The 134879-nt window shown below is 35.4% G+C and overlaps 9 protein-coding genes across 9 annotated transcripts; 4 read left to right on the plus strand and 5 right to left on the minus strand.

Moving 5' to 3' along the window:
• Positions 1-10828: 10828 nt before the first annotated feature.
• LOC144441126 (uncharacterized) lies at positions 10829-11924 on the minus strand. Its single transcript, XM_078130657.1, has one exon. The coding sequence runs from the start codon at positions 11922-11924 to the stop codon at positions 11502-11504; it is 423 nt and encodes a 140-aa protein (XP_077986783.1). The 3' UTR covers positions 10829-11501.
• Positions 11925-13256: 1332 nt separating this feature from the next.
• Positions 13257-16348, minus strand: LOC144441136 (large ribosomal subunit protein eL28-like). Its single transcript, XM_078130668.1, has 5 exons — positions 16233-16348; positions 15414-15473; positions 14845-14908; positions 14188-14306; positions 13257-13444 (listed from the first exon to the last, which is right to left on the minus strand). The coding sequence occupies exons 1-5, from the start codon at positions 16320-16322 to the stop codon at positions 13355-13357; spliced, it is 423 nt and encodes a 140-aa protein (XP_077986794.1). The 5' UTR covers positions 16323-16348; the 3' UTR covers positions 13257-13354.
• A 1285-nt stretch (positions 16349-17633) lies between these two features.
• On the plus strand, positions 17634-22081 carry LOC144441161 (uncharacterized). Its single transcript, XM_078130702.1, has 4 exons — positions 17634-17950; positions 19156-19507; positions 19919-20030; positions 20686-22081. Exons 2-4 carry the CDS (start codon positions 19225-19227, stop codon positions 20909-20911), a joined length of 621 nt encoding a protein of 206 aa, XP_077986828.1. The 5' UTR covers positions 17634-17950; positions 19156-19224; the 3' UTR covers positions 20912-22081.
• Positions 22082-23841: 1760 nt separating this feature from the next.
• On the minus strand, positions 23842-32313 carry LOC144441203 (protein odr-4 homolog). The gene is made up of 12 exons (XM_078130759.1): positions 32151-32313; positions 31682-31831; positions 30591-30790; positions 29935-29971; positions 28965-29105; positions 28084-28188; positions 27732-27794; positions 26919-27035; positions 26403-26481; positions 25573-25755; positions 24565-24672; positions 23842-23978 (listed from the first exon to the last, which is right to left on the minus strand). The coding sequence occupies exons 1-12, from the start codon at positions 32244-32246 to the stop codon at positions 23905-23907; spliced, it is 1353 nt and encodes a 450-aa protein (XP_077986885.1). The 5' UTR covers positions 32247-32313; the 3' UTR covers positions 23842-23904.
• Positions 32314-32587: 274 nt separating this feature from the next.
• Positions 32588-45947, plus strand: LOC144441119 (palmitoyltransferase ZDHHC12-B-like). The gene is made up of 5 exons (XM_078130649.1): positions 32588-32948; positions 35039-35175; positions 37616-37750; positions 39757-39923; positions 40407-45947. Exons 1-5 carry the CDS (start codon positions 32837-32839, stop codon positions 40726-40728), a joined length of 873 nt encoding a protein of 290 aa, XP_077986775.1. The 5' UTR covers positions 32588-32836; the 3' UTR covers positions 40729-45947.
• Positions 45948-46633: 686 nt separating this feature from the next.
• On the minus strand, positions 46634-66010 carry LOC144441072 (putative enoyl-CoA hydratase). Its single transcript, XM_078130597.1, has 8 exons — positions 65947-66010; positions 53405-53576; positions 52784-52936; positions 51340-51544; positions 50608-50734; positions 49495-49599; positions 48144-48290; positions 46634-47351 (listed from the first exon to the last, which is right to left on the minus strand). Exons 1-8 carry the CDS (start codon positions 65962-65964, stop codon positions 47313-47315), a joined length of 966 nt encoding a protein of 321 aa, XP_077986723.1. The 5' UTR covers positions 65965-66010; the 3' UTR covers positions 46634-47312.
• Positions 66011-67982: 1972 nt separating this feature from the next.
• LOC144440682 (uncharacterized) lies at positions 67983-121507 on the minus strand. Its single transcript, XM_078130067.1, has 13 exons — positions 121487-121507; positions 120584-120873; positions 118574-118628; positions 117685-117867; positions 114746-115087; positions 78386-78630; positions 75750-75777; positions 74617-74788; positions 73990-74142; positions 73021-73225; positions 70464-70590; positions 69065-69316; positions 67983-68109 (listed from the first exon to the last, which is right to left on the minus strand). Exons 1-13 carry the CDS (start codon positions 121505-121507, stop codon positions 68071-68073), a joined length of 2112 nt encoding a protein of 703 aa, XP_077986193.1. The 3' UTR covers positions 67983-68070.
• LOC144441211 (uncharacterized) lies at positions 82733-100874 on the plus strand. Its single transcript, XM_078130771.1, has 11 exons — positions 82733-82756; positions 83423-83579; positions 87456-87621; positions 92442-92634; positions 92878-92992; positions 95135-95172; positions 95863-96337; positions 96922-97094; positions 97561-97824; positions 99104-100493; positions 100849-100874. Exons 1-11 carry the CDS (start codon positions 82733-82735, stop codon positions 100872-100874), a joined length of 3021 nt encoding a protein of 1006 aa, XP_077986897.1.
• On the plus strand, positions 100853-111950 carry LOC144440822 (uncharacterized). Its single transcript, XM_078130232.1, has 3 exons — positions 100853-102008; positions 102532-102636; positions 111388-111950. Exons 1-3 carry the CDS (start codon positions 100934-100936, stop codon positions 111624-111626), a joined length of 1419 nt encoding a protein of 472 aa, XP_077986358.1. The 5' UTR covers positions 100853-100933; the 3' UTR covers positions 111627-111950.
• Positions 121508-134879: the final 13372 nt, after the last annotated feature.

Here is a 134879-nt window from a genome sequence, read left to right on the forward strand (position 1 = left end):
TGTACAGGAAAGAGTTTGACCTTTGTAAGCAGAATTTTTTTGTTATTAAGTTTTTTTCAAAGTAAATTTGTTAGTCACATAAGGCACAATAATTTTTGGCAGATGAGGGGGGGGGGGGGCAGACTTATTTATGCAAATGCATCATGTAACCTACTTTAGACTCCATGTGAGTTCTGCCAACTATGGTCACTACACCGTCACCTGGGCTCAATGCATGGTCATACATAAATTTAGCTGTGACCATGGGCTAGTGTATCGATCGACCACATTCTGAAAATAATGCATGGCTTTCCTTGGAAATGTACCATTTAATTCATTTTCTCCATTGCCCAAACAAAAATACTCAGTACCTGAACAATAATTGAAATCTCTGACTAACCCTGAAGCTTTGGAGTATGGGGAGTGATAATATAAGTGGACCTGGCATTCTGGGCCACCTACTCACTTTTTGTTCACCTATCACACCATTTTATTTAAAAAGTTCAACCTTCACTGAGTATCATGGTGGAACTGTATTTCTTATTGTTCATTTGAAGTCAGTTTTTCACATTTTTTGAAATATAAATAAACTGAACAAGGCTTGGGTATACTTAATGTGAACATCATGTTCAAAGTTTAAGTTGAAACTTTTCTTACTTCATTTTTTCTCTTCATGTGCAAGTTTTACTTGCCAGATCATCTAAGAAACCCTTTTAAGTAGAAGTCTTTATTCCAAAACCAAATAATGTTGGTCCACAACATAGCAAAGTTCTAACTTTTGGTTTTGATGTTTCAAATAAAAGTATATGTTCAGTATATTGTTTCTGTGTCTGTTGTAATATCCCCCTAAAGTCTAATATCTAGCAAGACCACATATATGAAGTGCTGTCAAATGTGAGAACAATATATTGAGTCATCAGTCATCTTACAATTGTGTATTGGTTGCTGTTCAAAGCTGCATAGCTTGTAGTTAACCTCTTGTCTGTTTACATTCTGGGACTTCTTAGTTTTCCACTTCAGAACACAATAATGTCTCCCTCTCTACCAAACTCCAATGAGTGTTTAAATGACCCCATGTTAAACTTTAAAAAATACATTTTACCAAAATACTATGAATGTGTAAATGTTCAACTTTCCTCATAAGTACACACTACAAACTCCTTTCATTGTTGCATATTATTACTATGATTGTATAAATGGCCAACTTTCAATGTATAAATGGACAGTCAAAGGTCTGTCATGTTGCCATATTACTAAGAGTGTGTAGATGGCCTTATTTGTCACTTAAATTATCACACTCCAGGGCCTTCCATTGTACCATGGTACCAAGGGTGTGTAAATGGTCCTGCTTTTCTGTTGAAAATACACACACCAAAGTATTACTTTGTAGCTTGTATTGTGTACATGATTTGACTTATTTGTGTCTTCTATTTAAAATACAGCAGAAATTGAATCTCTCATCTGTGGCCTGAGCTTTGGTGTCTTTGTGGTGACCATAGTATAAGGAACTTGAATGGATTCTAGGCTACTTGTTTGCTAACCTATCTCAGTCTTATCTCAAAAGCACAATACTTTAAACTCACTTTCCTAAATATAATAACAATGGAATAATTTTGATTCATGTTCCTCTTCCTGGAAAAATGCGTCAATGCAGGTAGTAGCTAGTCACTAACTGGACAAATCTGTAATGTACAGGAAAGAGTGTGACCTTTGTAAGCAGAATTTTTTATGTTATTCATTTTTTTATAAAGTAAATTTGTTAGTGAGATAAGGCACAACAATTTTTTGGCAGATGGGGGTGGGCCAGAGTTATTTATACAAATGCATCATGTAACCTACTTTAGACTCCATGTGAGTTCTGCCAACTATGGTCACTACACTGTCACCAGGACTCACTGCATGGTCATACATAAATTTAGCTGTGACCATGGGCTCGTGTATCAATCGACCACATTCTGAAAATAATGCATGGCACTACCTTGGAAATGTATCATTTAATTCATTTTCTCCATTGTCCAATCAAAAATACTTGGTACTTGAACATGTGAAGTGATAATGTAAGTGGACCTGGCATTCTGGGCCACATACTTACTTCTTTGTTCACCTGTCACACCATTTTATTTAAAATGTTCAACCTTGACTCAGACTGCAAAATTTTGGTGTGCTGGAACTGTATTTCTTATTGTCCATTTGAAGTCAGTTTTTCACATTTTTTGAAAAATAAATAAACTGAACAAGGATTGGGTATACTTTATGTAAACATCATGTTCAAAATTTGTTTCACTTCATGCACACATTTTACTTGCCAGATCATCTAAGAAACCCTTTTAAGTAGAAGTCTTTATTCCAAAACAAAATAATGTTGGTCCACAACATAGCAAAGTTCTAACTGTTGGTTTTGATGTTTCAATTAAAAATATATGATCAGTGTATTTTTCTGTGTCTGGTGTAATATCTGTGTCTGGTGTCATATCAGCCCATGACTTCAGAATTCAGAGCACTATACAAAAACCTATTTGTAATCACATTGTCCCTTCGTGAAGACCAGTTACAACAAGGGGTGTTCAAATTTGCCATATTGTTTTACCTTGTCTTTATTGGCCAATAAAATCATTGTCAAATAAAGGTAAAAGTCTGATTTTACACACCAGAATATGACTACAATCGTGTTTCAAGAAGTCTACTAATAACATGCTAACAACCTAGTAAACTTTAAACTGGTTTTGAAGTTTTCAAGAGTTTTTGGTATCTTTTCCTCTGTCTACTCTGCATTCTAAAAAGGAAGAAAGCATATGAAATTATGTCAAATACCAGATTATTACAGTAGGTTGTCAGTTTTCTGACAATTTTGCAGTTGCTGTTGTGTAAAGATACAACGGAAAATACAGGGATACTTAATTTACCTTTTAAAAATGCATAAAGGTCCTATTTTATACTTTACTTCCATGAGTATGTAAATGGCCCTACTTCCCACTTAAAAGTACACACTCGGTCCAAGGTCCTACTTTTAAGCTTATGCCCAGTAAATGCTTCACACCCAATGGCTCCATAAACCACGTCAGCCTGGGAAGGCTTCACAAGTTCACATGCCTACAGAAAGCTCAATAATGGTTGTTTCTTTAAACTGCGATGATTTTTGTATAGTCTGCTAGGGGAAGAATATACGATATCATGTTCATGGATTTAGCATCACAACAAACTAGGGGTCTCATAACACACACCCGTACTGAAGGCCTCATTTGTAATAAAACACACGTATGTGTGTGTGTGTGTGTGTGTGTGTGTGTGTGTGTGTGTGTGTACGACTTAAACTCAAAAACCGCCAGATCGATTGGCTTGGTATTTGGTGGAGAGATTACTTTTGGTGTCTAGTTGGTAAATTGTTCAAAACAAAATGATCACAAAACAGGTATGTGATTTGGGTAAAAAAATGTCATTTTTGGTAAAAAAAACCCAACAACCCTTAATCACAAAAGCAACAATGCAGATTGGTCTAAAATTTCGGGGAAACATTCTTAGGTGTGTGTTAATTAAGATTTGTTCATGACATGATTCCATTCGTAATATGCAAATTAGGGCTAAAAATGTGTCATGTCTTTTTGGCCAAAATTATTTAATTCCAAGACTACTGAGCAGATTCGGCTGAAATTTAATGGGAATCCATCTGGGAGTGTATAGATTAAGAAATATTAAGCATATAATGATCTAATCAGTGCTATGCAAATTAGGTGTAAACATGTGAATTTTGATAAAAAACTTACATCTCAAGAAGTACTTGGTCAATGAGACTGAAGCTTGGTAAGATGTTTCTAGAAGTGTTATTCTGCAGATTTTCTTCTAAAGTTTTTGACACGAATGGCCGTAACAATCATGACCACGCCCTTAGCAACACTAAATGGCCGTATATTTTGCTAAAATAACAATATCATTTGGTAGGCAAGTTAGTAAACATTAAAATATGTATGCAAATATCCCTAGCAACTATGACCACGCCCATAGCAACAGCCAAACGGTCGTGTATTTCACAAAGATAACAAGGACTCATAGATCAGTGAACAAACATTCAAAAAAATATGCAAATATGCATAGCAACAAGTCCACGCCCATGGCAACAGTCAAATGATCACATATATTGCAAAGATAAAAAGGATTATGAGACAAATTGATAAACATTCAAAAAATGAATGTAAATGTGCCTAGTAACAAGACCACGCCCATAGCAACAGCCAAATGGTCGCGTATATTGCAAAGATAACAACAGGGTTGGATAGGCAACAGGATAGTCATCCAGTTAATGAACACCTATACCTAGCATGGATCAGCATGTGGATAAGCATTTATAAAAAAAAATAAACAGTTGTGCTACAATGCCATTGTCATTATTTTATGATTGTTCGTGAAGTGTCAAACCTCATATGAAAAATAATAAAACTGTAATTTAATGTCAGTAGAACTTCGTACTCATTCATTTATTTCCTTACCGTAAAGACCTTATATTACAAATACAATGTTCTACTTACATGTCAAAGAGTTTTATAATCATCATGTGTACGATCATTTTGGGTAAACTTTGTTATTTTCTTCGAATTTCGTAAATTTAGCTCTTTTGGCGTAAAAGTTTGCACAGTCGTAATTTGCTTTTTCTTTTCTACTTTGACTGCAATGTACTTCTTGTTTTCTTCAATTGCATAGCGAGGAAACGGATCATATATTAATACACGGCACTGCACATGACAATCTGATGCGCATGCCTAGAGATACCTATTATGTTCAATATTAAAGGTTGTTCATTTCCCACATCAAAACACAGGGAGCCCAGGCACTGTGTTGCAAACAAACAAACAAACAAACAAACAAACAAACCAAACAAATAAACAAAGGACGAACGAACGAACATATATAGATCGAGGGATAAATACATAACTAAAACATGCATACATACATACATACATACATACATACATACATACATACATACATACATACATACAGACAGACATGTATACATATATAAAAACATATACATGTGTATACATACATACATGTAAACATACATACATACATACATACATACATACATACACATACATACATACATACATACATACATACATACATACATACATACATACAGACGTACAGACGTACAGACATACATGTATACATATATAAAAACATATACATGTGTATACATACATACATGTAAACATACATACATACATACATACATACATACATACATACATACATACATACATACATACATACATACATACACCCACAGACATACATACATACATACATACATACATACATACATTCACAAACAAAATATGCATGAATACATGAAAATACCACAAAGACTTGGATACCTACCTATATACATGGGTACATCATGTACGTATATGGACAATATACTATTAAAACTATGTACTATGTTTCTAAATACTTTGCTATACAATTCAGTGTTAATTTGTCACAATATTACAGATAATACAGCAGAATTCCTCAGGCTACGGTTCCACAGTTCCGTGTCAGTTAATTTATTATTTCCTTTCCTTTGTGTTTCGTTGTGCAGCTATAGAAACCGAAATATGTACACGATGCTGTAATGATGGTGACCTTTGCAATGGATCAACTACTCAATCATTGAAGATGACAATGATCGTGCCGAGCATCTTGATGGCGCTCAGAATGTACGTCTTCTGAGATAATTTATTCTTGAAGAATTATCACATTTTTTTCTTTCTTCAAGATAATATATAATCAGTTTATTTACCCCAAATAAATATAACAGTTGGTAATTGGGGAGTTAGGCAATAGTTTACAGCTAGTCCCCTCACTTATTTGTATACAGAATTCACAGCAAGGTACTGAATATGACTCAAAATATATAATGTATTATGTGCACACGATTAGAATTACAAATTAATATACAGTTGATCAGTTATACTGAATTAATGAGCGAGAACAATATATATCGCGCAACTGCATGGCAATTTACAATTTCACAACAATTAGCACTATCGTTGAAGCAGAACAAGTTAAAACAGCAGCAACATGCCATTTATGAAGTTTCAGATTAAAGAGGGGAAAGTGCAGTTGAACTTACATGTATGAGCTTCTGACTTTAGTACCTTTGTATTCATTATAGTACTGATATCAATTGTGTTATGAGCACCGCTGTGACTTACTCAACTTTGAAATCTTTTAAAGAAAAAATTCTGCACTTGTTGATATTTGTTCAGCCTTTTTTGCGGGAATTTCCTAGATCCTACAAAGTTTCATAGGGAAAATCTCTTTTAATGACATCACAAATAGCTATAAAGCTCTTTATCTTGGCAAATACAAAGCTGTGTGAACGTGTACATCACTAGATGTACTTGCAGGCTAGATTAGTTTGACTGGGTATCAATAGTATTAATTTCCAAACAAGTAAACAGAACAATTAAAGTTTCCATATTTCTGACACATCAAACTTATATATGTTGTTGGTGTGAGTTCATGAATGTACTGTAAATGAATGGTACTGACATCTTGTAATGTGAATTTTGATTATATGCTGTACCTTGCTATCGTACACTGTCGACTTTGTTCAGCACATCCAGACTGAAGTATCGAGACCATAAGGCCAACCTTTGATTACGTTTCCTATCTTTGGATTTTTACCATTTTTCGTTCAATTTCAAATTAATTATTCAGTTGAAATAAATGTTCACATAGCTTACACACCAAGCAGTGATTGTTATAATTTTAATTGTCTGTGAAATGGGATATATTGAGAGGCGTAAATCTTTTATTGTTACAGGTGAGACATCTGAAAACATGTTAATATTCATATCGCCAAGGAACAATCACTTCCCCTCATAGACATTAGATCAAGGTATGCCAGTATGTGTGTCTATTTGTCAGTTAGTTAGTCAGTCAGTTTGTCTAAGTATGGACTCGTTCCGACATCTTAAACTTTATATTAAAGAAGTATCTTTGAGTATGTTCATCATCGCAATGGATGATGTGTTCCTACGTCCGTCGATGATGGGGGTGGGGTGGTGGTTGGGGGTAGTATGTTTCGTTGACGTTGAGATAAAAAATTACGATGAAACAAATTCTAGCATGTAAATGTTGAAACCGTGTATAAAGTAGTCTTGTATCGCCCTGTTTGTTAAATCATCTGTCAAGGGAAAGGAGGGGGTGGGGGAAATATTTGTTTGTACACAAATAACTAGAAGTTGAGGAAAGTAGGATTCATTATCTTTTCACATGCAAATTGGGGTAAAATAGCATATATTTTAAAAAAAGCATATATTTAAAAAAAAAGATAGAAAAAAGGAGTAGTTACAATAGCCATTTAAATGTGCACAGAATTCATACTGAGCTCGAGTCTGTTTCAGGATTCTGACATCTTTTCAACAAAGCTGATTAACGTAAGTTTGGCCAATCATAAATGTAGTCTCTTCCAATGTTTTCCTTAGGTAACCAATCATAAATTCAGTCTCTTCCAATTCTTTCCTTAGTAACAAATCATAAATAGGTCAATATCAAGTTTGCATCAATATTTATGGACTGCAGGTAACTCAACATCAGCTGATGATTATGTGTTATTTGTAGGAATTTCTTAATAACCAATAAAGTATATGTAGTTGTTTTTAATAGTACTCAGTTGTACAGTCGTCATTCTTTTCATAATCTCTCCTTAAACAGTTTTCCCCACATGCGATAAATGAAAGGCCACTGTTGATGTCAATTGTTGTAAAGGGTTTTATGAAAGTGATGAATCTATAGCTCGACCTCTTAATAATGAAAGATATTTGTATGTAGTATTTGGCAACGGTCTATCAAGATCACCTGATTAAAACACTTAGTTTAATTGTTCCAAATGAAGTGTAGACTTTCAGTATGCTGATTAGTTTTACACTCCAGTATATATCAAGTTGCTCTGAGTATTTTTGAAAAATATTTGAGTAGCCCCCCCCCACCCCCGCCTTCCTTCAGTCTGCCAGTTTTTAGTATCCTCTGTAGTTTTGTAGATAGCAACCATGAAGTCAAAGATGCCATGATAATTGGTAAATTACTTGTCCTTGGGTTTGATCCAAAGCCATGTGATGATGACCCAGATGCAGCCAAGAAAAGAATACGACACAAGTATGCATATGATGACAGGGAAGTTTGTAAAGAAGCATTTTTATTTTTACACAACACTATTTTATGGAAACACTGGTAAACATCCAAAGCATGCCTTAACATACGAACAAGTTATACACTATACTGAATTTATACTTCGGTATGCTGAAGACCATGGACTTCCACAGCCAGCAGCCCCAAGAGGTACAGATAACAAACCACCAGTGCATTTACCAGCATCTGAAAATTATAAAACAATGCATGGCCTGTACTGTACAGTTTGTAATGCCCAGCTGAGACCATTTGGATATGACAGCTTTCGACTTGTATGGCATCAGATTTATCCTCATGTGCAATTCGCAAATCCAAAATCTGATTTTTGTCAGAGATGAGGGGACTTTCGAGAAAAAGTGTTCCATGCACGCACTGAAGAAGAAAAGTTGAATGCATGCTGTGATCGACCTGACAACACACATCAATGAAGCTAAATCAGGCAGAGCATACTATAGAGAATATATCAATGCAGCTAAAGAAGAACTGATAGATTGTGATTTACCAATTGAGTATATATGATTTGCCAATTGAACCATGTAGTGATGATTTCATTTGATTTCATTACACTTTTGATTTTGCCCAAAATATCTTTCTCCCTCATAGAGTTAGGCAGGTTCGGCCAATGTTTTTTAAAACACCATTAAAAGTGCAGTTGTTTGGCATATGTAGTGAAGGTGTGCCACGACAAGTTAATTATCTAATCAGTGAACAGGAAACCATAGGTGAAAATGGCACAAAAAGTCATGGTCCTAACACTGTTGTATCCTGTCTTCACCATCACTTTGAACAGTACAGCTTTGGTGAACAAAGCTGCTCTATGCATGCTGATAACTGCAGTGGTCAGAACGAAAATAAGACTGTCATTGCATACTTAGCCTGGAGAGTAATGACAGGACTTCACAAATCAACTCAATTCAATTTCATGATGAGTGGACACACCGGATGCACTGCTGATGGTTTCTTTGGTTATTTAAAACAGAAATATAGAAGGTCCAATATTGATACTGTACATGAGCTAGCATCCAGTCAATCTGTCTTGCAGTCCAAACATTGCCCAATTGTTTAAGAACAGTACTACTGGTCATCCACACTATGAGTGGCGGGATTGGATTACATACCTGCATCGCTTCTTCAAACCTGTTCCTGGGGTAAGAAAATATCACCATTTCTGCTTTACATCTGATCACCCAGGTAGCGTGTTTGTGCGTGAATCACTCACCTCAACGGAGAAGGAGTTCAAAGTACTTCGACAGCCAGATACTCGGTTCTGCAGACAGGAACTACCACCAGTGATCCAACCAGCTGGAATGACACGGGGACGTCAAACTTACCTGTACAAGACCATCAGAGAGCATGTTGCGCCAATAAATAGAGACATAGTGTGCCCCAGACCAACATAAACGCTGTCTTGTTTCTCCAGACATGATTGCCCTCCATGTAAAAGGAAATGTTAGTATATGTATGTAGTACTGGTGAATTTGAAGCATCTCTAGCTATGAATGTATGAGTACCAATTAATGCATGTTACTCGTATAGTATATAGGATAATTCATGTGTTACTCATAAAATATACATGATAATAATTGTAATATTGAATTAAATTGTGAAGTCCAGTCATTGCTCTCCATGTATCCAATGACAGCCTTTGTTTTGGCCATTGCAGTTATTAATATCAGCATGTACATGTACATGTATACTGCAGCTTTGGTTCTTCATATAGCTTTACGGTTAACATTAATACAGCTTGGTTCTCAAGTTACTACATCAACCTTGATAGTAGATATTGGTTCCCAAGTTACTACATCAACCTTGATAAAAGACATTATATTGTTGGAGTCACACTGAGACTTTAAGATTATCAACACCAAACATCAGGGTGTACAATCTACATACTTAGTAGTTTAGTGAAGGAATAAAAAGTATGACTTTTAACTGTAGTGACCATTCTGAATATTTAATAAGGTAATGTGACTAATATTTAGTAGCATATCTTTGAAAATATGAGTTTGTCTTAAATATAAATATACATGGTTATGCTTGATTATATAAGGCGCATAGAAACGTATTGTGAATTTGCGCGGATAAATGAATAAATTATTATTATTATTATTATTATTATTATTATTATATAATATGTATAAAGTTTTATGGCAGTTGCTATTTTCATTTACCAGTTTCACTTTCTTAACCAACCACGGCCACCCCCTGGTGGCCAATGTAGCGAGTTAAAAATTGCATGTGGAGTCATGATGGGTGAATGGTTAGCGTGACTGCCTTGGAATCTGCAGGTTGCAGGTTCGAGCCCCGTCGCTGCCTGCTGTTTGTTTCTGAGTGGCTAAAGTCCTTGAGCAAGATCTGAACCACGACTATGCCTCAGTCAACCCAGCTGTATAATTGGGGACCTGGTAGGATGTAGGTTGCAATGTGAAGGCTTTAATCATATGGGCATAAACTGCTGCAATGGATTGTATGCTCCCCGGGGAGTTGAGGAAGACTAAAGGGCCATTGTGCCATTCTGATCTGATTTAAAGAAGAAACAAATCAATAGTCTTTAGCCCGGAATACGATATGAATGCACAACCTTAACTTAGTGTATCATTTTTTGACTCAACAATATGACAATCAAAACAATTACCAATGCTTGTGTTTCTTGTAAAACATGATTTATTGCTTTCGTCAAAAAATGAACCTGGTGTTGGGTTTGATCTTCTCAATCTATGTTTTCAATTTATTAAACACACACCAAATGTTGTATCACGGGTAAACAGTGGAGTTGTGCCACACTGTCCCTTTCGTAGATCTGTGTATGGTGAATGTCAATTGTCAACTGGTGTTGTAAACGAGGTTGGTGCTATTGTAAAATACTGCTATTAATGTTAACACATGTCGTTATATAGCAAATCCTGCTTTGACCAAACTTGTTGATGTCCAATTCTATCGCTATATCAAATTATCATCCTAACGTATGCGTACACTTACATTGTACGTAATTTGGAAAACGTTAAAAGTACTAAGAGTAAGATAGAGTGGAAGACTTGTCCATCTGGCAAACATGTGTTTGTGCCGATTAGCTATAACGATTGAGGTGAATGCAATGTCACGTATCTGTATACAGTGTGATGACTCTGTCTGAGATATGAACACCTGTTACCCTTACTGAGGTAAGATGTATGTCTGCATCCCGGAATTGGTGTAAAAGTAGCATCTTTTGCAGATTACTGTCATTATTTCAGAAAAGGTTTGTTTCTCTGCATAAATTATAAAACATAAGTCAATTGTTCATGTTTGTACATGGAAGCCCAAATGTTATAGGAGTGAGTTCAAAAGAGTTACATGCATATATTTCTCTAATCGATGTCAACAAGCTCCGTTTCAAATATCAGTGTGGCACCCCCTGGTATTTTTGGTGGCGACCCTCTTTCTCCATACCCTTTATCGGATGGGATTGTTAAAGTTCTCTTCTCGCCAATACACATTCCCTGGATGCCAAGATCCCAGCCTTTAATGACCTGACCTTGACCTAGAGTAAATGTGAAGGGTCTTTTCCTTGAATAACTCGAATCGAATTCCGAACCATCTTCAAGTGATCCCCTGTAGTGTATTGAAAGCGAATCACCGTCTTCTGCTGCAAAATCACATGTCTTTGGAATGAATTTCCTTTCCACTTTGATGCCTTCGATTTCAAAGCTTTTTTCACCACTTTTTCCCTCAGAAAATATGACGAAAAGGGAGATCATCAACGTCACAACTTTTGCAATGGAGGCCGCCATCTTGCTGATGTATCCCATAAGCCACTGAGCGCAGCAAACATACGAGGTCTGAACAACGCCCTCAACGATTCAACCCATCAACGATTATGCAATATTGTTACACCAGTTGTTACACATGTAGTTCTGTTTTATTTATCCAGAATTCAAAATGTCTGCTAAATACCAAGTTAACTTTATGTTGTAGGGAAAAATAAACAAGATAAATAAACAAGATTGCCAATTGGATGGTGAAACCTTAAAAGTTTCTATTATTTCAAAATGACATGAAACAAGCTTCCGTTTCATATGGAATAGTTTTTAATGATTTGAACATAAATTTTGTCGAAGAGGTGCATCTTTGGCTGATATTTCATAAATAGGTGGTATTGACCCAATCTGATTGATATCCAATGTAGTGTACATTCGTGATTTCTTCTTGGCTGTTACTTTTACTGTTGTTTGTTCTTTTGTGAGTGCTCCTACATACATCTGACACAATACCATACTTTATTTTAAACAGTGTTATATTGTAAAAACGGATTCTGGTTGGCTACTCCTAAATACGACTCGAAATTGGGTTCATAAGAAAACCAATCATATTGTCAGATTTATGTAACGGGCACTAATAAAAGAACAAATGACAGAAAACATAACACTTAACAGCCCCCCATCGGCTGCTCTATCAGTGTACCTTACAAAATAGTATAGACCCCCTAGGATGTCAATATAAATCATACATTGAGAGCTCAGCAACTACTAAGATTCACCTATCCAGCTAGCCTAGAGACTGGTCTTGGTATTCATCTACACCCAGGCTTTTGCCCTTGGGAAGGTTTTGAATTTGATATTAGCACAAACAGCCCTGATAAATCTAAGTGAATTTTACTATGTAAAGCTATGATGTAATAATGGTCCCAACACGACCTCTTGTAAGGGGACCAGGGACATATTAGATTTTAGCACAGCTGCTTCTGCATGTGGTAATTCCAAATGTCTGAATTGCTTTCACGGGCAAAAGCATTGGAATTGTGACGAGAGCCGCTTGAGATACTAACACAAAGACTTATCTCTTGGCTGTGTTTCAGCTACAGAATCTTATTTGCATGGAATCAGACTACAAGATATATTGTGCCGTTCCACCCTCCTCTCTCTGAGAGGACTTGACCAATGTGTGAAGGCACCCCATCTTGGCATACCTTACAGACTATGCTGGTACCTGTACAAGGACTATGAAAGTAAATGTACATACACGCCTATATTATACATCAACCTTGTATATTCAGACCTTCATTAAACTTTAATCTCATACACATTCAATCACTTACATTCATTTAGCCAAACATCAACATACTGTTCCACTAAAACCGGTGTGTGGTGTTTTTATTTCACAAGACTGACAAAGTTTGAATGTACACAGTCAAATATGAATCTTTTCATCTGATCTTAATAATCTATTCACGCTTGGCGCGTGGCTTCCTCTTCTTGACTGCTGCCACAGGTTTCTGGCTTTTAAGAACAGCACTGGCACGTCTCAAGGCAGCCTGAAATTACAATAATACAGCAGTGCTATCAACAACAATACTGATGTATTCACAGATTACAATTTCCATATGAATTCAGACAGGTATACATATTTTGTTCACAATTTAGAACATGGATGGTAAAACTGCCATAGCTTTCTCATTCATACAAAAGCTAAATTTGGTTGCAACTCGGCCCCCAGCCCCACCCCAGGAACACTATGATTTGGGTACATTTTACCAACTAACAGCCTGAAAGAACTGCAGAAGTCTTAGTTTTTGAATAAACCAGTCTGGTCAAATTATCCCTGGTGATTGGCTGCAAGACAGGAATGATGCTGGGCTAGGTAAGCATATAATCAATGATCAAGAACCTAACACAGACACTATATATAACTGCAACTGATATTGCAATATGTTGATATAAGCCATCGACATGCATGACGTAATAACAGTTACAGTAGGGTGGCATCCCCCTACATGAGCACAATTAAACCAATGTCCATTCAGTAGCTTATTTCAGCATGTTACAACAATATATGCATCTGTATCTGTATCTGTACCTGTATCTGTACCGTGTCTTGTAGATGTACAAGCACCAATGCTGGTTGTCACGTACGTACATACAATAGTTTTAATTTAAAAAAAAAAATATTTGTCTCAGTTGAAAGCTCGGTGTCCACTCTCCTATGTAGTTAATTAATTTGACTCAAGTTTATATGTTGTTCATTTTTCTCACACAAAACACAAACATGAATCCTCACCTTCTTGAGATCCTTACGGTATCTACCTTTAGAGATTTCATTTCTGATTGAGGTGAGAGTACGTCTCCAATCTCTTTTCAGTGTTACTCTACGTTCCCATTTCACTGGCTTATTCTTAGCTGTAGAAACAATCAATAAATGTACATGTTAGTTGTCACAAAACAGATAACACTTGTATTACATCTCAATAAATCCACATGAAATTACTTTCCTCTTTTCCCTTCTCCTATGAAGCATTCGCTCCAGAAAATAACAGATCGAGTAGCGAGAAATTTACATATTAAGTGAATATATTGCTATGGCCTACTATGATTGTACCAGCAACTCAATAAAGATCTAAGCTACCGAAGTGGGGCCAAGTGTTTCGTGAGCTCGAAGGAGCAGTGTCATAAACATTTGATTTGGGGGCATGTACAATGTAGGGAGAATCTTGCTATACTGATAACACCACCTATAATGATATCGAAGTGGTTGGTTGGTTGGTTCATATATCTTCCCAGCATTTTTCTTCTGCTTGGCTTTAGTTATCAAGCAGGATTTGAACCACATTAAATTACGTTTTTGATTACCCAGTCATCAACAAGAGATACTGATATGATGTAACGATAGCTATGAGACTGACTAATCTGGTGAAAAGATAAGCTGATAAAAACTTACCATTCTGTTTTTTTGTGACAAGAACAACACCTTTGCCATCTTCAGCAGGCTCAATACCAACAGTCTGAAATCAAACAAAGTCTTGTTTACAATTTTATCTTAACTAGAGAGTACAAAAACATCTCCTCCTTGCAGAGAAACTGAAGTGATTCAATTGTCACTTTCAAAATCCTTAACTTTGCAAGATTTACTGAGAAACATCTATTGTATTAATTTTATACTTCGATGTTATTCCACTATGTTTTTCTTCATTCAGCTACAAAAAAATATGAGTGACCTAGTGACTTGTAGAGACAAAACCTTTAGGTCACGAGTATTTTTCTGGCTGAATGAAGAAAAATACTGGAGAATAGCATAATTATACCAGTGCCAGTAATATCAAAGAAAAGGCGGCGAAAGTAATGGTAATTTTGAACGTTTTGACTTTCGAACACAGCAGAACCAATGACGTAGACACACGTTGTTGTGATATACATGTAGATGTGTGTTGACATGACATCGACCGACCAGGATATAAATTCCATATATTTTTGTTCAACTTGGCTTGTGCATGGTATAAAAGTACTTACCTTTTTGTGGATTAGACCATTATACCGGAATGCATTCTTACTCTTCAAGTTGTTGGGTTCCTGTAGATACAAATACAATATGAAATCTTAGTATCAGTACATGTATAACACCTCAAACAGACAGTTTTCTTTAAATTCAGTGTATATGGTGTACCTTATGAGTGAAAAATTCATAAATGTTGTGTTCTTGTAATCACTCATCAAACCAAGTGTAGTAAGCGCTTACTGTAAGACTGTAAGATATGTTATATTGTTGTTCAGCCCTGTCAGGCTTCTCAAGTGATAGTTGATAGCATGGCACTACACATGGCATCGTATCTTACAGACCACAGGCGAATGACGACATTTTCTGTACATTGTGTATCTCTGATTCTGGATGAACAATATCTCCATGACAATATACTGAATGCTGATGTCATGTGTAAGTATCCACTATCGTCCAATCAGAGTTTCTAGTTTACACTGATACCAGTAACTCATGACAGGCACAGGTGTATTTTCTGAGTTGTGTTAGCTTGTGGTTATTTCCTGGGTGAAAGCATGGTGTACACAGATATTTTCAAAATGCTATCAAACTGCAGATATATTTTGAAGCAATGTGCAAGTCACAAAACAGTGTGTTACAATGCAAGCCAAAATGCTCAACCCGCTGTGTGCTGGGTAAACCTACTTAGTCTAGTGAAGTTCACACATGGCAATACATAAAACGTGTTTTTTTTCCCATGTGGCACATTGGTTGCTCAAAATCTGTACACTGCAGCTCTTTTTCGGTTCTTTTGCTACTTTAATTATATTTCTGCAATAATTTCCTGTACTTACTCTTGTGAAAACTGTTCTGTTACCCTTGAGAAGGAAGCTGGAGTTATCTCTCATGATGAGCCATTGAACATCTGGCGAACACGACACCATGGTTGCTGATTTTTAGTGACTTCCTAGAAAAAAAACACACAAACAATTAAGGTGGTTAGACCCTAAAACAAGCATTACCAGGTACTATCAAAATGCATGGGCAATATACTTCTTTTCTCTTCTTAGTACATTTGGTCAATGCCAGGGACAGCTTTTGGTGCAGTCAATTTATCAGTTTCAATGACATGGTCGGAGTGACTGCCAAATTGTCTATACCCTATCTATTTCATATTTACTTGGATCAAACAGCTATATATGAAGAAAGCACTTAATGAGATGAAGTGGCAGCCTATTCCTCTTTTAAAATCAACTCAACCGGGATACAATCACCAACATCAACTTGGTAGATAGAATGTGAACATCACTTCAACGAGCGGGGTAAGTATGTGTAGTACGGTGTACTATTAATTTAGAAGCAGACAGATTGACTACATTACTATTTGTAAAACTATGTGTCTGACGGAGATTTTGCGCTAATGGGAAGAGAAGATAGCTAAGCTTGCCATATTCGCTGTGTATCTAACCCCATTTTTTTTCTTCAATTAACAAAATGAAGACCCGGTACCCAAGAAGAGTAATATTAGGGTTAGGGATTTTTGGGAGTATTCCACACGGATAAATTCTTCCAGACTTCATATCTAACGCAAGATTGTAATGAGAACTAATCGTATAAAAGTCTGGGCCCAGTACACATCCCTGTAAAATGTATGTGGATTTTTCGATGGATCAAGAGTTTCCCAAAACTGCGTTCCTGGACAACCAACACTGTTGTACACTACACTATTACTACAATACATAACATAGTTTACATCGATATCGCTTGTCAATGGCCATGCTGCAATCGTCGCTCGCTACCATAAACAGTTATTCTTCGCTAAATATCAAGCAAAACAGAACCATACAAAGCCATATCATAAAAGCATAAGATTGAAGACATGGTCCATTGACTATTTTGGGGACATTAGTTTCAATTAGTGGGTAATTTCATCGAAAGATTGGCACTGCTAGTGAACACGAGGTTTCTTCTCACCTTCCACGGGCCAAAGAGGAAGACCAGAGGCGGATCACATTGATGGGGTCTTACGCGCCATGTATGATGGAACGAAATAATGATTAATTTCGATATACTCTGGGTGGACATAGTTTAGACATAAGTATGGTATAACTACAATTCTAATAATCACCTCAAAAATGGTAATAAGAGACAACATGGTAGTTACACTGTGGCTTATTTTCACTGTGCGCATTGTTATAGAACTAAGTGAAAAGTTACATCAAGGAATTATGGGTAGTTTTCAAAATGGCTGCCCACTAGTTGGCGTTTCTTTCTCAACCATACGCATTTCCTGTATAATTTCAAGCTTTTCCAGGAATATATCGAGGACTACAGATTCGTGAAATAGTGAAATCAAGTCTGCGTTATAGAATCTCGTGGGGCCTTTTTTATTTTGTTCTTCCATAACTGTGATATACGTCCCTACAAAGAAATACAAATTAGCAACTTGGCAGCTGTTTCATTTGGCCACAAAACCACGAGTACGCGTGTAGAACCTCCAGTCACCCAATACCAACGTGTATTGTACCTATTTACTTATACTGTCACTCTGAATAGCTTGACATCAGAAGAGGTAAGTTGCTAAAGACTTCAAGAATCTTGGTGATTGAACAATTTCCAATGAAATATTCTGATTTATTAGATTAAAAAAAAATTTGTATTTATCTGTGTCTAACGTTCGAACTTACACCTTACAGATAAATGATGATAATTGATATAGGGAGAGCATATATTTGTGAAGTCTTTTGAAATTAAAAAATACCAGCACTTAATTTTGAATAAACTTACAAATGTATGCAACTTGTAAAACAAAATATTGTACATTGTAAAGCCAAAATAATTATCGCTTCAAATATGTTATCTGGTTTAATATTCATGTGTAAGTTACAGAAAGATAATGTTAGAACAGAACATTTTCAGTTCTTTATTTGTAGACCAAAAGTTGTTACAAAACAGATTTAAAACGCAAATGTACCACCAGCAGGCATCATATAGTAGTAATTAATGTAGTATTACATCATCACAAAACTAATAGTGCAAGATGCGTCGCCAAGTTAAATTTTTGATGCTCCAGCAGAAAAATATGCTCTGGGAGTCAGCATTTGAACTCATAACTTTTTGTTGGATAAGATACTCGGTACTTAAGGATTATACAAGCAATCAAATCTCAGTAAAATTATACCAAACATTCATTTACTCAAGTGATAGCAATGTCCTCTCTTAGTTGGTAACAAATATTGCAACTAAAGCATACCCAAGAGTCAAGACCATCCCTAATTACATGTAGCTCTAAATCTAAATCTAGCTACCTAGCTTGATAACAATTTGTTGCCTACTGTATTGTCAGTTCATTGTTCTTCTTTTAAATATGCTTTTGTGTTTGCACAAATTGGACAATATGTTGTTGATTGTTACAAGAATTAATAGGACAGTAAAATATAATTGCTTTGGAATGGTAAGTGTAGAAAAGAATGTAAGATTTTGATCCATCTACTAAAACCATGGCTGTCGAATTACTGTCTTTGAAACTGTTAAAATAAATATTGTTTAATATTTTATCAGATGTGTATTGGTTTCTAACTTGATAACAAGTCTGTCATGTCTTTCCAATGCCCCTCAATTGCTTGGTCCCGGTGCGTTAAGGCGTTCCGTTATGGCGTACCTTACAAACTATGCATGTCCCTAACTTGAAAACACGTCGGCCAGATGTCTGCTGATGGTTCACATTTTTTTATCCTTTTTTTCTGAAGATAAAATGTTTGGTTTATTTTCTTACAGAGAGAAGTGTCTTTTTTTGTGGGGAAGGCCAAATTTGTGTGTGATACATACATAGCTTGAGTACCAACAATGTCTCATTTACCAACTACAAGGGAAGTGTTAGGAGAACATTTGTACAGTGTCATCCAGCCATTACAGCCGGACTATGCTGACAAACTTACAGGGATGCTACTGGAGCTTGGTAACGAGGAAGTCGTGCAGTTGTTGCAGTATTCAGACTTGTTGAGGAAGAGAATAGATACTGCAATGGAAGTGTTGCAGCAAGAGGAGTCCCAAAACAAAGACATGTTGGGTGAAAAGTTGTATGCTAGAGTGGAAGAAATTGAACCAGTGTTTTGTTCTAAAATCACAGGTAAATGTGCTACATGTAGCCCGGGAACTTTGGCAAAGTGTTTCTGAGAGGGAGATGATGCAATGGAAGAAATAAAACCGTGGTGAAAATGATAAACCAGAAGAATGAACTTTTTCAGTTTCACTTCTACTCAACTCAAATCTGACATCAAAAAGTGCATTTGGTAGGGTTGGTAAGTTGGTTGGTAAAATCAGTTCCCCCCAATCATTTTCAGGCCAGGTTTCCACCACAGTAATATGTTACTAAATATGGAATTATTTACAAATTTAACAGGTTTCCCACATTCTGTAATTGGGTTCCTTATCTATCTAATATTGTAGGAGTGAAGCAACTAATCAAACAAAGTATGACAATATATTGAAATCAATTTTATGATATGAATTATGATGACAATGATATCAACTCTTACAGGAATGTTACTTGAAATGGACAGCCATGCTATTCATCACCTACTGTTATCAACTGAAGCTTTGCATGGTGCTATCCATAAAGCAAAGCTAGCTCTCTCACATGAACACAGTGGGTAGGTATCGTGTACAACATTATGATATCATGAAACTAGATACCAAGTAAAGGACTTCAGTTATATTATATCATATCATATTACAGCTAAAAAAAGTAAAGGCTAATAGCCTATGAACTGATCAATGTCGAATTGTCAAAAACAAGCTATTAATCACCATATCATACATTTAGTAACAATGTGTCTGTGTGAATTAGTTCATGGTTCGAGTTTTCATCACAAAGTCCCAGTTTTTGCAGAGTTCTAGATAGTAATTACTTGTTAATGTTCAGAATGATAATAATGATACTTTGTCATGTAAGCTGAGAATGTGACAATTGTGAACTCTGAGTATAATGGAGTATATCTAATGACATCTCTAGAATAACATTTAGAATTTAAAGAAATGAAGTTCAGTGTACACAGTTATGAGTAGCTCTTTCATGTACACAATCAAGGGCTCTAATTGTTTATGAGTAACGGAATCTAGATGTTTCTTGAGGGGAGGGGCATCATTCTATCTGCCAGGATGACTGGATGATAGAACAATCAAGTTTTGTAATAACTTACAAGTAATGAAATTTAAATGTTTCTGGAGGGAAGGGGCATCATTTTGTCTACCAAAATGACTGCATGATAGAACTTTTGATTCAAATTGTTTTGGGTTTCATTACAGAGTATCGGATAGTGACTACCACCATGGAGGTGATAGAGAGAAGCTTGGTGAATTACTATATAATATCATTGCAGAGGAGTATCCACAGCATTCAGCTAAGATTACAGGGATGTTGTTAGAACTAAATCAATCTGATCTTGTAGAATTACTCAACAATAATGATATGCTGCAGAGCAAGGTCAAGGTCGCAGTTGATGTCATTGAGAAAGAATGCAATGGAAGATAATCAGGACTGTGTAAATTGAAGGACAAAGTAAGAAAATAGGAGCCAAGAAATTACAAGACGTGGTACGAAAAATCTGATTTGATTGATATAATTATACAAGTGTTTTCAGTGATTTTTATTTCAACCTTCCGCAAAGCGACACACAATTTTTGTTGTTGACATTAGAGAAGTGAATGAGTAGCTCATACCGATTAAGTACCATATTGAGCAGTAGAAACTTGATGAAAAGACACAACAATATACCTTCACAATGAATTACACCCTCTAGTGTTGACAGAGTTATGATGCAAAAAGGTGAATAGAACTTTCAAGTTAATCATGCCCTCTCTGGTGAAATAGAGAAATGATGTAAATGGCGAAGTCAGTTGACCTTTCAGGTAAAGCATGCCCTCTAATGGTGAAAAAAGTAGTGATGTAGATGCATGAAGACAGAGAAGAGTTTCTGATGATCATTTTAATTGCTGATGAAGAAGAGCAGTGATACAATGTGGATGACATACACGCATCAACAGACCTCTTGATATGCTTTTGAAAGAAAGATGAACAATAGACAGTACAATGGCAAAAAGTCTGAATGTCACTATTATGGCATATAGGAGATACCACATTCATATGATTTGTATTTACTACTGAAAAATGATAATTAAAATATTGATGAAATACTTTTGGAAAACAAATTTGAATATTATGCAAATTCCTAATCAATACTATAGTTTGTGTTGATTTTTGTGTAAATATGTCAAATCTTACGAAGTTTACGTTGTATCTAGGAAAACTTCATTCTAGTGAGTGGCATAGTAAGCATAGGAGATGAAGTGAGAGCATGCCAAAGATTTGACTGACATTTGAAGAACAAAGTTAGAATGTGCATGATAATTTTGAGTTTAATTATACTGCGGGTCAATTTTTAAAGGAAAGGCCCAACAATTCAATGACATTTTTTTTATATATATAAAAAGCAAAAAGGAGTACATGACAAAACAAAGTACAAACAAATCACAAGAATAATATAAACAACCAGAAATACCTACATGTCCCATTTATCAGTGTGTTTACCAAGTGTATACCTTCTTTTTTTTGCTATCCACAGCACACATACACATATCACACACATACACACATACAGATCCAGACATACACGCATACATGTGGTACATACATGTATACATACATACAGTACATACATACATGCTTGCATGCATGCATACATACATACATACATACATATACATACATACATATACATACATGCATACATACATACATACATACAGTACATACATACACACATACATACATACATACATACATACACACACACACACATACATACATACACACACACATACATACATACATACACACACACATACATACATACATACACACACACATACATACATACATACATACATGTACATACATACATACATACATACATACATACACAAACACACCAAACAAGATATTAACAAAGTGAGATTTTAAAAGATATCTTTATTTGCAAATTATGACCAACATAAACATTTTTAAAGCTGGTGCTTTTATTTTACAAATTGATTTTATTTGGTCATAGAGTTATATTTTTTATAGAGTTATAATCATTGTACATATTTTGTACAATTTTATTGTGAAGTAATAAAGATACCATGCCACTTTATCTGTTTCATTGTCTGTGTAATCAAATATTATGTAATAACTGTTAGATCCTTAAAGGCCAATGTTTCAGTGCCAGGTTCTTGCATGAATATTATCTTATGATTCATATATGTTATGGAATCTTTCTCGTAGGTAATATAACTTTTTTTTTTCACATTGCAAATAGGAAGTGCTTTAGTTTGTGTGTTGGTGCAATACTACTTCTCTCCAGTGGTGAGCAATCTGTAGTATTGTATGTATGGTATTCCATGCACAAGCCATTTAGAACAAAAAATATGGAATGTATACTCTGGTCATTGTACATCACGACAGTATGTCTATCTCACAACAATGCATATCTATGTCACTGGTTCTAATGTCTTCGAAATGAGTCAAAACATTCAAAATTACCATTATTTTCCCTAATTTTTCTTTGATATTACTGGTGCAGGTATAATTATGTTATTCTCAAACATATCTCTTCATTCAACCAGAAAATACTTGTGACCTAAGGGTTTGTCACTACTTAGGGCACTTGTATTTTCCTTGGCTGAACAAAGAAAAATATTGGGGAATAACATCGAAGTGTAGAAACACAGTGAGAAAAAAATCACTTTGTACAGTAACAGCTACTGCTAAATAAGCAAGCAACAATGGCATTTATATTCAAAATGATGTTTCACTATGGTTCCTAGACTGTCGAGCCCTGCCGTAAGATACATTAACTCCGTCATTGAGTCCTTGGCCTCTCTTTACAAGTGTGGGGTGGGCTGATGTGTGAGGAAACCATGACATGGCATATCTTCACGGCTATGCTGGTCATGGTTCAAATTAATATTTAAATACATACGAACAATTTACATTTTCTGAAAATGGATAAACCCTATTTAGATGTAATTACAGAAAGGCAAGTTCTAACATGATTACTAGTGCACTGTTGGGTCATCACGAGAGTCAACCTGGTTCTTGATACATATATTAAAAGTCGACATAATGTAATAATATAATCTAAATATATTATACCATGCACAAGCCAAGTTGAACAACAAATATGGAATATATACTCTGGTCGTTTTACATTATGACAGCATGCCTATGTCACTGGTTCTGCTAAGTTCGAAATATGAGTCAAAACGTTCAACGTTTCCATTACTTTCCCTAATTAATCTATGCTATTACTGATACTGGTATAATTATGTTATTCTCTAACATTTTTCTTCATTCAGCTGGAAAATACTTGTGACCTATGGGTTGTCACTACTCATCTAGCAACTCGTAGTGACAAAGCCCCTTAGGTCACTCATATTTTCTTCGGCTGAATGAAGAAAAATATTGGGAAATGATATCTACATATCCTAGACATCTTGAGAAAGTAATAGATATGACATTACAACAGCTAACATGGCTCCGGCAGCACTCACTGCAATATCTGAAAACAAAGAAAAAAAATGATGCTTTAGGCAAAAAATACTAAATAATTTGCAGGCTAGTAAAATACAAAATTAAATAGTAACCGTATTCACTCTAACTTGACCTTTGGTACAAATTTTGTTCTGCACAATCACTTACTATTCTTACTCACAGTATGTTATTTTTTTTTTAAATAAAAAAAATGAACCGTATTGGGCACCAATATAAGCTGAGTGCATAGGAATGTCCCCAGAATATAATGATGAAATCAGATAAAATTAGCCAAATGTAACATCATGTTATTAAATTTGATTATAATATATTTTTGATAAACTGGATTTACGATAAGGTGGAACCCACTATTCTATGAATGCCAAAGAAGAACCCTCTTGTGAGTACTCACCCTTCTTGAATAATTCACACTGACAAAACTTTGTACTCAAAAGAAACCTCCACCCCCACCCCACCCCTTTTCATTGTTGTTACAATGTAAGAGTGTGAAAATACAAATTTGCAAGCAAATCATTTTAAGCTAAGTTGAGAGAAAATACATAAATATATAAACAGCAAATTTCTCCTTCACTTTTATAGTAATACCAACTTACTTAGATACTGTGCTTTACTGGTTGTTTTGCTGGCATCTTCTTGTTGACCATCATCTACTTTTACCTTCCTTGTAACTTTCTCTGTAAGCTTCTCAAAATCTAAATCACCTGATTTGTGGTACAACAAAACACAGAATTAACAAGATCAAACGTTGTCCTACATGTTGTAACAAATACAACTGCAGACATCAGACCATAGATGAACAGAACCTGTTACAAACATGGAAAGTAAAGAAATGAATTGGATTAATAACACTTGCCATAGCATGTTGGAACAGCAGAGACTTGTATTACACATTTCATGGTTTGATAAGAAGAGTTTTATGGCCTCTTTATGTGTACATGAAATGCCAGGGGAACTGTAAATTTGTTTGTGAGCATGAACAATTATGTAAAGTGGTCATAAAACTGTTATTATGAAATGGTAGCATGTAATATAAGTCTCTGTACTTCCACATGCCAAGCCAAGTGTTATTCATTACTGGGACAAGCCATTAGCCAAGCAAGTGGACTTGTTATCAAAGAGTACCAATATTTACACATGTGATGATGGGCTCTTACATAACACAAGTAAACAGCTGTAAAACCTCTATTCGGCCGTCTGCATGGACTGCAATTGAGGCAAACCTTATCTCCGTCTTATATCAGTTGTTATCAATTTATTAGGCTATTATAAGTAACGCTACAAACAGCTTTAGAGATGCAAACAACTTTTATGACAACCGTTTTCGCCAGGCAAGCCCGCGGGTTTGTTGCACTTGGACCGCTAATGGTTTGTGAATGTCATGTAATCCAATTAATTTGTTTACTTTCTCTGTTTGTAATAGGTTTGTAATAGGTTCCATTCGTCCACAAATCTCAGCAGTTGTAGAACAGACAATTGATAGGATATGTGTGTGCGTCCCCCTGGTAGTAACTTCACTGTTTATTACATGGATACATTGACATATCTGTCTTGGACTTACCAGTAGATAGACTTTGGATATTACAATCTAAGTAGAAACTCACCTGGCAACTCTTCAATATCAGTTTGTAATTCATCTTCATTGACTTGTAAATCTAATAATTCCGCAAACCTGTCTAGCGAATCTTGAATGGTTTCATCTTGGAACATATAATCACTGACATCAACGGGAGTGTTAGGTAGTTGTACACATACTCTCCTTGGCATCACATTTATTTCAGGAATGTCTGGAAAAACATTCAATAACAAAATCTCATTTTTTCTCCATTACTGACATGCTACAAGTAAATGAATTCTGAAATCTTGAAGATTTTGTTTGAGTGGTTTATAATCATATTTCAAAATTGTTAAATTTGAGAGATATTTCATGGAATATTGTCCTTTGGAAAACAAATACTGTAACCATTATGAGATACATGTACATGTAGTAGCCACATCACACTTTTGCCACAGAGGGCGCTGTCACCTTTTCAGTGGCCAGTGACAATTTCCACTGATGGTATCCCATCAACATAACTGAATTTGTGACTATGTATGGTAGAGCTTGCACTGGCAGTTGTACATTGTTTATATAAATTTTCAAAAATTCAAAAACTCTCAAGTTTTGTAGCTAATTTATGAGCCATTTCACCAATTATTCAAATATTTTTTTTTGACAAATGGTGTTAACAGTCCATACCTCACAACTTGACATACACATCCAAGGCATCAAGTCAGTGTATACAGTACTATCAATTAGTGGAGACAAGTCAGTCAATTAGATGGACTGACAAATATCCAGTAAATAGTGTATATTTCAACTAAGTCTTGCAAAAATGCTCTAAATTTAGATAAAAAAATTATCACTACTTGGGTAATAAAAGTTGATACAAACCTTCATCACTTTGCCTTAAATCATCGCACAGCAATTCACATCTTGATAACAAACTATTGATCACATCTTCTTTCAATGCCTGGACAACATAAAGACAAATCATAGATTAAAATTGACAAATGTTATGATTTTAAACTATTGTGACTTGAGATGACCATGTTTGAGTCTGTATAGTTGTGTATCAAACCTGACCTATGATAATTTGTCTTGAAGAATTCCCCAACTAGATACTCTTACAAATATCTTGACCAAATACCATGACAATGAGGACAACAAAATATGACTTTAAGCCATTTATATATACATGTACAATCAGATCTTTTGTGCCTTTCGTAAAACTGGTTCTGTTTCATAGAGTTAAAATACATTTTTTGGTGTACTATCATAAATCTAAATAGTTTGTGTATACATACATATTGTCACTAACCTGAGCAGCCTCACCAGTAAAGGTGTGCACACTAACCAACACTAGCCTGAGTGGCCTCACCAGAAGCATGCATACTAATTAACACTAACCTGAGTGGCCTCCCCAACTGTCGCCTTAGCATTTACATATGCTTTACCATGGATACATCCTTTTAATTTCAGTGTTACGATGCATTCCTTTTTTTGAATATTGTCATCACATGAGTTCTGTGAAGTAAAAACAGGAATTTATTTCAATCTGAAAGTAACACAGAATTGTAACATAGATACTACCTAAAACCAGGAGTTGAATTTCTTTTAGTTCTGAATCAATGGTTTGTTATCAAACTGAACTGGGTTTGTGTTATTGGTTACCATGACATCATTTGGATTTATGTTCACAAAGTTGCAATTTCAGTTAAAATTTGGTGGTCACATGATATACATGTACTGATGAAGTGCATTTTGTTTGTTGACAAACATGATTTGGTGTGTACTAATCACAACATAAACTCAGTTCAGTAAAATGTTCAGACCACCACATTAATTTAGCTGTATTTGCATTAAGCCTGAGTCCACTTTGGAAAAAAAAATTTCTTAAATCATGTAAATTTCTGCTTAGAAACAAGGTTTCATTTCAACATCCCTTGTTATTGACTAGGTTTTGGGTAGTGTGGGACCCCAAGCTGTGGGCGTGTGAATTGGACGACTGCCACACTATAGTACAATCAGTTTCACAACAAAATTATGAATTGTTTGGAGAGTCATACTCACTGAATGATAACAAAAGTCTTTGCCAAAACAGTAGTCAACTTGACAAATTTATCACAGTTTAATAGATGTATACCCCTCCCCCTCCCCCACCCCAAGAGACATAACAAGGTAAATGTTACCAATCAACTTTGACTAAGTCAGCGTACTTACATTCTGGGAAAGAAGCTGTACTCGGTAAGATTGTGGTCCAGTAGTACTTGATTGGCCCTTTTTCTGTAAAAGACGACATCCCAGAGAATTTGAATTTAAAAAATTTCTTTATGTTGTAATACAATTTTCAATTTCACTTTGATTTCAATTTTTTGATGCTGTTGAGATTCTTTTACTTTTATGATAATCAGAGAACGAATATTGATTTTGGATTATTTTTCATATAACAACTCTTTCAATGTATCTATAGCCAGAAATCAATCAAAGTCCCCAACATACTAGTATTTCATCACTTTTTCATTTCACATGTACTAAGTAAAAATATCAGCCTGATAGTACCAGTAGTTCTTACTTTATGGGTTTGTGTATTCTCTAGTTGTTCGGTTGATTTCCTGATCTTTCCTCCAACCAAGGTAAGTGAATTTGAGATCATTCTGCACCAAGGCTGCAAAGCATTCTATGGAAAAAAACACAGTAATTTCTGTAATTATGACATTTTCAAAATAAAAACATTCAATTTGAGTTTGTGAGGTGTTATAACTGTAGTCATTCATACGGTAAACTGATGAAAGTTCCACAGCATAGTCCATAAGAACACAATTCTAGGAATGCAAACAAGTTGAAAGTCTACTTCAAGCACTAGTGAAAAGAGACAAAATTTGTACAATGACAAGTCGGAAATTTAATTGCAGACTTTGATTTTCAGCAAATTTAACAGTCATCTCAAATACAGGTTAGAGGTAAAAGACACCTAGTGAATTCTCTTTAATGGTTGATAAAAACTTGGATGTTAAACAAGATAAAATCCATTGGTTCCATTCACCTTTACTTATCAGTACGAAGTTAACATTGATAAGAACTTATGCGGATGTGATGTACAGCCATGCATGGTACATGTATGTGAACTTCCATAATCGTATTACCAACTACTTACTATACAATTACCATACAATAATAGAAACAACACATTGTTGAGTACCAAAGCATATACACTATTTCTGCCAAACTTCTGATTGATCCCAGCTCCATACTAATTGGTGAAAGTGAATGAAACTAACACATTTTATCAAATTTTAAACTAAACTTCTCTTTACACACAGTAAATTCACAAGGTATCCGTTGCCTTTAACCTGTTTTTTTTCCCTTTTATTTCATCAGTTTTTTCATTTGGTTTATAAATCAGTTGAAAGACATGAAACCCTCAGGATCAGTTGTAGACCGCCTTCTGCTTACCTTGACTTGTTTACTGAAACTACTTTTATGTGATATTTGTGAATTGATTTGAAGTTTGACATCTACAACTACTTGACTCTGTAAAGATGACCATCTATTGACAAATGACTGGTATTTCCATTCTGCAGGTCGAAATGAACTCTACAAGAGATAATGAACAAGAAAATTCTTTATAATATCAAAAAAATACTGTAATGTTCAATTTGGTAGAATTCATTATTCCATCATCGTTGATGTTCTTGTCATTTATTGACATCCTTGTCCTCCCTCCTTCTCCCCCTCCTCCTCCTCCTCGTCATCGTCGTTGTTGTCGTCGTCATCGTCGCCACTGCCAATGCCATCATCGTCGTTGTCGTCGTCGTCGTCGTCGACATCATCGTCGTCGTCGTCGTCGTCGTCATCATCATCATCATCATCATCATCATCATCATCATCATCATCATCATCATCATCATCATCATCATCATCATCATCATCATCATCATCATCATCATCATCATCATCATCATCATCATCATCACCACCACTACCATCATCTTCATCCCTAGTATTCTTGTAGCTGTTATTAATCTATGGAACACCCCTTTGCCCACTGTCTATCTCATCTTACATGCACCTGTTGCTTTTCCCTGTTAACAAGGCTATTTTCATTTTGTTCATTTTTTTTCCAGTTTTAAAAGAATATCTTCCAAGATTTTCCAAAGATTTGCAGAGTCAAGATGGTTTCAAGGACAAGCTCATATTCACATACACAAAATATGACATGAAACCATCCTGGCTTCTCTCAGACTTATTACCATATTCACAGACATAGTAAATGACATAATCCAACATCATGCCTTCAATTTTGAGGATAAGGATGCTGAGAACATTATAGAGGGGGTCCTTTCTACTTTGATCTCTTACTGATTAGGATTTATCTAAACACATCATGAAGCCTCATTCGTTTTCATAAGACTAACGAACCTACCTTGTGATCAGAGACATCTACAGTTCTACATGTAGTTCTGGTTAGATGAGATTAAGGAATACACCTAGCAATAGTTAACACTGAACATTATCTTCAACTTCATAAACATTGATGGTTTTTGGATGATTTGTAATTCAAGAAAATTGAAGTGCCAATCCTGACAATTTGACATCATTCCCCAATATTTTTTGTTCGTTCTACCAAGGAAAATACAAGTGACCTAAGGGGCCTTGTCACTACAAGTTAGCTAAATAAGTAATGGCAAAAGCCTTTCGTGACAAGTTTTTTTCTGGTTGAATGAAGAAAAATATTGGAGAATATCATAATTATACCACCTCAATCATAATTTACTAAAAATTGGAAAAAAAATAACGGTGATTTGAAACGAGTCGTATTTCGAGCACTGAAGACCCAGTTATGTAAAACACAATTTGTTGTGACGTAGAACGATCAAGGTATACAATCCATATTTTCTGTTTAGAAGCAATAACTTGGCTTGTGCATGTTATGATGGGTGTTATTAAAGACAGTACAACCATGTTCAGGTCACAACTCAGTGCATTCAAAATATGCATAATGCATGGATTCTTACTTTTCATCTGCAAGCCATAATGAACCTACCATCCTGAGTCACAAGGCAAACCTGAAAAGGATACTTTCTTGTCACTGCACAAATCTGAAGTAATATTCTTTCTGAAAATGTATCTTCTTTGGGGATGACTTCTTGCTTCTTCATTGTCTTTTGAATAGCGAAGATGATTTGTCTGAGTTTAGCTTGTGATTTGGTCATGACATCAGGACTTGCGAATGCAAAGATGCCAATAACTGTGACACCCCCTGGCAACATCCTGGAGATCTGTAATACATCAATTATCAGAAGTTGTCTGACACATACAAACAGATGTCAACACAGACCATCTACTTTCCATCTAAAGTAACACTTGAATTGTACATTGTCAATTTACAGCCTGTTTACTCTACGGTTGTGAGGCATTTAACTAAGAGTTTGAGGAGCTACAGATGTAAACAAAAGCATGCAGTCAACAGGATATAGTCGAGTTACACACAGATACACACACAGTGTATACACACAGTACACACACATACATACATACATACATACATACATACATACATACATACATACATACACATACATACACACATACATACATACATACATACATACATACATACATACATATACATACATCCATCCATACATAATATCTGTTGTATGCATGCATGTATGTATGTATGTATGTATGTATGTATGTATGTATGTATGTATGTATGTATGTATGTATGTATGTATGTATGTATGTATGTATGTATGTATGCATGCATGCATGCATGCATGCATGCATGCATGCATGCATGCATGCATGCATGTATGTATGTATGTATGTATGTATGTATGTATGTATGTATGTATGTATGTACACACACACACACACACATCAATTTTATATGCATTTTGGCTGATTGCAAATAAAAATATCTTACTTTTTTTTCAAAGTACAAAACTTTGAAGGAATAAACTTACAAAGTTTAAAAAAGATTTTTTAATTTTATTGTTTTAATGATACATCAACCCTAGCAGTTGGTTCATGAAACTGCCAATAATTGTTTTACAACAAGGAAAAAGAAAAAAAATCTGAAACCGAAAATTCTTCAAAATAAAATACATCGCATTACTTTAATATTATTGGAATACTTGGTTTCTGATAACTGTTGCCTGAATTACCTGGCTGGCATGTTCAGCTACCCATTGTTCGTCTACATCACCCAGTGTGGTTTTATTTGTAGATCTCTTCTTAGCGTCATTACTGTCTACTTCTTCATCAATCACTGGCGTTCTTATAAACTGAACAACAAAGTCCTTTTGTGGGCTGTTCTGTAAAAATTATACATGATTTTGATGAGTTTGTGACAGTTGCTATTTTTATTAAATTTTAAAATTGTATATGCCATATCAATTATTATTGTACTGTAGTACATGTGTATTTTATTTTAACTCAATAACTGGATAGAACGATCATACACTGCAGCAACACACCTCACTTTTAAAAATGTTAAATAAAGAAAATAATAAATATAGACAATAAATTAACACGTTGATATTATAACCCAAACCGAAACAGATGCGGAAGTGTGACTGACACCGTCTGCTCCATATGTTCCACACGTACACATGCACTAGACTACAAAATTACCTGTCCGACGATCAGCCCCACCAACCATTGGTGATTACCGTATAAGTTTTCGATGTACGACTGTGTACTTTCTTCAGCGACTATGGTTCTACCCATGGCTGTGGTACCGATCAACTCAACTGCTAGAAAAAAATTTATTTCGATGACATTCACATGAAGATGAACATGTGTATTCTCAAACAGCTGATGACATGAAGTACCGTGTTAATCGTAGCACCGGATTCAGAAAATTTCAAGTGCTTGTAAAGATCGCATAAGTGCCATAAATATTCTATTTATCAGTGTAGATATTCTGAATACTTTTAAATAATAAAATCATATGATTTTTTTTTTTTTTTGTAGCGGTAAAAAACTTTCATTGTTGTCTTAAAATTACAGTCTCGTAAGATCTCACGAGGTTAGCTTACGAGATTTAACTTGCGTAGGCAATATTGGATCGGCAAGGGACTTACCACAGTTGCGCACACCTGAAACTTCTTGGGCATGTTTTATATTTAATAGTTATGTTTACATGTTTATATAACATGGTATTATCTTAGATATGACTGTATATGACAGCAACTGGTTAAATCTACAACTTGTGGGCTAAAACTTTGCCGAAACGACTTCATCGCTTTGCCAGCTGAATCACAACAACACACAAATCTATTTCCGGGCAGAGGGTGAAGCCCTCAGAAATACTCGCAATGGTCATGACACAGAAACTGTTTTGGATGATAACAACTGGGATATTCATCAGGAGTATACATGTAGGGTTGACACTTGCAGTTGTTCTGGTACTGTTCCTGAAAGACACTGGTGAGTCAGTTGTTATTGACATTGGCAATGGAATATCTTGACTTTGTGACTGTAACCTGATGTTATTGTTATATTATTGGTAATGTTTTTCAAAATCTTAGAATTTATTTTTCATTTTGGTGCTTACACGATATGATAAGGTGTTGTCGCAGCTATTATTAATCACACCCACGTGGGTGAACCATTTGTACAACTGTTGCACCAAAAATAACACAATATAGAAATACATGTACATGTTCAAGTAAACACAAAGAAGGATTAATTAACAGTTAAGTGACTGGTAATACAGTTTTAGACTGGAATGTGTGTCTGGTCTAAAAGCAGCATATCAACACTTCAACTGAAACAGGTTTGATATTCTGGGATATTTATATAGTTTTTTTTACAGACAACAGCTGTATGTGAGGATTTTTTATGTATACAAATTTGTCACTTTTGTGCCACTTCTATAAGTTCTAATTCTTTACTCTTCAAGAACATACACAAATTGAATAATATGATCACAGTCCCTCAATGACAGAGGGACTATGACACCATGATAGACCTGTTACTGATTCCAAGATACATCTCAAAATCTCCCCATGCAACACACAGTCACACAGATGGTCATGATACAAAATAATGGTGTTTTTGTTATTACATGCATACATGTATGCATGTACATTTTTACAAATATTCCAAAAATATCATTACTTGTGTTAACCAAAAAAAAAAAGATCACCTTAACAACACCAGTGATGATATTTGTTGATATTTTTTTTAAATACCTACCGGTAATGATGCCATTGTTATGTAAGTTATATTGACTATCTTTGAATAGAATATTAGTTCACAAATGAATGTGATACAATACAACATCATATTTTCTACATACATGCTAGAAATTTGCAGGTATACTTAGTAACTCAGGGGGTATGGTTGTCACCTGACAGTACCCAGTAACCCTGGGTTTACTAGTAAAAGTTTTCTATCAGTTTAGTCTTTTTTATATAAAAACACTCACAATTAAAGAGGTCAACTGAACTTTATTAACAGTTACAATGTATGTTAGAATTATCTCAATTTGTTATGTTAGACTTTACACCTACATTGTATATTGTAATTACTAACACCGTCACACCGCACCATATGAAATGTTGAGCGAGACAGGAAAGTTTGGATATGGATGTTGGGTGTCTGTAGAAGTCTCCGTTTTACAAAACCTCAGAGACAAAACTAATAACAAATTCATGTACATGTAATTACATTTTTGTATGTATACAACTACATGTAACTGTTGAGGTCACTTTGATTTGCCTACCATTACATGTATATGGTACTGCACGTGACTTCAAGTGTCCCCATACGATGTACATGGATGATGTACAAATGTACATGTAGTCTTGCTGCTAGACCCTAGGGCAGTTCTGCCAACTTTAAAAGCAACCATACATTGCATACATGTATATGTACATGTAGGTACTGATATCCATATAAAATACTATAAAATATCCTAGACTTTTGTTTGGCAACCTTTCAAGCACAGATCTGAGGGTAGAAGGCTTAAATAACTACAACTTAGTGCAGAACTAGTCAGTGTTTTTGCTAAGGTGTGGGAACCCATATACATGTAACGTCACCGCCGTTGTTCAACTCATATCTGAGTATTCGCGACCTCTCTGATGAAGCTTCTCCATTCGTGGCGATTTTGAGACTTGGTGTAGCAGCTATAAATTGATCTGCCTGTAAGAGTCATAATTCCATATGTCCAGCAAAGTTTCTGCCTACCTCTGCATCTTTTTCCTTCCACTTTACCAAACATAATCAGTTTCTCCAGATTGTCTCCAACACGCCTTGCAATGTGACCAAAATATTTCAACCCATATAACAGAGGGGGGTAAATTTGGTAAAACTGGCATACTTCCCATACATTGTAATATACTTTTGGTGAGGACCTCGGTAAAATGACTGGGGAACTCTGGTAAGTTTTATCTACTTTTACCGCCATTAAAAAAAACACTGACTACATGTGTAGGTACCCCTTCGATAAAATGCATGAGCATGATTTAAAAACAGCAAGTTTAATATTTTTCACTTTCCTATTTCAACAGCTATCAGTAGAGCCATAAAAGATGGAGAGTATGTGGTACCTAGTATATTCACAATGTGTGTCCTGGTACCAACTGGGTTTTATTTTATTGCCAGTCTGATTGATCCAGGATACATAAAGAAGGAACATCAAAAGAAGGTAAATATTCAACAAATAAAACTTTTCTAAAGGCTTCAAATTAATATTCGATAACCAAACTATCAAGAAAGTAAGTCTTGAGTGGCTCTGTATGACAAGGAGGGATTATTGTGAAAACTTATAATTTGAAAAGTCTCAGAAGTAAAGGAAATCGGTAGTGGGGAGTAGGAATGTGTATGGATACAATGTACATGTTTACACTGTAATGGGGAGGATGTCATGTCCTTCTGACACAGAAAGGCTTTCCCTGGGGCATTATTGAAGTCTGTTATACAATGTATTTCAAAATAAAATAAAAAATCCAAAAGAATTATGTATATCGCTAATACATTATAATTATTGTTTTAAAGTTCATTTTGAAAAAAAAAGGGGGGGGGGATTGATATACGGTTATTGTCCTTCATACAAAGGGTTTTCCTACTCGTGATGTAACCAATTTCTGTAAATCAAATATTTTTATGCCTGCTACCAGCAATTAATAGTCAAATACATTTTTTTTTAAATCTAGATATAAAACATGTCTGGTACAGACTGGAATGCTAAAACCCGGATTTCTTCTAATCCTATTAAATTTGTAAATATCACAACCATTGAATAATCAAATCCACATTTATGTTGTGAACTATAGTCAGAATAATAGACCAAATGTGTACTTGCATTAAAATGTACATCTAATGTCCAGGCATGTTTTCCATATGGTGTTTTTTTCTTTTGTTGAAGGCAGAAGGTAGATTACACATGTATAAATTTGTTAACCAGAGTTTCTCATTGCTTTAATCTACTGAAGTTGTATTCCATATTGACACATGTATTATGTTGATAGGAAATGTGTAAATTTTAGCAACCATATGTAATCCCCTCCCAGTTACTTTAAAGGTTCTAAGATCTTAGCAACAAACGTGATATGGATTATGTAAAATATACATTTGTAGTTCTAAATTAATATGCAAAATAATATCAAATGTTGATTAATCTATTTTTAATTAACTCTGTTTAATTTTAATTGGATTGGTGATTAATTGAATGAATAGAACATACATGCACAATGTACCAGTGCACGGTTGTTTGAAAAGTGATGTTTGACTTTAAAACGAAACACATGCGATGCTTTTTTGTTATGAACAGTATGGAGCAACTAATAACTACTGAAAAGGGTAAATCTGGGAAGTACATGTACCTTGTCAACTTGGATGTCGAACAAAATCACTTATCAGTACAGAGCTGGTGTTGATCAGAAGTTAGGGAGAAGTGACATATACATTGTAAGACTTGCTAGGCAACTTCTGTTAAACATATTGTCAACTTTCTAATTGCATGTATTGTAATGTAATTGGGCAATAATATAAGCAGTTGATAATACATTTAACGGATGTTCAGTACCAAGGCCTGTACACTTCACTTCTGCCTATGTAAGTTCTGATCAATGCCAGTGCTGCACTAAAAAGTACATGTGACTCAAACTAAAATATTTTATCTTGTTTATAATTCATGCTGTTATTTAACACAGTGAAATCACAAAGTATCCTTCTCCGTAACATTGCTAACAAAGATTTGATTTAAAAAATGGATTTCTGACTCCCCATTTACCCACTGTTATATTTATTTGGGGTAAAATAACCTGATGATATTTTTGTTTGACTAATTAAAAGTTGTATGATTAGAAATTGAATTTCATGCCATGGAATAAAAGTGACATAACATGTATGTACTTGCAGTAAATAATGAGCTGCTTAATTATTCGCGTATTCCATGTCAATAGAGAAACACTGTATGCATATGTCCACAGACTACTGTGTACATGCAGTGCTGTTGTGAATTTCAGACAATATACATCCACACACAACAAAACAGTGTCCTCCAAACCTCCAGCCCATTTGTATGTACACCATAATATATACAATTAATGAGAAAGATAATGTCAGTAAGGGATCGTAAACTATCAGAAACTGACATAACTGACACAATGCAATTTTTTTGTCTAGCAAGAGATGGGGTAATGACCAATTTCATTTGATTTGCTGGCTGTAAAATTGTTTCAAGGATTTGACAGTGGAGTGAAATACTTGCCGTTTAAGCAAGCGTTTTGTCAAAATTTATCCATATACAAGCCAATTCCATAGCCTAGGTGTAGTCAATGGTACTACTTTTCTAAAATTAACTTGTAAGCGCAAGAGAGCAATTTGTTCAAAGAAATCCCAAGGAATTCATTAAAGTGAAGTATGACAAGAAATGATGAATGTATGTACATGAATAATATATTGATAGATAGTTTAAAGCTCCAGATTTCATATTTAATGATTACTGTTGTGGACAACTTGTCTCATGTGTAAGTTTAATGATGGTTACACCGTGTAGCCTTCATTAAATATTGATGTGCAGTGAGGATTTTCATTTCAACGGATGTGATCAGAATTTGTGAATGTTTTGTTCTTTCTTGTAGAAACCCAGTATTCGTGATGTGGAGCATAATGGCAGTGACACTTCGTCAGATGAAGACATTACATCAGAGGTTGCTAAAATGTTGGATTCACCTACAAAAGTGAAGTTGAAAAAGTGTTCGTTTTGTAAAATTATTGTAAGTGTCACATGCAATCTGAAATAGTTATAGTGTTGTGTTTTTCGATAGCAAAGTTTGATCAGAGGGCAGTACTAAAATCTGGAATCTATCACCTTCAGTCAAACTGTTAAGTAGATGTAAAGCTAGAATCGTATAGTGGCCATATTTGATTTGTCACTGCTGTCAACAAATAATAACGTAGTCATGGTGATGCATTAATTTATTATAATTTCCATTCACAGTCAAACAATTTCTGAGAAGCGAATCCCAGATTTTCGCCAACATCTCATCTGCTTTATCAGGGCTGTACTATAATGGGCTATTGTCACATGTCTTGTGTCTCATGCACATGTTACTCATGCTCTGTTTGAAACAACCATGCAAAAAAACAAATAAGAAACTGCTACACTGTATAAGATAGTAAGATAGACTGAATACAATTTCCTGCGACATTTTGTCTAAATAAAATGAACAAATGTGCCACCATGCAGACATCAAAACAGTGGTGCCTGCGTATCTACATCAAGCTGCAGTACGTGTAATGGTCTTGCTATCTTAAAGTGTTGAATGTGCAGTTTCATTTTGGTTTCTGCATGGTTGTATCAAACAGAGCCAGTGAACACTAACATGAAAGTGGCTGTATGTCATATGTATCATCATTTTATTCATGTCTGTTGAAAACAGAACTAGAGACTAAGTACATTTATCATAAAGATAGTTATGCTGATCTGAAGACAAAAATACTGAGTAAATTTGATATACTAATATTGATTACCGGTAGTACAGTAAATTACAATTTGATGTATTATTAGATGGCTGTGCATGAGTTTAAATTTTATATTCATCAAGTACACAGTTGTATAAATATTTGTAGAATTCTGTAAACCTACAATGTAGATATTTTCACTAGAAAATTTTGCGATTTTATAGTCTTGAGCTAGTTCTCAAATACTAGTTATTTTTTACAAATTACAAATGACAAATTACTGGTACATTACATTCATGTACAAATAAGGCATTTTAGTCACTAGTTATTTTGCCGTTTTTGTTTTCCAGCAAAATATAAAGTGAAAATAAATCTTTTAGTGAAAATTTCTAGGTTTTACAGTATTTTTACCCCATATCATATGACTAATTCCTTGGTCAATTGTGTAATTTCTGTGGAAAGCAGAACAAATATGTCAGCTAGCACAAAACTTATTTGTTATTGTCCATGTATGTCAGCTATGAAAACTTTTACATTATCAAATTATTTTAGATATTTGTAAATATATGATAAATATATATATATTCTTTGACAACAAAAGTGATTCATATACGTGCATGTACATGCATGTAAACTGTTGAATATGTGATTTATTTACATAGGAAATTGTATAGTGGAAGGGTTTGTAACAGATGATGCAGTCACACAGCTCAGCTGATGACATACATGTAGAAACCTGTATCTCCAATTACATGTACCTACACATATCAATATACTATAAACCTAAGAACTTTCACCAAAAACTTATTTTCACTTATTTCACAATGAAAAAAAGAAGAAAAAAAACTAATTAGCAGCTATAATATACCCTCTTGTATACAAACACAGTGCACCAGGCTTAGAAATGTGTAAATATTTGTCTATAGGACAAAGTCCCAAGTTGAGAAGAAACATCAGTTGAAAACTGTAAAAATGACAAAAATTTTCTAGTGACATTATCCAGGTTTAGAGTAACCAGTATATATATACATCATGTGTAGCTGATTGTATCTTTAAAATTAGAATTCTATCCATGTATGTTTATTCAAGTCATAATTTCTGAGTGTTTCACAGGGCAATATCATTTTGACTAGGAACTTCTCCCATTCACAATGTTTATTTCTCACTCCCTTACCTGCTTAGTGCTTGTGAAATTGTCGAATGACAACCTCACTCTATTTCTCCTCTTCCCCTCCTGAAGGATGAGAATCTCTGATAATTCTATTCCTAGAGTATGTATAAACTGCATGTTATTGACATAGCTAAAATTATGTTTCAGCAACCAATGCGAGTAAAACACTGTCGAGATTGTGAACATTGTGTTCGTCGTTTTGATCATCACTGTCCCTGGTTAGATAACTGTGTGGGCGAAAGAAACCATCGATATTTCTGGTTATTTCTGTTAACAGAAACTGCAGTTATTCTGTGGTCATTAGTTATGATATGGTAAGTCTTCAGTTTCATGTAATCCCATGCACTTATGGTAAAGCTATGGCGATGAAAATCAAAAAGTAGTTTCAACATGATTTTTCAGCACAACTGAACTGATAAGGTTCAGTAGTGCCATAGGGATGGTGTGGTAGCTGTCCATCTGTGCGTCTGTCCATCCATTGTGTGTGTGTGTGCATGTGTGTGTGTGAACAACATATATTTTCAAAATCATTCAACCAGTGTTTGTGGTGCTTGGTTTGGATTGCATTTACAATGATAAAGTACAAATGTAGTAGGTAATTATTCAAGACAAAATTACTAGATCATGTATGTCATTGTCTGAATTTGGTCTAAAACATGCTGACGTCTTTCAAAGATATTTTCTACCTTTATCCATTACAACAGCATGTGTGTGGTACCGATACTTAAAATAATCAGTTTTGCTTCAGTGCCATTGGTAATAGTATTTCTGCTAATAACAGTATTTATGTCTTACAGGAATGCCTTCAAGTACCAAAGAGAGTGGAAGGAATGGTTTAGTTACAACGTCTTCCTAGTTATGGCATTCTGTATACTATTATTTGGCTTGATGGTGACAGGGTTATTACTAGGTTGCCATACCTACCTGATAGCTATGAACACTACAACCTGGGAATTCATGTCCAGGCATAGAATCAACTATTTAAAAGATCTGGAGAGTGAAGATAATCCATTCCATGAGGGATTGGTGAAGAATTTTCTCAAATTTTTGTGTTACTGCTCCATTAGACGATGGGAACTGTTGTACAGTAAGAGAAGTGATCCCTCAAGAATTGTGTGATATGCAAGGTGGTCCTGATTTGACAGGGAAAAAAGCGTTTCATAACTGCTCAAATTGTTTCACAGTTGACGAGAAAAATTGCAAGAGAAAAGATGTTGTTTAGAGAGTTAGGAAAATGTAGAATTCTTGTTACATGTACCTGAAATAGAATCACTGCATGAAAAGTTGCATTTCCAGTTTGGTATACGTGATGGTCACAACGGAATTCCGGATTTTTGGCAATTCCGTTGTGTGACTGTCATGTATACAGAACCGGAAATGCACTCCTTTCATGCAGTGAATTGTATCATCTTAATACATTATAGAAATACAACAACCTTCGATCAACCGGCACCGTGGCTCTAAGCCTGTCTCAAGCTGTGCTAAGGCTACCTACTGACAGCTAGTTGACTTGTCCACTACACATATGACATATGACACACATACACCCAGGCAGTAAATGTGATGAGATGCATACATTAAATACAATTGTACAACATAAAAGTGTGTTATGTAAACTGTGTAATCCACCACCCAGCCTTGTCCTTATCAACAATCTGTTTACAATTAAACACCAGGGAGTGAAAGATTACACTTGTGATCATTAGAGAAACTGGCTGTTAGTAGGTAGTTTTAGCACAGCTTTAGACAGGCTTAGATCCATGGTAGGTCGAAGATTGTTGTAAAAACCAGTCAAATTCTAATCTTCGTGGATAAAACCCAATCTGATTAAAATCTGATTTAAGAATACAGTTCAATTACTTTATTTGAATACCTCTATTTCCTTTGCTTACTGTCGTTTTTTTTTTATTTTGTTTTCAATTTTGTTGTTCGGGGAGAGATTTCTTCCTAGTGTAAATAGAGAAATTGAGCCATATTCTTACATTAGAGTTTAATCAGATTGGGTTTACACCAGTGTGCCCTCTAATCGTGATAGCTACATTTTTTTGTTGTTAGTCAAAATGATATAAACTGGGATTTCTTGTGAGTCATCAGAGATAGGGGAACACCTAAATTTTGATGTCACTAGCAATTGTGTGCATCAGTGGGTGCGTCAAATTGGCTTAGAGGGCACGCTAATTGACACTGTGACTTTCGATCACTCTACATGTATATGCTGCACATGCATAGCTGTAGGTGTATATGGGAATGAGTCCACCTTCCTGATTGTAATTGTATTTTAACCCTCTACTATGAGGTAAGATAAATATTACAGGTACTGAGAATTACATTTCAGTTTGAGTGATATTTTATTTTTTTGCAATTGAAGACCTTTCATTTGTTTTATTTTTTTAACATAAACAAAACCCACTGTTGTCAAATTTAAATGTCAGAATTATAGGTGATAGAAGTAGAAAACACAACTTATGGAGAACTATGTCCCTGAATATGTTACTACGGAAAATGGGGTATCGTCAAACTAAAGACAGACTCAAACTCAAGCTGTTGTTTTTGTTCCATGTGGTCAATTGCAGAAGTGGTTGACTGCAGTGTCTTGGTTAAGTAGATGTACTCACCCTGTTATAATGTAAACACTGAATGAGGTTGAACGTGTGGCCACTCGAGGAAAAAATGCTGTCAGAAATGCCACCCTACTGTGAGTGTAATTACATCATGTTCATTGATAGCTTATATCAACATGTCACCTAATAATTTTGGTGGGTGCCTGAGTTATGTAAATATAATCATCCTGTAATTAAGATGGTGTAAATAATGAATTAGAGTGTGTAGCCATTTGAGGAAAACTTGCTAAGAGAAACGTCAACCCTACTGTGAGTGTAATTACAACATTCATGGATAACTTATATCAGAATGTCATAATAATAGTTTTTTGTTGGTCTGTGTTAGAGCTTAATAGTTGATCTGCCAAACAAAGCTATCAATTATGTGCATTTTAATGATAGCTATAAACTGAACATTAATATAATTTTTTCAACTGTAAAGAATTCAAGACATTTGGTCTTTGTAAGTTTTACAACACGCTCACAAGAAAGAAGTGCAAAGCAATAATTTTAGAGAAACGAAAAGTGCCATGAGTAGAAGAATGCCATGATTTGGAAATTTAAAAGAAACAGTACCGTTCCATATGCTATATTTACAAGCACTAATACATTGTTAGAAATACAGAAGGAACTGAAGGCCTTCACGAAAACACATAATATAAACACAGTTTCAGTTTTTAAAAATAAATTTCAACATGTGGTACCAGCGAGGGTTGTAGAGGAACATATGGTCTGCATATTAAATATGTTGGCTACATTTTGTAGGAATCTTTATTTTTGAATTACAAATGTTTTACTTAGATTTTATTTAATTTCAAATTTATTTAAATATTAAAAAAGGATAAAAAGTGAAATGTTTATAGACAAGTATTCCACTCAGATTTCAATGTTTTGGAAGACATCATTGAAAATTTACTTCTGAATGGGCACAAATTATTCAACGTGATTAGAATTAGATGGTAAGAACTGTGGGCTGACTGTACAAATGGTACTGATTGTATCAAAGCTAGGGAGTTAGGGTTAGAGATAGGATTTGGTAAGCCCTCATAACATTCCTTATTTGTATTCAGAATGTAGGACTGTGGGCTGACTGTAGAAAGGGTACATACTGTATCAAAGCTAGGGGGTTAGGGTTACAGATAGTATTTGGTAAGACCCCCTAACATACATGATTTGTGTTCAGAATGTAGGACAGTGGTCTGACTGTACAAAAGGTACATATTGTATCACAACTAGGGAGTCAGGGTTAGGGATAGGATTTGGTAAGACCCCATAACATACCTTATTTGTATTCAGAATGTAGGACTGTGGGCTGACTGTACAAAGGGTACATACATGTATTGTCTCAAAACTAGGGAGTTAGGGTTAGAAATTGGATTTCTAAGACCCCCTATCACAATTACTACAACGGATACATTATTATATCAAAGTTAGGGAGTTACATGTAGGGTTAGGGGAAAAGATTTGGTGAACCCCTTAGTATACACCTTATTTGTATTGTTCATAATGTAGAACAGTGGATTGTGTACAAAATATACATAATTATGTCAAAGCTAGGGAGTTAGAGTTAGGAATAGGATTTGGCAAGACCCCCTAGCATACACCTGATTTGTATTATTCAGAATGTAGGAGAGTGGATTGACTTTACAAAAGATTCATATTTATAAGAAAGCTAGGGGGTTTAGGCTATGGATAGGAATAGGATTAAACCCCCTAACCTACTTTGTAACATTGTCAACATACAACCATTGTTCTACTCTTCTTGCCTTGAATTAGGACAAAAACTCGTAGAATAGAAACTTTCCTATATTTACTGTCAAGATTTAATAAGGTTTTCTACTCTCGACTTTCTCTATAGAAGTTTTCATCTATAAAACAAAGTTTTATATAACTAGTAATTAATAAAGGAAAGTATAATCTTACAAGACAAAGACGTTCTTACATACTGCACTTTGTAAAGCAGGGTATGCTGAATTTACAAATTTATAATAATCTTGAAGTGTAACTTAAGATTGCAAAGTGTCAAGCTGTGGAGTTTTCAGTGCCGATTCAAAGGCCAATAAAACTCTTTTCTGTCATAAGATTCTCAAAGTTGGGAAATTAATGTCTACCCCACCGATCACACCTCGTGAGTCGTTCTGTATTAGTTACAACAGTTGTAACTTTTTCTACCCAAAAACAGTATTACTGCATGTAAGTTGATTCTATATATGCCATACTCTGAAGTATTGAATCTGTGTTCACGCCACTATATTTCTCATTTTACAGTGTAAAACAGGATAGCATGGATTCTAGGATTAGCTCTGCTGTAGAACTGGATAGCATGGAATCTATACTTGAAAAATAGTCAACATAGAATATTAGATTCCTGGTAAACTCTTCTGTAGAATCAACTGCACAGATTCCTGGCTCGATTTATTATAGTACAGGAAAGCATAGATTCTTGACTGTAGAATAGGACAGCATACATTCCTGGCTATCAATTATACTTTAGGCTCAGGGATATTGATTCCTTGCTAGCTACTGGTATATCATAGAACAGATGGATGTATTAATTAACACAGTAATAGCTGGAACAGATCACATCAATCCCTAGCTAGCTAGTAGCTACGCTTCAATTCAGACCAGGACAATATGGTTTCTAGGCTAGCTATACTTTAGAACTGGCCACAGAAATCCTGGCTAGCTATAACATAGAACAGGGTAACATGGATTCCTGGCCTGGTTACAAGGACATTGTGCACAGTGTTCATATGATGTAATGTAATTAGTAACACTTTATTCCTTACTTTGAAGGGTGTTAGTGCAATAAATGATTATATATACTCATTAAAGCAATAAGTAATGGTAATGAGATTATTACATTCTTGAAATGACCAGTTTATGGTTAAAGTTAAGTGGCACAAGCCAAGTTTATAAACTGTTTACTCTTACATAAAACTTTGATTATGCCATGCACAAACTAAAAAATTTAAAATTTACTGGAATTCTAGAGAAATAGTATACTTCATTTTGTTTAATATTTTGTGTTTTACTTGGTAAATAATTCACCTTTGATAGTTGAGTGTATTTAGTGCATTAGAGAAGAATTGATAATCGTGAATGATCTGTATGATACGCTAGTAAGATATGTTTTCATGCAAACTAGCTGTAATACTTGCTATGGGGGAAGGGGGAGGTGGAGAAGGTATTTAGTGAGCTAAATTGTGGAAAATAAACTTATTCATCTTGGTTATTGTGATGCAAAATTACTGTCTTGTGCACACAATGTTTACAAGTTATAGAATGGCTATCTATACAAGATATTTTGTAATACCATAGATTCTTCACAGACGTTGGCAGCCATTTGGCCACAATGCTATGAAATCAAGTGTAGTGCATGTACACACTAGTGGAGTGTCTGACATTTGTGCCAGGTTTGGTTGAAATTGAACTGTGGGTGTCAGGGTGTTCACAAGCAGCTGCACACATTGATCATTTCTATAGCCTCCTCTGGGCTGTGTCTGTTAGGTGCCAATTGATGCGTTGATAAATAACGCAAGTGCGACTTCAGTCTTTGGGTATTCTAGTTCTAGAAGACAATATTACAAATATTAGGTACATTGACTTACAACACTGTCCTTTGTCCTCTACAAAAGTAAGTCTACAAACTCGTACAAATTCCTGGACATACCATGATAAAGATAAAAAGCCATTTCTTAGGCTGTTCTTCCATTTTCAGTGATATCACATTTTGGATCCAGTGGATGTAAATGAATAAAGACATTGGATAAATAAATATATGAGTGTCAATGAGTTTGTTTTCAGTACTACGGTACATGTATGGTTTTCTTTCATAACCATTTCTCACTACCCAATCTGTGATCATATCACAGCTTAATTTTAGTCATGAAGTTGAAAGATTATTACATAGCAGTTGGGTTGGTATTATACAAATTTGTGTTACTATGCATTTTTGTAAAAAAGTATGGTCGGGGAAAAATAAGTAATTACTTCAGTTTCTGTGTATCATAGACGACATGGTAAGTATGCAAACACTCGTACAGTACTACATATATCAAAATTATGTCATCACAAAAAATGACACCATAGAAGTGAACTGTTAAACCTTCCGTAATTTTGTCTCCAAGCACGATGCAAAGGCCTAAATCACCAAGAACTGACTTGTGATATTGGACCAAAGGCACTGAAACATTTTTTGACTGAATCAGTGAGAGAACATGGAGACGTGACATGGGAGTTGGGATGGAGGGATTGATTGGGAGTGTTTATTATATATCACAACTGAAGACTGTAAAAATGAATACACCTGGCAGTAAGATTCACTATCTCTCTACTGGGGGTGGGGGAGGTACATGTATTTGTTTGCACTCACAAAACAACAACTTGAGCAAAACAAGATTAAACTTTATTCTGTAGTCCATACAAACACCATGAATTCATGTAGACTATAATTGCCACATAAATGGGAAAAAATGCACATCTTTCTCCCACTTGCCCAAAGAAAAAAATTTCTGTGTACTCTGCTGACCAATGTTAACTACAATGACATCACTGTACATAATATGAAGCCCTTTGAATTGACATAATGTGAATGGTAACACTGCCCTCTCAAAAACACTATGCTAGAGTTGAACGATTAAGAAACAGTAATTTATTATCAATTAAAGAGTGAGTGAGTCTGTCCCTTGATGGAAAACTTGTTAACTCTTAATGACTTCAATAGGAACACTAACCAAGCCACTAATCTGATCCTCAATATGAGATCTTGCACTGTATTTCAATCATGAAATTATTTATTTACATGATGTATACAATAATAAATTCAAATATTGGATCTTTCAAAATATATTTGCCATGCATCATATCATATCAGTACATTCATTGTTAATATATAATACAACAATAAAACATAAATTATCAGCTGCTCTTTTCGTGGTACAACAGTACAAATGTTTTGAGTACAAGACTTTTTTTCTGTCCATTGGAATGAGAGTTCTTCATACTTCCATTGCATTGTAAATCACTAAATTGCATTGATATACATCTTCCAGCTTGTCACCAATGGGTGATTTGCTGTTTTCTAATGAATCTAGGAAGATTTCACAGTTTTGAGTTCAATCCAGACCATGGAGTTTCATCCTAAATCAAAATATGCAAATAGGTTAATTAACATGCAGATCTAACTAATTTAATATTCATAGTTTACATTAAATGTTGTACACACACACATCAAAAGTTCATTCAAAAGCATCAAAAGCCGTTTTTTGACAATTTATATTTCAGATAGCCATGGCTTTCTTAGGTGTTTTACCTGAAAGGTTCATTACTGTTAGTGCTCTGCTATCATTTGCTAAATGCACAAAAGATGAAAGGCGGGCACACAACGATTAATTTCTCAGTCTATAACTGGTTAACTACATAACATTTATATTTGAGCAAGTCATGGCTGTCTTTGTTACCAGGTTAATCACAATAAGCAATGGTTAGAGAAGTCATAGATGTTGGAGAGAGAAATGAAGTTACCATGGAAATGCATCACGTTTGTTATAAAGATAACTAACACTTATTGTCTGCAAGCAACATCATGAGGCATCAAAGTTGAGGTATAAACAGATGCATATCATGATCAGTTACCATAATTACTGAATTCTCTTCATGAATAGAATCTTAGTTTGCTTTTAGCAATCAATCCAAGAACTGATTTGTAAAAAAGTATGAAACAATAAGTCCTGCTCATGGAATGGCATCGTATAAATCCTTTTCAAAAAATGACAAAACAACAGGTACATATTTTGTCATAAAGACTTTGGTCCATCAACCCAATTTCATCAAATGATAATTTTTTTGCAAGAAAGCCTCGAGTGTGAAACCAAACGTGAAACATGTATTGTACTTTGAAGGCAAAAATGCCGAAATTATAAATTTCCATACCCCAGAATCCCGTTCCAATACTGCTTTCTTGAATCCAACTTCAGCTGCTCTCTGCTGGAATTGTACCCCCTCTGGAGTGTGTCTTGTCATACCATCAAAGAATGTAGCCAGTCTTTGGGTAGAAGGTAATCCCATGTGTTCTATAGCCTAGTAATATAAGACAAATCATCCAGAACGTTTGTAATGTTCAATTTCAAACTGTTTTAACTGTTTTTATTTATTTATTTATTTTTTGCATCCCTTTTATATCAGGGGCTCTCTAGAAACATTAGGAGCAGCATTTACATAGAAGTCAAATACATACAAAATATCATGTTAAAATAGCAACTAATAACTTCAAAGAAATAATAAGAGAGAAAGAAAGAAAAAAATTACAATTCTCCATCAGATTAAACATGTTTTCCTATGTTCCATTGCACTGTTTTAATTTTTAAATTTTTCTTGTATGATTATTTACACATGTAGTATTATCGTATTTCCTGATATCAATGCATGTTGTTAAGGGCAATAAATAAGGCAGTAAATTCTGAGTTCCTAAGTCATTTTACCAGGGTACTAAAAATTAAAATGCAATAAAACATACAAAGTTATGCCACTTGTTTATAATTTTATTTTTAATTGTGAGTAATTTAAATCAACTTATCATTCTGATATGCAATTGCCTCTTAAGTTGCCAAATTTAGTCTTATTGTTTTGTCTGCAGTCTAGAGGCTATCTGTGATTTTGAATCTCTTCTCATATCTAGCTCAGTGTGATGCTGAGATAAAATTTCAACTTAATTCAAACAAGGTGCACACAAAAATAATAATAATATCTTTATTTATACTGGATAGTTCTTTAAGCATATAAACACAAATCACCCAAGAAGTCCAGTGAGGGCCATCCCTCATGGGTTCAGTGTTAATGCAGGAGGAAACCGGAATACCAAGGGGAAACCAGCATTGTTCGGTAGAGTCAAACTGAATGACACTCTTCTCACTTACAGCGTGGTAAATTTAATCGAACCCTAAATGGGGTTCGAACCCCGACCGCAGTGGTAAGAGGCAAGTGGTTTAACCACTCGGCCACCGACAACCCTACTGTATAAGTTAACTCTTGTATTTGTTAATCAATCACAGAGTAATATCCAGTAATAAGTTGGTGTTTATTGTGGGCAGTTATATAATGTCCAAATATGGCATATCTGTCAGCTCAGGACACTACATATACACTCTTTTTACCTCACTCTAACAATTGGTGTTTACTCATTTGCAATAGCAATTCACAATTGCTCATTGAGCTAGACCGGGTGAAGAGACAGTTTGAGATTCAAACCACAGATAGCCTCTTGACTACTTTGTTGACTACATACCTGATTGATGACTTGTTTTTGAAAGAATAATTGGTTGGTAGGTACATTAACCATTCGTTTTGCCAACTTATTGACTTCCTCATCTAACTGGTTCTCTGGTACTGCCTGGAAAACAAAATGAAGCAATTTGATGTATAATCTATCGGTTTCTAAATAACTTCACAATAAAATTAGAAGGTAACCAAATCCATTTCCATATTTCTCATCACCATAATACAATGTATGTTAAAGTTGATGGATTGGTCAGTGAATTAAAACAAAGTAAAAAGTAAGTACATGTTCACATTCATTTTATAGTCTATATTACTTAATAACATTTTCCTTCTTATGAAATGAAAAAAATGAAAATAATGAGAGAAGTAAGTACATGTACATGTTCACATTCATTCTATGAAAATAATGGAAAAAGTAAGTACATGTTCACATTCATTCTATATTACTTAACAGTAACATTTTCCTTCTTATAAAAAAAAATGAAATAATATAATGTGATGTTTGAGTAATGCTTAGTTTCTTGATCTTATCGTAACACTATAAGTGATCATTCATACTTTGTCAAGTAAATCAACACAGAAATAAGTTGAAAGTAAGAAAAAGAAATTCATGAAAAATATTGTTTAAAGTTACACCTACTGTAGCTTTAACAGTATCCTAGGATATAAAATTTAGATACTAAGGGACGATCGCACAATGTCGCACAAGCTCAATAAGTGAACTTCCTTCATTTAGGGTGAAGGGGGTCTGGCATCAACGTGATTGCTGAACTTCATTTTCGCACACTTCTAACCAAATTTTGATGGAAAACTTTCACTTCTTCAATGATAACAGCTTTTGTGTTTACTACTGAGATGTTGAAAAATTGATTAAAATTTACTTCTAATGTGAGATATGGTGCTGGGTTTTCTGGTAGTATTTTGTTGTGTTTACAACCATGTTTTTACATTACATTGATTGTAGTGGTGTGACTGCTACAGTTTTCATCATAGTTTACATCATACATAAACATTTGATGTTGTACTTATGAACGTTTGTTTAAGGGAGGGGGCAGGTGTTTTGACCTAAATGAATGATGTTCATTTGTTGAGCTTGAGTGACATATCGTCCCTAAGTTACCTTGAGTACTAGCCCAATTCTTGCAGCTTCTTTCCCATCTATCAGATCACCAGTAAACAGTAAACGTTTAGCTTGCTCAGCTCCTACTCTGTACACCCACATAGCAGGAGTTGGACAACCCCAAACTCTGAAATCAACAAGTCCAAATATAATTACCTCAAAGGTTACAAACAATACAAATTATCTCTTTTTTAATACAGATTTTTTCATGTTAATCAAGAAAAAACACCAAAAAAAATTTTTTTAAATTTTTTTTTTAAAAAGGTAAAACTTTGTCATTAAACTGCATTTACTGGGGATAATATTCAATTTGATAATACTTACAGCTAAATACAAAATATGTACAGTCATGTAGATTAAACATGAAACTTTAACCCTTCATTTTTATACAAATTCACCCATTTGAATTATTTTTGCAGTTGCACTTTTACCTCAATACACATCCATGGACTAAAAGAGAGAAGTTTTCCCATTAACAAATGTACTTTGAAAGTTGATATTATTAGTCTAAGATAGGGATACCTGAACATGTTCACATGACTTTGTGTACATGGAATTTTAATATTTAATTGTGGGCTCATTTGTTTAACAGGTTAATGTAATGTTTTGGTTTTCCACTGCAGTGCAAATATGCAACAGTACTGCAGTTTCTATGTGCATTGATATCAACTTCTGATACATGTGTAATACCCTGCTATCTACCAACAATGACCTGAGATTAGTTAAACTTACCTAGATGGAGGATATCCAATCCTGGCATTTTCTTCCATGATGACCATATCACAACACAACGCTATATCACTACCACCAGCGACAGCAAATCCACGCACCTTACATATCGTTGGTTTATAACTCTTCCATAGTGACATAAAAGCTTCAGTACAGGCACCCATGAATTTATAATCTATGTATGGGTCCCATGGCATCTTTTGACTGCCTGCAAAATGTATAGAGAGATATGACAAAATTGTTTTAATGTTTTTCAAACGTTGGAGTTATTTTTACCATACCGTTCCCTCTTTTTTATATTCTATGTTTTTTTAGTTGTTTTCTAGTACTTTTTTCAGAGGAAATACTACACCACCACATTATGGTATTAGTTCTCTATAATTTATTATTCATATCTACCAGTGATTGGGAGAGAATACCATCGAAAGCAAAGGGGTATCACATGAAAGATAATGTCCCCCACTAATTACCAAACCAATTGATCTTGCTGTATTTGACTTGTCATTTACACACACACACACACACACACATGAACATGCACACATGCATGCACGCACGCACGCACACACACACACACACATGAACACATGCACGCACACACACACGCACACACACACACACACACACACACACACACACACACACACACACACACACACACACTTCACCAGGGCTATAATAACTGAACATCACTTCAGTTGTGCTAACAAGTTATCACACGGCTACACTCCGTCCACCAATCAGGGTACAGGATTGCCGTAGATTATAAGCCATAACCCACTCTTCACTAGTGCCACCTGACAGACTTGGAATACATGCAAATTCTATTGTTATCGCCGTGGTGATAAGTAAGATAATGAACTCGTTTGGTTGATTATGCGTCAAACACTCGGGGCTACGCCCCCTCGTGTTATAACGCATAATCAACCAAACTCGTTCATTATCTATCACTTAAAGATTTACTATGAATCCAGTCAGGAATGTAACCAACAGCAGTACAAACACAAAATACAATGTAATTAACACTTCTGTTTTGGATTAATGATAAGGCCAAAAAACAAAATTGTTTGGTTCCACTTTCCCAACCCCACCTAGTTTTTCTCTGCCCACCATAATACTGTTTTTTTTCACATTTGCGAAAAAAAACTAATAAAATCGCAAAAATTGTGAAGTCTTAAGAGAAATAGTAGATGCGGAAACTGACATCAACCTAAAAAGACAATACAAAACTGTTCTTCCAATCTGCACTGGGCCTGCACAGTGACCTGATGAGAAGAAACCAATAACACAGAGACCATATGGAAAACAATGGAAAACATAACTTCCTGAACTAGAGAATCACACATGGAAAAAAAATATCTACCTACCCCCCACCTATTTTAAAACTGAGTATAATCGGAACCACAAAATTTTTCTTTTAGGCCTAAATTAAGAAGATAATACTAACCCATAACCCCTCTGTCCACTTCAGCATAAGTCAAATCATAACCTGAGCTGAAAGCTCTACCACTCCCAGACAAGACAATGACTTTGACAGAATCATCATCATTGGCTAATAAGACAGATTGGTATAATTCTTTTGGTGTATGAATATCTATGGCTGAAATAAAAAAGACAAAACTGATAAATGACAGCTATATATAAGCTATAGACTAGCTGTAGAAGGAACTCTTTTTGAAACTATTTTGTTAGATGTGATGATATACTTGTAAAGTGATACACCCTGAATGGTTTTGAATCACATGTTGGTAAATATTTTTAGTGCTTCTGTACCTGTAGTACAATAAATCCTAACTAAATGATTTTAATAAAACAAACACGAGTACATGAGGTCTGTTGAATGAGATGTATATGCCACTTTGTCTTTTGTTGTATACTCAACACATAGCACAGATAGATATGATACACACAGAACACACATGTGCACGCACACACACGTGCACACACAGACAGCAGACAGACAGAGACAGACAGACAGACAGACACACACACACACACACACACATACATACATACATACATACATACATACATACATACATACATACACACACTATAGACAACTTACCATTAAGTCTATGAGGTCTGTTTAGTGTGATGTATGCCACTTTGTCTTTTGTTGTATATTCAACACTTTTAAACTCCTCAGGTTTAATATCAGATAATGAAAACATTATAGTTCTTCTACTCACAACTGGTACTGTAGCAATATTAGATGAAAGTACCTGTTTGAACAGGACCTACAATAAATACATAAAGAACTCTTAATTACAGAGCAGATTCTTTTCTCTGCATTGAAAGTTTTGACCGGAAGTCATTACTTTAAACCATTTCTTACAATATCAAGAATCCCTTACAGCAAAGAATTCACTATTTACATACCAGGAGAATGTAAATTGGTCAATAAGACCAATCAATCCAGCACTTTTTAGCATTTAAACCATTCGACCACAACAAAAATCTTTTTATAAATACCTTCTCCAAGTTATATCGGTAATGAGTATTTGATTTTGGAATGGTAATTCATTAGATATTTATAACACACACACACACACACACACACACACACACACACACACACACACACACACACACACACATACACATACACACCTGCATTACACCTTACCCTTCAGTTCAGTTGCTATTTTTGAAAACAATAAAGACAACTACATGATGATGTGTATATCATGCAAGAATTTATACCCTTGGCAGGTTAACTATGAACATGCCTAGCTGACCAGATGAACAAACACATTCAGAAAACCAGGAAAATCTCTGAAACACAAATGCTGACAATATACTGTCATATAAAATGTGTGTTAAAATACCTACCAAGAAATATATATTCGTTTCTTAAATTTCTCAGTTGATGCATAAAAGGCTCTGTTTGTAACACACCATTCATGTGTTGCACTGACCAACCATGGACTCGGGCAGTGGAGGTAGGAAGGACTGCATGGACCAGCAAGTGCCTTGGTGTATTCACAGACAAGTAAGAGACTTTGATACTTGTCTGTGGTGTATTTTAAATGTAGTTAATACTTTGAACTGTTCAAAGTATGAAAGGTAAAGGTCAACCCAGGTTACAGTGCACACGTTACTGGGGCATGGCATCAGCTGGCTATACAAATAAAGCCCAGACTGTATACACTCATAGTCATACAAGTTGCTTGACGGGTTGCCGGTCGTTTGGTGTAGGGTCAAATTTATGTCACACTCATTATCCGGGGTAGAGACGGAACAGCTTCCTATAAAGCTACAAAGGCGGTAATTAATACACAGCTTCAGGTATTATCAGGTTACTAAATTTATCCCCGATGGAAACGGTCTATATATATTCTTATATGATTCCTATAAGACCTGTAAATTATAATATTCCTATAGGATTCATATAGGACTGATCGTTCCTATAGGACTGTCCTAAAAGATTCCTTTAGGACTATCCTAATTCCTATAAGATCTTATAGGAATAATCTTTTAGGAATACTATAGACCATTTCCGTAAGTGATATATATATATTATATGTTAATTTACCTTGTAGAGCTTAAACATTATACTGTAACCCACAGAATGTTGTAAACGTTTACTATATCATTCACAGAGTCGCTTGTCTGGTGTGTCAGCCAGCTGGTTTCAGTAAGGGAGCCTTCAGTATTTACAAGGGGGAGGGCCGGAGGAAATCACACATGGTCTGTTAAGAAAAACATGACCCTCCCTCCATTCTCCATTCGTAAAAAGTGACCCTCCCCTTTGTCCCATTTTGTAAAACACGACCCTCCCCATGACAATTGCATACACAGGGACCCAGTAACCGTGTGACAAACAAAACAAAACAAAACAAAACAAAACAAAACAAAACCAAAACAAAACAAAACAAAACAAAACAAAACAAAACAAAACAATAAATAAATAAATAAATAAATAAATAAATAAATAAATAAATAAATAAATAAATAAATAAATAAATAAATAAATAAATAAATGACAAATGAACAAGCAAACGAACGACAAGTATAGGGACAAATAGAATAATTAGATAAACCAGCAGATAAACAGATACTCGTGGGGGTATACCTAGATACGTTTTTGTACCCATCACTATAAAAATAAAAAAAAACCACAAGGGTTCAATCACTCAAGGTCTTTCTCTGTCCCTCTTTTCAAGCCTCAAAAAACACCCAAATCAATCTTAAATGACAATAAACACTCAATATACGTAATTTACAGGACTCTGGCCTTTCGATTCAGCTAAAAGTTTTACCTTTCATCGCACACGGACTACAAATTTCGGTGATTTAAAAATAAATTTCCACCATCTCCATCGCAGTATTCATATACTGAACGTTAATCAATATATATACACACAAATTAAATGATTTTGACTCTGTATTAGAAAGCAATATTTGTACATATAAAGTGACAAACAGTAAAACAAACTGGCCAGTGACCTTTCTCTTATAATCATACACTATCTAGTTAGTATCTAAAACGTGCTTTCCATGTTGTACACACTCTGGTCACTTGTAAAAGTTCCCTGATATCATTGTCATCGTCATCACGTTCACCTTCAGTATTGCCATTATCAGTGTCACTCTAATCTGACTCACTGTTACTACTTCAGTCAGTACATCTATCGCTGTCGATGTTCTCTGTGACACTCAAAACTAAATCATCATCATCATCATCATCATCATCATCATCATCATCATCATCATCATCACTGCTACCATCACCATCATATCTAACAACAATATTCACGGACAGTGTGAGTGATAAGGTGAGATGGTACACTCAACGAAATGCATAGTTTTATTAAACAATTTTCTTACAATATATGTATTATTATTTTCAAAGTACTCGTAAAAATAAATGTTGTGTGCATCTCACTTTTACATCTCAAAACACACAAAACAAATTGACAATAATTGAATCTTCAATTTGGTCACAAAACTGCGGATTGTAAAATGTGACTCTCCCCCAAATGTTGTAATGCAAAATATGACCCTCCCCCAAAAACAGGTTTGTAAAATGTGACCCCCCGATTCCTCCGGCCCTCCACCCTTGTAAATACTGAAGGCTCCCTAATGACAAGATTTTAAAACTCGTACACCGCCCTCAGTGACACGATGCCTTTGCTAGTATGGTATATATCACGGTATAGTATTTGCATTGTTCAAAATAATTCCATCAAAATATTTCATTCATAACAATGATCGCATTACACACCTGGGCCAACTATAGGATCGATCGTGATGGAGACGGCTTCGTTTATCCACCCCCCTCCCCATCCCTCCCCTCCCCTAGTGTTTATAGCTTCATTCCGACCATACTTTTGTTTTCAATCTTTCCATTTTGTTCACGTCTCTCTATGACCACATTTTTTGTCTGTATGGATGTTTTTATGATTTTTACATTCCCACTTATAAATGGGATGATACTGCATGACGAATCAAAATTCTTAACGTTACCATTTCTGTGCTCTTGAACTATCAAGAACCGACAAACCGTAACCAAACCTGACGGGCGGTAATTTACCCCCCCCCCCCCCCACACACACACATTACACAAAGTACAAAATTATATTATTTAATCAGTAATACACCCAGCAGCATTAATAATCCTCCGATTTACATATTCAGCAAATGTGTCCACATGAGATATTTATGAAATTCTAGTGATTTGACCCATCTATCCTAGTCTTTCATATCAGTACATTAGCCTGTTCACTGTGGTGTTGAGATACATCAATTATCGTTATAGCTGGCCATACCTCCAATCCCACATATCAAAAGTAAGGAGATACGACCAGCTAACGAAGCATTGCAACAGCACATATATTTCATAAACAGGCCCATATCAAATCCATCCAACACACTTCCAAAACTAAAACCATACTTGAAGAGTTATGACAATATCTTTATACACAGTAGGGGCAATAATTAATTTCAGATTTTCATCCATAGTCATGCATAAAATTACTTTTATTCTTCAATATTCAAGATTATGGAACATGATTCCTATAAGCTCAAACCCAGATTGATATACAACAATATATTTTATTCATATTTATCTATTATACATCCAAGACTAAAATTTGCCCAAAAAGTGACATTTCCATCAACAGAAAAGTTCTCTAAAAATAACACAAATACATTGACACCAAGTGGAAATTTATTTCGAGCAGATAACTGGCTTTATTGTAAATACTTTCACAGGAAAAATTTCCTCTTTCGATTATTTTGCATCTTTTCAAAATCACCACAGAAATATAACAGATATACAGTTGAAATTACTCTTGGAAGCTGTATGGTCTCATCAGTAAGCATGGATGGATGTAGCCAGTCAAATGCAATGCTGAATGTCAACAAGATGAAATGCTCATCCCTTTTATAGTCTGGATTCCAACTGTGGTCGACTAACCAGAGTCTGGTCAAACTCTCTCGATTAGCACAAAAAGTTGTTCATCCAATCAGTGAACCACCAGCTGTTATAGTGACATAAACAACTGTATAAGTAGCATCCTGAGCTGACAAATGTACCATATTTGGACATTACATAAACTGCCCCAATAAACTCTAACTTTATGAGGGGCAGTATTATTGGTTAGAATTTTGTGATTGATTAACAAAGACATGATGTTAATAATGACTGTGTGGGTGGCTGTGGATGAATTTAAATTTCATCTCAGGACTCATTTGACCAGTGGAAGTAGTAGACCGCAGTTGGAATCCAGACTAGCCTGTTGTGGTACCGTATCTTCAACGTCACAGTCCAAGTGACATCTACCAGCAAGACAATGTCATCTGGACATAGCTCACATCATTCAGCCATTTTTCAATGTGAAACCGCATTGATGTCCTCCGTGGCCACCAAATTGCCATGATCTTTCACTGATAGAGCTTGTAGTATGGGACGGAATGCAATGTAATCAAACATTTGTCGCATCTGCCATCAGATGTTCAAGAATTAGCTAGGGAATTCCCACAAGGGTGTGGGAATTACATTTCACAATGATTCCATAACCATGTGATTTCATCAATGATTTGCTGATGCACTGCAGTGATCAAAACGTAAATAGTGGACATACCCGCTATTAATGTTGTGACTTTCAAATTTGCAGCATGAACTTTGACTCCGACGATGAAACACAAACATTGGAGCTAGTATTGCGCTATTGTCTAGTGGGTACTACGCGGTAGTATTGGACTTCCAGAAGACGCTCATAGAGCTTGTGGGTGAAAAATAAAAAATTGTATATCATGCAGTTTCTTTTTGTAGTCATAGAACAGTCATAATTTGTCAGCGGCTCTTTTCATGGTACAACAGTACAAAAGTTTTGAGTACAAGAATTTGTTTCTGTCCATTAAAATGAGAGTTCTTCATACTTTCATTGCATTGTAAATCACTAAATTGCTTTGATATACATCTTCCAACTTGTCACCAAGTGGTGATTTGCTGTTTTCTAATAAATCTAGGAAGACTTCACAGTTTTGAGTCCAATCCAGACCATAGAGTTTCATCCTAAATCAAAACATACAAATATGCAAATAAGTTAATTAATATGCATATTTTAACTCATTAATATTCATAGTTTGCACCTATATGTTAGTTTACTGTAGTACACATACAACACACACCAGACTTCAAAAGTTTTTGGGAACATTTATATTTGAGTTAGGTATATCTTTTTTTGATGTCTTGACTTTAATATTCTCCGTGCTCTTGTTAATCATTTGCTAAATGGACAAAAGATGATAAAAGGTGTGTACGCCTCACTATTAATCAGTTTACATCTAGTTCAAATTGTCAAATACATAAAATTTATAATTGAGCTAGTCATGACTTTCTTCATTGTCTTTACCAGGTTAATTAACATAACCAATGGTTACAGCAATGAAGTAACCGTGGAAACACATCAGGTTTGTGGAACGGAGGTAACTACCACTTGTTGTAAGCAAAATCATATAGTATCAAATTTGAGATATAAACAGAATACAAATGATGATCCCCAGCCTACTTCAGTTACTATAATGATATCTTGCTGTTCATGAGTAGATAATGTTTCCCCTTTAAGTCATAGATTACTTTCTACCAGTCACTCCAAGCTCTGATTTATAAAGTTTATGAAATGATTAGTCTTTCTCATGGAATGGCATGATATAAATCTGTTTAAAAAATGGCAAAACAATGGTAAATATTTTGTTATTATGAAAGACTGGTTGTTCAATCAATCCACTTTTGCGGTAAGATAACTTTTTTGTAAGAAAGACTTCGTAAGTGTGAATTTCAAACTAAATCTGTGACATGTATTGTACACTAAGCAAAGAGGGATGTTAAAAATTTCCATACCCCTGAATCCCGTTCCAATACTGCTTTCTTGAATCCAACTTCAGCTGCTCTCTGCTGGAATTGTACCCCCTCTGGAGTGTGTCTTGTCATACCATCAAAGAATGTAGCCAGTCTTTGGGTAGAAGGTAATCCCATGTGTTCTATGGCCTAGTGATACAGGAAATCAAGTCATCAATTCTTACCTTACATTACAACATTACAAGTGAATGGTATTTTATTTGCAGTTTTATAAGTTTTTTTGTTGGTTAATGGTGGTGAGTCTATACTTGGGTTGGAGTTAAATTTTTAACTTGTTTTACTTGGATACCTAAACAAAACAATGATTACAACACACATGGGACCACATTTTAAAAATTGAGTGGTATGAAAGGAGTTAATGGCATATGAAATTTCCTTTATGCTGCCCATCAACTTGTTATTGTAAGTGTGTAAAGTGGGCTATATACATGTACATTTACAGTTACTGCAATATATCATGTGACATCCTCATAACAAATGTGGTGCAGTATGTTATCACGGAGTATCAGTAATATAACAGAACCCTATGATGCGTGAGTGCAAGTGTGGCGTACTCGGGATATTTGTACGAGTACTTGTTCTCCACGCCCATAATTCACAAACATAGAGAGTGAAAGTGCAGCAGGAAACACTGCAAGCACGAGTGCAAATCCCCCGAGTACCCACACTGGAACTCACATGGAATGGGGTTCTGTTATTATTACATATGTTTATCTGAAACAGCAAATTTCCATAAAATGATACGGTGTGATTGTGCACTTTGTGTACAACAAACAAGTACACCCTTATTTGCATGCATGCATGTAATAATATCTTGGGAATCAATGAACTGCAGTGCAGATACCACTAGTATGGGTGTGCAACTGTAAGTAATCTCTAGTACATATGTAATATACTATATAGCTTGCAGCCCTTTCAAAACAATACACCCCTGAAAGTTATATTGGAACTGTCTTTAAAGAGACAGATTACAAGCTTGGCCACACGGCCACATGGGTATGAATTTCAAAGCAGATTCAAATCTTTGTTTATGTGTCTCTGTTCAACAAAAATGTACAACATTTTTTTTTTTTTTTTTAAATAAGACAATACTATAAAATATCAAATTTCATACGACCACCTTTCCTTTTCTAAATTCAGAATTGATATTTTGGTAAAACGGTCAAATATTCAAATATTTAAATCACAATTATAAGTATTAAAGTGGCCATATGGATGGGGATTGGGCATTCATTTTGTACTTTTAATTTATGAATTTTTTTTTACCATGGCTTCTCACTTGAAAAATCAATGTGAAACAACATAGATGAAGTGTGTATGTAACTCAATACATTGCAAAAAGCTAAAAAATAAAAAAATAAAAAAGAAGTAAAATGTTTGTTATTGTACGTACAATAACACAAAGTTTGTACAGTGTGACACACACATATTTTAGCAATGTATTAACTTACAAACACAGACTTCATCTATGTTGTTTCACATTGATTTTTCTAGTAGGAAGGCATTGTAAAACAAATTTATAAATCCAAAATCCAAAATAAATGCCCAATCCTTATCCATACGACCACTTTAAGATAAGTTATATTGTCTTTAAAATATTTATCACTTATTGCTTCGTTGATTACATACCTGATTGATGACTTGTTTTTGAAAGAATAGTTGGTTGGTAGGTACATTAACCATTCGTTTTGCCAACTTATTGACTTCCTCATCTAACTGGTTCTCTGGTACTGCCTGGAAAACAAAATGAAGCCATTTGAAAGTGCTTTAATTTATAGTCACATTCATTTCTATACAATTTAAATTACTTTTATAGGGTTCATGCATTTTGGGTAACCGTATTGTTTCTATGTCTCATAGTAACTGAAAGAACATCTGGAGAAAAACTACATTTACCAGCACTGAGAATGAGATATGGTAGTCTATGAAGGGACATCATTGAAATTTACTAAATTGTCTCATCTCATGAAATACAACACTTAGATCACAGACTTTATCAAATTCAACACAAATGACACGAGGTTTCACCAACACAACATCTACATCTACAATCTACATGCCAAAAGGGACATTAGAAAATACTACATCAACAGATCAGTCAACACCTGGACCAAACTATAACTTAACACTAATATTAGTAAATGCAAGACCCATCCAAATACATGCAAATATGCATTACATGGTGACATACCATTGATAGCTGTCTTCTGATTGGCTAAGTAGGGGGGGGGGGGGTGGCTATGACCTCTACTTTAAATACTGCACAATGATGAAAATGTTACTTCAATACAGAGGAGTTATATTTATTCTAGTGCAGTGTCCAGCTTTGTGTTATTTCCATAAAAGTAGAGTAAAAACATTTGAGTCAAAACGTTGTTATATCTAGCCTGTAGACAAGGAAAACAAATCTTAGAAATACTACATGCCCCTATGACCTGGAACTATTTAGATCTGTCATCATAGGCCTTGGAGTGCCTAACACTGAGTCAGAATGGCCAAATGATGTAACAATGTAACACAAGGTGATCTTATTCTCACAAACCAGAGTTTGTTTGTTTTTTCTGTGACACTGTGAAATAACGAAATAACTTCTTGGCGGTGTGTCTTGGACGGTGCCATAACAGAGACTATGGTTTACGAAATTATGATGATGGGTGATCTTTCAGTAAGTAAATCAACACAAAGAGGTATTAAAGTTGAAAGTAAGAAAAAAATTAATGAAAAATATCGTTGACTCGGGTAATCCTACTGGGGCTTTAATAATTACTGTATTATACAACCATAAAATTATACTAACCTTGAGTACGAGACCAATTCTTGCAGCTTCTTTTCCGTCTATCAGATCACCAGTAAACAGTAAACGTTTAGCTTGCTCAGCTCCTACTCTGTACACCCACATAGCAGAAGTTGGACAACCCCAAACTCTGAAATTAACAAGTCCAAATATTGTAAAAGATAACCAAAGAAAGATAGTGTGTTTTGACAGAATCTACAATCTAAAGATTCCAAGTCAGCCATCTTATAAACTATTTGGCCATCATGACATTGTAGGTGCATACATCAATACATTAATGAAGTAAAGTCCGGTAGATACATACATAATCTGTTATCTACCAACAATATGGTCTGCGATTAATTAAAACTTACCTAGATGGAGGATATCCAATCCTGGCATTTTCTTCCATGATGACCATATCACAACACAATGCTATATCACTACCACCAGCGACAGCAAATCCACGCACCTTACATATCGTTGGTTTATAACTCTTCCATAGTGACATGAAAGCTTCAGTACATGCACCCATAAATTTATAATCAATGTATGGGTCCCATGGCATCTTTTGACTACCTGCAAAATGTATAGAGAGATATGACAAAATTGTTTTAATGTAATTCAAACGTTGGAGTTATTTTTACCACACCGTTCCCTCTTTTTTATGGCATCTTTTGACTGACTGCAAAACATATGGAGAGATGAAGAAAACAGATTATAATGTGACTTGAGCACTAGAGTTTTTCCCCCCAAATTTGTTCCTAGCTTTTCTGTTAACACTGTATGGAAACACAGTTCTAAGTTGTTTTCTACTTTACCATACAGGGGAAACACTGACTTACCATTACAGGATTATCTAATCTAGTGTAACCATTCAATGGTAGCAGTTCTACATGATCTATCATTCATACCCAGTGATTTGGAAGAGAATAAACAGACTTTCATCTGAATTGACAAAAAACTTCTGCATTCATAAATAAACCTTAGATCTTTCTCCTTAGGTATTTGTTTGTACACAACTAAAAACATGTTGGGAGAAAGAGGATTAATTAATCTCAGAGGTTTATTTTGGATTAATGATAAATTAAAAAGACAGAACTCACATGTAACCCCTCTGTCACTTTCAGCATATTTTTTCAAATCATAACCTGAACTGAAAGCTCTACCACTCCCAGACAAGACAATGACTTTGACAGAATCATCATCATTGGCTAATAAGACAGATTGGTATAATTCTTTTGGTGTATGTTCATCTATGGCTGAAATAAAAACAATAAAAAATTGATAAATGATATAGTTCTAAACTTTAACAAAGTGGGGGTTGCAACAATCTCAAATGTATGATATTCATTGTTAGTAAAACCACAGGCCTCTTCACAGCACTGCCATGACACTCTGCAGAGAGGTTACACATTATTTTCCATTGTTTCAGCAGAAAAATATTCTCTGCCGTGTGAAAATGCAAGATGTTTTGAAGTGTATATACTTTTGTGTCTTTGCTAAAGTGGAATCAGATTTTTGGCAGTTGATATTTCTAGATGTCTGTAGCTTCTAAAGTATGCAACGCAGTGCCAAAAGATTTGGCTTTGACCTGGGCACACTGGCTTGGTCTCAAACTCTGACTTGCAGAACACATAAACACAAACAGCAGACAGACAGACAGAAACACATAGAAACACACACACACACACACACACACACACACACTATAGACAACTTACCATTAAGTCTATGAGGTCTGTTTAGTGTGATGTATGCCACTTTGTCTTTTGTTGTATATTCAACACTTTTAAACTCCTCAGGTTTAATATCAGATAATGAAAACATTATAGTTCTTCTACTCACAACTGGTACTGTAGCAATATTAGATGAAAGTAACTGTTTGAACAGGACCTACAATAAATATATAAATACCATAACTCTGGCTGCAATGGATTATTTCTCTGAAAAAAAGCTCAATTTGAAAGTTTTGACCATGCAGAAGTCACAATTTTAAACATTTTTTGAACAACAATCCTTTATTCTTACATCGACAATGGGTATTTAATTTTGGAGTGTTTATTCACTACATATTATACCTATCCCTGTTGTTATATATTTGTAAAAGACACTTGGCTTGCTGTTGATAAGGGCATGGTTTCAGTTGCTAGGCAAATTTGTGTTGATTTTTTAAATTTGTCTGAAAAATATACCACCTAAATATTCGACGACGTGTATTATCCCAGGAGTAACATCCCCTAACACAGATATGCATGCACACACACACACACACACACACACACACACACACACCATACCTGCATGACACCTGATCCTTCAAGTTAAGTTAAGGTGCCTTTTTTTACAATGAAAAAATAACAAGATAACTATGGCACAAGAATGTGTACCCTTGATAGATAGTATATCAATATATAAACTGACCAGAATATTCCATGTGAGTAGAGTATATGCATTTGGAAAACTAGGGAAATCCCTGGAAGCAAATACTACAGCACTGCCACAGTCATGTAAAATCATTATTGTCATCATAGCTGTGTGTTAACATACACCCACCAAACATGTACCCACCAAAGAAGTATATATTCGTTTCTTAAATGTTGATTTTACTGCATAAAGCTCTGTTTACACACCATTCATGGACTATATCAATCTAATACTATATAGTACAGCGAGATTGATACAATTAAAAATTAACTGTTCGAGGTAACAGGTCACCTTGGTGTGTCACTGGTGTCAAAGGCACTCGAATCAATGTGTATGATTTTAAAAAATGAAGAGTGAATAAGAGTTTCCCCCCCCCCCCCCCAAATCATACAGATTGATTCGAGTGCCTGTAACTGGCGCATGTCAACAGCTGATCTGGATCACAGTCGCTTGTAAAGTGTTATTCCTTAAATTTCCTAAATGGTTTTATTCTTGTCTATGACGGTCCTAATACAGAACAATGACGTTATTATAGGGATTGGCGATATTCTTATAAAATCGGTAGCGATGTCATACACCCCTACAGCGTTGTATGTATGTAGGGGGGGGGGGTATGACATCGCTACCGATTTTATAAGAATATCGCCAATCCCTATAATAACGTCATTGTTCTGTATTAGGACCGTCATGCATAGACAAGAATAAAACCATTTAGGAAAGGAATAACAGTTTACAAGCGACTGTGATCTGGATACCAAATATCGAATCATGTCAATCCCTCACTTTAAATCTGTTGTCTAGTGCTATCCCTTAGACTTAGGCCCTATGGGATAGCACTAGACAACAAATTTAAAGCCCTATATTGATCGACATACGACATGTGTTATGGGGTTGGCAGAGTTCAGCGTAGGGTTAGAGTCATGCAAAACTAGGTCACACTGCACTCCACTCGTCATCTGGGAGGTAAAAGCAAAACGGCGGCAATATTAACTGTGCAGGTATTATCAGGTTCCTAAGCTATATAACATTATCAGTTTACCTTGGAGAGTTTAAACATTATACTGTAACAGTGTAACACACACAATATTGTAAACCACCAGAGATCAAGAGTTGCTTGTCGTCTGCTGCCGCCTGTCTATCGCAGATGATGCACGCGATGTCGTTTATCGCCCCCTAGTGTTGAGTTCAATTTTAAGCATACTTTTGTTTTCAATCTTTGCATTTTGTTCACAGCTCCCTACTTTAATGTTAGTATGGTTCCTGGGGTATGGTAATGCATCCATGGTCTTTTATGTTCCTGTGTATAAAATATTCAATAGTGATACTGCATGATGAATCACTTTTTTTTTCATTTCTTGCTCCTAAACTATCAAGATTACCATCAAACCAACAAACACACATCAAACGTGACAAATTTCAGATTCATATTCATGCATAAAATTATCTTTATACTTCATAATTTTGAAAAATGATCACTAAAAGCTGAAATCATATTATTATAAAATAATATATTTTATTCACATTCCTCTATAATACTTGACAGTCAAGACTATAAGATTTGCCCGAAATGTGGCGCTGTTATCAAAACTTGACAAAAGTATTCTCTAAAAAATACCATTTTACTGGTCCTAATATTTGCATTGTGTTCATCTGGTAGACCCCCAAAAGTAAATCTGATATCAAGCTCATAACAGTGGCTTCATTGTAAATACTTTCATTGGAAGAATTTTCTTTAACAGAAATACAGCTGCTATCTGGTTTTGGTGTAAGTTACTCAACTTTGTGGCCTCTTATGATGGAAATTGCATGGTCTCATTAATAAGTTCAGGGATGTAACTTATTTTAAAGGTTGCTGGTCAAAAGTGAAAAAGTATTTGATAATATCTACGGATGAGACTTATACAACTATCGACATCAGACCGTGGACGAACAGATCCTGTTACAAACAAGGAAAAGGAAACAAGGAAAGTAAACAATTGAATTGGATTAATAACGCTTGGCACAGCAGGTTGGAACAGTAGAGACTTGTATTAGAATTCATCATTTGATAAGAACAGTTTAATTGCTACTTTGCATGGTAGTTCATGTGCACAAACAAAATTTCCAGTTTCCCTGTTATTTTATGTAAACATAAAGAGGCCATAACACTACTGTATTCAATTCAAACAATGGTGCATAATACAACTTCAAGTCTCTGCTGTGCCAAGTATTATTATTAATCCAGTTCATTTGTTTACTTTCCCTGTTTTTAAGAGGTTCCGTTTGTCCACGGTCTGATGTCGGCAGTTGTAAATTTGCTAACCAATTGAGATATACTGGTTGAAACAAAGAATTTTTTTACACACGTTCCTGAAGAAGTAGCCAGCAAAAGATTATGGAGCAGCTGGTTGTTTTGATGGCTTCCAGCCCTTACAGCTAAAATGATGTTGGTTTGGTGTTTTACTCATGTAACATGATATTTTTCCCACACCTTCAGACAACTTCTAATGCAAGAGAAACAATTACATAGGCGCTGCACACAGTGGGGATGTAGAAGTACAAAATGTAGTTAAATTGATATGTTGATTATAAACAACAGACTGCATGCAATCATTAAAATCATCAAGTCCATGTGTAATGTTTTCATTTAATAAAAGCCTGTTTCTACTGCTCTGTAAAAGAATAGCAATGCTTATTAGTGTTCAATGTGATTGGGTAATGGATCCTGCTGTGTTTATTGTGTCTCTGTTATTGTTATTCTAGAGTTGAAATATGTCTAGCTCTGTGTCAAAAACATAATGTCCTATGAGTGAAACACTAAGCCTACATCATTTTAGCTGTACCTACGGCACATCCCGAATAAATAATTAGCTTGCTGTCTAAACAAAGTATGCTCACTGAGATGCAAAGGATTGTGGGATTAACTGTAGTCATGGCAATACTGAACCAGGGCTGATCCAAATGGTAGCCTCCTCCTGCAAGGTCCTAGGCAAATATGACTAATTATAGTCAGAAAGTAGCAGATTGATTAATTGTGATTTACTCATGTTTATCGATAGAACGATACACATCCCATAATGCATCATTCAAGATGTCAGATTAATAAGTTCTATATTTCAACAGTATCCCATAATGCATCATTCAAGATGGCAGGTTAATACGTTCTATATTTCAATAGTATCTGTTACAGCTTTGGATTGAGGTCAGACCACAGGGTTTCATCCTGGAATAAGAAAGAAAGAGAAACATAACTAAAATGAACTGAACTTTCAAACAACTAATATATAGTTCAAGGGTTCATACACTTTAAAATAATTTCACATTGAAGATGATTTATGTGACACTGAAGGAATTTTCATGGTTTTGATGCGAACTAGCTGTTGTGGCGCTTCTCTGAAAATATGTATGTATTTCTTACTTTCCACCAAATTTTGGGGAAAAAATTTTAATTCACAAATGTACATGACAGAATAATACATTTTCAAATACCCTAATCCCCATTTGCAATGTATCTGCCTCTCAAACTTTGGCAAAACATGTTGAATTAAATTTAAGTCTGAAAACATCCTGACTTCCTGAAGAGTAGCATTGATGTAGGTGTTTTTAAAAGCATACACCACTGAACACCAGGTACACGAAATGATTCAAGTGGCTTACTCTATATATGGATGAGAATTTTTTTTTTTGGAGTTTTTTTATAGATTTTTCATTGATAACATAACTTTAGGTTTTTCTACTTGAAAAAAACAATGTGAAATAACATATACATATACATTTCAAGTAACTCTATAAATCGCAAAACATTTTTTTAAAATGAGTAAAATGTTTGTTATTCTACGTGCAATAATAAACCTTTTACAATTTTTGTATCTTTTTACAATTTATTGAGTTACAAAACAAGGACTTGGTATATTATGTTATATTATGTTATTTCGCATTGTGTTTCAAGTAGAAAAATATACTAAAGTTGTCTTATCAATTACAATTCAAAAATGAATACCCCAATTTTAATCCATATGACCACTTTAATAACTGAGCCATTACGCTTGGCAGCACTGATAATACACACACTACTATTTATGCGAGAATGGAGACTATTTGCTATTACTTACGAGAATACTCTACAAGTCCAAGAAATGTACCAATTAATCAAAGAACATTTAATTAAAAACACTCACCCCTGAATCTCTTTCCTTGACTGCTTGTTTAAATCCAATATCAGCAGCCCTTTGCTGGAACTTTATACCTTCAGGTGAATGTCGCGTCATGCCATCAAATATTGACGCCAAACGTTGGCTTGACGACAAACCCATGTGTTCTACTGCCTGATTTATGACTTGTTTTTGGAAGAAAAGTTGATTACTTGGAACATTGACCATTCTTTGCACCAATTTATTGACTTCGGCATCTAACTGATCAGCTGGGACAGCCTGTGAAAACAAGTAAGAAATAGTCATAGTTTGTGAATTAAGGTCCCCCTGGGTGCCCTCAGAGCTAATCTGATGCACATGAATATCATGTAACACACCAAAATTTGACTACAATGCTCCCCTATTCCAAGTTTTATGCAGTGACTAGGGTGCCGTGTAAGCAATTTGACACCAGTGATGTACAACAATTTCTTGTGACTCATCAAAATTAATGGTGCTCCTAAATCCCTTAATATCTGGAGACTCACATGAAAACCAATTTTTCATCGTTTTGAACCACAACAAAATATTTTGTCTTTCAGAATAGGGAACCCTTATTTTTATTCCAAAGGTAAATATCAGTAATCATAAGAAAAAACCCGGCAGGATACTGTAGTGGGTCTGTGTTTTTCATCCCTGACACAAAGCAATATTTTGTGACCTAATGAAATTTATTGTTCTCTGATCCCTATATATAGTCTAGTTCCTATACAGTATCTTTACCGTCAATCACAGTCTAGTCAAAGTCGTTGCTCTAGAAGTCCTGAAATGCAATTTAAAATTAAAGCACCCACACATTCATTAACATCATGTCTTTTTTAATCCAATAACACAGTCTCTCATAAAGTTAGTGTTTGTATTGGAGCAGTTATGTAATGTCCAAATATCATGCTATACTTGTCAGCTAAGGATGCTACTTATACACTGTTTACGTCACTATAGCAGCTGGGGTTCACTGATTGGACGATCAACTTTCTGTCCTGATCGAGGGACTTTGACCAGACTGTGGTTAGAAACCACAGTTGGCATCCAGAAAATCCCCATATAACATCTCACACACACACAAAAAAATTAATTTTACATCTATTTGACCCACAAAATCATTTTTATCTGTTATTTTTATGACACAACATACTGATGGTCACAAGGAAATCTCTATAGTTTGTCAAAATCAAATCATAATTCGTGCATATATAAAAATTTTGATACTCAATTTGCCAACTTTCTGAAAAGTTATCATACATGTGTATTTATTTTTATATTATATTTTAATTTTGTCGTTTTGATGGTTAACATTGTGACAGACAGTATATTCTACATTTAGTCTGTACTTCTAAAAAAAATTACCAAACCAAGTTTTGATTCTGTACTTTTAAAAAAACAATACCTTAAGAACCAAACCAAGTTTAGCAGCTTCAATTCCATCAATTAAGTCACCAGTGAGTAACATTCTTTTCGCTTTTTCTGCTCCCATTCTGTACGCCCACATTGCACTGTGTGGACAACCCCACACCCTGTGAAGATAAAATAATTGCAAGACATACGCCTCAATCATCCAGGTATAACAAAGTAATTATAATCTATCCGACTGGACTTGCTGTTGTTTCGCATGGCAACAGTTTCACTTATCCTGGACAATTGACATCATCACATGACAATGCAATTCTATCACTTGTCACCATGGCAACCACTTGTCATTTGTTCATCAGTCAGCTAAAGAAGGGACAGCGACAGGATGAGAACCTACCAACCTACCTTATTGGAGGATATCCATGAGATAGTACAACCTACCTTATTGGAGGATATCCAATCCATGAGATAGTACAACCTACCTTATTGGTGGACATCCAATCTATGAGATAGTACAACCTACCTTATTGGAGGATATCCAATCCATGAGATAGTACAACCTACCTTATTGGAGGATATCCAATCTATGAGATAGTACAACCTACCTTATTGGAGGATATCCAATTCATGAGATTTAGTACAACCTACCTTATTGGAGGATATCCAATTCATGAGATTTAGTACAACCTACCTTATTGGTGGATATCCAATCCATGAGATAGTACAACCTACCTTATTGGTGGATATCCAATCCATGAGATAGTACAATCTACCTTATTGGAGGATATCCAATCCATGAGATATAGTACAACCTACCTTATTGGAGGATATCCAATTCATGAGATATAGTACAACCTACCTTATTGGAGGATATCCAATCCATGAGATATAGTACAACCTACCTTATTGGTGGATATCCAATCCATGAGATAGTACAACCTACCTTATTGGAGGATATCCAATCCATGAGATATAGTACAACCTACCTTATTGGAGGATATCCAATCCATGAGATATACCCCCGGTAGTACAACCTACCTTATTGGAGGATATCCAATCCATGAGATATAGTACAACCTACCTTATTGGAGGATATCCAATCCATGAGATTTAGTACAACCTACCTTATTGGAGGATATCCAATTCATAAGATAGTACAACCTACCTTATTGGTGGATATCCAATCCATGAGATAGTACAACCTACCTTATTGGAGGATATCCAATCCATGAGATTTAGTACAACCTACCTTATTGGTGGATATCCAATCCATGAGATAGTACAACCTACCTTATTGGAGGATATCCATGAGATAGTACAACCCACCTTATTGGAGGATATCCAATCCATGAGATAGTACAACCTACCTTATTGGAGGATATCCAATCCATGAGATATAGTACAACCTACCTTATTGGAGGATATCCAATCCATAAGATAGTGCAACCTACCTTATTGGAGGATATCCAATCCTTAAGATAGTACAACCTACCTTATTGGAGGATATCCAATCCATGAGATTTAGTACAACCTACCTCATTGGAGGATATCCATGAGATAGTACAACCTACCTTATTGGAGGATATCCAATCCATAAGATAGTGCAACCTACCTTATTGGAGGATATCCAATCCTTAAGATAGTACAACCTACCTTATTGGTTGATATCCAATCCATAAGATAGTGCAACCTACCTTATTGGAGGATATCCAATCCATAAGATAGTGCAACCTACCTTATTGGAGGATATCCAATCCATAAGATAGTGCAACCTACCTTATTGGAGGATATCCAATCCTTAAGATAGTACAACCTACCTTATTGGTTGATATCCAATCCATAAGATAGTGCAACCTACCTTATTGGAGGATATCCAATCCATAAGATAGTACAACCTACCTTATTGGAGGATATCCAATCCATAAGATAGTACAACCTACCTTATTGGAGGATATCCAATCCATAAGATAGTGCAACCTACCTTATTGGAGGATATCCAATCCATAAGATAGTGCAACCTACCTTATTGGAGGATATCCAATCCATAAGATAGTACAACCTACCTTATTGGAGGATATCCAATTCATGAGATTTAGTACAACCTACCTCATTGGAGGATATCCATGAGATAGTACAACCTACCTTATTAGAGGATATCCATGAGATAGTACAACCTACCTTATTGGAGGATATCCAATCCATGAGATAGTACAACCTACCTTATTGGAGGATATCCAATCCATGAGATAGTACAACCTACCTTATTGGAGGATATCCAATCCATGAAATAGTACAACCTACCTTATTGGTGGATATCCAATCCATGAGATAGTACAACCTACCTTATTGGTGGATATCCAATCCATGAGATAGTACAACCTACCTTATTGGAAGATATCCAATCCATGAGATAGTACAACCTACCTTATTGGAAGATATCCAATCCATGAGATAGTACAACCTACCTTATTGGAAGATATCCAATCCATGAGATTTAGTACAACCTACCTTATTGGTGGATATCCAATTCATAAGATTTAGTACAACCTACCTTATTGGTGGATATCCAATTCATAAGATTTAGTACAACCTACCTTATTGGTGGATATCCAATCTTTGCATCTTCTGCCATGATAATGATATCAGTACACAATGCCAAGTCACTGCCACCAGCCACACAAAAACCGTGTATTTTACAGATAGTTGGTTTGTAACTCTTCCATAGTGACATATAGGCTTCGGTAGCACTATGTACTTGCTTGAAATCTTGGTAGGGATCCCATGGCATCTTTTGACTCACTGATAATCATCAAGATGACACAATAATGTAAAGGTTATATAAATATTCAATACCGTCTACTTTATGAAATGTAAGTCAGAAAATGAATGACAAATTCTTACTTATAACTGCTGTGTCAGATAACGTCAGTATGCATCACCAGGTGATATGAATCAATAAGGAGGGTGGAGGTATTCAATGTAAGCATAGTTGTAAGACAATCACAAAGGGAAAGACTTCATGATGGCCTCATTATAATAATGATGATTGCGTGTATTTATAATGCATCTGTTCTCCTGAGAGTTCCAGGCACTCACAATTATTACCCCTGGCATGGATCAATAGTGACACAACAATCCCTTTATACTTCCACCAATTCCTGGGAGCATACAATCCATTGCAGCCTTTAACAGCGCATAGGATTAAAGCATTCACATTACAGCCTCTATCCTACCAGGTCCCCAATTATACAGCTTGGTTGACTGGGGCACAATCATGGTTCAAATCTTGCCCAAGGACTTTAGCCACTCAGAAACAAACAGCAGTGGCGAGGCTCAAACTTGCAATCTGCAAGCCAGCCACTCTATAATTACACTCTTCGGCCATCATGACTCCAAATATGATACACTGAGTGGATCCTGAGCTGTTGTAATTTGAAATCTTATTTAATGTTTACATTTGAATAATGAACCATTGGGCCATATGGGGCAAATGTGAGTGTTAAGTTGAAATCAACCCAATGCAATATGACTCTATGCTACGTCGTACTTACACACATTAGTACCGGTTCCTCTGTCAGCTTCAGCAAACTTCTTTAAGTCATAACCAGCAGAGAATGCTCTCCCTTTTCCAGACAATACAATGACTTTAATATTGTCATCAGAATTAGCTAACTGAACTGATTGGAATATTTCCTGTGGAGTGTACTCATCCAGAGCTAAAAAAGAGAAAATGGGAGAAAATATTTTTGGGGTATTGATGTTTGAAAATGTGTCAAATTGAAAAGAATATGGTCTGTAAAGATCACTTTCTTTAAATGTCAATTTGAAAGCATGTTTACATTATCATGATAAAACTATATAGTATATTGTTTAATAAATACATGTTGGTATATAATACACAAACACAAACAAATAAACACCACAAACACACACCTAAACACACAGGCATACATGTAGAAGTGCTACAACTAATATCACATCTACACACACGCATACAAATATACCCCAACACAAAGACAAAAAAAAACCATAATAAATACACAGACATAGACAGACACAGAGACACTGACAGACAGACACAGACACACATGCACGCACACACACACATGCATGCATACACACATGCACACACACACAAACACATACACACACATACACACACACACACACACACACTATAGACAACTTACCATTAAGTCTATGAGGTCTGTTTAGTGTGATGTATGCCACTTTGTCTTTTGTTGTATATTCAACACTTTTAAACTCCTCAGGTTTAATATCAGATAATGAAAACATTATAGTTCTTCTACTCACAACTGGTACTGTAGCAATATTAGATGAAAGTACCTGCCTTGGAAAGACCTGCACAATAATCAAAGTACATTGGTCACAGAAGACTTAAAACTGCAGTGATTTGTGGTTGGTAATTTGTTGGGGCCAAAGTTCACAGTGTTATCAGTTATATTCATGCCAAACTCAAAGTACATCGAGTTCAGTCTAAGCACTGACAAGTAACGAAACTTGATTGTCTGTGGTCTAAGCAGTAAGGGTAGCATTAGCTATCAGCTTGCCTGGCAGTATAACCTTTGACTGAATGCATCATTCTGTTATGACTGAATGCACCAGTGATCTTATATGCATGGTGTATGGCATCCACTTTACAGTTCTCGAGATTCAACTTTTTGACCGTACATTAACATTTTTCAATCAAATTTGTATATCGCTAATGGAATAGCATGTTCTGAATAATCCTTCATGTAAGCATCCCCAGAAACAAATTTCAGCCCAATCAGCCAAGTAGTTATGGAATTGGTGATTTTTTTTACCAAAAGTTGTATCTTTTAAAATCTAATTTGCATATCACTGATGGAGTTATCATATCACTAACAATGACTCCAATCTGTCCAATACTAGTTTTTTGAGTTTACATTTTTTTCGCCAAAAGCATCCTTTAAAAAAATGTATTTCAAAATCACATATTGTGCAATTAACATTTTGCTTTGATCAATATTTCCCAACTAGACACCTAAAGGTGACCTTAATATTTTCTTCTGCTTCTCATTACCTGACCCAAATTTTCAGCTCCGACATTAAAAATATTTTTATTTTTTTATAAATATATTTTTCATCCCCTTAATATTTTGTGGAACATCGCCCTCTCTGGCAAGAACTTAGCAAGTGTCTAGACTGTTCACCCCATGTTTCGTGTACAGTGTTTTGTCTATGTGTATAAAGGTAGTCTCGTCTATGTCTAGCAGCTAGACCTCTGGCTTTCTTGTGATAGATATGCGGGTAGAACACCCATTCAGGTCATCGCCCTCACCTCTTGCCTCACTAGCGACCTTCGCTCACTTCACATTGAGCAGAATAGCTGGAGGGGTTTGGCAGCAAGACAGCGTTGTTTGGGAACAGAGCATTTCTTTCATGACAGAACAGAATTACTCAAGTATGGGGGCTAAAACCTGCCAATAGGCGCTTGTAGAGAAGCTAGGCGAGGGCTTGTTACCAGGAATCCAATAAAAAGAAGATAGAGTTAGAGAGGAGGAAATGGAGAGATCGCGTATACCTCCAGAAATCAGAGCTACAGACTACAGTACTAGTGTAATCTCTCCGATCCAGTTGTAAGCTGACCTAGTCAGAACTGAGTTCCGTGACAGTAACAGCTGGTAAACTGTGAATAAAGAGCACAAGTGTTCCTGTATTAATACAGTGTCATTTACCTTCAAGAAATGGTTCACGAACATTGTTGCACAACAGCTGAGTTTTGTAGACAGCACTGGATGTGATCAACGCCAGGGATACATTTACTCTGTTGTTTAATTGGTTTAGTATTCGTATTCATTCACACACAGATATTCGCATTCATATTCATGTCGTTATGCACCGTGATAACACAGCCATGCGTACCCGGGGTTGGGGGAAGGGTGTACACTACCACTTATTGGATATGCCGACCTTTGGGGTGGGGTTTTTCAACCTTTTAAAATGGGTACTGTATTTTTTTTAGAGAGAGATAAGGAGTCTAAAATGGGGTCCTCTTTACACAATTTTCGATTTTGTCTAAAATGGGGTCCTGGAAGGAACCACATAATCAGTTCTCAACTAGTATATAAGCTATTGCTCACTTGTATTACTTTCGTTCATTTCAACTCTGAAACAATTTCCTGAAAGTTTGAGTTAATGTTCATTTTGCAAGTCAAAATCCCACCATCTTTATTTTAATAAAGAACAAGTGGTGTATTCTAATGTGCAACTTTTTTTCTCTCTATGATCACTGTAATTCAAAAGTGTAGTTTTGCAAGATTATATTCAATGAGTAAATCACATCAGGCAAAGCTAAGCTCAATGTTATATCAGTTATCAGTTTTATTGAACCTATTATCAGTGACATTACAAACAGCTTTAGAGATGCAAACAATGTTTATTATAACCCTGACTTATCGGCTCACCAAGTTAGGTTTGTACTAGTGTAGCATTAATTTGAACGGCTAATAGGGGAAAATTGTCATGCATTAACAAATATATATCTCATTGTAGAGTTAATAAATAATAACTTAGTAATAAGTTAATAATAATATTAATAACAATAATAATAATAATAATAGTACTAATTGTTTACTTATACAGCAGTCAGTTTCTAAGGTTAAACATGTTATATACAAGATGCTTATTAAAAAGTATGTACACATGACAGTAAAATAACACAAAAAAATAGCTCAAAGCAATAATGAAATATTTAAAATAAAAACAATCTATGTGGAAAATGTTTAAAAGAACAATTTTAAAAAGTAACATAAATTGTTATACTTGGCGAATGACTGATTTTGAGAGGGAGGTTGAATAAGTGTGGCTGGCTACACTAAATTTTCAGAACTCAAATTATGACTTGGAATGTGTAAAGAAATCATGTAATATGGGATTAATAGCTTGGTGTTAGGGAATGGAAGCACTTATAATTAAAAACAATAGTTGGTCAATAATGTATATATTGTCCTACTGCCAAATTGATATGTATACAACATTTTAATAGTTAGTTATGTTAATTTTTTGGCCTTATAATTAATATATGAAGTAGGGAGGGTTATTTTTGTGTTTCACCCTGGATCTTCAACCTGCATGGGCTGGACAAACACCAAAAAAACCACACACAAAACCAAAAACAAAAAAACACGCCTGAGAATGAATCATGTTGACTTTATGAAATGTAAATGTATATACAGTATTAACCTAATAGCTAATATTGACTTGCAGTCAATATGCAAATAATATTGACTTATAGAGTCAATACTAGTATGCATACATTGACCTAATAATATAGCTAATCAATATGCATTGACCTAATGGCTAGTCAATATGCATATGACAATTGATATTGGCCTAGTGGCTAGTCAATATGCATACTATATTGACCTTGTGGCTAGTCAATATGTACATGATATTGAATTAATGGCTAGTCAATATGCATATGATATTGACCTAATGGTTAGTCAATATGTATACTATATTGACCTAGTGGCTGGTCAATATACATATGATGTTAACCTATATCTACTCAATATACATGTGATATCAACTTAAACTTAGGTAGTCACTGTGTCTTGGGAATATTTATATAAATATGCACAGTCTATGTGATGTTTATTATATATTGTGTTAATAGTAAGCCATATATATTCATCAACCTAAAAAACAACCAAATATATCTCTATGTAAACATTTGCATATTCTGTCAATACACATGAACTGACTACTAGTACTAATCATTATTTACAAATACAAAGAATTGTTCTTCCCGAGTTGAATTAAAATGAACTGAGTTCTCCGTCCTCCATGCCTAAAAGAGATTGCTGATCAAGATATGTATGTATTACAAAGCCTCTCTTCTTAGCTAGCCTTATTGTCCATATAAACATCACCACTGCGACTGCATATGAACCTGGCCACAAAAGAATCAAACACCAATCCCATCCAAATGCAGCTCTGATTGAAGGTACTAATAATGTCATATTACCGCCGATAATGTTTATGGTAAATACATAGATTGCCATTGCAGTTGTCTGCCGACTTGGGGGTGCTTGTTCTAAAACAGCTGTCATCACTATTGCACCCCACATTTCGTTTACAAAATATCCTGGAATGAGGATGATGAAACACCAAGGTGGAGCCCATATTAAGACAAGAAGGGCAAATGGAATTGACAGGAACTGTAAAAAAAAATAAAAAAGATTTCAAAAATTACTTTAATTGAATCTCAACTTAACCATCATTAATTTACATGTTTCCTTCTTCATAATCTCTTATTAAAGTGGCCATATGGATGAGAATATGGTATTTATTTTGGATTTTTATTTGATAAAACAGCTTCACCATGTTTTTCTACTTGAAAAAATAATGTGAAATAACATATACCAAGTCCATGTTCATAACTCAATACATTGCAAACAGATGCAAAAAGTGTAAAAAGTTTGTTATTGTACGTACAATAACAAACATTTTACACATTGTTTAATGTTTTGCCGTTTATTGAGATGTGAACATGGACTTGGTATATGTTATTTTGCAATATTTTTTCAAGTTGAAAAACATGGTGAAGCTGTTTTATCAAATAAAAATCCAAAATAAATACCAATTTCTCATCCATATGGCCACTTTAATAATAAACTAACAGAAGGCTTATTTCATATCTTCAATTTTGTTTTAAAACAGACATGATGTATGTATGTATGTATGTATGTATGTATGTATGTATGTATGCAGGTATGTATGTATGTATGTATGTATGTATGGATGGATGGATGGATGGATGTATGTGTGTGTATGTATGTATGTATGTATGTATGTATGTATGTATGTATGTATGTATGCAGGTATGTATGTATGTATGTATGTATGTATGGATGGATGGATGGATGGATGGATGGATGTATGTGTGTGTATGTATGTATGTATGTATGTATGTATGTGTGTATGTGTATGTATGTATATTTATGTATGTATGTGTGTGTGTGTGTGTGTGGTGAGTTATGTATGCATGCATGTATGTATGTATGTATGTATGTATGTATGCATGTATGTATGTATTTATGTATGTATGTATGTTTGGACATCGCAATGAGAGGTGGCTCCAGCATATCGACACTTTCACTTGTTGGTGGAACCTTTTTTCTTGGTGGTGCATATATCCGGAGCCACTAAAGAATAAACCACATAAGGCCCTCTTTAGGCATAAATAGTTGATCCTGTGAGTTTCAGCTGGAGTCTACATTGACACTTTCCTACGGATTGCATACTGCGCGGGTGTATCTCAGGTAGAAAACTTGCCCAGAGACTATACACACGGTCGATCGCCACCCTGGGATGAAATGTTGCATAGGACGAGTGTATACATTCTGATTGGCTGTTGTTTAGCGCACGTCTGAAGACCGCGTCCCGACTTTGGCTACAAAGTTACCATATCTAATTTGCATACAGACAGCAAATTAGTGCGTCGTCGCATGCGCAAACTCTTTGAAGTATTTTTCCCCACTGCACAGTTGATGTGGATTTACATCAAGAAATCTAGAAAAAGGTTAGTTTTTCGAAAACTACACATGTTTCTACCATGTTCGCTTCATTAATTGTGTATATTATATATGGTATGATGTGAAAGAGCGTATTGGTGTAGTTGGGAGAATAAAGGTTTGAGAAGTTCGAAATCTCAGATAGTTTTCCTCAAAATCACTGATATGGGTCCATAGGGGCTTGTAATATTTCTTAGATTGTTGTTTTCCTGGTCTATAGGCTAAATATAACAACACTTTGACTATATAGTCCTACCTGTATATTTTTTGAAGTATACAGATTGATACAGTTGTAGCAGCAGGATTCGTACCATATTTTATTAATAATAAGACGACAATCTAAGCAATAATACACGCCCCTGTGCATCACATGCACAGTTGTTTCGTCGTTAATTACGAATGCATGATGATAATTTTTTCTTTAGGGTATTAGTGTATGAAAACAGAAATCATGTCACTTTATACTTCCATTCTTTATGTATGTGTTGATCGAGCAGTGAGAGGGTGGGGGGGGGGGTGCGTTAGTAACTTTATAAACTAATTTATAAATTCAGTCACATGTATGATACACACATCATGGCGGAGAAGTTTTGAAAAGGTTTTAAATTAAAATCATGATTCACTGACTTGTGTAAATATCTCGACATTCTGCTTGATTGTCTTGCCAATATTTTTCTTCCTACATGAAGCAGATTTGTCATGTACTTGTAACTTCTAAGGCTGACGTGAAGGGAAAGAAAGTTTTCTAGTCGATCGATCGTCTGAACTATCCCTGTCACGTCCCGTTGGTTACCGTCCCATATATCTAATTTGCATAGATCTAGACAGTGAAATCTCAGTGCGTCATCAAACTCTTTGAAGTGTCTGGCGCCGTGACATGGAGGATTTTTCCCCCACTGCTGTTGGTGGAAGTTGGACGTGTATTTACATCTACAAACATCCAAACGGTTAGTTTCTCGAAAACTACACTTGTTTCTACCATGTTCGCGTCATTAATTTTGTATATTATGTATGATTGTGTATGGTATGATGTGAAAGAGCGTATGGATGTAATTGGGAGAATGAAGTGTTTGAGACGTTCGAAATCTCAGATTGTTTTCACCGAAATCACTGATAGGGACTCGGCATCACACAGTTGTTTCATCATTAAGTACGAATGCAAGATGACAAGTATTTTCTTTAGGGTATTGGCGTATGCAACCAGAAATCATGTCACTTTATACTTCCATGCTTTATGTACAAATGTAAGTGGTGGAGTCGAGCAGTGAGAGATGTGGAAATGCGTTAGTAACTTTATAAACTAATATTATAAATCACAGTCACGTGTAAACAAACATCATGGCGGAGAAGTTTTGATAAGGTTTTAAAACCACGATTCACTGACTCGTTGTCATTATACATCTCAACATTCAGTTTTATTGTCTTTGGCAATGTTTTTCGTCCTACATGAAGCAGACTTTTCATTTACAAAAATGTACTCGTAACGTCTGAGACTGATGTGAAGGGGGGGGGGGGTCTAGTCGATCGTCTGAACTCTCTCGCGGTCCCGTTTCGATCACAGTCTCAAGTTCACCGTCGCGTCGTGTAACAACTGCAGTCAGTTTGTTCATACAGTTCAGTCTCAAATTTTCTGACCTTTGCTAGATTTTGACCAAAATATCGTATATGTGGCAAGTTACAAGGTTAAACCCTCGCACACCAAAAATGTTGCTCGGTTCATAATATCGCGCCGGACTCAAATATATTTGAATTTCATCCCTATATATGGCTAATCTTCAAATCAGATATTGTCACATGACATAAAACAATAATTTCACAACTTACAGTATTGTTTTCAAAGGTTGTGCATAAGTTTTGGCGACGTTAAAGTTTGTGTTAGAAATGTCTCAAGACACTTCATATTTTGTGTCTAAGATGTACATTGTTTGATATTGGATGACACAACTCAAGTAACTGCTATTGCAATTTACTCTATCTGTCACAGAGTGTGACACACTATGACTGCATCCATATATTGGCATACTGTATCAATTTTGGTTTCAACATGCTGGCTGACCATCAACCAGGTTTTACTTGCATCATGCCTTGATACATGAACTGATGTAATTGCTTGACAAACTACATAGTGGTGCAAAAAGACTTTCATAGACATGCAGATTCCTATACATCTACAATTTATATTCCTATACACCTGATTGGCAGACAGAGCCACAATGTGTTTTAATGTTTAGATTTGGTCAACCATAACTCAAATCTTGTTTTTATTGAATGCTGTCAAAAACATCTGAGAGACTGAGATGGCATGTACACTACAATTTGATATGTCAGCTGTTATCTGTTTACATTTATCTGTATGGTAATAGCATGTCCCACCCTTTCAAAATTTTGGCATATTTTGAAATCAGTGTTGGTAAAGTGAAGTACAAACTTGAATTTTTGCTTTAAGCCAGTCATCTGCTAAGTTTCTACATTTAGTAGGCTTCCGCCTTTTGATTTCCCAGTCAAAAAGTTGTCAAAGCTTGGGGGTCATTGCAGTTCAGTCATGGAAAATCCTGTTCTATCAACACTATCTTAGAATGAAAGCCTATCAGCTTCATGAGGCAAACTTAATTTGATTGGACAATCATTGAACATATGCTGGTCAATATAGAAGCTTAGATTGCAGAGTTCTTTTAATAGATGAGATTATTGATATGAATGATTTCCTCTCTCTTTTCCATGATCTGTCACTAGTACCAGAGCAGAAATGTCTGTCAAGTCATTTATAATGGTAAGTAGTTTTCTCTTAGTGATTGTGAAACATTTACAATTTGCAACAACTTTCCTGCCAAAATTTTTCCAACAAAGTTCTTGTTAATTTGTATTATTTGGACATATATCAACTTTATTTTAGACTGGAATGAAAGAAATGTTATTTACTAATGAAGAGTCTTACACGTACATTTGCGAAAAACATTCATGAATTAAAGTTAATTCTGTGTATAATTTGTGTGTAGTAACAAAAGGAATACAGTATATGATTATTTTCTCTTTGTTGTCCTGTAAATCATTGGTATTTTTATAGTACACCTTGGTGTACATTAGGCTCAAGTATCAAGCTTGTAAACACAACCTATGTATTAGATACATTGTTGTGTATAAGTGACTGGTCGATACACAATCAACTGTTTTCCCAACTCATATCAGCTATATGACAAGAATTTCCATTCTGGTTCATGTCTAACGGTTTAAGGGGGATAATCAACTGTAACTTTGTCTCCACCCTTTTGGTCCCCATAGTGTGTGGAAAAAAGGTCAGATAGATACCTAAATAAATGTATGTGATGTGTGTACAATCTCATTCTGCACAAATTATATAAGTATGTGACTAAATGCAGCACCAGTCAGACAAAAATGGGATACTCTGTTATGTTTTTCAAATATCTTAATTTCACAGTGTAATTCATGTACTTTTAAAAATAATTCACAGACAAGGCAGAGGAGAGGGTCTCCTGCAATCTCTCCCAGAGAAGTAGCAAAGAAATGTGTTACAGAAGGTATTGATATACCTAAGGAAGGCCGGTTTGAGATACGCTTTATCAACAGTTTTAAAGGTGAGACAACTGTAAACTTTTTAAATTAATGAAAGAACCAAAAAATATGGGAGCATAGGAGGTGTGTTTCTGCCATATGTACTTACATGTGAGCATTACTTCAGAGTTTACATATCTGTATAACCAGATTCAGAAGTATACTGTTTACATAAATTTGTATTAAATGTATGTTAAAGGTTGGCGGTCGTCTAATGCGCATGTGTGAGTTTTCGCAATGTTCGAGTGTTTACAAACAAGTTGAATTGTTCCCTCTCCAGTCTGCAATGAGGTGTCCTTCAGCATTCAAAGTTTCTGTCAGTGTTATAAACCATTTCCCATTTCGTCTGTTGCACATCTGAGGGACCCACCGCCACACATGTGCTACAGATGACCACCAACATTTAAGATGATGTACAAGATGTACACTATGTTAAATAGTATGAAAGGACTTTTCTCATTTTAGTAAATTATTGAACTTCCATGGAAAGGAACAGTCTCTGACATACTATTGAATACATTGTCCATCAGTTGCCCTTGTATACATCCTGCACTTTTCTCTGTATTAAAGTGTTTTTACTAATATTTTATTTGAATGATTGGGATTTGGAGAGGTAAATAAATTATTATTATTTTGTATTATCTTCATGCAGTGGTGTTTAAAGTCATCATATGTAATAAGGATCCCCTTCCTACCCCTACCCCACCCCCATGACAATACATGTCAAGTTAGGGATCATTATGCAGTGTCATGTTATAATGTAGAGATTGAAACTGTGGGAGCCTTCAGTAATTGCAAGGAGGGGCAGAGCAAATCACCCTTGGTTTGTCACAAGCACTGACCCCTCCCAAAATTCTCCACTTTTAAAACCTGACCCTCTCCTTGTTTCCTTTAGTTAAAAATGACCCCCCCCCCCTCCCCAAGCCACTGCATGGGTACAAGATTTACAGCTACTGAATATCTTTTCATGAAATGTTAGTGACCAAATTGTTCTGATTTTTTATTTTTGTGGGGGGGGGGGGGGGGGGGGGGGGCACAAAAAAACCCTAAATGGAATGTCGGGATGAACAAGTGCCAGATATGTAAAATAAAATATATAAGCAAAATGGTACACATTCTTGACTTTGTGCACAATAGCCTTCAGAAGGTTTGTTAGCATTATGGCTCGATGACAAAGCAGTGCAGTTATTATTAGTTCCTGTCGGACATAATCCGGGACGGGGATTTATAGATTGGGCTCGGTGTGTCCGTGCATCCAGAGTCATTTCTCAGACATAACTGAACCGATTTCTCTCAAACTTGGCACAAGGACAACACACTATGGGGTGCATATATGCACGTGATTTTCTTTTGAAAATGATTACATCAGAGATGGAGATTTTGGGTCAAAAAATGTGATTTTTGGTTTTAAAAAAAGCTTAACTCCAAAACTACTGGGTAGATTGGCATGACATTTGGTGGGAACATTCTTAGGGGTGAGGGTATTGGGATTTATTTATGACATGATGAGATTTCCCCAATAATATGCAAAATAGGGCTAAAAATGTGTCTTTTTGGTCAAAAATGTATAATTCCAAAACTACTCATCATATTATGACTGAAATTTGGGTGGAACATTCTTCAGGGGGTTAATACTAAGAGTTGTTCATGGTATGATGGTCCCATCAGTGATATGCAAATTATGGCTAAAAATGTGTCTTTTTGGTAAAAAATCTACAATTCCAAAACCACGGAACAGATTGGACTGAAATTTAATGGGCATGCATCTAGGGATGTATGGACGAAGAAATAGTAAGCATACAACAATACCATTAGTGATATGCAAATTAGGTGTGAAAATGTTCATTTTTGGTAAAAACTTACATCTCCAAAAGTACTTGGTCAGTAAGTCTTAGTCTGAAACTTGGCGAGATATTTCTGAAAGTGTTATTCTGCAGATTTTCTTCAAATAATTTGGCAAAATTGGCCCTAGCAACCATGAGACACCCTTAGCAACAAACAAATGGCAGTATATTTTGGTCAAATAATAACATCATCTGGTGGGCAATTCAATAAACATTCAAAAAATGTATGCAAATACCATATCAACCATGGCCACACCCATAGCAACAGCCAAACAGTGCTGTATTTCACAAAGATAATGGGGATTCTTAGACAAGTGAACAATCATTCCAAAAGCAACCATGACCACGGCCTTAGCAGCAAGAAAACGGGAGTACATTCTTGTCAAATAATGCTTTCTTTTGTGATGCAGTCTAAGATGGTTACCAGGCAGCCATTTTGTTATGATCTTAATTACATGTACAAAGTTATTACACAGATACAGCAGCTATTGTGTTACAAAAACTCATGTTGGAACCCAATTGGTAGACATGAATTACCAGTAGCATGTCATTTGTCAATTTGTGATTGCACCTATCCCAGATGAAAACTGATACAATCAAAATGGTAACCAACACCACCACAAGAGTGGGGACTGTGTTATCTATGATGACTTGTTCACTTAAATCTTTTCCATAGGTAGTGGATAGAACACATAAGTTGACAAGCTTATTATATTTCCTAAAAATCCAGCAGAAACCTACTGCAATGATCATGATCAAAGTCTGACTAGAGACCATCTGACTTAGCGAGCTAGGCACTGTGCTGAAAGATGCTCTAAAGTCAAACTCAATCATACAAATTTCACTTCCTAACTGACAATAAAGGGAACCAGAGTCCAAAATTTAAGGAACAAATTATTGATAACTTTATGATTTTATCAAAACTACAATGACTTGTATAAAAGTTAAAACAATAAGGGGTCATAGTATCATACCAAACAATGCCCAGTGCACTGAAGGACAGGTAGATGCAAAATCCACAATTTGGTGTATTGTACAGAAGTAAAGGCAAGATCAACCACAACTCAATTTTGCCCATGTACCTGCCCCTCAGCCCATCAGTTTAGTACATTCTCTTGGAATATTCCAGAAGGGTTTATTTTGCATAGAGATAATATGAATACTATAATACAGGAAGGGTCTTAATCCTTATCTTATGTGTCTTATATAGCACATAACGATGTGATCAATCACTGCAAATTACTCCTAAAGTTATGGATTTGTTGACACAGAGAAAGTTTTCCCAACAGTGCAATTTTGCATTTATTTTTCAATCCCACGATTCATAAGTGACATATATATTTACTTGTTCAGCTAATTAAATATGTCAGTAATGGCATGAAAAAAAGATAATGAAAATTGTAGCCAAACAAGTATTCTGTTCTATTCTGTCAGCCCATTTAACTTTGTGTTAATTGGTGATTTTATGAATGTACACGGTCAACAACTTTGTGCACAGGTAGAACTCTGTAGTAATTAATATGGAATACGTTTACAGCAACTGTTGGCTTTTCTATGTGTTGTTGTATCTGTGTTTCATCTGTGTATGTATCTGTGGGGTGCAGGGGGTCTAAGAAAAAAAAGAAATCATAGGGGTGCCAGATAATTTATATAAGGTTTAGTGGGGGGGGGGGGGGGGGGCAAATAAAAAAACATCGCTTGATTAGAAATCCCCCCCCCCCCCCCCCCACCACGAATTAAACAACACAATTAATGTACACTCCCTAAGTGGTACACTGGTTCAGATGTCATGAGGCCATATAATCTCTGGAGCCAATGTTTGACAGATATGTATGGGCAGATAGCATTCAGTTAGCATCATAATGTCAATTGTCAATTTGTAATATTACATCCATTCCATACAAGAAGTACCATTTAAATGGGACTGAACACTTCCCCAATGGGATGTTACATGTACGTATGATTACTTGTTCATATCATGATGTGTAATGCTGTCATTATTAAAATGGTCCTTCAATTTACTAGTCTGATCTATAATATGGTTCTTCTCTACAGGCAAAGGTGTGTTTGCGGCAAAAGAGTATACAAAAGGGGACTATTTAATGTGGTACGAAGGTGAAAGACTTTCAGGAAAAGAGGCATCTGAAAAGGAAAATGAATATGATGAAACAGGAGATGGGTCTTATATTTTCTTTTTTAAAGACAAGGGTAAACCTGTGGCGTAAGTAGGGATATTCTTTTATTGTTTTTAAGAGTCTCTTAATTTGTCTGTGCTCTCATTTTTTAGCACAACTGAACTGGTTCAGTAGTGCTATAGGCATTACAAAGTATGTCTGTCTGTGTGTATGTATGTGTGTAAACAACTTAAAGTCAAAAAACTGTGGGACCGATTGCTTTGATATTTGGTGGTTATGTTACCTGTGGTGTATAGTTGAGAAATTGTTCAAATGAAAATGATCACATCAACAAACTTAACTCTTTCACCACTATTCTCCCCATGGGACTGTATGCTATCCACTAGGCCCCTCATTAGCATACACATAATAAAAGTTTGAGTGAGTGTTATGTTATCAAATTGATATAAAAATACTTAGAATTACCTAATCTTTGAAAATTATGTATCATTTTAAAGCCAAATAAATTTTCTACATTACACTTCCAATTACACACATCCAAACATCAAATATACAGCTAGAATTTGGGTTAAAATGATAAAATTTCGTTAAAAAAACTGTGTGTTGCTTATTTATTGTCATATCACAAATAAACAATACATTTATATCACAAATAAAATACAAAATACCAACATTCATGTTCCTACAAAACTAATATATTCTGGTTGTATGGTCAAAATGGGCGAAAATTTGATAAAAAATGTTATTTTATGTCATAACAATTTGAACGAAATTAATTAACGGCTCACTAATCCGATTACGACGCAATAGTCTGTGCCGCACCGGCAATGAAAGTGTTCTAAAATATCTGAAGTTGTCACCTCAATACCTTTTGAAAAGTTAGTTTGAGTAAATATAATTCATTATTTGACAGAACAACAAAAAATTACCACTAAATATATGCCCAAAATAAATAAAAAATGACCACAAGTTGGAGGTATGCGAGTCCGAATCGGGATGCCAAAGTGGCGCTTTTTGCCGACATGCTCATCCTCAAGAGCAAATATACAGTCGGAACTTTGAACTAACGTCGCGGCAATCTGATCCCTACATAAACTGTTTTGAGTTCACACAGCCATGTCCTTGTATAAAACAATGTATCGACAGTCAAAATTTATTGAAAATTTCTATGAACAGCACCTTTATTTAAGTTGTAAACGATGTTAGGGGAGACAGTTTTGCTTCGGCCATGTTGAAATTTTGAATTTTACGCTGAAAATCACATGTAAAAAATCCGATTGGAAAATCGCCCCGATCGTGCAAAAGTTTCCCTCCACTGACCTGTACACAGTGAGTGTGTTACTACAAGTCATTATTGAGCCGTAACAAAAAGAAATAAAACCAAAATAATCCATTTTATAGCCAAAAATTACAACCAAGACGTTAGTATGGGCGTCGGTACCTGTCACAAGATTGCGTAAATTTGCCGACATTCAAAAATTCAGACGTAAATTGCTGCCGGCAGCTCAAATAGACTGAAGCGGGAATTTGATGCTTACACACGAGTACAATGTGTTCCCACAGCTAAACACTTGCAATGCATTCAACGATGTATTTCGAGTCAAATTCTGTCAAAATATCCAAGGACAGTGCCATAATTTCTATCGTAGACCATGCTATGGGAGCCGTTAATTACCTCGGCCATGCTTAAATTCGATTTTGTTGGCGAAAAACGCACATAAAAATTATTTTGGTCCAAAAAAATTTTGCAGCCCCCCCCCCCCCCCCCCCCCTTCGCGCTCTCAAAAAATTTCATGGCCCCCCTAAATGAACCCATATAACTTTTAATTCAGAGATAATTTGACAGACACACGCTTTCTTGGCTATTGACTGCCTCATAATTAAACGAGAAAGAGTGAGAGAGATACAGAGAGACAGAGAGAGAGACAGATACAGAGACAGACAGAGAGAGACAGACAAACAGACAGACAGACAGACAGACAGACAGATAGACAGCGACATATAGTCAGAGACCGAGACCGGGAGAGACAGAAGTGACAGAGACTGAGACAAGAGAGAAATATATATACATACAGACAGATAGCGACAGAAAGGCAAGAAATTTTTTAATTTACATGGTAAACGACGCTACTGAGGTTTAATTTGGTACATATTATGAGCAAAATATTTCATGGCCATCGGAATTTTCATGGGCCCCCCCTTCAAGGATCCCATTTTTTTCATGCCCCCCCCCCCCCCAATTTCTCCCCAGCCCCCCCCCCCCCCCTGCCGTAAATACTGACCGGTCCCTTATACTGAAACTTGGTGAGATGTTTCTGAAAGTGTTTTTGTACAAAGTTTCTTCAAAACTTATGACAAAATTGGCCCTAGCAACCATGACCACGCCCTTAGCATCAACCAAATTGCAGTATATTTCAGCGAAATAACAATATCATCTGGTAGGCAAGTGAGTAAACATTCAAAAAAAATATGCAAATACCCTAGCAACCATGACCACGCCCATGGCAGGGATCACTTTGGGGCGCGATAACGTCAAAATGGACATGTCGCGTCCAGAAAACTCAATTGGGAAAAAAAATTGCACTGTCGACACTAACAGTGCCTCAGTGATAAACGCGATCTAAAAACAATCCTCTAAAATAAAAGCTTTTGTATAGTGACTAAATACAAGTGATTTCTAAGTACCAGTAGTTCAAACGACTATTCAAACTGATCTGATCAAATTTGCCGTATTGTTTTCAATATGAATAAATGCGTAAACCCGCTAATGCTAGTAATGGAATGCATGATAGTAATACTAATAGTTACCGGTGTGATTCGCACTATGGTATAAACTTCCAGTAAATCAATGGCAAAACCACCGTGAAAAAGAGTTTACCTGACTAATATACCTTTTGAAAAAGTGATGATGTTATCTCTGATTATCGGTTTCATATTCAATTTTACTCTGAAAATATCGTTTAGTTTGTAGTTTTTCGTTGTCTGATCGTCGACTCGCAACATCACACGACGAATGCATGGATACTAAATATGACAGCCATTACGTCATATACTATAGCGTGTTTTCAGTAAGTCTCGTGTATCATAAGTTTTCGGACTACACGATGTGTAGCTAGCCTACATACAAATATTTGGTGTTTCAAAAGTCTAATTTATCTTTGGACATTTAGCTTTTCTAAGAAAAATAATTAAAAAACTCGTTTTAAAAATCAATAACTCAACTTGTGATTTTGTTATTGGTTTCAACTCGTTTTTATTTCTTTACCAAGTTATGTATAGTCCAAGTTATTTTATAAGTCACAATATGTCGGGGGTTAGACTAGACTAACTGTTGCTATTTCTCGATCCCCATTTATACTCATCTCATTTATTTGGTTATTTTTGTTACAATGGTTTTGTAATCATTTAATATATGTTTGGATAAATAAAACAATTATTAAGTTAATCACAGCATGCCTTTACATGTAGGAAGCTGGAATGACATCTATAAACTACTTCCAGTACCAACAAATTTTATGCATATCGTTATGCAAATGATATGTAAATATATATGCAAATTAGCCACCTGCCATATTTTGACTTCCGTCCCACACAGTTTTCAAATTCTCTCACTCGTTTTCTTCATATGGGATTTTATCTCATGCAGTTCTTGCGCCAGGGTAATCCCTGCCATGGCAACAGCCAAATGGCAGTGTATTTCACAAAGTTAACAACAGGGATTCTTAGATACATGTACATGTAATTGAATAAATATTTTAAAAAAATATGTAAATATGCATAGCAACAAGGCCATGCCCATAGCAACAGCCAAATGATCGTGATTCATATATAACAACAGGGATCAATAGATAAACGAATAAACATTTAAAAGGAATGTAAATATACCTAGGAACACGACCACGCCCATAGTAACATGCAAATGACCACATATACTACAAAGCTGACATTGGGGGTTCAAAGACGAGTGAACGAACAACAAAAAGTGTATGCAAATATATCCAGCAACATGACTGTGTGAATAGCAAATATTGCAAAGATAACAACAGGGTTGGATACGCAACTAGATATGCATTCAGCAAATTAGTACTTAATATACTTAGCATGGATAATATGGGTTATCATTTTTATAAACTGTAAAGTTGTGCTACAATGCCATTGGCGGTATTTTTGTATTTTCCTGTCATATCTCGATATCGGTGAATGTAGGCGCTAGATGTTACAGATGATGAGACAGGGTAGTTGGGGAATATGTGTACTTCAATTAGTAGCCATGATCAGAATGATAGAGTATATGATCAAATACAGATTCTGACAAGTATTAATTACTATAAAGTTATCTGCTTGCATAATGTGATGGCACTGTTCATACAGCAATGGTACGGATATGTGACTGCTTTTTCTTTCAAACCTTGTATGCAGGTACATAATATACCATATACAGTGTCTTGCATATACTTGTTGATTTGATGTAATATTTTAGGCAGTCATAATGTTTTAAACTTTACATTCCCTTATCAGCCATATAACTAAGTAGTTCCAGAATGCCTCTGCATGTACCATATATATTCTGAAATTTTTGTTTTCTCAGAGATTCCACTTCCCAAATTTGATGTTAGTTTGATGAAGTTTTACACAAAGACTGTATATATGTACACCATGGTTTACATTTTTAGTTCAAGTACTTCCAAAACATGATCTAAACCCAACCCCCCTTCTGCCAGCTGATACCTGTAAATAAATGATTACCAGCAGGGACTGTATGATATCCTGATTCTTCCATTGTAGGTGATCTGCGAATGAAATGGTAACCTGAAAGGTAAAATAGCTCATCAAATGTATTCTGTGTTGGACCTAGATGAAACATTAACACAATGTACATATCTCTGTTGGGCTCTTTCATTTTCAGTATTGATGCCACCAGAATAGAGACAATTGCCAAATATGTCAATGATGACCACGTCAAGCCAAACAGCACGATGAAAAAAGTTGTTGATCAATCTGGAACCAATCATCTCTGTTTATTTGCTATAAGAGACATCGCTGTCAATGAAGAAATACTATACAACTATGGAGAAGGGTTAGACTTGCCATGGAGAAAGGTATATAATTTCATACATACACAGTGACCAATTTCATGTGATTTCATACTCTCAACTCGCCAATTTGTCGATCCTTTGTAAAATGATTATTACTTATCAGCATACGTAGGATTACTGCGACACAACTGACAACATATATCATTCTCAGCATCGTATTAAAGGAAAGGTCCCAACTTTTCCCACTGGTCTTTAAAAATGTCTCAATCTTTCCTGATTATTTCTGGTTATTTACTTCATTTTTAGTGTTCAATCATGGATAAACAGGGTGCAAAGGAAAAGCGACTCAGATGCAACTTTTGTGACAAAGAGTGTACTGATGAAGGTGAAAAAGAAATATGTCGGCAGTGGCATTTACAAGGTATGTGATATTAATAATTGTTTAATCAGAACTTTGGGGTTTGCTATTCAAACTAAAATTTAGTCTAGTGTATGTATTCTGAATAAATTATCCATGTATATAAAAATATAAAGATTTTTAAATGGTTAAAAACAATGCATGTAGGAAACATTGCTATACACAGGGAATGGTAACATGATGTGAAAATGTCATCATAAGAATACTAGAAATGATCAATGTTATGGAATTGTCAACCTGATGATGCAAGTCCGTGAATGGAAGATTGAAAAGCGTATAATTTTGAAAATGAGGTCCTATACAATTGTCAATAAGCTTTTGGTAGGAGAGAAACGATAATACCAAACGCTTGTGGATAGGCTAAGTATTCACTTAAATTTACATAGAAATATCACACAAAAATTTGTGTGCTGAAAATATCTTCTTATTTTACCCCCGAAAATGTCCTTTATATGTTTCACTTTGCCGATCAAACTTGCATGCTATTTGAAAATCTGCCATAATAACATCACAAGTTTGTCACCCAACTCAAATGACATGTAATAGCATAGGGCTGACTTCATCAACTGGATACCTTGAAGTCATCCAGTTTAAACTACATGCAATAACATCGCTCTCAGTACTCTTATCAACTTGGATACCTTGAAGTCATCCAGCTTTTAAAAACTACATGTACATGCAAAAGTTGCATAAATCTGACTCTATCAACATGGATACCTTGAAGTCATCCAATGCAATAGATGCCTTGAAGTCATAAAGTTCAAAATACATGCAATAGCTGCATAGATCTGATTTTATCAGCGTGGAAACCTTGAAGTCATCCAACTCAAACTACAGGCAATAGTTGCATGGATCTAACTTTATTATCTTTGATACCTTGAAGTCATCCAACTCCAACTACAGCAACATACAATTATAGAATAGATCTGACTTTATGAACTTGGATAGCTTGATGTCATCCAATGCAATGGATGGCTAGCTTGAAGTAATCCAGTTCAAACTACATGTAATAGTTGTATAGATTTAACTTTATCAAAACATCTAGTGGACTGAGCAATGGATGCCTTGACTCATCCAGTTCAAACTTCATGTTACAGTAAAAGTTGCATAGGTCTGACTTTATCAACTTGGATACCTTGAAGTCATCCAGTTCAAACTATGTGCAATATGTAGTTGTATTGATCTGACTTTATAAGCTTGGATACCTTGAAGTCATCCAATGAAATGGATGCCTTGAAGTCATCCAGTTCAAACTATATGCAATATTTGCACTGAACTGACCTTATCGAAACCATGTTAGACAATAGGATTTTAAACGTACAGTACCGTATCCATACCGTACTGTAGCATAGTGTACAGTACTTCAACCATACTGCACAGTGTCAGTACATTACTGTTTCATTTTTGTGGCTTGTACTGTATAACCTCTCAATTTCAAACATCATGATTTAAATGCATGAGTTTAATAGTTACGTACTTGACAAAAGGTTTCAAAAACTGCAACCTGAAAAGTTAGCTATAGTTGACATGTTGACAGGCAACAGCCTGTTTATGTGTATTTATGTAATGCACAATATGACGATGTAATTACCCGATCACCTCGAGTCATCAATAAGACAGCTGTTATACAAATTCAATCAACCATTCTTTAACTTTGACTTTGACTTTGACATAATTTCTGGCTCAACTTTATGATTGAATCAACATAATTGTAACAGTTAACAAGGAGAACTTGAATAGCAGCAGTCCACTCTATTACAGGGTAGACTGATGTCCGTGTGTGACTATATTCATATCTTGTGCGCCTTGAAGGTGTTGCTGAGTAATCCTTCAGGAGACACTTTAGTACTTAGCGACTTTCCCCATAGGGTCCTGATGTGTGTAAGCTATACCTTAAAAATGGTAGTAATACTAGGTACTGATCACACACCATATTTCAAAGTAGTAATTTTATTACCTTAGTTGCTAAAAGCAAAGTAGCTGTATATGTAGTATGTACAGCAAATATTATACTTCACCATTTAAATAGATTTCAGAGTGGAAAGGTAATGCTATGTCTTCCAAAATGCTTCATAAAGAATCTTTAGTTTGTTTGGCATGTGCATGTATAGTTATATATAACATTATTTGTTTTCATTTTATTAGGTTATCACATTTTGCCTAGCGGGCCATACCCTGTGAAGGTAAGTTCTCTCTGACAATTTGAAGTTTTCTATACTGTAATACTCAAACATGGGTAATTGCTGGCTTTATCATGAATTATGTAATAGTCCAGGCTTTTTCCCCACACATTATCATATAGAACTATGAATTAAGTAGTAAATTTTGAGTGATATAAATACTTATTCACTCACTATAAAATCTTCGAAATTTTCTTGAACATTTGATAATGTATTGTGGGTATGATTTTTTTTTTCTGACTAGTTTTATGGTTGAAAGACTTAAAAGGTGTCAGGAGTTGAACTAGGGTTTTGTCACTGTTTGGGAAGTTAATGTATCAAAGCAATATTTTAGGGAGGTAATTCAACCTGTCACATGGCAGATCTTAAATAAAAGTAAATATTGATTACAAAGTAGATATGACAGCTAGTATGTCCTTATATATTAATGTATCTATAGATTTGTAGACCATTAGAAAATGATTAATTAAATTTATGTAGGCTTTAACTTCATTTGGCACAGAATACATAATAATAAGGTGTTCAATAGCTACAATGCATCCACACACTTAATGGCTGGGTATTCACCTACTGTGGTGTTTGCAATATTTAGCACATAATCAATTAACAGTGAAATCAACCATGATATATCACATGGTACATGACATTTTGTGGTCCTTTAAAACTGTGTTTTCTTCTTTTGATTTATTGCAGGGTGGAAGATGGAGTGAAAAAATCACATTTCTTCGAAAAGTTTCAAGTTTGAAAGAAGTAAATACAATTAAATATTGCAAAAGCAGTCTCATTGCAGCTGGAAGGGCAAAAGTCTTCCTGGGATTATACAAAAATGAACATGCAGTGGCCATCAAACGAATTGAGAGTGATGTAGTTCAATGTGATGAATTGGCAATTTTCAGACTGTTATCTGACAAAAGTGTACCTGCTCTTGACAATGTTTTGCCACAGATTCATGTAGAAGAAGATGATGATTTCACTTATCTAATTACTCCATTGTGTGAAGGCAATGTGTGCGAGTTAATAGAGAAGAAATTTTCAAGTGACTTGCCAATCACTGATCTGACCACAGTCAAATGTCTATCATTATGTAAGGACTTCTTGACTGGTTTGAATGAGCTGCACAGAATTGGAATTATACACAGAGATATAAAACCAGAGAATCTTCTAATAGGTGAGTAAAAAGCTGTCCTAGCTATGCTAGTTATCAGAAGCCACAAAGTGACTTGGTAGACTTATAGATTGGGCTCTGTCCGTCCATCCGTGTGTGCGTGTGTCTGTGCGTCTGGTGTCATTTCTCAGACATGACTGAACTGATTCATCTCAAACTTGACACAAGAACAATACACTGCGGCTTACACTTGCATAACAAATAATTTCATGATACGATCCAATATGGCCACCAGTCGGCTATTTTGTCATGATTTTTTCATGTACACTGCAGAGGCAGCATTTGGATATGAGTGGACTGATTTCTTTCAAACTTGTGCCATTGATTTAATGCAGTTTTTTAGTGACACGTTTGTATACTTGTCTAGTACCATCATATACAATACCATAAAGTGTTAAACTTAGCAGTTTTTGATTTTCAATATTATTGTAAAGTTTACACTCATTGGTCTGCAAGGTTGTTTTCAAATGATGGGACAGTATTTATAATTGTACATTGTCACATTAATGTTTGCCACAGTAAGAGTACAAAATAATGGTTGTAGTTTCTTACAGCTAACTGTTTTTCAAAATGTTTTGTCTCTGTAGATATTTCTGGGAAGTTAAATATCAGTGATTTTGGTATAAGCAAACGTCTTAACTTTGGGAGAACAACACTGACAACATGCATTGCAGGTACATGTGCATGGATGGCTTCTGAAACATGTTTATCATTCCTCTCTGGATGCGCCTTTCAATACAGGAAATCAACCGATATCCAGGTAATACATTATTCATGTTTGAATACAATTCTTAAATGTGATGTACAACATTTTTTAATTTCCACCAGACTTGATGTACTGGTAGACTGGAACCCAGGCATATATGTATCAATTTGGTGCTGAAATTTTGTTAGTCCACGCCAGACAAAGTCCGGAATTCAGTCTTATGGATTGGGTTTCATCCATCCATCCGTCTGTCTGTGCATGCATGTGTTTGTCCAGAGCCATAAATTTCTCAGACATGCCTGGAATGATTTGTTTCAAATTTGGTACAAGGATAACCCACAATGGCGTACATATGTAGTCACTTAGTTTCGTTGAACATTTATATATTCCATATTGTATCAATACATTTTCTTCTTCTAGTTGAGTAAGTATATCTTCAAACAAGAGTATTTTTAGTTCTCAGCATAAAATGGTATGATTATTACTTAAATCAAGCTAATTAAGTTCACATCTCTGTCAGGTTGCTGGCTGTGTGTTGTACTACATTATGACCAGAGGACATCACCCTTTCCAGTCGACTTCCCCTTATAGTGAAGATTTAAATGGCCTCAGAGAAAACATCATAAAAGGCTGCTACAACATTGAACGTGTTTGTGCATTTCCAGAGTTCAAGGTATTGATTGATAAAATGCTTGCTGCTGACCCAAAAGAAAGACCTCTGAGTGGAGAGTGCCTTCAAAACTTCCTTCATATTCAATCATTATATGAACACACAGCAACAGTGGTGAGTCACAGAAATTTTAGCATTTTCATGTCTTTTCAAATCAAATCAAATGGATAGTTTATTTGAAATGATTTGCCTAGGGGAAAATAATTTGCACTGAACTGGTTTTAGTGAAGCCTGTTATAAGCTTTTCTATATTTAGGGTATTTAAAGGGCATCTAGGACGTGACTTAAGTATGATCTGAATCTTGGTCAGATATAAGTTTCAAAGTGTTTATATGTTAATGCTTGAAAGAGTAGTCATGTGATGTTTATCAGATCTGTCTGAATGGGTTGTGTGTAAAAGTTTTTTGTAAGGCATTTGATATTCACTGCAAATTAGGTTGGTACTATGAATGGAAAATCAGAAAAGTTCTTAAAATATCATTTTTCTGAAACATGGCATCACCTTGCCATCTTGGCACTAATTACATGACTTGTGTGCATTGTACGTTTTGATGGGGATGGGGGGGTGGGGGGGGGGGGTAAGTACTGTGTGCGAGGATTCTAGGACAATTGCACAACTGCCCCCAGACAATTGCCCCCATGAAAAAAACACTTCAATGCATATAGAAAAATGTGACAGCAAGTATTATAGATTAACCGAGTTTGTCGTATCATTCTGTTTCACTTAGACATAGTCATCATAAATCAACTTGGTTTTTCTTCTCTCGCTTTGAACAAACTCAATAATGACTGACAAGACGATGCAGAACACTCTGACCATGTTGGTGACTGGCAAGCAATATATATCATTTAGGTGTGAAAAACTAAAAAAGTATGTGAATTATGGCGGTAAGTTAAATCATCATGCCGGCTTTTATAATTGTCGTAACAATAATCACAGACAATAGAGTAGAACGTGTTAATGTGAGTATAAAGTACGTGAATTACGGCAGTAAGTTAAAGCATCATGCCGACTTTTATAATTGTCATAACAAGTATCACAGATGACAATAGAGTAAAACATGTGAATGTAGTGAGTATAATCATAGACAATCCTTTGTCTATGGTATAATGTACGCAAATTGCGGCGGTAAGTTGTTGACTGTGACTTTTATGAATGACAAACTCGGTTAATCTGTAATGCTTGCTGTCACATATTTCTAAATGTATTTAGAAGTTTTTTTCATTCGGGGGCAGTGGTATGGGGGCAGTTGTCCTGTTACCATGCACAAGGAAATGGAAACAAATATTTGTGTGTGTGTGCAATTCCAATGGTTTACTTGATGAGTGACCCTTTACAGACAGTGCTGTAGCTTAAAAAGATAATTCTTCATTGACTTTGAATCTTTTTCAGAACACTTGTGATGTAGTGGGTGATTCAGGCCTTGACACAGCTAGTTGTACCACTGGTATTATAACAGAATGTAATGAAGACAGGAAAAATGATGCCTTGGCTGCCTTAGAAATGTCCAATACTGTTAAGGAACGTCTTGATATTACTGAAGATGCTGTCTGTTCAGAAGAATTAACATATTCTCCTCCTGAAAGCAGTTCATCAAATCCTGACAATTCTCTACTTTCATCATTCTGTGACTCGTCAAAGAGTGGATCACCAGTGGGAGAAGCCCAGTTCTGTGGCAAAAATATGACAGTGACTTTCTCTGGAAAAGAGCTTACAGATGAGCTAGCTGATCCAGAATGTGTAACCATGGATTCAAATGAGAGGGAAAATGCTGTCACTGTGGAAATGGATACCTATATACAGAGCACATCAGTTATCTCCCATAATTCTAGGAAGACAAACCATGGTACCATTACTGAAGCAGTCTCTTCTGTGTTTCAAAAAGACAGACTGAATATAGAAGATCCAGTTCATCCACTACCACAATCAAACAGCTCAGAAATTGAATCACAGTTGAGGGAAATGCTGACTACCTGTAGCAACGAAGTCACTGGTATAGTGCCAGCTGATACAGAATGTGTAACGGATTCAAATAAGAATGAAAATGCTATGGAGATACTAAAGTGCCTGTCTGTGGGGGTAGTTCATCCCTATGATGATGCCACTAATTGTGATGAAAACCTGGTGAATTCAGTGATATTGAGCAGCGATGGTGACACAAACCTGGTGAATTCAGTGATATTGAGCAGTGATGGTGACACTGGTACTGTTCACAATAGCCTGTATCCTACCGTTATTGTAGCCAATGATATCTACAGTGATGGTGATCACATCTTCAGTGACCATGATGGTGATGACAGTGTCAATGACCCAGATTATCATCCACCTCAATCAGATTCAGAAGACATAGTGAGTGACTCTTCAGAATCACTGCAAGATCAGATGTCCACACCAGCCTTAAAGAATATAATTGATCAAGTTTGCAGTAAGTTGGATGGTGACAGTGTCGGTGACCCAGATTATCATCCATCTACATCAGAAGGAAATATGCAGAGTGACTGTTCAGAATCATTGCAAGGAGAATTATTCACACCAAGTGTAAAAAGGAAAAACGAAGGGACTCGCAGTGCATTGACAGTAAAGCATGCCAAAGCTAAAACAACGTCAGGAAAGAGAATATGGGACAGAAAGCACTTTTGCGTGTACTGCCATAAGGAAATGGGAAATCTTTATCGCCACTTTACACGCATACATTCTAAGGAAACTGATGTGGCCCATGCTCTGAGTTTTCCTTGTGATTCCTTTGAGCGTGTGAAAATGTTGAGAAAACTCAAATATAAAGGTAACTTTCACCATAACTACCAAGTGGCAAAATCTGGAAGAGGGGAAGTGGTGCCATTCAAAAGACCATCCCAAAACTCTAAAAAAAATGGCACAGACTACTTACCTTGTAAAGCATGTCTTGGATATTATTCAAAAAAAGTGATAGGAAAACACTGGCAAAACTGTGAGTTTGCCAAAGAAAAGACCAATGAAATGGTAGGGAGAAAAAGGTTCCAGAAAGCAGCATCATACTTACTTCCTGTAGCAGACAGTGCAAGTAAACTAATGCTTGAAAATGTTTTGCCCAACATGAGACAAGATGATGTCACTTTGGTTGCCAGAAATGACCTGTTGATTATGGATTTTGCTACAAGGACATATGAACGAAATGCTCATCTGAAGAAGAACAAGACATTTGTGTCTGAACGAATCAGAACATTAGGCCGACTATTAATCAAGATGCGGCAGATAGATAGCAGTATTTTGCAGTTGGATGACTGCATACATCCAGCAAAGTTTCAAACAGTTGTACAAGCAGTACGATCTATGGCTGGTTATGACGAAGAGGCAGCAACATATACCACACCCTCCCTTGGGTTAAAAGTTGGATATTACCTTAAAGATTGTGCCCAGATTGTTATAAGTCATTCAATCCAAAGTGAGTCCAAATCAGATGAAGACAGGGCCACCAGATTCATGGATCTCTATCGGCTTGAGTGGGAAAACAAAGTCTCGAGCCATGCTGGACATACCCTTCAAGCAAGGAGAGCAAACAACACTAAACTGTTACCATTAACAGAAGATATTGTGAAACTCACGAATCGGTTACAGGACATTATGCAAAACACTGCCAAAAATCTGAGAGAGAAAACCTTGATTGAGGGATCATGGTCGTCGTTGTGCAAGGCAACCCTGGCACAAGTGATCTTGTTCAACAGACGTCGTGAAGGGGAGGTCTCACGGATGCTATTGACCACATATGTAAAGAACAAAAATCAGTCAGCTGGTGAAGATGAGGAAATAACTGCAAGTCTGTCTCCACTAGAGAGGAAACTATTGAATCATTTCACCAGGATAGAAATTCCAGGGAAAAGAGGTCGAAATGTGCCAGTTTTGTTAACTCCTGAGATTAAAACCTGTGTTGACCTGCTTTGTCAAACAAGGTCTGAAGCAGGTGTACACCCAAACAACCCATATCTGTTTGCAAGGCAGTACGATTCCCTCGAGTGTCACAGAGGAAGTCATTGTCTTCGACTTTATGCATTTAGTTGTGGTGCCAGAAGTCCAGAGAGATTGACCTCAACTAATCTTCGAAAACATGTGGCCACAGTCTCACAGTTCCTTAATCTAAATGACACTGAATTGGAAATTCTTGCTGGCTTTCTTGGACATCGTATAGGTGTCCATAGAGAATACTACCGCCTACCTCAAGCAACGCTACAGGTGTGTAAAATCAGCAGACTCCTTCTGTCACTGGAACAAGGAGATCAGAACATATTTAAAGGAAAAACACTAGATGAAATAGGAACAGATGGTAAGCTGATGTTGATTTCATTGCAGTTACTGGACATGTTTAATTAACCTTTAAAATTTACTAAATATGTACTTAGACTGTTTACTTCACACACACACACACACACACACACACACACACACAATGTTGATTTTGCTGCTATAGTGGGCTTCATGAGTAATACAAGTCAGTTGCAATAATTGTTTTAGATTTTTTTGTGTTGCTTTGTTTCTGTACACAGAAACTATATTTGGCGAACTCAGTGTAGGGATTTAAAAATCTCAATCTCATCACTGGAAATTAATGTTATATTTGGGATTCCCAGGTGGCATTGCATGCATGACTTTAACCTTCAAAATTAACACTTTCAGGAGTAAAAACATTCCCACCAAAATTTCTTGAACGAATTTGTTGTGTTCTCACAGTTTTAATGGATTGGAAACTCTAGTTAGCCTAAAAATTTTAAAATAAATGATTTTTTTGTGTCTGTTTCTTCTGTTGACATCTACTTATACTTATTTCATATATCAATTCTTATTTACAGTTGTGTTGAATGAAAATGAACTAGGTGAAGCTTCTCAACAGGAAAGCATGACTGAGAATGACCCACCAGTGCTGATGGACAACAATTATGCAAAGCCACATGCATGTAAGTTATATCAGTTCAGTCGTTATTTTTCTACATTAAAGCTCAGTGGTTATCTGTTATGCAGTTTGCCAGTTTTCCACATGTTTAAAACAAGTATATAACTTATAATCAGCAACTTAACCATTTCTCTCTCTCCATTGTTCATTCCGTCTCATTTTTTCCACTTGCATGCTGCAGATATTTGAGGTAGATATTTTGGTCCATTTTAGTTCATCCCAAGATTCTACATTTGAAACCAACATTATGGTGGTAGTCCAATCTGTTACATTCATTGTACTGTGTCCACAACCATGGTAGTTTTGACAAATACAACCCCAGTGTAGCGTGTGGTAGTTTTGACAAATACAACCACTGTGTAGCGTGTGATAGTTTTAACAAATACAACCACTGTGTAGTGTGTGATAGTTTTAACAAATACAACCACTGTGTAGTATGTGGTAGTTTTAACAAATACAACCACTGGGATGTGTAGTGTGTGATAGTTTTGACAAATACAACCACTGTGTAGTGTATGGTAATTTTGACAAATACAACCACTGTGTAGTGTGTGGTAATTTTGACAAATACAACCACTGTGTAGTGTGTGATAGTTTTAACAAATACAACCACTGTGTAGTGTGTGATAGTTTTAACAAATACAACCACTGTGTAGTGTGTGATAGTTTTAACAAATACAACCACTGTGTAGCGTGTGATAGTTTTAACAAATACAACCACTGTGTAGCGTGTGGTAGTTTTGACAAATACAACCACTGTGTAGTGTGTGGTAGTTTTAACAAATACAACCGGTGTAGCGTGCGTTAGTTTTGACAAATACAACCACTGTGTAGTGTGTGGTAGTTTTGACAAATGCAACCACTGTGTAGCGTGTGATAGTTTTGACAAATACAACCACTGTGTAGTGTGTGGTAGTTTTAACAAATACAACCGGTGTAGCATGTGGTAGTTTTGACAAATACAACCACTGTGTAGCGTGTTGTAGTTTTGACATATACAACCACTGTGTAGCGTGTGATAGTTTTGACAAATACAACCACTGTGTAGTGTGTGGTAGTTTTAACAAATACAACCGGTGTAGCGTGTGGTAGTTTTGACAAATACAACCACTGTGTAGTGTGTGGTAGTTTTGACAAATACAACCACTGTGTAGTGTGTGATAGTTTTGACAAATACAACCATTGTGTAGTGTATGGTAGTTTTGACAAATACAACCACTGTGTAGTGTGTGGTAGTTTTGACAAAGCCACTGTGTAGTGTGTGATAGTTTTGACAAATACAACCACTGTGTACCGTGTGGTAGTTTTGACAAATACAACCACTGTGTAGTGTGTGGTAGTTTTGACAAATACAACCACTGTGTAGTGTGTGGTAGTTTTGACAAATAAAGCCACTGTGTAGCGTGTGGTAGTTTTGACAAATACAACCACTGTGTAGCGTGTGATAGTTTTGACAAATACAACCACTGTGTAGTGTGTGATAGTTTTAACAAATACAACCGGTGTAGCGTGTGGTAGTTTTGACAAATACAACCACTGTGTAGTGTGTGGTAGTTTTGACAAATACAACCACTGTGTAGTGTATGATAGTTTTAACAAATACAACCACTGTGTAGTGTGTGATAGTTTTAACAAATGCAACCACTGTGTAGTGTATGGTAGTTTTGACAAATAAAGCCACTGTGTAGCGTGTGGTAGTTTTGACAAATACAACCACTGTGTAGTGTGTGATAGTTTTGACAAATAAAGCCACTGTGTAGTGTGTGATAGTTTTGACAAATACAACCATTGTGTAGTGTATGGTAGTTTTAACAAATACAACCGGTGTAGCGTGTGGTAGTTTTGACAAATACAACCACTGTGTAGTGTGTGATAGTTTTGACAAATACAACCACTGTGTAGTGTGTGGTAGTTTTGACAAATACAACCACTGTGTAGTGTGGTAGTTTTAACAAATACAACCACTGTGTAGTGTGTGATAGTTTTGACAAATACAACCACTGTGTAGTGTGTGATAGTTTTAACAAATACAACCACTGTGTAGTGTGTGGTAGTTTTGACAAATACAACCACTGTGTAGTGTGTGGTAGTTTTAACATACAACCACTGTGTAGTGTGTGGTAGTTTTAACAAATACAACCACTGTGTAGTGTGTGGTAGTTTTGACAAATACAACCACTGTGTAGTGTGTGGTAGTTTTAACAAATACAACCACTGTGTAGTGTGTGATAGTTTTAACAAATACAACCACTGTGTAGTGTGTGATAGTTTTAACAAATACAACCACTGTGTAGTGTGTGGTAGTTTTGACAAATACAACCACTGTGTAGTGTATGATAGTTTTGACAAATATAACCACTGTGTAGTGTGTGGTAGTTTTGACAAATACAACCACTGTGTAGTGTGTGGTAGTTTTGACAATTACAACCACTGTGTAGTGTGTGGTAGTTTTAACAAATACAACCGGTGTAGCGTGTGGTAGTTTTGGCAAATACAACCACTGTGTAGTGTGTGATAGTTTTGACAAATACAACCATTGTGTAGTGTATGGTAGTTTTAACAAATACAACCGGTGTAGCGTGTGGTAATTTTGACAAATACAACCACTGTGTAGTGTGTGATAGTTTTGACAAATACAACCACTGTGTAGTGTGTGGTAGTTTTGACAAATACAACCACTGTGTAGTGTGTGGTAGTTTTGACAATTACAACCACTGTGTAGTGTGTGGTAGTTTTAACAAATACAACCACTGTGTAGTGTGTGGTAGTTTTGACAAATACAACCACTGTGTAGTGTGTGGTAGTTTTAACAAATACAACCACTGTGTAGCGTGTGATAGTTTTGACAAATACAACCACTGTGTAGTGTGTGGTAGTTTTAACAAATACAACCGGTGTAGCATGTGGTAGTTTTGACAAATACAACCACTGTGTAGCGTGTGATAATTTTGACAAATACAACCACTGTGTAGTGTGTGGTAGTTTTAACAAATACAACCGGTGTAGCGTGTGGTAGTTTTGACAAATACAACCACTGTGTAGTGTGTGGTAGTTTTGACAAATACAACCACTGTGTAGTGTGTGGTAGTTTTGACAAATACAACCACTGTGTAGTGTGTGGTAGTTTTGACAAATACAACCACTGTGTAGTGTGTGGTAGTTTTGACAAATACAACCACTGTGTAGTGTGTGGTAGTTTTGACAAATACAACCGGTGTAGCGTGTGGTAGTTTTGACAAATACAACCACTGTGTAGTGTGTGATAGTTTTGACAAATACAACCACTGTGTAGTGTGTGGTAGTTTTGACAAATACAATCACTGTAGTGTGTGGTAGTTTTGACAATTACAACCACTGTGTAGTGTGTGGTAGTTTTAACAAATACAACCACTGTGTAGTGTGTGGTAGTTTTGACAATTACAACCACTGTGTAGTGTGTGGTAGTTTTAACAAATACAACCACTGTGTAGTGTGTGATAGTTTTGACAAATACAACCACTGTGTAGTGTGTGATAGTTTTGACAAATACAACCACTGTGTAGTGTGTGGTAGTTTTGACAAATACAACCACTGTGTAGTGTGTGGTAGTTTTGACAAATACAACCACTGTGTAGTGTGTGGTAGTTTTGACAAATACAACCACTGTGTAGTGTGTGGTAGTTTTAACAAATACAAACACTGTGTAGTGTGTGATAGTTTTGACAAATACAACCACTGTGTAGTGTGTGATAGTTTTGACAAATACAACCACTGTGTAGTGTGTGGTAGTTTTGACAATTACAACCACTGTGTAGTGTGTGGTAGTTTTAACAAATACAACCACTGTGTAGTGTGTGGTAGTTTTGACAAATACAACCACTGTGTAGTGTGTGGTAGTTTTAACAAATACAACCACTGTGTAGTGTGTGATAGTTTTGACAAATACAACCACTGTGTAGTGTGTGGTAGTTTTAACAAATACAACCGGTGTAGCATGTGGTAGTTTTGACAAATACAACCACTGTGTAGCGTGTGGTACTTTTGACATACAACCACTGTGTAGCGTGTGATAGTTTTGACAAATACAACCACTGTGTAGTGTGTGGTAGTTTTAACAAATACAACCGGTGTAGCGTGTGGTAGTTTTGACAAATACAACCACTGTGTAGTGTGTGGTAGTTTTGACAAATACAACCACTGTGTAGTGTGTGGTAGTTTTGACAAATACAACCACTGTGTAGTGTGTGGTAGTTTTGACAAATACAACCACTGTGTAGTGTGTGGTAGTTTTGACAAATACAACCACTGTGTAGTGTGTGGTAGTTTTGACAAATACAACCACTGTGTAGTGTGTGATAGTTTTGACAAATACAACCACTGTGTAGTGTGTGGTAGTTTTAACAAATACAACCGGTGTAGCGTGTGGTAGTTTTGACAAATACAACCACTGTGTAGTGTGTGATAGTTTTGACAAATAAAGCCACTGTGTAGTGTGATAGTTTTGACAAATACAACCACTGTGTAGTGTGTGGTAGTTTTAACAAATGCAACCACTGTGTAGTGTGTGATAGTTTTGACAAATACAACCACTGTGTAGTGTGTGATAGTTTTGACAAATACAACCACTGTGTAGTGTGTGATAGTTTTGACAAATACAACCACTGTGTAGTGTGTGATAGTTTTAACAAATACAACCACTGTGTAGTGTATGATAGTTTTAACAAATACAACCACTGTGTAGTGTGTGGTAGTTTTAACAAATACAACCACTGTGTAGTGTGTGGTAGTTTTAACAAATACAACCACTGTGTAGTGTATGATAGTTTTAACAAATACAACCACTGTGTAGTGTATGATTGTTTTAACAAATACAACCACTGTGTAGTGTGTGGTAGTTTTAACAAATACAACCACTGTGTAGTGTGTGGTAGTTTTAACAAATACAACCACTGTAGTGTGTGATAGTTTTGACAAATACAACCACTGTGTAGTGTGTGGTAGTTTTGACAAATACAACCACTGTGTAGTGTGTGATAGTTTTAACAAATACAACCACTGTGTAGTGTGTGGTAGTTTTAACAAATACAACCACTGTGTAGTGTGTGGTAGTTTTAACAAATACAACCACTGTAGTGTGTGATAGTTTTGACAAATACAACCACTGTGTAGTGTGTGGTAGTTTTGACAAATACAACCACTGTGTAGTGTGTGATAGTTTTAACAAATACAACCACTGTGTAGTGTGTGGTAGTTTTAACAAATACAACCACTGTGTAGTGTGTGATAGTTTTAACAAATACAACCACTGTGTAGTGTGTGGTAGTTTTAACAAATACAACCACTGTGTAGTGTGTGATAGTTTTGACAAATACAACCACTGTGTAGTGTGTGATAGTTTTAACAAATACAACCACTGTGTAGTGTGTGATAGTTTTAACAAATACAACCACTGTGTAGTGTGTGATAGTTTTGACAAATACAACCACTGTGTAGTGTGTGATAGTTTTGACAAATACAACCACTGTGTAGTGTGTGATAGTTTTGAACAATACAACCACTGTGTAGTACTACAAAATGTTTCTCTTTGGGCTACCAAATGATGCAAGTGGTAGTCCAATGTACTGGGGCTACTGGGTACAAAATTATATTCCTGTGTCCACAAACTACAAATAATTTTCTTTGGGCTACCAAATGAAGCAAGTGATAGTCCGGTCTGTTAGATACATTCATACCATGATAATTTAGATTAGAGTAGCCCATTTTGCTATCAAAATAATGAAAAATTGAGCCCTGATGTTTCTTGCTATAATTGGTAGTATATCCATCACACTGAGAAAACAGTTGTGCAAATTATAAATGGGGTGTTTTTAAAAAAATATAATTTTGGAAATATTGCATTCGGCTTTTGATATCGATACTTAGGTACTACTTAGTAAGTTTATTCTATGCAAATAAAGTTGGTGTGTTCATTTATATGCAAATTGGGCAGTTTAAATATGAAAAATCTAGGAAAATGCCATAGTGTCACTTGACAGATTAAAGTTTGTGGAATTCAGAAATGATTTCACCAATTGAGGTTACAGATTGTTCGCCTAAAATTTGTGTTTTTTGTCAAAAATTTATATTTTGAGATATATTAGTGTTAATGAATAATTTGCATAATTAATGAGTTTCTGTAATTAGGCTATATCTTAAGACTGCATACTTCAATTCCAATACCATTCGTTCATGAATACATTAACCATAACAAATTGTCTGTGTCCTATAAAGTTTGTTGATGTACCTAACATGTTAATAAATAATTTTTATAATTAATGAGTCTTGGTAATTAGGCTATAACTTTAGACTGCATACAATAAATTAGTACATACGTTAAACGTAACAGAGTGCACATCATGTGACATGTACTATAAAAGCTGTTGATTCCACCTAAAGAGCAAGTGAACAATTCACATAATTATTGTCGATACTTGGGCTGTGTCCAAAAAAGTTCATTACAATATTTTTTCATACAGTTTCAATGGGTAATTTGCGTAATTAGTGATTCCCTTACGGAAGGCATTCAGTTTAAATCTGGTTTTCATTACGTTTAATGAGGAGAGGATAATTCTAATGACAATAGGTTTTAGAACTGAAGTTTGGGCATAAGATTATATATTTATATTCCGAGGCTCATTCTACCTTGATAGATAATACAGTAATTGTACAATAACATGACACCTCTCTATCATTACCTTACTGACTGGTAGAAATTCTAGTTCTGTTTAACCCCTTCAGGACTAGAAACTTTCCCGCCAAACTTTTTGAACAAAAATTCTTGTTTCTCTGTAATTTTCAGACATGTATCAACTTTATATTGGATCAAAATTCAAGATATATTACTTCCTACTGAAGTAATATTCTTAAATTTCCCAAAATGTTCATGAAAATCAAGTTTTCGTATTATTTCATATTTCTTTAGGAATGGAAGGGTTAAACATTCAATCAAGGCTTTGATATATATATTGCTTCCTTTTTTGAGGAGCAAAAGGATCAAAACTTAAACGTTTCTAGTGTACGTGGTGTCTAATGCTATCAATGCACGAAGGACCTTCAAATGTGATTGAATTCATGTCTAATGTGATGTCAGCTATAGATACAGCCAAAACCAATGGCTTTTTATTGATATAATAGTCATTCAATATTAAGAAAATGTTTTATGTTTTTTTAGGTGGTTATATTTACAACAGGCATCATCAAGGAAGGCAGCTAGAGGAGGAAAACCCTTGGTGTCTCTGTATAATCATTTTTGTTGTGTTGAATTTCCTGACTTTGCTTCTTTTATCATTATTTTTCTTCTAATTTTTTTCACTAGCTTTGTTTTCAACTTTATTTTACAAAATTTTACATCTAAACCATTCTCACTTGATGACTTTAAATTTAATTGTTACCAGATGAAACAAAAAGGTATCTTAACATGTTGATAGGTGAGCCTTCAATTAGACCATTGTTTTCCCCTGATATATTTCCCATCACTTTATATCTTATGATAGTTACAGAAAGAGTAGTTCCAAGTGCAAAAAATATACCTTTGATTACATGCATTGTTTGGGTTTATGTGCTGTATTTAAAGATAGAAGTTTATACTGATTGACTATTTTACATGTCAAACTTGCAGTCAGCAAGGAAGTAAGTAAGTAAGTACAGCTATTTCCACAGAGTTAATATTAAATTCTGGCCATATGGTTGTCATTTTGCTGTAAATTTTACACAGTTCAGTTATTGTGTACCGATACAACTGCATCTCTCTGAAAGGTTGTGTGTGTGGTCATAAATTGAACAAAATTTGTAAAATTATATACTTCATAACAGAACATTGGCCATCCAAGCACACGATTGGTGTATAACTTTGGGTAGATAAATGTTTGTAGAGTATAAGTGATAATGTGAAGTCGTTTGAATGTAAGGCCAAAAATTTGACTTTTGATGAAAAATGTATATTTTGTGCATTTATTCATTGTTGCTAGCACTGTGTTATATTAAAATTAGGCATTCATGCCTATACTGTTTTTGACAATGTTTTTAAAACCCTGATACATGTTATGTACAAATGTACTGTACTTGTTTGGGACAGACCTCATAAGTAGCTGAGTGCCTGCTATCTACACTAAATATAAATTCTGCTTTTCATAGGGAGCAACTCACAATGACAATCGGAAAGAACTATAAAATCTGAATTTTGTTAAAAAAACATAGCCTTAATCAAGAATTTGGAGGTAATTGCACAATCTTCCTCAGCTGTCATTCTGAGTTGATCCCAAATTTTTATGAACTAGACTGCAGAATTTACACTATATGGGTGGGTATATTTACACTCAGTTTAAACTTGTTTCCATCAATTAGACCTTCCCTTGTTTTTGTACCTATCCTGGAAAGGTAATTTAAACCAATAACAATTCACCTATACATGTCAATGTCCTTGGTGAGTTCCGGTCATTTGGTACATAAATTGACAGAGTCATTACACTCAAAATGTATTTCGTAGTGTCTTTTAGGAGGCATATTAATGTCATAACAATGAAGTTATTATAAAAAGAAGCCATTCACAGTGGCCTGTTTTCTTGCTACTTGAAGGAAATTCTGCTAAAAGTACCGGTAGAAGATATTGAATCTCCCCCCCCCCCCCCCTCCCCCCTAATTATCAAGATTTTGTTTTCAGAAGTAAGGATCTTTAATTGTTTTGCATACTGGTTGGTCCATCTGTCCTTTTTATGATATGTTTCTCTTCTATTTTCAGTTGCTACTAGACAATTCAACATTAGAAAACCTAAACAAAACAGAAAGTGGACCCCTGAAGAAGAAGATGCTATACATAGATCTTTGGAGAAAAATTATGCAGAAAGAAGAGTACCGTTGAAAGATGAGTGCTTGCGAGCAATTGAACTTGAACCCTCTCTTAGTGGGCGCTCATGGCGCATTATTAAAGATCATGTTCGAAATTGGCTGGTCAAAAATGAAGAAACTCAATACCACTGAATTTTCCAGTTTTGTACCTTGGATATTCCGAAACTGGGCTGTTACTACTAGTTTTGCTAAAATACTGACCATTCACTTTCATGGATCCGGAGTCCTATTAATTCCTATTAATTAACTCATATGACAAGTAGTATAATGTCTAGCTGGAGACTACAGTCTTCTAGTGTGTGATATTTTACAACATGTCTAGGTTTTGACTACAGTCTTCTTGTGAGTGACATTTTAGTACTGTATATGTTTTTGTTTGAATCATGATTTCACTTGCATTGGATCATATTTTTGTTTTGGTCTTCAGTGTGCTATAGTATTGGTATACTCAGATACTTTTATGTGATGTTGACTGAAAGTTATTTATTACACCTTTCTTACATTACTGTTGTCACATTTAGTGTGAATTCAGTTTGTGGGTTTATGATCAATAAAAAACGTTACAATTCAGAGTGGCATTAACCAAGAAAGAGTGTCTTTGGTACTCATTGATTGGATGTGTGTGTAATATTGCATATTGCAATTATAGTGAATGAGTTGAAATGTCAGGTAATATAAATCATAGTTTTTTCAAAAACCAGGTTTGAATTATTGAATATACACATATTTATATAATTTGTAAGTATTATGTGTGTGCGTGTGAACATGTCCCACTGTACAAGACTGTGTCATCATTTGCATAATGTATTATTGGTTAATTAGACCTGACATTACCAATTTAATGCAAATAAACAATAAATCCCTTCCCGGAACACTATACATATGTATGTATAACTCTTTATAGATATGTGAATGGTACAACCTAGTGTATGTAAAACTATACAGAGATGAGATGGTGAGCCTTTGTGTGTGTATACAACTCTTTATAGATATGTGAATATCTATTATACCATTCACATATATATGTGTGTACATATATATAAGTTTGTATACACAAGGGCTCACCATCTCATCTCTGAAGGGCTTTACATACACTAGGGTGCACCATTCACATATCTATATGGCATTATATAGTTACATACACAAGGGCACACCATGTCATCTCTGTAGAGTTTTACATACACAAGGGCACACCATGTCATCTCTGTAGAGTTTTACATACACAAGGGCACACCATGTCATCTCTGTAGAGTTTTACATACACAATGGCACACCATGTCATCTCTGTAGAGTTTTACATACACAAGGGCACACCATGTCATCTCTGTAGAGTTTTACATACACAATGGCACACCATGTCATCTCTGTAGAGTTTTACATACACAAGGGCACACCATGTCATCTCTGTAGAGTTTTACATACACAAGGGCACACCATGTCATCTCTAGAGTTTTACATACACAAGGGCGCACCATGTCATCTCTAGAGTTTTACATACACAAGGGCACACCATTCACATATCTATAAAGAGTTAAATACATACACACATATATGTATTTGTATATATATATATATATATATATATATATATATATATATATATATATATCAAAATGTTCTTGAAAAGGTATACAAGAGCCTTATAGAAAGTGTGGTATGGCATCTTGAATGTTAAAAATAGAACTAAACTGACATGAGTTGTACATTTGGCCCGGAAAATAATTGGTAAGAAGCAGAGTCAGCTCCATGACCTCTACAAACTCTCCGTTCGCAGGAAAGCCCAAGCAATTGTTAATGATACCTCACATCCTTTATACTTACAGTTTGAATTGTTGCCCTCAGGAAGACGATACAGAGTACCTTTAACTCGCAAGAACATTTTTTAAAAATCATTTATTCCAAGTGCAATAATCATACTGAATTCAAACCTGTCATTTTCAAAGAACTACATTGAAGATATATATTTTTACTGTTTCTAATTCTGTGTTTGTGTTTAATACTGTAATTATTTTTAGTGTGTGTTTGTAACTGTAATGTGCCTTTTATTTTATTTTTTGGTGAAGCGGAAGAAAAATTTCCAAATCGACAATAAAGTTATGTTATATTCTATTCTATTCTAATCAATTCTATTCTATATACATATATATAAGTTTGAATACACAAGGGCACACCATGTCATCTCTGTAGAGTTTTACATACACTAGGGTGCACCATTCATATATCTATAGAGAGTTATATACACACACAAGGGCTCACCATCTCATCTCTGTAGAGTTTTACATACACAAGGGTGCACCATTCACATATATATATAAAGAGTTGTATACATAGACAAGGGCTCACCATCTCATCTCTGTAGAGCTTCACATACACTAGGGTGCACCATTCATATATCTCTAGGGAGTTACATACACAAGCTTTCACGTTTTGACTTTTCACCTTGGACACCCTGTCATTGATGTTAACCTGGCCTAAAACATCTCATAAGCTGTTTATAAGTTTGCTAAAAACAATGTCATCAGTTAGCAATGTGCATACATGGCTGTGGTTTAGTGACAGAACGTAATGGTTCACCATGCTCAATGCCTTGCAAGTTTGCATACACAAAGTTTCACAATTGTCATCTGTAAACGAGTGGCATACACCATGATTCACCATGATCATCTCTGCGAGTTGCATACACAAGGGTTCACTATACACATCTCTATACGTATAAGGTTCCACAATATAATGGAAATAACGAAAAGTAGAAGCAATAACATTTCAAGGAATCCATTGTGACAGAAATATTTATTAGCTTGTCTTCATGATGTTTTCCATATTTGTTTGTTTCTATCTCCCTCGGAAATCATGGTTCCACCAAGGGGGGTTTATAGGGGTGTGACATTTAGGGTCCACCTTTGGCAACTAAGCTCGTATGTATGTATGTATGTATGTATGTTTGCATGTGTGTGCGTGTGGGTGTGTATGTATGTATGTATGTATGTATGTATGTATGCATTATGTATGTATGTATGTATGTATGTATGTATGTATGTATGTATGTATGTACGTTATGTACGTACTCTACATATATACATATGTTTTTGTACTACATATGATAATGTCTTAACATTGCCAACATGTAACTACAGTTACTAATTTGAAAAACAACAACACATTTCTATGAAGTAAGTTGTACCATCATCTGATCATGATTTCTATACTGCAATTGCTATTCTATTTGAGGATACCCTTCCCGCTATACTTACCACACTGATTACAGTGACATACATTCGTCCAATGAAACCTCTACCTCCATGGGTTGCTATTCTATCTGATGTTACCCCTCCCACAACAGATCCAAATACTCCTGTAAGAGCTGGAATCCAACTCAGAAAGTTTTCTATAGGATATCCAGGGTAGGCATAACTCATGTAGTTGTTGATATTATAGCCGAAGACATAGCCCCCACCGCATCGAACTGCAGATGCTAGCAGTAACATGATGTATACAGGATTGATAAGTGGTGCTGGTGCAAGCATCTGAGTGTTGGCACCTGGTGTTATGTCTTTCTTTTTTAAAGAGCCATCACTGGAAGATTTCTCAAGATGCTGGTTATGAAAAGAAAAGATGTGGTTAAAATGGCAAACACTACTAATCAAACAAATCAAGTCTTCAACAACGGAAGTAATAGAATCCCCTCCCCCTCAAACATAAACACGTTGCACACACACACACAGAATAATGTGCTGATAGTTGCCTAAAATACAGTCCTACTACAAGCTCTAACATGGACAACTCGCTAACCACAACTAATACAAGCATACATTAGACAACAAAGTTTTATATACATATATAGACAAGAAACATATTGAGCTTAATGATTTACTAAGATTATTTGTCTATTTTTTCATGGTCATTAACTACGGTCTTGGCAGTTTTTTTAAACTTGAAAACACTGTGCAGTATATATCTTCAGTCCAACCACAGGGAAAAGGACAAATAATCAATTTTGTTCTCAAGATTTTCCGGATTTATAATATTATTTATTGTATATTTAAAATAAAGTTTTGAATATTGTTTCCCCTTACTCTTTTTTTTCTTATTTCCTACCTGTTATCACTGTCTTATGAGAGTTAATTAGTAGCTTCCTAATCCGAAAAAAAACTCACTCGTTACTTGCCCAATTAGCGCTTTATGCAGCGAGGGTAAACATCTACTGATCCAACTAATGATAGTCCATGTCTACTGCCATTAGTTGGATCAGTAGATGTTTACACTCACTGCGCAAAGTGTTCATTGGGCAATTAGCCCGTTGTTATGTTCTAGGATAAGCAATCTGCTAATTAATGCAAAGTTGGTAAACTCTGATAAGATGGTGATAACAGTACAAAATAGGGGGAAAAATGAGAGGAAACAATATTTAAAACTTTATTTTTAAATGTACAGAAAATAATATTTGAAAGCCGTAATTCACAAGAACTAGATTGATTATTTGTCCTTTACCCTGTGGTCTAACCATTTCCCTATAGCAAGAACCACAGCACAGAGAGATGAACAGATGTCAGAGTTCCTAGAGCACATGATATATTTCCAGAACTACATCTGAGCAATATTGAAAACATGAGTTAATGAGTTTGGAGTCATGATGAGTGAATGATTAGAGTGGTAGGCTTGGAATTGGGGGGGGGGGGGGGGGAGTATAAAAAAGGGCTGTTGTGCTGTTATAGATCCTTGCCAAGGGTAATAATTGTACTAATTGAGCACAATGTGGGAAAGCGCTATGATATAAAAATACCGCCAATGGCGTTGTAGCACAACTGTACAGTTTTTAAAAATGTTTATCCATATGCTAGTCCATGCTAACAATAGGTGTTCATTTGCTGAATAACTATCCAGTTGCCTATCCAACCATGTTGCTATCTTTATGATAAATGCTATCATTTGGCTGTTGCTATGGGCGTGGTCATGTTGTTAGATATATTTGCATACATTTTTGTATGTTTTTGTTCACTTGTGTATGAATTCCTGATATTGTCTTTGCAATATACGTGATCATTTGGCTGTTGCTATGGGCGTGGTCTTGTTGCTAGGCAAATTTACATACATTTTTTGAATGTTTATTCAATTGTTTATTAAACCCTTTGTTATCTTTGTGAAATACACCACCGTTTGGCTGTTGCTATGGGCGTGGTCAAGGTTACTAGGGTATTTGCATTCATTTTTTGAATGTTTACTCATTTGGCTTTCTATTCCTGTTGTTATCTTTGCAATATACGTGATTATTTGGCTGTTGCTATGGGCGTGGTCTTGTTGCTATGCAAATTTACATACATTTTTTGAATGTTTATTCAATTATCTATTAAACCCTGTTATCTTTGTGAAATACACCACGGTTTGGCTGTTGCTATGGGCGTGGTCAAGGTTACTAGGGTATTTGCATACATTTTTTGAATGTTTACTCACTTGTCTACCAGATGATGTTGTTATTTGACCAAGTTTCAGACTCATTGACCAAGTACTTTTTGAGATATAAGTTTTTGACCAAAAATGAACATTCTTACACCTAATTTGCATATCACTCATGGAATCATTGTATGCTTAATATATCTTTGTCCATACATCCCTAGATGCATTCCCATTAAATTTCAGCCCAATCTGCTCAGTAGTTTTGGAATTATAGATTTTTAACCAAAAAGACACATTTTTAGCCCTAATTTGCATATCACTGATGGAATCATCATGTCATGAACAAATCTTACTTTACACCCCCTTAAGAATCTTCCCACCAAATTTTGCACCAATCTGCCCAGTAGTTTCTGAGTTTGTTTTTTGACCAAAAATCACATTTTTTGACCCAAATCATATACCTGTGATGTGATCATTTTGATTTGAACAATTTCCCAACTAGACACCCAAGGTAATGGACCCACCAAATATCATGGCAATCGGTTCAGCAGTTTTTGACTTGTTTACACACACACACACACACACACACACACACACACACACAGACGCCGGGCGATCCCTATAGCACTACTGAACCTCAGTTCAGTTGTGCTAAAAACCAACATTATGATTAAGTAATTAATTGACCCAAATGCATTACACAATGAAATAGTGACCCTATGAACATTAGTTATATTGCATGCATTTTAATTTGAACTTGAAGGTGACGGTGACCCTAGCCTCCTTAAAGAATACTCACCTCAACTGCAGGTTCTGTGACAGTGTAATAACATAACAATCCAAGAATGATACCTGGTACCCCAGTTAAAAAATAAGCCTGTCTCCATCCCATTGTGTTGGTGACTAGTTTCATTATAAAAGCCATGCTGTATCCAAAATAAACACCCCACATAAATATACCCATGGCCATTGCACGTAATTCCTGTAAAAGTAATTAGCCAGAGTTATCATATTAATACACATAGCCACTGCATGTAATTCCTGTAGAAGTAATTAGCCAGAGTTATCATATTAATACACCATAGCCATTGCACGTAATTCCTGTAGAAGTAATTAGCCACTGCCAGAGTTATTATATTAATATACTATAGGCATTGCATGTAACTCCTGTAGAAAGGTATTAACTAGAATTACTATGGATAACTCAAAGAAGCAAGTCAGAAGGTATTGGAGGAAGTTTAGTTTTGTTCCAAAATTTCCACAGGTATCATTTATACAGACTACTGTTATATGCTCATAGAAAATATGCACTGAAATACATTATTAAATTACTTTGAAAACTTGTATGAACATGTTTTACACCAAACAAAAAACATTTCCTCAGGGGGTTGCTGCTCACAACCTAAAGATAAAACATACACAATATGCTGGCTTGTTGGGTGCAGGAATATGTATGTATCAATTGACTGAACCAACTAAACTGTAAACCTAAATATTTTCACAATTAGAAAATTTTCTTATTTTACAGTCTTCAAAAAGACTAATTTTTGTGAATTACAGACACTTGTTTGTTTTGTGTACACACAGATTCATGTTAGTCACTACTAACTTTTTCCCATTCTTTTTTTCCTGTAAAATAAGCAAAAACTAGTCTTTTAATAGTGATTATTACAGTAACATATACTCACAGCTGGGAAGTAGCTACCAATCAGACTCACTGCAAAGGCAGAAAATGCTGCTTCACTGTAAAGTAATGAAATTTACACATACATTGATAGTTGCACATGACTGATATACAATAGTTTACTACGAATAATTAAAAAGTAATCACTGGTCAACTACTCAGAATCAAATGAATTTGCTGATTTTACTGAATCCTGACTATCATATCACTGCTGGATATTAAAGTGGTCATATGCATGAGGATTGGTATTTATTTTGGATTTTAATTTATAAAACAATTTTATCATGACTTTCTACTTGACAAATCGATGTGAAACAACATATGCAAAGTCCTTGTTTGTATCTCAAAAGATTAATAAATGTGTGCTTGTAAAATTGTTGGTATTTTACGTACAAAAACAAACTGTTTACACACTTTTCAGCTTTTTGCAATGTATTGAGTTACAAACAGAGACTTTGTCAAATTTTGCTTCACATTGATTTTTTTAAGTAGGTAGCCATCATAAGATTATTTTATAAATTAAAAGTCTGAAATGGATATCCAATTCTCATCCGTGTCACCACTTTAATAAAGTCCACAAAAACAAAACATGTGGCATGTATGAAGTGGCGACATGGATGTATCTTGCAACATGTATTGAATGTTTTCACATATATTGGATAGAGACTGATGTACACAGACTGAGCCTGATATAGTGTTTACATGTCCGTATCCAGTTTGTTTTCAGATCGTTTTCTGTAAGTATGTACAATAGCAAACTTTTTTATGTATTTATTTTTTTATTTTTGCAATAAGATCCAAAATAGATACACATTTCACCCATATGGCCACTTTGACTGATTACATTTACAATACTGAATTCCAAATTTTTTCCATTCGTGATTGGACAGTGCACAACATATGGATGTGGCAAACCCCTACTAAATTTGCTGTTCTGTCATATTCATGATTTACTTTCAAGTTGAAAAGAATATACTGATAAATCTAAAGAATGTTCAATAGTTCATAAACATAATATCAGTTGTGATGTGTCTAAAAACTACTATCATATAAATGTACAGATCATTTGTATACATGAGAACTTAAAAATCTGAAGTTTGTTTGAATAATGTAACTGCTTTAAAATGTACCTGTTTCTGTTTTATACAAATACTGAACTCCTACACAATTATACCCATAAGAAACACTGCCACCAGTGGTTGCCACATTTGATTTTTGATTGGTTGTTGCAATGGCTTGTAAACAAAATGGCAGCATATTTGCATCCATACATACATACATACATACATACATACATACATACATACATACATACATATGACACTTCTTTTCTCCCTTACCTCAGACTTTACAGAAATGGTGGGTGAACCATAAACATAGTGTTATATCAATGACATTCTAAAAGTACATGTATGTTGCATGAGATGTAAAATATATATGTTTATGTTTTGTTTGTCAACAGCAGTGATAAATCCGCTAATGAAAGCAGCAGTACTTGAACATTTATTCCAAGAGTGGAGGTTGATGAAGGGAGATGTTACAAACAGAGAAAGTAAACAACTGAATTTGATTAATAACACTTGGTACAACATTTTGGAAGTACAGAGACTTGTACTACATTCCATCATTTGATAAGAACAATTGTATGGCCTCTTTACATAATACTTCACATTCACAAACAAATTTCCAGTTCCACTGGTATTTCATGTACACATAAAGAGGGCATAAAACTGTTCTTATCAAACCACTGTGTGCAATACAAGTCTCTGCTGTTCCAATATGCTGAGCCCTGTGTTATTAATCCAATTCATTTGCTTACTTTCCCTGTTGTAATAAGTTCCATTTGTCCACAGTCTGATGTCGACAGTTGTAACATGATGAATGTTCAGTGTTGATGCTGGAGGAAAACCTGCATTATTTGGTAGAGACAAACTGAACTGAATGACACTCTTCTTACTTAAGGCATGGCAAATTTTATCACATCCAGAGAGGGCATCAAACCATGAATACTTACAATAAAGCAATAGCTAGTCTAGTAACAGCTAGATGCCAGTAATGTGTAGCAAGTCCTCCAAACACAACCATTAAACTCCATAAAATAGAACACAAAGCTATCACATTCTTTCTGTTGTTTCTGTTTCTTTCTAGAATTAGTCCAACAGGTACTCCAGTAAAACTAAAGATGACATTAAATAATGGTCCAGCTAGTAATTGATATTCATAACCAGTACCTGTGTAGTACCACTCACATTCTGCTGACTTGGTGGAACCTTCACATCTGTGAATATTGAACAGTGATGAATGCTTTTTATATGAAGGAAATCATTATTAGCGTGTGTGCATGCACACATGGACACGGACGCGGACGCGGCCGGACAGACAGATAGACAGACAGACAGACAGACACACAGACACACACACACACACACACACACACACACACACACACACACATCATATACAATCAACCTGTAACCATATGAATTTCCATATGTTTGCATGGGGAAAACTGTTGTCCAGATGGAAGCTATTGCTAGATAAGTTCTGCAATGTTTTGAAATGAAAATGTTATATATTGAAACTGAAATTTCTCCTGGATTTTTAAAATGGGGGAAGTAATATTTGACCTATGAAAATGACCTTTTTCTGTTAACCCTGTTCCTCTTAACTCTGGTTCCAGAAGAGGGAAGTCAGGTAGCTGTAGATTTTACTAGCTTTGAGTTGAAATACTTGTACCCATAACAAAAATATTGTCTGTGAATATGATTTATTTTGATTTTAGTGCTGTCTGCCATGTACTACAGTAGTATTAAAACACCTTTTACTTGAGTCTTTCCTATTTCACCAACTTATGATGTTTACAGAAAATGGTAAGAGATATACTAGCTGCATGGTGTAAATATTAAAATGGACTTACAAGACTGGATTTTTGCTGCATTGCTCGTCAGTTTTACCATTATGTTTACTGCTTAGTGTCCCAGATGATCTACATTCTCTATCTCCAAACTGCATCTCATTAGCCATCTGTACATTGGTGGCTATCAAGATATACCTGCAACAATGATAAATTACTTAAAATCAACCATCACTTACATTTTTCAATGTACTTGTTCAGTATATATATATATATATATATATATATATATATATATATATATATATATATATATATATATATATATATATATATATATATATATATATATATATATATATATATATATATATATATATATATATACGTACGTACGTCATGCATATGGACAATAGCATGGATCTATACTGAGCTACATCATTACCAACTTTAATAGATAGATCTGTATAAGTACTCAGGAAAGTGAACTCTAAACTCTGGAGTCATCACTAAAAGTCAATCTCAGTGATTAAAATCCGATGTAGATGTCGGCTAATCGTTGCTATTTTACCTTCGTTATTTTGCCAGAATTGACCTTCGTGGTACATGTTTACGTTTTTGTATCCTATTTAGTATTTGTATCATATTTTTGTATGAGTCAAACGTAAACATGTACCACGAAGGTCAATTCAGGCAAAATAACGAAGGTAAAATAGTAATGAATGATTAGCCGAAATCTACATCGGATTTTAATCAGATTGCATCAAAAGTATAAGCATGGATACTTCCATGGTATAAGTGTGGGAGCGCGGGCGTCATGCTGGTGACAGGCGGCGGTCTCTAGATACTTCGTATATAAACATACATACTGGGATATGTGCGACAGCCGCGCCGTATGGTAGATCTCTCTGTAGTACATATATATCAGTGTATGCGTACTGATGAGGTCGGGTTGTTTCGGTTTTGGGGAGTAATGGCATGCTTGCCGTGTAGCACTTCAGACCACATACCCTCCACCATAAAGATATAGATAACACTATAACACATGCCCATTCATCATTTTGACATTAAATTCATGCTGTTTATACACGTGTAAGGTTACCTTGGTTTACGTTGCGTTTAGTCATAGACGTGGAGGGCCTATGGTTTAGTTTACATACGTACCTACTTGTCTGGTTACACATGAATAATGACATCATCATCAGCGTCACGTAAAGAGGGTACTTGTATTCCATCAACAGTTTACAATAGTTACTACACAACATGATTACGTCACCACAAGTAGTGATTGCACGGATATCAATGTGGCAGCTCGACAGACAGAGGTGTACTTCGCTCTACCTGCTGTGGGTGCATGGACGGTCACGCACCGCCCGAATCCGAGGTCACTCACTGTAATCCTAGAATAGAAAAGAATACATATGGCAATGCAGTGCCAACATACGAAAACGTCTAGTCTGCGTGAGGGCGCGATTATTCTGGATGTCAACTTAGCTGTGTGAGTGAAGGCAGAGTGAAGGTACACAAGTAAGGGACCGGACAGAATTTACGGCAGGGGGGGGGGGGGGCTGGGGAGAAATTATCTCTGACTTGGTTTTTTTCCTGGCCCCCCCATCCACTGTGACCAAAATTTCACAGCCCCCCCTTTCAAAAGTATAAAAATTTCATGGCCCCCCCCCAAAAAAAAAAGAAAAAAAAAAGTGCACAATATCCTGCCCCCTACAATAACTAAAAAGAGTACAATTTTTTTTTGTTACTGTAGCACAACTGTAATATTTCTTTTGGTACTACTATTATGTTACTATTTCAGCCCAAACAACTTAGTAGTTGTAGAGGAAGTTTTTAGAAAACAAAACAAAATAAAACATTTTGACCATACATGTAATCATACACATGTGGTATAATCTTGTTTATTTCCCAACTAGACACCATAAGTAGTCATCACTTTAATACCAAGGCATTTGATGTGGTGGTTTTAACTGTCATTCACTGATACATACACAGAAACACAGACACAGAGTAAACACACATTCACATGCGTGATTTGTGAAAAACTGTAGTGGGGACATCACATCACCTACATAGTGTATTCAAATATCTATTTATACTCATAACACAATAACTATCTAATGTCAGACATTTGTGATGTCATGAAGTGCTAGCAAACTAAGGATTTTATGCACACTGAGGTCTGACAAATATAGCTTTCACTTTATTTCCTACACCAAATGCATTACCAATACACATGTAAATGTAAGACATTTGTGACTTCATGAAAGTGCAAAGAAATTCAGAATGTTGTGGAATACTTAGATGTAATCAATATGCTTTCAGTTCCAAAACCATACATATTTAAACCTATAGTGTCAGGCATTTGTGACTTCATGATGGGGACAGCAAATTCAGAATTGTATTCAATACACTGTACAGTGATCAGATGAGTATTACTCACAGTTTTCTAAACCATTCACATTAAGCTTGAAGTGCAGTGTCAATGATGAATAGCCTTTGCAATACAATCCCTTTATTCATAATCTTGAATATATATAAAGTGGATAAGGTTGTAGGAAAATACGGGCAGAAGGCAACTACCAAAGTTAGTGCAAAGTCACTGATGAAAAAACACTTAACACCACGCAGACATCTAAATGCTTTACAATATTTAGTACAGATAGATGCATTTGATGATGCTGAGGAGGGAAATAGTTTAATTTCACTAGTTTTAGATAGAAAGAACGACAAGTCTTGCCTCACATCTTCAGACTCTAGTGAGTCAGAGAGTGAAACTCAAGAATAGTGTCAAGGAAAGAAATAAAACACCTATCTAAATTAATCTGGCCAGACGTTTTTGTATTTACATTTTTCACCAAAAGGTCACTTTTTAATCACATAAATTACAGGTCCTATGCTAGTATATTACCATATATATATATATATATATATATATATATATATATATATATATATATATATATATATATATATATATATATATATATATATATATATATATATATATATATATATATACATATGTATCCTTGATGGTAATTACACACTGAACCTGTTTCCACAGTGCTAAAATGTATGTATGTATGTATGTATGTATGTATGTATTACATATGTGTGTGTGTGTAAGTGTGTGTGTGTGTGTGTGTGAACAACTTGGAGTATATGAGTAATTCAGGGTGTATCAAATTAATCTTGAGTAGTGTTTTTATGCTTCACTAAATAGGTACATACAAACGTACACACTTCCATTTTAATACATAAATGAAAGTGTAGACATTCAATATTAAAGGCGACATCAAGTGCTATCTCATGCAATGCTAAATTTTCTAACATATTAATTTTTTTCAATGACAAAATATTTCGCGGCCTCCCCTTTCAAACCATGAGAATTTTCATGGCCCCCCCTTCAAGCCTCCCATTTTTTTCATGGGCCCCCCCAATTTCTCCCCAGGCCCCCCCTGCCGTAAATTCTGTCCGGTCCCTAAGTCGTAACGAAACTGTGTAGGAACTACACTATAAATCGTACACAACAAGATTGTATAGGAACTAGACTAGGACGCGATATAAAATTGAATGAATGTGTGTACGTTCAGGCTGCCCATGCCCATCGTCGTAAACCACAGCCTCTTTTACGGCACCATAAATAGACGTGTCGTGGAAGAAATAACAGCTCTGGTGTGCGAGAATGAATTAAAAATGCACTGTTGAAATTCAATTAAATTTGTTATTTACTAATCGCATACGCTCTGTTGCATATTCTAACCGCAATTAGGCCTAATAAAACTATAGTGTGGTTCCGGTTACATTCAATTTTAGAATAGGTGGGGTAGGTAGATTTTTTATTTTATTTCATTTTATTTTTATTTTCATGTGTAAGTGTCTAGTTCAGGTTTTCCATTAAATTGTCTCTGTATTGCTTATTTCTGCCTATCAGATGTAAATCCATTGGAATAATAGTTTTAGGACTTTTTAAGTTGATGGCAATTTTCGCATCCACTATTTCTCGTGAGACTTCACAATTTCTGTGATTTTTTTCCTCGAATACATAAAAAAAAGTTTAGGGTCGGCAGTGAAAACCTAGGTGGGGACGGGTAACCGCGGCCGGAACCAAACAACCCCATACTTCAAACCATGTAGTATTCCAAGCTGCTGCTAATGCTTTAACAAATTTCCAAAGCAGGTGTCTGGTGAGCGAGATACGAAAGCAGAACATCTGATATTAGGATACGTATATATATATAAGTTCCAACACTTAGGGCATATTTCATCCCTAGGACTCGTTCTTCAATGAGGGCGGGTCGGGTGGGTGGGGTTGGGGGCTTTAGATGGAATTCAAAAGTATCAAAGTTTAAGATGTAGAAATAAAAGCTGATAATATCTTGATTAGTGAGCCACCTTCAACACAAAACTATACAGGATACTAAAAACTGGCAGGCTGAAGGAGGGGGGGGGGGGGGCTACTCAAATATTTTTCAAAAATATTCAGCAACTTGATATGTACTGGAGTGTAAAACTAATCAGCATACTGAAAGTCTACACTTCATTTTGAATCAGGTGATCTTGATAGACCGTTGCCAAATACTACATACAAATACCTTTCATAATTAAGAGGTCGATCTGTAGTTTCATCACTTTCATAAAACCCTTTACAACAATTGACATCAACAGTGGCCTTTCATTTATCGCAAGTGGGGAAACCTGTTTTAGGCGAGATTATGGAAAGAATGACGACTGTACAACTGAGTACTATTTAAAACAACTACATATACTTTATTGGTTATTAAGAAATTCCTACAAATAACACATAATCATCAGCTGATGTTGAGTTACCTGCATTCCATAAATATTGATGCAAACTTGATATTGACCTATTTATGATTGGTTACTAAGGAAAGAATTGGAAGAGACTGTATTTATGATTGGCCAAATTTACGTTAATCAGCTTTGTTGAAAAGATGTCAGAATCCTAAAACAGACTCGAGCTCAGTATGAATTCTGTGCACATTTAAATCGCTATTGTGACTACTCCTTTTTTTCTTTTCTTTTTAAATATATGCTTGTGTGTGTGTGTGTGTGTGTGTGTGTGAAATATGTTTACATACATGTTTACAGACATTCATATTCACCTTCCAATGATGGTTCCATCGAAACAAAAGTGGTCTTTTTTGAAAAATTAAAGAAAAATATGCTGTTAAAACAAGGTAAATATACTGTGTTGATCTATTAGTGTTTTATCTTATTATTTACATACATTGTCATACATTTGTGTGTACCCTCATGTGCACTTTCAGATGACTACCTTGATGAAATGCTTTACCACACTCTTTACATACAAATGGTCTTTCACCTGTGTGTATCCTCATATGTGCTTTCAGATTACCTGGGTCTTTAAATCCATGTCCACACTCTTGGCATGCAAATGGTCTTTCAGGTTTGTGTATCGCTAAATGTTGTTTCAGATGGCTAGGAATAAAAAATCCTTTACCACACTCTTCACAAACATGTGGTCTTTCATCGGTATGTGTCTTCTTGTGTGTATTTAGAGTGTGCATTTGATTATACCCTTTGCCACACTCATCACATACAAATGATCTATCATTTTTGTGCACAAGCATGTGCACTTTTAGATGGTTTGCACTTTTAAATCCTTTACCACATTCTTCACATACAAATGGCCTTTCACTTGAATGTATCTTCATGTGTACATTCAGATTGCCAATGCTATAAAAACTTTTACCACATTCTTTACATACAAAAGGTCTTTCATTTCTATGGATCTTTTTGTGTACATTCAGAGTGCCAACACGTTTAAACCCTTTACCACACTCTCCACATACATGTGGTCTGTCATTAGAAATCTTCTCTTTGGCAGTTTCTGTATTTTCATAGTTATACTTTTGGGCATCATATCCATGCCCATCTGTTGGATTCACAGGATACATGTAAGGAAAACCCACTTGCTTTATCCCTATAGGAAAGGGGTATCTACAATCGCCAGTAATATTTCCATGAACACCTGTAGACATGCCATAGTTTGGGCATTCCACTGTGTTTAGTTGTTCTGTTGGCTTGATATAGTCAGGATCTTCCACTGTGGTTACTTGCTTAATTTCCTTAAGCTTGCTATAGTCAGGGTCTACCACTGCAGTTAGATGTTTAGCTGCACTGTTATAATCTGGGTCTTCCATTGTGGTTATTTGGTAAGTTGCATTGTCATTCACAGTACTAGTGTGGACAGGGTATTGGAAATCATCACTTGTTACTTTCCAATAATTGTGTTTAGTGTCCATGTCATGGTCATCTAGTCTTCCAGAATTTTCTACTTTTATTTTCATGCCTTTTGTCACTGTGTCATTGGAAACGATATTCTCTGCAACAGCATTTTGTCTGGTTTCATGCCTGACTTGGAAAGGTTTATCAGAATGATGAAATACATTTGTTGAATAATGTGTGACGCCAATACTTAATCCCTCACCATAATTACCCTGCTTGTTCTTATATTCCTGCATCACATCCTTTCTGTCTTGTCCGTGCTCTTCATCTTTCACCAACAGCTGTTCATTCAAACAGAAAGGTGGCCCTACCACACTAACATTTCTTTCTTGACTGCAACATGGGTTATCAGAATCTTCTTGCTTGATTATAATCTTCTCCATGTCCTGTAGACACCTCAATTATCTAAGACAAATAAGTGAGATATATGTAAGAAAAATGACTTGCACTACATAATCAGAGTGACAATACAGTTTTAACCAAAAAGACATATTCTTAACCTTAATTTGCATATCACTGATTGGATCATCATATCATGAACAATTCTTAGTCTAAATGCCCCTATAGTCCAGTTGCCAGATGGCATTTTTTAACATAACTGTGCATTGTCTTAGAGGGAAGGTTTTATGGTTGATATTTGTTCTCCAGGGTGTCCTGAACAAGAATCCACTTGGTGCCATGCAGGCACCCTTGGGCAATTTTTTTAATTGGCACAAATTAAAAAATGATAAATTTTGATAATTTTGGCAATTTGGTAGCACACCTATACAACATTACCATCTATGAATGGTTAATATTTGTCAATATTTGTGAAAACACCACCTTTTAATGATACAATACAATAAATAATGCAAATAATAATTAGATAATTAGCAACTTTCAAAGATAAAAAAGAATAACCTAATTTGCATAAATCGTAAATGGGTATTTTGGGTGATCTTCATTTTTCAATATACTTGAAATGCAGTACTTGGTTATATTACGTAACCAAGTACTTTTTATTGATGCAATACAGTGTAAGTACTAATTTGACAATTAGCAACTTCCAAAGATAAAAAACAAGCTAATTTGCATAATTTGCGTAAATCTTAAATCGGTATATTGTGTGATCTTTGTCATTTTTCAATATACTTGAAATGCAATACCTGGATATATTCACCACTTGTTTCATCATTCATAAACCTGAGATGAAATGAAATGTAAAAATGAACTGAATGTTTACTGTAAAGATGTGACACGACTGTTCATATAATGTTGGGTCTCGAATCTGCATCGATGCTGTGAAGCACTTGTTCATCACAACTAAATTTGTCCCTGACTAACGTATCTTGTCACCTTTATAGTATCTACAAAAGTTCAGTTATATTCTAATTAAAAAGTTCTTCAGTCCATTAGATAGGAATTTGTCTCATTGTCAAGCATGCATTTCTCTAAAATATAAATTTTAAATTTGTTGTATTTGCACATATAAGCTTAATTAATCTAATTATATTGCTATATGAGCATACATCTGAAGACTGAAATATCGATAACACACACATGTGCATATTTATAAGGGGTAAAGTATTTAGTTCTCTTACAAGAGTAGTTTACCATCTAATAATATTTACATGAGCACTTTCTACTGAGTATGCATGTATGGTGGATGTCATGTACAACTTTTGAGTTTACTGAAAAAACTATCTCGAAGCATATTGCTTAACACACACTCCACGCATACTGTTTCTCGAGTATAACAACGCCAAGTTGTATCTCCTATTATAATGTATACAGCTATAGAAATCAGCCCTTTGTATACAATGGAACACGGTGTACCTATAAATGTCGGTCCAGACAGAATAAAAATCATTATTAGCCCTAGTAAACAACAGGGGATAATTTACATGGAAGCCTAGAGAGTTGACAAACACATGCCTTAACTCCGCATTGTCAGAAGACCTTGTGTTTTGACTCCTAATTCAGTGTATCTTATCTCACATGTTCTGGAACAGATATCCACTCATAGTATATTACAACATGATGAACAAACTCAAAAGCGGTGATCGATCCCATGAAAAGCTATGTATATTTTAAAGGAATACTACAAGAACTTTGTTTACCAGGTAACCCTAAAAATCCATATAGTTGCCAGACATTGCACAAAACATCCACTGCCAAACAGTGGACAAACCAGATTTAAACTAAATGCTTTCGCATAAGGGTAAAGTTTTGAGATTGTCGTTCCTACAGACAATTGTTGGAATACAACATAACATATGTAATAAGTTATTTTTTCTCATTGATTGCTATTTGCTCATTGCTGTTAGTGATCTCCTGGCTAACCACAACATGTAATGTGAAGCTTTATAGAATGTTGTAGCATAGCACTCAACGTAGAAAGAGTTTTAAAGGCCAAAAAAAGAAAATTGTTTCTGGTCAGCACCCATCACTTAAGTACCCCCTTCTCGTGTTAATTCAGTCTGCAAATGAAAGGGAAAACACAAAAGTAACTCTTCCTATATTAATTGCCACCGGACCATTGAAGACAACTGCAAAACTAATCATGAACTAGCCTATGACATCTGCCCCACATACTCACTTGCTGTAAAGTACTAATAAAAAGAACAGTAACTGCAATGATAAGTAGATTGATTAACATTTGTTGAGAATGTAAAAAAAATCGCATCGTTGCACCACTTTAGACAACATTTCCTAATGAGAAACTATGTTTGCCTTTTTAGTGGCCTACCAAAATATGCAAATATCTTATTAAAACTAAAAGCTGCATACTAATATTTTCAGGACAAGTGTGCTTTGGTATCGCAAATGTATGTATCAAATTATATTGAACTTAAAGCGTGCATTCTTGAGATATAGCCTAATTATCGAAAACAGTTGCGAGTTGCATTGTGTAACCGTTGTTCCCTGTTGTTATCATTGCAATATATCTGCTCATTTGGCTGTTGCTATGGGCGTGGTCTTGTTGTTATGCATATTTGCATACATTTTTTGAATGCTTATTTATTTGTCTAACAATTCCTGTTGTTATCTTTGTAATATATGTGATGACTTGGCTGTTGATATGTGTGTGCTCTTGTTGCTAGGCAAATTTACATACATTTTTTGAATGCTTATTCAATTGTCTTTTAATCCCAATGGTTAACTTTGTGAAATGCTTCACCGTTTGGCTGTTGCTATGGGCGTGGTCTTGTTGCTAGGCCCATTTGTAAACAATTTTTGAATGCTTAAACATCCCTAAGAATTCCGACCAAATTTCAGACCGATCTGCCCAATAGTTTTTGAGTAAGTTTATTGATGAAAAATTACATTTTTCAACCAAAATCACACACCGGTAGTAAGATCATTTTGATTTGAACAATTTCCCAACCAGACACCCATGGCAATACATCCATCAAATATCATGGCAATCGGTAAATGCAGGAAACTTAACCTGCCAAACACAGTATGATCATGGAGGTCTTGATATGACAATTTTTCTTTCCCCATAAAATGTGTGACTTCTTACTCATTGTACAAACTGTTTTTTGGAATGCCTAAGGATTGTGCATTTATATGAACCTGTTTTAATCATAGTGTCTAAGATTTAATTCAGCTGTGCTAAATATAGGCCTAGGTTGCCAAGCAACCTTAAACAGATGTTAATCTTTAAGCCATTGACACAGCATGTAAAGTAGCCCATAAAAGATTTAATGATTTCATTGCATCAATAAAACAAGAACCTTTCATATCCAGGCTGAAGTCAAAGCATTTTGTTATACAACAAATCACATTTCCAAAAGTAAAATGCATATTTCTGATACGATCATTTTCCCTTGAACAATTTCCCAACTAGACACCCAAAGTAATGGACCCACCAAATACCATGGCAATCGGTTCAGTGGTTTTTGACTTTAAGTTGTTCACACACACACACACACACACACACACACACACACACACACACACACACACACATCCACACACAGAGACAGACAGACACACATAGACAGACAGACAGACAGACAGACGCCGGGCGATCCCTATAGCACTACTGAACCTCAGTTCAGTTGGGCTAAACGAAGGGGAAAAAAATGAAATTCTAACGGTTAATATTCTTGTTCAGGACACCCTGCAGAACAAATATCAACCATAAAACCTTGCCTCTAAGACAATGCAAGGTTGAGTGGCCTGGCAACTGGACGACTAAGAATGCTCTGACCAATTTCAGACCAAACTACCCAGTAATTTTTGAGTTTATGTTTTTTTACCAAAAATCACATTTTTGACCACAAATGCACATCTCTAATTTGATCATTTCCGTTTGAACAATTTCCCATCTACAATTACAAAAATAATGTCCTCCAGCAAATACCAAGGCAATTGACTGAGCGGCTTTTGAGTTGTCATCCATACATACAGACAGACAGACAGACAGACAGACAGATAGATGATGGACAGATACCCAGACACTGCACCATTCCTACAGCACTTGAACTTCATTAGTTCAGTTGTGCTAAACTAGAGACTGAAATCAACATCCCTACAAAATATCAAAGTATTCTTCCCAGTGGTTTTTGACTTTTAAGTTTCTTTAAGTTCAAGTCAACCACAGATGGGCAGTCAAACAGATATATAGATAACACTATTATGCCTGTAGTATGAATGAACCTATCACAGTGTCTACGATGTAATTCAGCTGTGCTAAAAACTGTTTCTAAGCAACCTCAAACAGATCTAGAGGTTAGACTTTATGCCACCGACATTGAGATGTGAAGTAGCCCATAAAAGATTTAATGATTTCATGACATCAATAAAACAATAACCTTTCATTTCTAGGCCGAGTCAAACCATTTTCTCACACTATGAAGAATCACTTTTTTCGACCCAAAATGCACATCTCTGATGCAATCATTTTCATGAACAATTCCCCATCTACACGCCCCGTGTAATGTCCCCACCAAATACTAAGGCAATTGGTCTGGCGGTTTTTGACTTTAGTGACATGGTCTATGGAATGACAGATTCATACGGTATGGGCACAGGCATTTGTTTCCCGATATATGTTTCAGAGTACAACAAAATATCGATACTATTGAGATACTAGGCAAATAATATATGAAAGGGGTAAAATAACACGGGTTTCTCGGCTCGCGTAAGTCATCAAACCGCGATTATTATATTACCGACGGCACAGTTGTGTTAAGTATGGCATTAAATCAGTGAATGGGACGTGTTCCATGCCGGATTCTCGGTTTTATGGGGCTACCTTCGAAGTTACAAGCCGCATCTGCTTATACCGCCATTACCGGATTGTCGAGACCCGCACGCTATCACTGAACAGCATCCTGGACACCAGATTGTCGTGAAAATTAGAATTAAAATATTATAGCATGCATACTGTGATCAATCAGATGTTCTGTGGTTGATACCTTCAGAAATTACAGGGTTAACACTCACCTTAATTACGTTACAATTGTTCGAAGGCATACACATTGAAGAAAGCCTTCTCTTCCGAGTTGTCAGTGAAGCGATGTAATCATTAACAAATTTAAATGCAAAGTGCAATTAAAAAGCGCCATCAAGTGATGACCTTGTTAAATTTCTATAACAACTTCAAAGTACATTGGGTGGTCTCTTCGGAGGTATGGGGTATATACCCCATGTTGTGTACAAATTATACATTTTTCATGACGATATACCAACTCACTCACACAATTAATCACTCGACATATATTACTTCGTGTTGCTGTTGAATGACAATATATTTATTTATTTATTTATTTATTAATGTGACAATATTCATTACATAACCATTGTAAGAAATTTGTAAGAAATAACGTACCACAAAATCAGTGCTTAGGCCAAATAGGAAAGTTGTTTGGTTCCGGTTACTCGACTCCCACCTAGATTTTCACGCCGACACTAAAACTTTTTTTACGTATTCGAGAAAAATAATAAAATAGCGAAAATCGTGAAGTCTCGCAAGAAATAGTGGGTGCGGAAACTGACATGAACTTAAAAAGACAATATAAAACTGTTCTTTCAATCTGTAATGGCTGTACATCTTTCAGCCCCCTCCCCCCCAACTTGCATAGCTTCCGTCAATAAAAAATGTTCTGTTTTAAAACAAGTGTCTCATCGCCTGAAGATGACATCGATAGTCCGGGCACTTGCTTATTAATTATATTCGTGCCAGAGAGGACGTTAACCGCAAAATATTAAGTGGGGGTGCAAATAAAAAAAAAAACTTTTTTATTTTGATGAAAATTTATGCTGGATGTGTAACGAGAAACAGACAAAAAAAACAGGGTCACCCTGATCGTTATATCTAGATTTAACAAATTAAGCACAATAAAAGTATGTTTTCCTTGTTTAGTATGTTTACCACCTTGGCAACTGTTCAGTCCACAAAAATAGGTCTTGCTCAATAATCTCGATTTAATCATTTTTGCGACAATATAATAATGGATACAGAAATATCTTGTTATGTGTCTACTTTGCTGATGCACACAGAGTTAATAATTGCGTGCAGGCCTGTCGTTTATTTTCATTTTTGTTTTCTTTCTTGTGTGTATCATAACCATAAGACATGCTTTAGTCTCCGTTAACCAGACTCTTCGCCCCAGGTGTAGCCCCCAACCACATGAATCTGGGTAACCGAGACTTAAGAAGGATGAACTCATGAATCGAGTTCTGCTGGACATTGACGAATCTCAGTGATGTCTCAGAATCTATTAAACTATATCATATGGTAGTACAAAGTAACTACTGGGGGCGCTATAATGATTGATGTAACTTTTAGACTGAACTCTGCTTTATAAGGAAGCTTTAAGGCAAATAAATGACAACATCGTTACCTACAATAACTTGGTGATGTAATATAAATAGCTGACCTGGCTCAGTGAGATGGTAAATATGTAAATATCGTGGTCCAGTACTATGTCTCTGGTTTTATGGAATTAAAAAGCCAGTCACTTGTGAACTAATATTAATGTTTTGTTACTAACATTGATATCAAGTGTATTCATGCTACGAAATAGCTCTGGGTGCACGTGTGTATATATATGCTACGTGGTTCGACACGTCCACCTCGTAGCGCTATCCAGAGCTAGCTACGAAACAAAGCAGCCAGTGTTGCCCAAATTTCTCCTGTTTCTGGCCAAACACCCATAACATGCAAAGTCTATCTGTC

Source organism: Glandiceps talaboti, chromosome 10 (genome assembly GCF_964340395.1).
Source record: "Glandiceps talaboti chromosome 10, keGlaTala1.1, whole genome shotgun sequence".
NCBI lineage: Eukaryota > Metazoa > Hemichordata > Enteropneusta > Spengelidae > Glandiceps > Glandiceps talaboti.

Excerpts from the sequence above, each read along its gene's own strand:
- LOC144441119 (XM_078130649.1), top strand. The coding sequence starts at position 32,837 with ATGGTCATGACACAGAAACTGTTTTGGATGATAACAACTGGGATATTC. Across the intron at positions 32,949-35,038 it reads ACTGTTCCTGAAAGACACTG|CTATCAGTAGAGCCATAAAA; the intron begins GTGAGTCAGTTG and ends CTATTTCAACAG. Across the intron at positions 39,924-40,406 it reads TGGTCATTAGTTATGATATG|GAATGCCTTCAAGTACCAAA; the intron begins GTAAGTCTTCAG and ends TATGTCTTACAG.
- LOC144440682 (XM_078130067.1), bottom strand. The coding sequence starts at position 121,507 with ATGCAGCAAAAATCCAGTCTT. Across the intron at positions 75,778-78,385 it reads GCTGCATTTGGATGGGATTG|TGAGCGAAGGTCGCTAGTGA; the intron begins GTGTTTGATTCT and ends CTCAATGTGAAG. Across the intron at positions 73,226-73,989 it reads TGAAGCTGACAGAGGAACCG|TGAGTCAAAAGATGCCATGG; the intron begins GTACTAATGTGT and ends GATGATTATCAG.
- LOC144441136 (XM_078130668.1), bottom strand. The coding sequence starts at position 16,322 with ATGGTGTCGTGTTCGCCAGATGTTCAATGGCTCATCATGAGAGATAAC. Across the intron at positions 15,474-16,232 it reads ACAGAACAGTTTTCACAAGA|GAACCCAACAACTTGAAGAG; the intron begins GTAAGTACAGGA and ends TTGTATCTACAG. Across the intron at positions 13,445-14,187 it reads ACCGTAAGGATCTCAAGAAG|GCTGCCTTGAGACGTGCCAG; the intron begins GTGAGGATTCAT and ends TTGTAATTTCAG.
- LOC144441161 (XM_078130702.1), top strand. The coding sequence starts at position 19,225 with ATGTCTCATTTACCAACTACAAGGGAAGTGTTAGGAGAACATTTGTAC. Across the intron at positions 19,508-19,918 it reads GTTTTGTTCTAAAATCACAG|GAATGTTACTTGAAATGGAC; the intron begins GTAAATGTGCTA and ends CAACTCTTACAG. Across the intron at positions 20,031-20,685 it reads CTCTCACATGAACACAGTGG|AGTATCGGATAGTGACTACC; the intron begins GTAGGTATCGTG and ends GTTTCATTACAG.
- LOC144441203 (XM_078130759.1), bottom strand. The coding sequence starts at position 32,246 with ATGGGTAGAACCATAGTCGCTGAAGAAAGTACACAGTCGTACATCGAA. Across the intron at positions 29,106-29,934 it reads TAGATGTCTCTGATCACAAG|AGTTCATTTCGACCTGCAGA; the intron begins GTAGGTTCGTTA and ends TATCTCTTGTAG. Across the intron at positions 24,673-25,572 it reads TGATATTGAAGAGTTGCCAG|GTGATTTAGATTTTGAGAAG; the intron begins GTGAGTTTCTAC and ends ACCACAAATCAG.
- LOC144441072 (XM_078130597.1), bottom strand. Across the intron at positions 52,937-53,404 it reads CAGACCTCATAGACTTAATG|CCATAGATATTCATACACCA; the intron begins GTAAGTTGTCTA and ends TTTTTATTTCAG. Across the intron at positions 51,545-52,783 it reads AGTGGACAGAGGGGTTATGG|GCAGTCAAAAGATGCCATGG; the intron begins GTTAGTATTATC and ends TACATTTTGCAG.
- LOC144441211 (XM_078130771.1), top strand. The coding sequence starts at position 82,733 with ATGTCTGTCAAGTCATTTATAATG. Across the intron at positions 92,993-95,134 it reads TCGGCAGTGGCATTTACAAG|GTTATCACATTTTGCCTAGC; the intron begins GTATGTGATATT and ends TCATTTTATTAG. Across the intron at positions 97,825-99,103 it reads ATGAACACACAGCAACAGTG|AACACTTGTGATGTAGTGGG; the intron begins GTGAGTCACAGA and ends AATCTTTTTCAG.
- LOC144440822 (XM_078130232.1), top strand. The coding sequence starts at position 100,934 with ATGCGGCAGATAGATAGCAGTATTTTGCAGTTGGATGACTGCATACAT. Across the intron at positions 102,009-102,531 it reads AGATGAAATAGGAACAGATG|TTGTGTTGAATGAAAATGAA; the intron begins GTAAGCTGATGT and ends TCTTATTTACAG. Across the intron at positions 102,637-111,387 it reads TTATGCAAAGCCACATGCAT|TTGCTACTAGACAATTCAAC; the intron begins GTAAGTTATATC and ends TTCTATTTTCAG.
- LOC144441126 (XM_078130657.1), bottom strand. The coding sequence starts at position 11,924 with ATGGCGGCCTCCATTGCAAAAGTTGTGACGTTGATGATCTCCCTTTTC.